At 43.3% G+C, this 144,179-nt stretch overlaps 3 protein-coding genes, 1 long non-coding RNA gene and 1 pseudogene across 7 annotated transcripts in view; 2 read left to right on the top strand and 3 right to left on the bottom strand.

The window, feature by feature from the left end:
* Positions 1–777: 777 nt before the first annotated feature.
* Positions 778–1,390, bottom strand: LOC127691326 (vitamin K epoxide reductase complex subunit 1-like; annotated as a pseudogene).
* Positions 1,391–34,428: 33,038 nt separating this feature from the next.
* Positions 34,429–42,986, top strand: Zfta (zinc finger translocation associated). The gene is made up of 5 exons (XM_052190854.1): positions 34,429–35,142; positions 37,200–37,691; positions 38,352–38,741; positions 39,009–39,557; positions 39,706–42,986. The coding sequence occupies exons 1-5, from the start codon at positions 35,004–35,006 to the stop codon at positions 40,170–40,172; spliced, it is 2,037 nt and encodes a 678-aa protein (XP_052046814.1). The 5' UTR covers positions 34,429–35,003; the 3' UTR covers positions 40,173–42,986.
* Positions 42,987–43,664: 678 nt separating this feature from the next.
* Rtn3 (reticulon 3) lies at positions 43,665–101,244 on the bottom strand. 2 transcript variants are annotated; one of them, XM_052190992.1, is made up of 7 exons: positions 100,913–101,244; positions 52,902–53,109; positions 49,685–49,823; positions 49,295–49,364; positions 48,086–48,132; positions 46,843–46,901; positions 43,665–44,926 (listed from the first exon to the last, which is right to left on the bottom strand). In XM_052190992.1, exons 1-7 carry the CDS (start codon positions 101,055–101,057, stop codon positions 44,881–44,883), a joined length of 714 nt encoding a protein of 237 aa, XP_052046952.1. In that variant the 5' UTR covers positions 101,058–101,244; the 3' UTR covers positions 43,665–44,880. The 2 variants fall into 2 exon arrangements, with proteins under 2 accessions (XP_052046952.1, XP_052046942.1); XM_052190982.1 differs by lacking the exon at positions 100,913–101,244 and adding an exon at positions 61,040–61,115.
* A 10,512-nt stretch (positions 101,245–111,756) lies between these two features.
* Positions 111,757–112,712, bottom strand: LOC127691195 (uncharacterized). Its single transcript, XR_007979219.1, has 2 exons — positions 112,628–112,712; positions 111,757–112,053 (listed from the first exon to the last, which is right to left on the bottom strand). It is a non-coding gene; the product is annotated as an uncharacterized LOC127691195 (long non-coding RNA).
* Positions 112,713–113,058: 346 nt separating this feature from the next.
* Positions 113,059–144,179, top strand: part of Atl3 (atlastin GTPase 3) — a 55,677-nt gene continuing 24,556 nt past the window's right edge. The window contains exons 1-8 of one of the 3 annotated variants that reach the window (XM_052190760.1): positions 113,059–113,177; positions 130,474–130,688; positions 131,082–131,225; positions 133,667–133,771; positions 135,666–135,716; positions 137,324–137,380; positions 137,665–137,757; positions 138,626–138,764. In XM_052190760.1, the coding sequence (XP_052046720.1) occupies positions 113,147–113,177; positions 130,474–130,688; positions 131,082–131,225; positions 133,667–133,771; positions 135,666–135,716; positions 137,324–137,380; positions 137,665–137,757; positions 138,626–138,764 (835 nt within the window). In that variant the 5' untranslated portion in view covers positions 113,059–113,146. Of the gene's footprint in view, positions 113,178–113,256; positions 113,477–130,473; positions 130,689–131,081; positions 131,226–133,666; positions 133,772–135,665; positions 135,717–137,323; positions 137,381–137,664; positions 137,758–138,625; positions 138,765–144,179 lie in introns of those variants that run through there. The other 2 variants (XM_052190749.1, XM_052190743.1) reach the window with 2 other exon arrangements.

Here is a 144,179-nt window from a genome sequence, read left to right as displayed (position 1 = left end):
TCCTCGGAGACCATGTCGAGCACCTTCACCATGTTTATGTCTTTGGATATATTCATGTATTTTTCTTTCTTTCTCTCTCTCACCTTTTTTCTTCATGACTGGGATAGAACCCAGGGCCTTGTGCATAGTCAGCAAGCTCGTGGGCACTAGGCTCTGCTCAGACCCCTCTGTTACTCAGCTTCTTTTCTTTCCTTTTTAAAGATTTATTTTTTTAAAGATTTATTGATTTATTTTATGTATGTGCATACACTGTCGCTCTCATCAGACACCCCAGAAGAAGACATCAGATTCCATCAGATGGTTGTGAGCCACCATGTGGTTGCTGGGATTTGAACTCAGGACCTTCAGAAGAGCAGTTAGTGCTCTTAACCCCTGAGCCATCTCTCCAGCCCCAAAGATTTATTTATTTAATATATGTGAGTACACTGTAATTATCTTCAGACACATCAGAAGAGGGCATCAGATCCCATTACAGATGGTTGTGAGCCACCATGTAATTGCTGGGAATTGAACTCAGAACCTCTGGAAGAGCAGTCAGTGCTCTTAACCGCTGAGCCACCTCTCCCTCAGCTTATTTTCTTAAAGCAACATTCTCTGTCTCTGTCTCTGTCTCTCTCTCTCTCTCCAAACATAGAAACATTTATTGTTCAAAATCCTTCTCTTTAACCAATATTAGAAAGCAGCCCATGGGAACAGAACTTAGAGGCACATTTGGTCATCTGTGTGTGTGCGTGTGTGTGTGTGTGTGTGTGTGTGTAGTTATAGAGGGGATTTGAATGAGGGGAGTAGTGCCTCCTAGGAGCCTACACACCATACACTTGGGCAAGGGTCACGTGCTAAGGCAAAGCAAGTTCGGTTCACCTGGCATGAGGGGACCTCAGTGCTTTTTGGCCTTGTGTTCCAGCTTCTTCTGGAAGCTAAGCCACATGAGGCCCACACTGATGGCGTAGGTGGTGATGCACACAATGCAGAAATCATACAGCACAAAGGACAGGATCCAGGCCAGGTACACGGAACCAGCATCAGACCCCAGGCCAGGTACACGGAACCAGCATCAGACCCCAGGCCAGGTACACGGAACCAGCATCAGACCCCGGGGAACTCAGGGCCAGTAGGACACCGGCCCAACGTTCCCTCAAGCAACCTAACCACAACTGTATAGTGTAGAACATGGCAACCAAATATGCTGTTGGATTGATTGAGGACACTGTCCACACACTCCACCAGCCCAAAGCCCAGGCCCCACTGAGAGCAGAAGATAGAACAGCTGATGGCCGTGCCCACGTCACAGAGCGTGCCACCTTCACATGCAGTGCATACAGTGAAAGGCGAAGCCAGTGAGGCACAGTGCAAGGCGTGGGAGTCCAGGGCTCCTCCAGGTGGTGCCCATGAGGACAGTACAGCCCAGGGCAGGAGGAAAGAACCCACCCCAGTTTTTCTCTCTTTTCTTTCCTTTTTTTTTTTTTTTAACAAACTTCTAAGTTTTATTTATTTAATGTATGTGATATGTAGGGGTCACTCCCACATGTTTGGAGGTCAGAGACAACTAACAAGAGTTATTTTTTGCAGGGTGGTGGTGGTGGTGCACACCTGTAATCCCAGCACTCTGGGGGGGTAGAGGCAGGTGGATTTCTGAGTTCGAGGCCAGCCTGGTCTACAGAGTGAGTTCCAGGACAGCCAGGGATATACAGAGAAACCCTGTTTCGAAAAAACCAAATCCAAAAAGCAAAAAACAAACAAAGGGTTGTTTCTCTCCTTCACCATGTAACATAGGACATAGGAAATGAGCTCAAGTCGTCAGGCTTGTGACAATTGCCTTTTTTCTACACCATTGTACTGGCTTTCCCTGGTTGTCAACCTATGTCTGGAATGAACTACAATCTAGAATTGGAAGGCTCACCTGTGATCCTGATCTTGAGGCTGGAAGATACAAGTTTCTGACCTGGATCTTGGCATGGAGATCCTGAGGCATAGTGGCTATGAATCCCAGTAGACTAAAGCAAGTATGACTCTGATTTCAAGGTCACTGGGACAAAGCAAGTCCCAGATCCTGGCACGGTGGCACACACCTTTTATCTGGGCCACACCTTCTGCTGGAGACCTACAAAAGAACATTGGAAGAAGAAAGATTCGCTCTTTTCTTTGCCGGCTTGCCTTGTGGGACTGAGCAACTGCTAGATCCTTGGACTTCTATTTACAGCTGCTGCTGACCATTTTTGGGGAGTTGGACTACAGTGAAGAAAACACACTCCTCAGTGGGTAGCACTACCCACTGGGGATCTGAATCCACCCCACTCATCTCCAGAGCTTGCATTTGCTTTATACAAAGCCTATAACGCAGTGCTGAGGGAACTTTATGCCTAGGATTTGTAAGTTATCAACAAATTCTTTCTAGAGACTACCCGTAAGTTCTGTGACTCTAGAAAACCCTGACTATTGCAATCATCTTGTCAGCCCTCCTTTGTTCATTTAAAAAAAAAAAAAAACTAGAGCTGGACCCCAGTCATGGTAATGCATCCTCTTAATGCCAACACTTGGTGGACCTCTGAGTTTGGGGCCAGTCTGGTCTATTAGAGCACATTCCAGGATAGCCAGAGCTATGTAATACAGAGATCCTGTCTCAACATAAGTATATAAATTACTTTATTTTAAATATGTATATGTATGTGGGAGTGTATGTGTTGAGTATGTGGTCTCCATGTATAGCACTCACAGAGGCCGAAGGAGGGTGTTAGATTCCTGGAGGTGGAGTTACAGATAGTTATGAGCTACCCTGTGGGTGCTGGAACAGAGTCCGAGCCCTCTATAAAAGCAGCTAGTGTGCATAGTCACATAATTTATTACTTTTTAGAATGGCTCCTATGTACCCCAGGGTGGCCTTGAATCTCATTGAACTGAAGATGATCTCCCACTTCTGATTCTTCTGCCTTCACCTCCTGAGTGCCTTGCTTCACGTGGTTGATGTCTTGCTAGGCCTGATCAGAGGGCTTTGTGTACACCAGATGAGTATCAGCAAACTGAATGATATCCATAGGAAAAGGGTGTTTAAAATGGCTTATTTTGATTATATGCTCATTCGTGTTTTGCCTCTGTCTGTCTGTATGAGGGTGTCGGATCATTTGGACCCGGACTACATACGGCTAAGAGCTGCCATGTGGTTGCTGGGAATTGAACCTGGGTCCTCTGGAAGAGCAGCGGTACTCTTAACCACTGAGCCGCATCTCCATCTCCCACAGCACAAGCTTTTAATGCTGATGTGTTTTAATGTTCGATGCTTGTGTTCTTGGAGCTGCAGCTTCCAAGCTCCTTGTTCATGGAAGACATGTCTAACCAGTTAATCATGGTTTTTTCTCAATGAGATTGGATGCATCCTAGGCAGAAAGTTCCCTCAGCACTGCTGTTATAGGCTTTGTGTGAAGCAAATGCAAGCTCTGGAGATGAGGGAGGTAGATTTAGATCCCCAGTGGGTAGTGCTACCCACTGAGGACTGTGGTTTCCTCACTGTAGTGATACTCCATCAGGAGATCAGAACCCTGGGTGCAGTAGGAAGATGATGACAATAGCTGCCTCCCAGAATCCTCTTTCCGGGGGGCGGATTAGTTGGCGCCCAGGGAGACCTGGAGTTGAGGTCAAGTGGGCATGGCAGTCCTCGCACTTGGGAGCTGCAGTGATTAAAGGCAGCCTCAGTGCATACTGAGTTTGAAGACAGCATGGACTGCACCAGACTCTGTTTCAAAACAAAACAAAAAGCGGTTGAGGAGATGGCTACGGGGCTGGTTAGAGTGCTTGCCACACAAGTGTGAGTGAGGACGGAAACTCCCATAACTCCTAGGCGACCATGGCTGCCTACTTGTGATTCCAGCTTTGCAAGGAGCTCTGGGTTTTCTGAGAGACTTTTCCTCAAAGAATAAGTTAGAGGAAGGATTGAGAGTAACTCCTGACATCTGGCCTCCACATGCGTGCATACCTGAAGTGCAAGTTTCTGGTCATGTCACGTGATGCAGACTCATGCGGGGTCTTGCTGAGGCAAGGCCCGTGGAAGGACACTTGATGTTTGGATAGAGGATAGATAGAACTCGACAGGACAATGACAGGGTGCTTGCATTGCTAGCTTTGCAATGCTGTGTTGGTCTCAGGTCTTCACTGATCTTCACTTCGTTGAGAGAGGCGCCACAGAGAACTTCGGGCGTGTTGAGTGGTTTTGGTCACTTGCACCGACTCACGCTGAATCGGCTGTTGCTGCTGGATCATCGGCTGCTGCTGATTCCTGTTTGGTATCCTGACACTCCTGAACTGGACTGCTGGTATCCTGACAAACAGAGATTGGAATTGCCCCCAAAGAACTAGTATAAACAGGTCCACACTCCATCCTATTCACCATCTTTTCTTCCCTGTCTTTGGATGGTGTGCTGGAAAAGGGGTCGAAGCACTTGAGAACCCTTGTTAAAGTAGGTTTTAAAACCTAATCCTACACATACCCTCACAAACGTGCAACCACATACACATACACACACACACACACACACACACACACACACACACACACACACACACACACGTGCGCGCACACACAGAAATAGAAAAAGAATGACATAACAAATTACATACACAGAAAATCCAGGTGCACTCTCTTGAAGTTTACAGGCCACTCCCTTCTTAACTCATGGCTCCCTGTAAATTCTTTTTGTTGTTGTTTTGTTTTGTTTTGTTTTGTTTTGTGAAAAGACAGGATTTCTAAGTGTAGCCCTGGCTGTCCTAGAACTCTCTGGCTAGCTTTGAACTCAGAGTTCTGTCTGTCTGTGCTTCCCTCATGCTAGGATTAAAGATGCACCTGACTGTTTTCTGTTGCCATATGGTATTTCTTCAATATGATTGAAAACAGGCTTGGATAGCATACTGGTCATTTTGAACTGTCACTTGACACAAACTAGAATCACTTGAAAGTAAAAAGTTGTTTGATCCCTGGATAGAGTAGGAGAACTCAGCTAGCTTTCAGACACGTCTGTAGGGGATTACCTTGATTATTAATTTACCCAGCCACTGTAGACAGCACCATGCCCTGGAAGTGTGTCTACGCTTGAGGACAAACAAACAAACAAACAAACAAGAATCCATGAATTTGGATATGGTGCATCAAGTTTCTGTCTTGACTTCCCACAATAATGGACTGTAACCTGGATCTATAAATGGAATAAATCCAAGAAGGAGGGGGGGGAGGAAGAAGAGGAGGGGAGAGGAGGAGGGGGTCGGGAAGGGGGGAGGAAGAGGAGAAAGGGGGAGGAGGAAGAGGAGAAGGGGAGGAGGAGGGAGGGAAAGGAGGAGAGGGAGGAGGGGGAGAAGAAGGGGGGAGGAAGAAGAGACAGGGAAGGGGAGGAGGGGAGAAGGGGAGGGGGAAGGAAGAGGAGAAGGAAGGGGGAGGAGAGGGAAGGAAGAGGAAGGGGAAGGAAGAGGGGGAGGGGGAAGGAAGAGGAGGAGGGTGGGGAGGGGGAAGAAGAGGAGAAGGAAGGGGGAGGAGGAGGGGGAGAGGGAAGGAAGAGGAAAAGGAAGGGGGAGGAGGAAGGGAAGAGGGAAGGAAGAGGAAGAGGAGGAGCAAAGGCCTGTGTAGAGAGGAAGCCTTGGCAGCAGAAGTGTGAGGTGGCTGGCCTTGCAGAACCCAGTCAGGAACTGAGAGATGAATGCTGGTGCATGCAGTTCGGCTACCGAGGATGGGTAGTCAGTTGAAGCATTCTACCTACAATCTTAGTACTCAGAAGGTAGAGCTAGGAGGATCAGGTTCAGGGTCAGCTGGCAGAGGCAGGCGGATTTCTGAGTTTGAGGCCAACCTGGTCTACAGAGTTAGTTCCAGGACAGCCAGGGCTACACAAACCCTGTCTCAAAAAAAAAAAAAAAAAAAAAAGAGTTTAGGGCCACCCTCTGCATAGCAATTCTGAGGTCAGCCTGGACTACAAGAAAGACTATTTCAGCTACCCTATCTAAACCTCCCTCAAAAGGAAACCTCCTTGGAAATGACTTCACAGATAGACTCTGAGGTGCATCTCCTAGCTGATCAATTTAGTTGATAGTCAAGTTGATGATGATTACCAGCACAGCTCCCCATCAGCGCCCCAAAAGGTTCTAAGAGAAGGGGGGATGCTGAGCAGATACAAGTAACAGCTGCCTCTTCATGGTGGTGCGTGCCTGCAATCCCAGTCTCAACGGTGCGGAGACAGGAGAATCACTGCAAGTTCAAGGCCAGCCTGGGTCATACAGGCTTCCAGGCCAGCCTGGGTCATACAGGCTTCCAGGCCAGCCTGGGTCATACAGGCTTCCAGGCCAGCCTGGGTCATACAGGCTTCCAGGCCAGCCTGGGTCATACAGGCTTCCAGGCCAGCCTGGGTCATACAGGCTTCCAGGCCAGCCTGGGTCATACAGGCTTCCAGGCCAGCCTGGGTCATACAGGCTTCCAGGCCAGCCTGGGTCATACAGGCTTCCAGGCCAGCCTGGGTCATACAGGCTTCCAGGCCAGCCTGGGTCATACAGGTTTCCAGGCCAGCCTGGGTCATACAGGCTTCCAGGCCAGCCTGGGTCATACAGGCTTCCAGGCCAGCCTGGGTCATACAGGCTTCCAGGCCAGCCTGGGTCATACAGGCTTCCAGGCCAGCCTGGGTCATACAGGCTTCCAGGCCAGCCTGGGTCATACAGGCTTCCAGGCCAGCCTGGGTCATACAGGCTTCCAGGCCAGCCTGGGTCATACAGGTTTCCAGGCCAGCCTGGGTCATACAGGCTTCCAGGCCAGCCTGGGTCATACAGGTTTCCAGGCCAGCCTGGGTCATACAGGCTTCCAGGCCAGCCTGGGTCATACAGGTTTCCAGGCCAGCCTGGGTCATACAGGCTTCCAGGCCAGCCTGGGTCATACAGGCTTCCAGGCCAGCCTGGGTCATACAGGCTTCCAGGCCAGCCTGATTGCCGCCACACACAGCTCAGGAATCTGCTATGTACAGCAAGCATTTGTGAGTGCACACCTACTGACTGTCAACACTGAGTTAGCTAAATTCCCAGGAGCAATGCGCTTTACAAGAGGAGCAGCAGCAGCAGTTCAGGCTCACTTAAACACACCCTTGGAGCACAGTGGGAAGCCTGGAGGCCCCTTGTCTCTGAGGGATGACATCTGTCTGCACTCCAGCTCACAGGGGAGCTCCCAGTCTCAAGAAAGACAGCTGCTCTTTTCCTGAGGAAGACCCCCACCTCTTCGCACAGGAGGCTCTGCTTCCGGGTTCCTTCCTGCATCCTGTTGTCTAGAGCTGGATCCTGCACGTTAGCAGGAAGGGCATGGATGTTCGCTTCCTGCCAGACCAATCAGCTCCAGGTTATTCCTACTGCCAAGCCCCAAATGAGGCAGGAGCTTGGTGGGCCCTCTAGTTCTAACACAGTTGGAAGATGCAGGCTCTGGGATCTGCATCAATTATTAATTGATTGTGTGTGTTTTCTCACATGACTGTCAGTGTGTGGAGGTCAGAGGACAGCTGATGGGAGTTGACGTGTATGTACATATGTGTGTAAACGTGTCCACAGCTCTCATGTGAAGGTCAGATAATAACTTGGAGGAATCAGCTTTCTCCTTCCACTCTGTGGGTCCTAGGGATTGAACACAGATCACCAACTTGGCTGCAGGTGCTTTTACACATCGAGCCATCGCATGGACCCCTAGATGACTTCTTTAGGAAAAAACATGGGCCGAACAGATGGCTCAGTGGTTCAGAACTGGCCACTGTTACAGGGGACCAGAATTTGAGTCCCAGCACCTACATGGCAGATCGAAGTTCTCTAACTCCAGTTCCAAGGGTTCTGACATCGTCTTCTGGCCTCCCCAGCACTGCACACATCTGGCACTCAGATATACAATACATACAGGCACATTTACATTAAATAAATAAGGTTTTAAAAGTTATTTCTTGAGGCTAGAACAATAGTTTAAAGATTCCAAGCTGCTGCTATGCTTCAACAGGACCCAAATTCAGTTCCCAGCACCCACACAGTGGCTCACAACCATCTGTAACTCCATGTATTAGTTTGGGTTCTCTAGAGTCACAGAACGTATGGATAGTCTTTATATAGTTAGGGAATTTGTCAATGACTTACAGTCTGTAGTCCAACTCCCCAACAATGGTCAGCAGCAGCTGAGGATGGAAGTCCAAGGATCTAGCAGTTTCTCAGTCCCACGAGGCAAGCAGGCAAGGAAGAGTGAGAGTCTTCCTTCTTCTAATGTCCTTATATATCTCCAGCAGAGGGTGTGGCCCAGATTATTGGCATGTGGGTCTCCAGCAGAGGGTGTGGCCCAGATTAAAGGTGTTTGCATCCATGCCTTTAATCCCAAATGATCTTGAACTCAGATCTCCTTGTCTTAGCCACTATGCTTCAAGGTCTCCATGCCAAGATCCAGGTCAGAAACTTATATCTCTGAGCCTCCAAATTAGGATCATAGGTGAGCCTTCCAATTCTAGACTGTAGTTCATTCCAGATATAGTCAAGTTGACAACCAGGAATAGCCACTACAATCCACCCCTTGTCAACTTGACACAAATATCTCATGTCCACATGAAACAATAACAAGATTGTGAATACATCATGCCTAACATGATATAACTATTCCTCGTACAATCGCAAATGCATTTGTAAATTTACAATGGGGAAATGTCCCTTGGGAACATTCTTTTAGTGTTTCAATACCAATTGATGTTAAAGGGATGGGAAGAAAGACAAATGTATCTTCAACAAAATAAGAAGCATTCATATTACTTATAATCCTCGGTTCTGCAACTGGTTACGTAGCCTTAGCTGGTATTTATAACTACCTTCCTCTGCTACCCATTCTGTATTTCCTTCACCTTCGGCAAGCACCTCAGAAGGTCTTGGCTCTTTTCCTGGAGGATTGACCCATACCTTCATTCCTGATGGGTCTGTGTCCTTTGTCATCTTGCTTGGATTAGGCTGTTGTAGTTTCCCATTGACTTTAATCACAGGACATGGTAGTACTAAGAGACGCCCTAGGGGATCTCCTGCACTCCAGACATAATCCTGCTTATCTCCATTGTGGAGAGGCAATCCAATTTCCCCCTGGTAAACTGGATCTATCACCCCTCCTAACACTGTTATTCCTTTCCTGTTGGTTTAAGGGCATTAGAAGCCCAAAATGGCCAGTGGGAAGTCTGAGCTTCCAGTTCAATGGAATGTTTCTTGTGGCTCCTGGTAGGAGCACTCTCCCTTCTGGAACCAAAACTTCTAGGCAGCAGAACCCAAATTTGTGGGGACAGGAAGCAAAAATTTTCCTAGAGGATCACTAGGAGCGATAGTGAGTGGAACTATTCCCTTTTCCACCCCTTGATTCCTGGACCCATGGATCCTGGCTATGGGAGAAACTGTACCATATATTGAAGGCTGATTCAAAGCATATACTGCCTTCTGAAGAACTCTGCCCCAGCCCTCCATGCTGTTGTCATCTAATTGGCGCCGTAACTGTGTCTTCAAAAGGCCATTCCATCTTTCTATCAGACCAGCTGCTTCAGGATGATGGGGAACATGGTAAGACCAGTGAATTCCATAATCATGGGCCCACTGTCGCACTTCTCTGGCTGTGAAATGAGTTCCTTGGTCAGAAGCAATACTGTGTGGTATACCATGATGATAGATAAGGCATTCTGTGAGTCCACGGATGGTGGTTTTGGCAGAAGCATTACGTGCAGGAAAGGCAAATCCATAACCAGAATGAGTATCTACTCCAGTAAGAACAAAATGCTGTCCTTTCCACAGGGGAAGTGGTCCAATATAGTCAACCTGCCACCAGGTTGCTGGCTGGTCACCTCGAGGAATGATGCCATATCTGGGGCTCAGTGTTGGTTTCTGCTGTTGGCAGATCTGGCTTTCAGCAGCAGCTGTAGCCAGGTCAGCCTTGGTGAGTGGAAGTCCATGTTGCTGAGCCCAAGCATAACCTCCATCTCGGCCACCATGGCCACTTTGTTCATGTGCCCACTGGGCAATAACTGGGATGGCTGGGGAAAGAGGCTGACTGTCCACAGAACGGGTCATCTTATCCACTTGATTATTGAACTCTTCCTCAGCTGAAGTCACCTTTTGGTGAGCATTTACATGGGACACAAATATCTTCACATCCTTTGCCCATTTGGAGAGATCTATCCACATACTTCTTCCCCAGATGTCTTTCTCACCAATTTTCCAATTGTGATCTTTCCTTCACCTGTATCTTTCAGGTTTGTCCCAGAAAGGGGTTGTAACGCTGCAGCTGTCCACTTCTGGGTGGTACCTGCATAACGTGCAGAGCCATCAGTAAACCAGGTCCTTATGGACAGGTACTGAGAAGAAGGCATTTTCCAGGTCAATAGCTGCATACCAGGTTCCAGGAGATGTGTTAATTTGCTCAAGTAACGAAACTACATCTGGTACAGCAGCTGCAATTGGAGTTACTACCTGATTTAATTTTCGATAGTCAACTGTCATCCTCCACGATCCATCTGTCTTCTGAACTGGCCAGATGGGAGAGTTAAAGGGAGATGTGGTGAGAACCACCACCCCTGCATCTTTCAAATCCTTGATTGTGGCAGTAATTTCTGCAATTCCTCCAGGAATACGATATTGTTTTTGATTCACTATTTTCTTTGGCAGAAGCAACTCTAAAGGCTTCCATTTTGTCTTTCCAACCATAATAGCCCTCACTCCACAGGTCAGAGAACCAATGTGAGAATTCTGCCAATTTCTGAGTATATCTACCTCAATTATACATTCTAGAACTGGGGAAATGACCACAGGATGTTTTCGGGGGCCAAATGGACCTACTGTGAGTCGCATATCAGTCAAAACTCCTTTAATCACCTGTCCTCCATAAGCCCCTATTCTAACTGGAGGGCCACAATGTTTCTTGGGATCTCCTGGGATCAGTGTCAATTCAGAACCAGTATCCAATAGCCCCCAGAAAGTCTGATTACTTCCTTTCCCCCAGTGTACAGTTACTCTTGTAAAAGGCTGTAGGTCCCTCTGGGGAAGAATTGGAGAAAGACTAACAGCAAAACTTTTAGGTGTCTTATCAAGATCCTTCCTCAGGGGAACCCAGCCACCCCTTCATTCAAGGGGTTCTGGATCTGTAAACTGGCTCAAGTCTGGAAATTGATTCACTGGCCGAGACTGCCTTTTGCCATGATCCAATGCAGCCTTTCTATCATTTGTTTGAGGATTTTTCTGCTTATACAGATCAAACAGATATGCAGTAGGTTTCCTATGTATTCATCCCTGGAAACACCATGATCGATTAGCCAGCACCAAAGGTCCAAACGAGTCATACCAGTATAAGTTCCACCTCTCTGCCCATTACGGGGTATGTCATTATAAACATTGTTTTGTCTACGCTGTCCATTATAATAACTACAATCGCCTTGTCTCTGGCGATTCAATGCTGCCACCTGGCCCTTGTTAACTAGGGGCCCAATTAAACCCATTGAATTTAATTCATCTAATTGAGCAGCAGCATCTCCAACCCTAAGGTCTGGCACAAGGAAAAGGGCAAGAACAAAACTCTTTAAATGTGCTGGTGCCCCTCTCACCAGTTTGCATCTTATAGGACTGGTGAAGGGCATATCTTCTGGACCTTCCCACTGTCGAGGATTAGGTTTTACACAATGTATCCATTCTAGCATAGCAATTTCCCTAAGCCTTAAAATCCCTTCATCAACACTAAGCCAAGGGATATCAGGCATCTCCAACTCCTTTTCAGTAGGCCATCTTTTGATAAATACTTCAGTCAACCAATCAAATAAACTTTTGACACCTTTTGTAACTGTGTGAGCTTCCATATTAAACCTAGAATCTCCACTCAGAGGGCCCATGCCAATAAACTCAGCCTGCTCTAGTTTTATGTTCCTTCCACCATTATCCCACACCCTTAAAATCCATTCCCATGCATATTCTCCAGACTTCTGCTTGAATGAATTAGCAAACTCATTAAGCTCCTTATTAGTATAGTGTATTTCCTCATGGACTACACTTTCTACCTCCCCTCTAGGGGCCTGCTTTCCCTTGAGTCTGGTTATAGGTCTAGAAGAAACTATTGGTGGGCCCTGAGAAACATCAGTATTGTCAGCAAAAGTCATTGCTGGTTTATCAGGCTCTGAGGGATTAATTTCCTCAAGTGGAGAAGGCATTATTTCAAGGGGTGGGGCTGAGGGTACTACTTCTTCAGGTAGAGCAAATTCTTGAAAATCTGAAGATTCAAAATTCTCAATTTCAACAGGGTCTTCCCACACATCCCCATCCCAAGTTATAGGATTCCATTCTTTGCCAATTAATGCCCTTACTTTACCTGCTGACACCTTCTGAGGTTGAGACTTAAATTTTCGCTGTAATTCAGCCAACCTTATAATGAGGGCTTCAGTTTGATTTTCTGCTACTTGAGTTCTATGGCTGCTAGAGAGTAGATTCTCTTCAAGGGCACACTTAGCAACTTTTAGATTGTTTACTTGAATCTGGAGTTCTTCAATTTTATCACACAACTTCCTTCCTTTCCTTCACTGGTTTTTCCCCCTGAGATGCTAAGAGCAACCAGCCAGCAAAATCATTTTCTGATTTTTCCCCCCAACTTGGAGAAAGTATTGTATACTACCAAATCACCTAATTCATCAAGATAATCAAAGGCATTAGCTTCTTTAAGCTTGAGATATAGTTTCATCCATGGGTCTTCAATATTCTCTGAGTTCCCAGGAAGGAGAGAATCTGGAGAAGTTTCACTAGTTGAAGGTGCTATTGGATCAACCAACCAACTCCAAAATTTTGAAACATTCATTCTTATACTTCTGTTCCTCTAGAACCACTCCCGGTACCAACTTCTGAATTAGTTTGGGTTCTCTAGAGTCACAGAACATATGGATAGTCTTTATATAGTTAGGGAATTTGTCGATGACTTACAGTCTATAGTCCAACTCCCCAACAATGGTCAGCAGCAGCTATGGATGGAAGTCCAAGGATCTAGCAGTTTCTCAGTCCCACGAGGCAAGCAGGCAAGGAAGAGTGAGGGAGAATCTTCCTTCTTCCAATGTCCTTATATATCTCCAGTAGAGGGTGTAGCCCAGATTAAAGGCTGTAGGTTTCCAACAGAGGGTGTGGCCCAGATTATTGGCGTGTGGGTCTCCAGCAGAGGGTGTGGCCCGGATTAAAGGTGTGTGCATCCATGCCTTTAATCCCAAATGATCTTGAACTCGGAGATCTCCTTGTCTTAGCCACTATGCTTCAAGATCTCCATACCAAGATCCAGGTCAGAAACTTATATCTCTGAGCCTCCAAATTAGGATCATAGGTGAGCCTTCCAATTCTAGACTGTAGTTCATTCCAGATATAGTCAAGTTGACAACCAGGAATAACCACTACACTCCAGTAACCAGCACCCACACAGTGGCTCACAACCATTGTAACTCCAGTTCCCAGCACCCACACAGTGGCTCACAACTATTGTAACAACAATTCCAGGGAATCTGATGGCCTCTTCAGGCCTCTTCAGGCACCGGCATGCATGCGGTACACAGACATATTTTCAAGCAAAACACCATAGACAAAAATAAAGGTTTTGAAGAAAAGGTGGAAAGTGGTTGAGAAAGACTCTAGATTCAACTCTTCTATACACACACACACACACACACACCACACACACACACACACACACACACACACACACATACACACACACACATATACACACATACACACACACACACAGAGTAATTTTTTTTCTTTTTTTAGTTTTTTGGATTTGGTGTTTTGGAGACAGGGTTTCTCTGTGTAGCCCTGGCTGTCCTGGAACTCACTCTGTAGACCAGGCTGGTCTTGAACTCAGAAATCCGCCTGCCTCTGCCTCCCAGAGTGCTGGGATTACAGGCGTGCGCCACCAACGCCCGGCAATTTTTTTCTAATAAAAAATAAACATCAAGGACTGGAGAGATGGCTTAGCGGTTAAGAGCATCATCGGCTCTGCTCTTCCAGAGGTCTTGAGTTCAATTCCCAGCAACCACATGGTGGCTCACAACCATCTGTAATGGGATAAGATACCCTCTTCTGGTGTCTGAAGAGAGCAATGGTGTACTCATATACATAAATAAATAAATAAATAAGCCTGGAGTGAGTGGGGGTGGGGGACAAAAACAACAACAACAAATAAACATCAATTTTTTTCTTTCCTCTTTTTGGGTCAGATCTTACTACGTAGCCCTGGCTATCATGGAACTGGCTTTGTAGACCAGGCTGGCCCTGAATTTGCAGAGATCTGCCTACATCTGCCTTCCAAGTGTTGGGATTAAAGTTGTGTACCACCATGCCTGGCAAAATTTTATTTCTTAGTATTGTGCTATATGATGGGTATATGCATGTCAGTGGTGTGTGTGTCTGTGTGTGTGTATCTGTGTGTGCACGCACATGAAAATGCTATATCCTGACCAAAAGACCATGTTCCATGTGATGGTGCACAACTGTAATCCACTTAGGAGACAGGCAGGTGGCTCGTTTCCAGTTCCTGGACAGCCACGCCTACAACGTTCCTTCCGCCCTTCTACTGACTCGTATGTTCTTTCTACCCTGGCTCCAAGACATCCCTTGCGCCTTGGTTGGGGAGATAGAGATGTCCCATTTATGGCTGAACATGCAACAGCCATTTATTTTCCCTTCTTTAACCAGTCAGAAGCCTGTAGTTAACATTGCCTACTGCACAAAGCCTCCTCACCATTGCTGACCACAACGGTAATTTATAAGCATGAATGTACGTATGTAGGCTTAGGTTTTCAAAACCTACTTTAATAAGGGTTCTCAAACACTTTGACCCACCTTCTAGCACATCATCCAAAGGTAGGGGAGAAAAAATGGTAAATAGGACAACGGGATGTGGCCCTGGTTAGTAGTTCTTTAGCACGGTTCCAATCTCTAGTAGTCAGGGTACCCAACACAGATGAGCATCATCTGCATGAACGTGAACTGACGGTCTGATCTGGCAGGAGTCCGCAGGAGCCACCAGGACCATCTGTTGGTACCGAGACCTGCGAGGCCTGTGATGTCATATAGGCGACAATTAGAACTACAGGCTTGTTGCCAAGGCAACAGTCGCCATATACCCAGAATTCAATGGCCCACCTTTACCTGTAGTTTACTTCATCACCCGTATATAACTGGGTAGTGATTCTCCCCCGCTCTCTTTCTCTCTTTCATTCCTTCCTTCTTCCTGCCCGCTACCCCTTTCCCCATCCTAAATAAAGTCCCACGTGGAACTGTTTAGTCTCGTGTATCTCATTGCAGCCGACGTCTCCACTGCATCCCCGCTGCCCACACAGCAGGCAGACAGGTGACCTGTGCTGCGGTGTAGGCAGGTGGACCTACGTAGGAAAACCGACATTTGGCGAGCTATCCAGGAGATCCTGCCTACAACTGCTACGGACAGGACTGCAGACACCCCCCCCTCCCCCGCCGTTATCACCGCCACTGCCGCCCCCACTCCCATCACAGTCATAGTCACTGCTGCTAGTGGACTTTGCAACCTGGAACTCACGGGCTTCATCACATGAGCTGTGCCACGTGGGGTGTCTCTGGGCCACCTGACCAAACAGTTCCACACTCCCCGCTATCGGATTGCACGTCTTTAACAAACAGGCAGCAGCTTATCCGTAAGGCACTTCGGTTGGCTGAAGGGAATCTTAGCTGTAGAAGGGATCTGGCCAACCTTTTCTGGAGCTAAGATTTGCCTCTCCAGCTAACATTCATGATAGGACATTTAACCCCCGGGTGTACCCTAATCCAGAAGTGACCCTAAAATCTCCCATTAGCTTTTACAGCTGCAGACAAAGTCCTGGCCCAGGCAGGGCACTTCCTCTGGTGTTCTGAGAATGCCTCAGCTCCTCAAGGCCTTCGCGACGGCCTAGGCCCTTTAGCTTAGTTACATTTTGTTGTTGTTACTCTTCCAGAACGCTGGACTTGTACCTAACAACATTCCTACTTTCCCACCCACCCGATGGGCAATAAATTGTCTTCCTCGTACCTCCAGGCACCCCACTGGGATGTCTTCTGGAAAATCTCAAGTCTCTGAAACTAACGCCCAATTTGAGGCCATCAAAAGTAATAAACCTCTGTAATAAGGTCTGGACTCAATCAATATAAGTTAGACAATAATTCTAAATGGCCACATTAATGGCACCCTACATCCAATTGTTTTAAGTGATCTTAATACATACTGTCAGCAATCCGGTAAATGGGACCAAGTTCTTTATGTTCAGGCTTTTACCTATCTCTGCTCTAAGCCTTCTCTCTGCGCTGCCTGCTCCTCATCACAGCTTCTCCTAGCCATGAAACCTACCCACCCTCCGCCAGGTGGTGCTACTTTTGATCCCGGCCGATGAGCCATCACCCACCTGCGCCAGGTCTTTTGGGACTGTGAAATCCAAAACTGCAGCCTCGGTCTCTCCTTCTCACCAGGTCCCGGAGTCTACCAACCCGACCTCCTCATATCCCTCCTCTCCCTCTGTGCCAGCTATAGGTTACTCCAAATGCTCTGAACTGGCGCCAACCTTTACCCCTCCGATTACACGTTCTAAGGCTACAGCCAAACCCCTCCAAGGACACCTGACCCAGCGCCAGTCCTTCCTCTGAGGGAAGTGGCTGGAATTGATGGTCTGGTTAGAGTACATGTTCCTTTCTCGTTGAGAGAACTTTCTCAAATAGAAAGTTGACTGAGTTCTTATACTTCTAACTCCTGTAACTTTATTAAAGAGTTTCAGTACATTACTCAATCTTACAGCTTGACTTTCCATGATATTCATATGATTCTTACTAACAATTTACTTCCTGATGAATGCAGGCAAGTTTGGGAAGAGGCAAGAACGCATGCAGACAAAATTCACCAGACAGACGTAAGCTATCCAATTGGATCTGAGACAGTGCCTGACCAGGACCCTCAATGGAATTACAATTCCACAGGTGGTATTTTAGCCAGAGACAGGTTTGTTACATGCCTTCTGGCTGGTCTTAGAAAGGCAGCCTTAAAGCCAATAAATTTTGAAAAACTCCAAGAGGTTGTCCAGGACAAACAGGAAAACTCATCTCAGTTCTTAGAACGCCTGACAAAGGCTTTACTACAATACACTAATCCAGATCCCAAAAATCCGGAAGGTAAGCAACTTTTAATGACATTTCTTTTCCCAGAGCTACCCCAACATAAGAGCTAAATGTAGGCGCTTGGAGAGGGGGCCCCTAACTCCGCAGGCAGAAGTCTTGGTGCTGGCCTTCAAGGTATACCATGGGAGGGATGAAAAAGCCCGAAAACAAAAGTACCACATGCTGGCAAAAGCTGCCTGACCAGCACCAGCTACCACCCCGGGCTCCGGGCCTTCCAAGGCTCAGGTACCACCAGCTCCCTGCTATAGATGTGGTCAACAAGGTAACTGGGCAAAGGCTTGCCCCACACCCCCGCAAGCCAAAAGGACCATGTCCTAGGTGTCATCGTGAGGGACATTGGGCCATCGATTGCCTTCGTGTCATGCAGAACAGAGGCCATCCCATCCAGAAACCCCTCCAACTGACCTCCTAGGCTTGGCTATGGATGAATGAAGGGGCTGGAGCTCCCTTGACCTGACCTCGCCCATCAACAGCAGGGAGACCCGGGTAACTATCGTGGTATGTGGGAGGCCCATCTCTTTCCTTTTGGATACCGGGGCCAATTACGCGGTCCTGGTGGAGTTCTAGGGTCCCACCTCACCCTCGAGTCTTCCCATAGTCGGGATAGGAGGACAGCCTTACCTTCTTCATCAGACCCTACCACTTAGCTACACTTTTAGAAAGCTACCCTTCACCCATTCCTTTTTGGTAGTGCCAACTTCTCCCGTTCCCTTATTAGGAAGAGATCTTTTAGTTAAGTTGGGGGCTTCAATTTCTTTTGCTCCCCCCACTCGCCTGAACCCAAGCTCGCCAGCAGTTCCCCTACTTCTCCTTTTAGTCAGTCAATCTACTAACACTAACATGTTATTTCCTCTACCAGCTTCTCAGGTGGACCCCAGAGTTTGGGACGTCCAGAACCCCTCTGTTGCTAGACATCATTCTCCTGTTGTCATCCAGTTACTGGACCCTACCAGGTACATCACCCAAGCTCAATACCCTCTCTCTCTCCAGAGCCTCAGGGGACTTAAGCCTATCATTTCTGACCTCTTAAGGAAAAAGCTTCTTCGTCCCACCTCTTCTCCTTTCAATACCCCTATACTAGCAGTTAAGAAACCCAATGGTACCTATTGCATGGTTCAAGACCTCAGGCGCATTAATGCTGCAGTGGTTCCTCTCCATTCTGTTGTAGCTAATCCTTACACACTTCTTTCTACTATCCCCTCAGGAACTTCTCATTTCTCGGTCCTAGATCTAAAGGACACATTTTTCTCTATTTTTTTTGACAGCCAGTCACAGAACATATTTGCCTTTACCTGAACGGATCCTGACACCCACTTTTCTACCCAACTTACCTGGACTGTTCTACCTCAGGGATTTCCAGACAGCCCACACCTATTTGGCCAGGCTCTAGCTTCTGACTTACTCTCTTTATCTCTCCTTAGATCTAAAATTCTTCTTTATGTAGATGACGTCCTTGTCTGTAGCCCATCTCTAGAGATTAGCCAAGCAGACATCTCTGCTCTTCTAAATTTCCTTTCCAGTTGAGGCTACAGGGTCTCACCTTCTAAAGTTCAACTGTCCGCTCCTCAGGTTACCTATTTGGGATTAACAATTACCCCAACCCACAAGGCTATTACCTTAGATAGAAAGAATCTGATTCAGTCTTTAACTGTTCCTTCTACAAAGGAAGAGATTTTTATCATTCCTAGGAATGGATAGCTTTTTACGTTCCTGGGTTCCTTCCTTTTCCCTCCTCTCTCGACCCTTATATGAGGCAGCGTTAGGCCCCACCCACGAACTTCTTCTCAAATCTGTTGCCAATCCTTCAGAGGCTTCAACAGGCTCTCCTTAAGACCCCAGCCCTACATCTCCCTGACCTGACTCGCCCTTTTTCCCTCTTTGTAACTGAAAAGGAGGGATTTGCCCTTGGAGTCTTAGGTCATCAACTGGGACCTTCTTTTGCACCTGTAGCATACTTGTCAAAAAGAATAGATTTAACCATCTAGGGATGGGCACCTTGTATTCATGGCTTAGCAGCTGCTGAACTCCTTATTGGAGAATCAAAGAAACTAAGCTTGGGGTCTCCTATAATTGTGCTCTCTTCTCATAACCTGTCACAGATCCTAACTTACAAAGGCTTGCAGACTCTACCTCCCTCCAGAGTTCTTTCTCTCCAGGTAGCGCTAATAGAGGATTCCACGCTCACCTTCCAATCATGTTCTCCTCTTAATATTTCTACTCTTATTCCCTGACCTAATACTAACCACTCCCTGTCTCATTCCTGCACTGAGACTTTAAAGCAACTATTACCTCATCCTTCACACATACAGGAAGGCACATTGCCTCAAGCCATCTATACTTGGTACACAGATGGAAGCTCCTTTCTATATGAAGGGACTAGAAAAGCTGGCTATGCCACAGTGTCAGACACTGAGGTGGTAGAGGCACAGGCCCTTCCTATACACACCACTAATCAACAGGCTGAGCTGATAGCTCTCACCCGTGCCTTTCAACTGGCACAGGGACAATCCCTCAATGTCTATACAGATTCTAAATATGCCTTCCATATCCTCCTGTCCCACGCTGCTATCTGGAAAGAGCGTGAGTTACTTACCACAACAGGAGGATCAGTAACTAATGCAAACCATATTTTAGCCTTGCTAAAACCCAATATTGGGATTGTCCACTGCAGATCCCACCAGACAGATGACTCTATTGTTTCTAAGGGAAACAACCGAGCTGATGAGGCAGCTAGAGCTGTGGCCCTTAGTGGGCTAAACTCATCTCACCTTCCCTAAGACATCCTTACACTATAACCCACATCTCTACCTCTACTCTCTGACACTCGCCAAACTCTCTCCTATCTTCACCAGCTCTTTCATCCTAACAGCCGAGCGTTATCTTCTTTTGTTAAGACCCACTTACAGCCTACTCCTGAAGGCTTAAATTTCTTAAAATCTATCACTGCTTCTTGTAAAATCTGTCAGATTCCAACTCGAGGTATCATAGTACCCCTTTCTCTACCCATTAGGCTAAAGGTTCCCTTCCTGGAACTGACTGGCAACTTGACTTTACCCATATGCCTACAGTCAAGCGTTCCAAGTACCTCCTGGTCTTGGTGGAAACCTTCTCGGGGTGGGTAGAAGCCTTTCCCTATCTCACCCTTTGAACTTATGTATGGACTTCCAGTTTTAACTCCTGGTCTTTCACCTAAATGCTCTCCCCTCTCAGACCACTTACTTATCCCATTGCTTTGCTACCTTCACTCTCTCCTATGGGACTTTGCTGACCACCATCTACCGTGGCCACAGACTGTCTCCTGTCCACTGCCTGTCAACACTGGAGACCAAGTCCTCTTATCCCCTCCAGATCATCGGCCCTCACCCCTCTCTCCCAAATGGCGGGGCTCTTTTAAGGTGATTCTCGTGACCCCTACAGCTGCTAAACTCGAAGGATTTCCTCATTGGGTCCATCTATCTCACCTTAAACCTATCATCCCTCCACCTAAAAATGACTCTTCTTCATACACGTCAAACCCAATAGGACCTTGCTCTATTAAGCTCCGGAGGACATCGAGAACATTCACCTTGTCCCCAATTCCAGAACATGAGACTCCACTCCAGCAGCTGAGCTCAACCTCATTGGATTAGACATGGGTTTCTTGTCCTAATCCTGCTATTCTTCATTTCCATCCAGGGCAGTCCTTACATCTGGAGATTCGAGGTTCAAGAAACCCCCACAGATAACAGTCTTTCCAAATAGGGTCAGGAAACTTCTCCATAGCCGGATGCCAGGGACCGATCCAAATAGCGATCATCCCTGTATCTGTTATCCCATCTAAGTATTATGATCTCTATACTTGCTTTCTCTTTGACCAGACAGAAGATTATTATAAAAAATGGCCAGATGACTATGGGGGCTGTCCATATTGGTCTTGTCAGATACATATGCTAGGATCACGGGTCAATCATTTCTTTTATCAACACTGCAAGACACTTTTCTTCTACATACAAGACCTGTGGGATCCCAGGTGGGAGACAGGAGTTGTTGCTTCTGTTACAGAATTACCAGCCACTGCCCATGGAAGAGCCGCTGTCTGCAGACGTACCTGATGCCAACATGTACCAAGTGGACCCCGATGATGAAAGTCAGCTACACCCTGAAATTGACAACGCCCCTAGACAGCAGGAAGTAGTTTAAGAGACACAGCGCCCTAATCATCGGGTCCCCCCTCCCCCTTTTTCTTTTTAATGGAAGAAATGCAGGAATGTTGGTACGGAGACCTGATGCATGTGAAGTCATATAGGCAACAATTAGAACTATAGGCCTGTTGCCAAGGCAACAGCCACCATATACCCAGAATTCAATGGCCCACATTTACCTGTAGTTTACGTCATCAGCATCCCCCCACCCCCACCCCCCTCTTTCTCTCTTTCTTTCCTTCCTTTTTCCTGCCCACTACTCCTTTCCCTATCCTAAATAAAGTCCCACGTGGAACTGTTTGGCCTGGTGTATCTCATTGCGGCCCACGTCTCCACTGCATTCCTGCGGCCCACGCGGCGGGCAGACAGGTGACCTGTGCTGAGGTGTAGGCAGGCAGACCTGCGGAAAAAACAACACCATCCTTGAGAAGTTCTCTGTAGTGCCTCTCAGCGAAGTGACCCAAGGCCAACAAAGCGTTACGTTGCACGGCAAGCGTTGTAAGCACCTGCTCACTGTCCTGTAGAGGTCTGCCTGTTCTCTAGCCACCGGTCTTAACTCAGCAAAACACCATGTGAGTCTGCATCATCACGTGACACAACCAGACGTTTCCACTTCAAGCATCATTGTTTAGGAGGTAATTTGAAAAACACTAGTAGCTTACCTTCTAAGGCTCTGACTCTTCAGGTTTTTTGATATATTTAAGTGCCACACAAGAATTTCTTCCAGTGGAAGTCAGAAAGCTGTTGGTTACTCCCATAACAGACTTGTCACAACTGCGCCAGCAGACATGTGGGTTGCTGGGTAAGCCTGCTGATGTAATTCTCTCTCAGCTGTGTGTACAGTGCTTTCAGTAAAAGCACTACCCAGAGGGGAGGAAACTTCCAGCCCAGCTCCGGTGTGATTTCTCTCTGTTCTTCATTCAGTGCATGTTGTGCCTTCAGCAATAGCCCTGGCTACAATCTGTTTTGTCTTTGTTTTTTGAGACAGAATTTCTCTGTGTACTCTTGGCTGTTTTGGAATTCAATTTTTAGATCAGGCTGGCCTTGAACTCACTTAGATCTGCCTGCCTCTGCCTTCTAAATACTGGGACTAAAGGTATGCGCCTCCACCCCTTGCCTATATTTTGTTTTTGAAGACACAGTCTCTCTAGCCTTGGATGTCCTGAAACTCACTGTGTACACCAGCCTGGCCTCAGATTTTCCTGCCTCTGCTTCTTAAGTACTGGTTCATGTGTGACTGCTGGGCAGTGGTGGCACACGCCTTTAATCCCAGCACTTGGGAGGCAGAGGCAAGTGGATTTCTGAGTTCGAGGCCAGCCTGTCTACAGAGTGTGTTCCAGGACAGCCAGGGCTACAGAGAAACCCTGTCTCAAAAAAGCCAAAAAAAAAAAAAAGAAAAAAAAAAAAAAGAAAAAGAAAAGAAAAAAGAAAAAGGAAAAAAAAAAAAAAGGCACGTGTGACCATACTAGGCTCATTTTGTTTATATTCATAAAATAACTTGCTTATTTATTTATTTATTTATTTATTCCAAAAAGGGTTCTCTGTGTAGTTCTGGATGTCCTGTAATTTATGTTGTAGACTAGGCTGGCCTCAAACTCTGAGATTCACCCCTACTACTTCCCCACTGCTGAGATTAAAGGCATGAGCCACCACTGCCATATGTGTGTGTGTGTGTGTGTGTGTGTGTGTATACATATATATACATGTATATATACAGCAATTTAATCTCTAGGTAAAGCTGAGAATCAACATCTTGAGCCAGTGGGATAGCTGTGTAGATAAAGTTGCTTGCCACTAAGCCTAGCAATATAAGTTTGAGCCCCAGAACTGACATGCTAGAAGGAGAGACTTGAATGCTGCATGCTGTCCTCTGACTTCCACATGCATAGCATGCTGTGCATACCCACTTACACACAGAACAAATAAAATTAAATTGAAAGGTACTGATGGGAGGAAATAGGTTAAAGTATGCCCAGAACTGGGGAGAGAAAAACTCCATTTCTCTGCCTTGTCTGTAGCAAATTTAGGATACTGAAAAAGGAAACAAAACTTAGGAAATTCACATGCATTGATATAACCTGGAGATTGGTAATCAAATCTGTGAGGTAATGGCTACCTGCCCCATGCACTTTCGAAGTAAGATGAACTTCCAAAGAATGAGAATATTCCATCATATTGTGGTGATCCCCAACCATAAAATTATTTTCATTGCTACTTTATAACTGTAATTTTGCTAATTTTATGAATAAAAAACATAAACATTGGTTTTCTGATGGTCCTATATGACCCCTGGAAAAGGGTCATTCAACTTCCCAATGGGGTCACAGCCCACGGGTTGAGAACCTCTGCCCTAGACAGTTCTTAGAGCCCTAGGGCTCCTACCCCTCACATTATCACTTCCAGCATGGAATTTTCCAGCTGGGGGCCCAGAATAGCTATGCATGTAGCTCAACACCAGCAGGAATTGGACTTAAAGCATTTTGTAATTACCATTTTGTTGTTGGTATTTTTTTTTTTTTTTGATTTTTTGAGACAGGGTTTCTCTGTATAGCCCTGGCTGTCCTAGAACTTACTCTGTAGACCAGGCTGGCCTCTAACTCAGAAATTCACCTGCCTCTGCCTCCCAAGTGCTGGGATTACAGGCGAGCGCCACCACTGCCCGGCACCCCCCCCCCTTTTTTTTTTACTACATGTATTCTTTCTTTCAAAATATTTATTTATTTATTTATTTATTTATTTATTTATTTATTTAATAAGAGTACACTGTTGCTGTTATCAGACACACCAGAAGAGGGCGTTGGATCCCATTACAGATGGTTGTGAGCCACCATGTGGTTGCTGGGAACTGAACTCAGGACCTCTGGAAGAACTGTCAGTGTTCTTAACTACTGAGCCATCTCTTCAACCCGTGATTACCCCTTTTACCTTCATATATTTTATACATTTAGTGTGTGTGTGTGCATAGCACACATGTAGAAATGAAAAGACAACCTGTAGGGGCTAGTTTTCTCTCTCTCATGTGGGTGTTAAGGTCAGTTGGTCAGACCTGGGGGCAAGTGCCCTTACAATGCATCATCCCACCTGCCCTTATGTTTTATTATTTAAAGAGTTTTTTTTAGATGATTTTATGTAACTTACACTGGGCTTGAACTTGCTGTGTAGTCATGGATGGACTTGAACTACTTAAACAGATTGTGTTTATTAATTCTTTCTGTGGATGTTGAGAGTATATGTGCTACACTTCATGTGAAGGTCAGAGGACTACTTGGAGAAGTCAGGGCTCTCCTTCCGCTACAAGGGTCTCGAGGACTGAACTCAGGTTGTCAAGGTGTGGCTGGCTATAAGTCCCTTTACCTTCTGAGTCATCTCATGGGTCCCCAAAAATTCTAGAACTTGAAATCTAGAGTGATACCATTTATGAGGCTGGAGAGATGGTTCAGCAGTTCAGAGTACTTACTTTAACCAGAAATGATGGCTCACAAGCAAATGCAGGCAGATCTTTGTGGGTTTGAGGCCAGCCTGGTCTACATAGTGATTTTTTTGTTTTGTTTTGTTTTTTGGATTTTGGTTTTTTCGAGACAGGGTTTCTCTGTGTAGACCTGGCTGTCCTGGAACTTACTCTCTAGACCAGTCTGGCCTCAAACTCAGAAATCTGCCTGCCTCTACCTCTCAGAGTGCTGGGATTACAGGCGTGTGCCACCACCGCCCAGCTAACCTGCGGCTTTTATAGAAAAACTAGATTTTGTTTAGTTCCCAGCACCCACATGGGGACTACAACTTTTACAAGCCCAGTTCCAGGGGTTCTGGTGCCCTCTCCTGGCCTCCAAGAATTCTGCATGCATGTGGTGGACATATGTAGGTGAGACTTCCATGCACACACAACTAAAATATTTTTTTTTAATCTTATAGGCAGAATGATACCAATTTCTTTAAAGTTAATGAAAATTGGTGGCTGTTGAAGTTGAGAAGGCTAGGCTGATTCCATGACAGGCTTCTAATTGGCAGTTAGGAAGACTAGGCCTAAATCTCTGTTTCTAAGACCTGGGCAATTCCAGGCAAGTCCAGGCCTCAGAAGCTGCCCTGCCGCCTGGCCTATGGCAAGAACAATGGGTTAGCAGCAGTTTCCAGACCTCCCCAGCAACAGTTTCTATAGAGATGGACCCAACATGTTAACACAGAGGCCACCTACCCCAGAATCCCATAATGTGCTTTAAATCAGACCTGCAAGCTCATTTGGTTGCTTCTCTATCTTGGTGATGGGAGACCCCAGTATGCTGGATTTCTGTAGATTAAAACTCTTTGTGTTTACATACTATTTGAGTCTGGGGTGTCATTCTTCTGTGAATCATGGACTCTTACACTTGGGGGCTCGTCTGGGATCCACTGGCGACTCCTGATGCAAATAGTCGAGTGTTTTCCAATCGTTAAGTCCACGCATACATGGTTGTCTTTGGTCTATATCTGTGTTTCTGTTTCAGGTTTAATTCTGTTTTGCATTTAATCCTGAGGCCGAGAGTGACAAAGTGGATGTGTATTATGTCACCTGGCCAGGAACAACAGAGGATGCTCTGGACTCCCTACCAGAAGCTGAAAACTTGCTAGTTCTCATCTGGATTCTGAACAGCTGTGGGTCTGTGGGCCTCCCATGAGCAGGGAGGAAGGCCGTCCAAGACAGCCTTTCAGTTCGTGTTTGTTTCCCCCTCCCCCCAATGTCCTTTTGTGTCCATCTGTGTGTATTCTGTTTGTGCTTTTTGTCTTCTCGTACAAATTTTTCTTTGATTCCTAGGATGGGACAGGCACAAAGCACCCCACTGGGCTTGGTCCTGAACCATTTTAAGGACTTTTGCTGAGTTGTAGAAGACTCCGGTCTGGTTGTTCTTCCCCATAAACTAATCATCTTTTGCAGAAATAAGTGGCCCACCTATAAAGTAGTACGGCCTGAGGAGGGGACTTTCCATCTCCCCATTATTGACAGGGTGAAAGTTTAGTTTATGAGGCCTGGGGCCACTCAGACCAAAAGCTACAGGCCTCACTGCTCCCCACCCTTCTTCCTCTAAAGAAGGGTCAGCCTCAGCCTCGGCCCCCTGCCTTGCTCCACCTTTCTATTCTTGAGGAGGACCTCTGTCCCCCTCCTCATGTTCCTGCTCCTGCGGCCACTGCTGCTGCCCCTGCCCAGCCAGCACAGGCAGAGGTGGGAACAGTTCCTGACTCCCATGACTTTCTTGACTCTACTTGGAGTGTACCTCACACTCTGGTCTGTAGTGCCCAGAGGGCTGACTCTACTACCGCAGGGGAGACAGTTCATGACATATGTGCCATTTGCCAGTAATGACTTTTACAACTTGAAGGTGCAGAACCCCCTATTTTTAGGAAGACCATCAGCTCTCACAGGTCTTCTGGATGCGATCACGCTGACTTGCCTGGGAAGACTGTTGGCAATTGCTCCAGGTCCTCTTCATAGCAAAGGAGAGAGGATCGTGGAAGACACCCTGACATTGGTTCCTGGAACAAACGGGCTGCCTACTCAGGTTCAGGCTGTTATCAATGTATTTTTGACTCACTTGACTGGATTTTTAACACTGCTGGTTTTTTTGTTGTTGTTGTTGTTTTTTTTTTTTTTTTTTTTTTTTTTTTTTTTGATTTGGTTTTATTGAGACAGGGTTTCTCTGTATAGCCCTGGCTGTCCTGGAACTCACTCTGTAGACCAGGCTGGCCTTGAACTCAGAAATCTGCCTGCCTCTGCCTCCCAGAGTGCTGGGATTATAGGCATGCGCCACCACCGCCCGGCAACACTGCTGTTAAAGGTAAGGAGAAGCTTCAGGTCTACCACCAGATTCTGATGGGGGACTTCTGAGAGGCCTCCATGCAGCCCACAAATTTATCTAAGGTGAGCCAGGTGATGCAGGGCAAGAATGAGGGCCCTAGGGAGTAGCTAGAAAGACTTTCTGAAGCCCAGAGGACCTACACTCCTTTTAATTCAGAAGCCAGAGTCAGCTGTGAACATGGCTTTTGTTAACCAAAATAGCCAGCCCTCTATTTGCCTTTGAATAGCAAGATTAAGAAAGAGACTTCAAGGGACAACTGACTTGGACACGCCTGCCTCAAGGATTCAAGAACTCACCCCTCCTCATCTTTGACAAGTGAGTTCCAGTGACCCCCCAAATAACTGTGCCCCAGTATGTTTTTTGTGCCCCTGACCTGGGGACATGCCAGGAGGCCACACAAGACCTGCTACAGGAGCTGAGTCAACGTGGCTACCTAGTGTCTGCTAGGAAGACCCAGCTTTGTCAATTTGAGGTTACCTATCTGGGGTACATATTCAAATTCAAGGGGGGGTGGCCAACTCATGCTGTCAGACTCCCACCTCTCACCCACCCCTGTCCCACCCCCGTGCTCCCAGCCATACCTGAATATACTGGTGAAGACAAAAGACATCAGGAAAAATTCTAAAGAGTTTACTGAAGAGACAGGTGGTTGCTGACCCCTGAAGGCGGCACCATCCTACCTAAGGAGTTTGCCAAGCCACTCATCCATCAGAGTCACCAAGCTTCGCACCTGGTCAACCAAAACTGAAGGAGCTGCTGTGAAGGACAGAGTATTGGACTTGGGACACTTGATTGATCAGGTAATCTCAGACTGTCACCTGCTGGGCTGGGAACTCCTCAGGCCCCAATCAAGGAGCCACTTCAGGAACCAGAATCAGGGCTCAATTGCCAGGGGCTAATTGGGAAATAGATTATTATATAGAAATAAAACCAGGAACATATGGTTCTAAGTATTTGCTTATAAGTACCTATACGTTTTTATAGGTTTCTTTTCAGGATGGGTAGACGCCTACCTACTAAGAAGGAGACTGCCAATATAGTGGCAAAGAAGCTTCTGGAGGCCATCATAGCCAGCCAGGTATGGATTGCCTACCCCGCTTGGGTCTGACAGTGGACCAGCATTGACCAAATTAACCCTTGAAACTTGCAGTGACTGGGTGTCCCTCCTACTTTATGCCTTATAGGGCTAGGAACACCCCCTATACTTTAGGTTCCCCCACCTTTGAGACCCTATATGGGAGGCTCCCTCTCATGCTGTCTAACCTTCATTCTGATATCTTAGCTGAATATGGCCAACATACGTTTTTAAAATCTTTAGAAGCCTTTCTATAGGGTCCAGAAGCAACTCTGACCTGCCATCTGCCAGGCCTATGAGTCTGCTCCTCCCCCACCCCCTACTGCTTTGAACCAGGTGACAAAGTCTGGATTAAGTGACATAACCACAAGACTCTGGAACCTCGCTGGAATGGACCTCACACCTTGGTCCTGACCACGCCTATGGCTGTTAGGATGGGTGGGATCAGGACGTGGATACACCACTCTCATATGAGTCCTGCCAGGAGAGAGATAATCCAGCAGTTGAGGTCCCAGCAGAGACTTCCAGGTGGACTGCCATCTAAACGATGGAAGGTCTCCCCACACCCTGTGGATCTGCTGAAACTGCGACTCCAGTGCTCCTGGCTCTGCTTGCTTGCTGCTTACACTTTGCTGTAACAGGCAGAAGCCCCCTTCCTACCTGGTAATAGAATGTCTATAGAGTTGAACCCAATTTACATAGAAGTCACCTACCCCGGGATACCCCAATGTGCTTTCTGTCTATCTTGGAGACCCCAGCATACAGGGCTTCTGCAGAAGAAAACACTCTTTGTATTTATATACTGTTTGAGTCTGGGGTGTCATCCTTTGGTGAATTATGGACCCTTACAAGGTGACTCAGCAGTTAAGAGCACTTGGTGTGCTGGGCAGGGGTGGCTCATGCCTTTAATCCCAGTACTTGGGAGGCAGAGGCAGGCGGATCTTTGAGTTCAAGGCCAGCCTGGTCTACAAAGTGGTGAGTTCCAGGACAGCTGTGGCTACAGAAAACCCTGTCTCGAAAAACCAAAAAAAAAGAAAAAAAAAAAAAGAGCACTTGGTGTTAAAAGTTTTTCCTCCCAGTCATGTGCTACCAGAAATAAGACTCAGACTCAAAATATGTTTACAAATACCTTGGCCATGTAGCGAGGCTCTGCTCTGACTAGATATAACTTAATATATCCCGTTTATTCTAGCATATGTTCTGCTACGTGGCTGGTCCCCTGTGCTCAGGTACTATGTGTCCACCTTGTCACATCCTCATGGTGAATTTTCTAGTCTCCTTCTCTCCCAGAATTCTTTCTCCTCCTGATGTCCCACTTTCTATTTTGTGCCTAAGTCATAGGCTATAGGCTTTTGTTGGTGATACATCATACAAAACACAAGATGTTCTCTCTGTAACTTGGTGTTTTTTCAGAGGCCCTGGTTCCCATCGTCCATACAGTGGCTTACGATCATCCACAGTCACTTCTATGATGCACATACATACATGCAGGCAACTTGAGGGAAGAGACAGGCAAGTGGAAGAACAGAAAAGGAGAGGGACTTAAGCAAGAACTAAACCTGAGGGGCCACCTTGAAAGTCCAGTCTGTTCTAGAAAGAAGATTGAACTTCCAGAAGGTCCCTAAGGTCACCAGAGAGGGAAGTTACAGAGCAACACACCTGGTGGCCTTTAGAGCAGGCAGCAGAAGCAGAGTCTATGTCCCTCTCTCCTCCTGGCCTGTTCAGGCTTTGTTCAAGCCATGGTGTCCTTTGGATGCCTTCCCAGGTTGACAGCTGTTCTTGCAGATATGACCCCATATTTCAACCAACTCTGGCATCCCATTGGTACCAGAGGCTGAGAACTCACCATGCTTTGAGAGGCTCATGAAATATTATTTTGGTTCTTTTTGATATAGGGCCGGGCGGTGGTGGCGCACGCCTGTAATCCCAGCACTCTGGGAGGCAGAGGCAGGCAGATTTCTGAGTTCAAGGCCAGCCTGGTTTACAGAGTGAGTTCCAGGACAGCCAGGGCTACACAGAGAAACCCTGTCTCAAAAAAACCAAATCCAAAAAACCAGAGAGAGAGAGAGAGAGAGAGAGAGAGAGAGAGAGAGAGAGAGAGAGAGGTGTGTGTGTGTGTGTGAGAGAGAGAGAGAGAGAACGGGAGAGAGATAGGGAGAGATAGGGTTTCTCTGTGTAGCCCTGGCTGTCCTGGAATCCATTCTGTAGACCAGGCTGGTCTTGAACTCAGAAATCCACCTGCTTCTGCCTCCCAAGTGCTGGGATTAAAGGCATGCACCAGACACTGCCCAGCTTGAAATATTTATTTTTAATAATCAGAAGGAAAAGAAAGAATTTTAAAGGGTTAAAGAAAGATTGGAGAGATGGTTCACTGGGTAAAAGCACTGGCTGCTTTTTCAGAGGACCCAGGTTCAGTCGCCAGCACCCACATGATGGTGGTTTACAAGTGTAATTCCAGTTCAGAGGATCCAATGCCATCTTCTGGCTTCTTCTAGTACCAGACATGCACATGGTACTTGGACATACAAGTAGGAGAAAGAGCTACACACACACATACTTTTTTTTTTACATAAAAAAATGCCTAGGAAAATATTTTTCTTTTCTTTTTAATTTTTTTTGGTTTTTTGAGACAGGGTTTCTTTTTTTTTTTCTTTTTTTTTTTTTTTTGGTTTTTTGGATTTGTTTTTTTTTTTCAAGACAGGGTTTCTCTGTGTAGCCCTGGCTGTCCTGGAACTCACTCTGTAGACCAGGCTGGCCTCGAACTCAGAACTCCACCTGCCTCTGCCTCCCAAGTGCTAGGATTAAAGGTGTGTGCTACCACTGCCCAGCAGAAAATTGTTTTTCCTCTTCTTATAAAACTGTATTATTTTAAATTTCTTATTCTTTTCATTGCTCCCTCTCTTCCTTTTTTCTTTTCCTCCTTTCCCACCTTCCTTCCCTTCTGCTCATGCCCCTCCCCCTTTTCATGCTGGCCTCAAACTTGGGACCCCTGACTTTGCTCTCACTACCCATGCACCACTACATAAGGCTTTATTTTATTTTTGCAACAGGATATATATATATATATCTGAGGAGCTGGAATTCACTATGAAGACCTTATAATTCTGGTCTCAAACAATTGTGCTCCTGCATCTTCTGCCTGTGAAGTGGAAACCTAAGGGTTCTTTGGAAAGCCAGTGGCATTAGATGGTGTTTCTGGGGCAAACATGCGAAGAAGTGTTTTTCTGAAGTGGACATAGGTGATAGGCTAAGACGGACTCTTGAAGGAACGTTTCACTAAAGCAGACACAGGAGATGTTTTGCTAAAGCAAGCAGATGAAAAGACACGAGATGAAGGATTCTTTGCTGACGACATGCATGTATTGGTCTGCCTTACATTGTGTAGTTAAGCTCCATTTATCCATACTCCATAGGGATGGCCTGCTACAGTTTCTTGTCGCTTCCTTGGACTCAGGTTGATTGACAGAGTGATGTCAGCTGAGACAGACTCACGTGCTGAGGCGAGACCGGTGGAGGACACGTGACCTTTAGAGGGATAAATAAGACAACGGCTGAGCCGGGGTCACTTATAGAGCCAGCTGTACAATGCCTGTTGGTTTCACATCTTTTTGGCTGATCTTCACTTCACTGAGAGAGCTTTTCCTGGCGCTCCTATTGGTCTGGTCCGTCCTGCTGACTCCTGCAGAGGCTGAAGCCTGGCCGTCTCTGCTAGGTGGTGCCACCTCTGCTGATTTGTGTTTGGTGTCCCACCTCTCTCTAGCTGGACTGCTCAAGTATCTGTGAGTGAATGGAGCGCTGAAGCTAACCTGTCAACAACACAGCTGAACACAGCTCCAAGGAGCCTTTCTAAAGGTCCACAGCCCCCAGATCCTTCTTCTCTACTCTCTCTGGTGGGCGGAGGGCGACAAATGAGGTTAAAGCATTTAAGAACCATCATTAAAAGTAGGTTTTAAAAAATTAAAATTACAAGCCACTGTGTCTTCTAGAAATTTCTTTTTTCCCTGGTTTTTCAAGACAGTTTTTCTGTGTAGCTAGAACTTGCTCTGTAGACCAGGCTGCCACCAACTTAGAGATCCACCTGCCTCTGCCTGCTGAGTGCTGGTATTAAAGTCATGTGCTACCATACCTGGCTTGGACCAGTGTCTGTCTTAGAGACTCTGTTTTTTATCTCAAAGATTTTTTTATATATTTTATGTATGAGTACACTGTCACTATCTTCAGACACACCAGAGGAGGGCATCTGATTCCATTATAGATGGTTGTTGTGAGCTACCATGTGGTTGTTGGGAATTGAACTCAGGACCTTTGGAAGAGCAGTCAGTGCTCTTAACCACTGAGCCATCTCTCCAGCCCCTGCTTTTCACCTTAACAGCAAGCTCCACATTCCTGGGTTGGCTGTGAGGATTAAACTATGGATGGAAAATGCTTGGGGAGCCTTGAGGTCCTTCTGGAGTCAAAGGGTATGGGTGAGGGCTGGCAACTTAAAAATAGCGACAGATGACTGTGATAGCTTTCTTTGATAACAAAATTGCCTTTTATAAATAATATGGGAAAGGACAGATTCCAAAGTGTTTTGCAGGGCTGGCCCTTATACCTGGAAAACTAAACTTGATAAAGCATGAGGCCTTAGGAAAACAGACTTCTTTCCCTTAGGTCACTAGTTGCTTTGGACTGTTTGATTCCCTTAGTAAAGGTTCTTGGGATAATCATACTGCCTCAGTTTCCAGAGTGCTGGAGACATAGCTTCCTGCCACCACCACCACATCCAGCCCTTCCTTTTTTTTTTTTTTTTTTTAACACATGTAGACCAGGCTTGCCTACAAAGACCTGCCTGTCAGTGCAGGAATGAGAAGCTTGCACCATGACCCCTGGTATCTTTTTAGGTTTTACACGGGAACATGTAAAGGCCAATTCCCTGACTTTTTGTGTTCCCGGGCCTAGCAACCTTCCACTTCCTGGTGCACCCGGCATTCATTCACCCCATAAGCATGTGGTCCTGCTCAGTCAGAAGGGGTGAAATGAAGGGCAGCCAACCATGGGAGAGCAGAGCTATGGAAAGGGACGTATATTTCCCCAAGGTAAAATCTCTCCCAAATCATTCTGGAGCCCGCGTGCGTGCGTGCGTGCGTGTGTGCGTGCGTGTGGGTGTGTGATTTCCACCAGTGACAGTGCCCTTATGGCACTTCAGAAATTTTAGTTCTTGTCTTCTTTGCATATTCACCTTGGAGACTGGTTTCCTATGGGTCGGGTAATTTAATAGTTTCCTTACTCCCAAGGGGCTGAAACAGTTTCCTTTTTATAGGCTGAGGATGTGTAAGTTACCCTAAAGTAGTAGCAATCTTGTTCACGGCTGCAGGTCTAGAGTGTCAGTTCTTGTAGCACACAGTAGGTGTTAGTGTGAGAGTGACTCCATGAATGGCGACTTCTTTGACTGACTGGTGTGCCTCCCCGACAGGAAGGGAATAAAACCCACTTCTAGACCCTCATGATCTCCTGCATCCAGTAATTTGGATTTCCAGGCCTCTGCTTTGTTGTGGGTGACTAACCAAAGGCTAAGCGAGGACCTGCTTCTCCAGCTGGTCCTGGCAGGACCCCAGGCTGCCTCGACCCTACAACCTCTCGAGGTTCCTTCTTCAGGCTTACCAGGAGCTGGACACCTGAAGGTGTCCTTTGGGCTGAAGCCATAATTTGTCCCAGGGGTTTCCAGCCCAGGGATGCGTGTCTCCAGTTGCCCATCACCCTGATCCCGGCCAGCATTCTTTGCCCCTTCGTCCTGTGCAGGAGCTCGGGGCTGAGCGGAGTGCCTCACCCAGTACCTATAGGCCTGCGGGGGCAGGAGCATGAATCACGGCCGCAGTCTCCCTCTCTTTCCGGCTTCCAGCACGGGGCCACCTCGGTTTCGCAACGCCGGCTGGCCAGGCGCAGCGTGCTAGCTCTCTTACACTCCTCTGCGCGCCCCTCTCCCCGGTTTGCGCTTTCGCGGCCGCCGCCCTCACTCTGGCTGGCTCCGGGGAAGCCTCGCCCCGCCGCCCCTCCCCGGTAGAGGCCAGAGCTGCCAGCGCTAGCCCCAGGCTCCCGCGGGAGGGGGCGCGGCAGCCCCCACGGCTCCACCCTCTCCGCGGGGCCGCGGCCATCTGGGGCCCCTGCCAGGCGCGTACGCTCGGGGCCCGCGCCCAGCTCGAGCGGGAAGACAAGGCACCCTGGAGAGAGGAACCGTGCCGCCGCACCGGGGGTCCCCTGCTAGCGGGCTGCCGAGAGCCTCGTTCGGAGATGCCCCGAGGGGGCGGTGGCTGAAGCGCTTCGCAGCGGACTGGACGCCGGCGCCCCTGGTCACCTCGGCGACTCTTTACGAGCCGCAGCTGCAGCTGCGGACGCGACAGGGCGGGCCCACGAGGGAGCTAAGGTCCGTGCTCCCCGCGTCCGTAACAAGCGCCCGTTGCGGACTTGCCGCCTCCCGCCTTCCCCGCACCAGCCCCCCGCGAGCTGGCAGGAGGAAATTGCGCGCGGCCCCTTTAAATTTACCCAGGAGCCCTTAAAGGAGCCCCAGGGGCCCCAGACAGGAATCCCCACCCCGGTCCAGCCCGCGCTGCCGAGCAAGCAGCCAGCCGTCCGTGCGGCCGGCCGCCCGTGAATGCGCCCCGCGCCCGGGGGCTCCGCGCACCCAGCGCCCCGCGTGCGCCGCCGCTGGCTCCGCGGCCCCGCGCCCCGCCGCCCCGGGGCCCCCGCTCCGCAGCGCATCGCATGGAGCCCGGCGGGGACCACCGGAGCCGGAGCGGCGGCGGCAGGGGCGGCCCCGGGCCCGCAGTGGCCTCGGCACGGGGCCGACGGCTGCCGCCCACTGCAGCGAGTAGCGGCACGGAGCCCGAGGAGGACGACGGCGGTAAGATCTGGGGCCGACGGCCTGGGGTGGGGGGCCCCGGCGTGGGGGAGGGGAGGGCTGCGGCTCCGGGCCCCTCTCGGCCGCCGAACAAAGCGGGGGACGAGCGCTGGGCAGCTCGGGGCGCCACCTGGTGGGCGCAGGGAGCAGCTACAAGGCCCGCGGGGCGCTCCCCGCCGGTGGCAGGGTCTGCCCGCCGGGCTGGGGCGGATCCCAGCTCCTTAAAGGGCCCCGCGGCGCCCGTTTTTGGGGGGCCAGCGACGTGGGAGTCGAGGCGCTGGAACTTGCGGCTCGCGCCCTTTCTCACATTCCCAAGTGGTTTTTCTTTTAAAGGCTGCCCAGTCCTTCCGCCCCTTTCGGAGGCTTTCCCCAGAGTAGCGTAGCTCGGGATTCCGCTGCTCTCGGGTATGCCGTCCCTTTCTGCGTGGCCTTGCTGGAGACGGGAACTCTTCCCTTCACGGTTACGCTACGAGAAACAAAGCGCAGCCTGCGTCCTGGGGCCCCCGTTTGTCATCCCCCCCCACATCGGGAAGGTCTTAAGTTAGGGATGGGTTCGCACGCGAAGGTGGATGCCCCTCCTGCCCGTGCGTTGTCGCGTTTCAGTATTGATTTTGGCCCCCGTTTGTCAGCTGTACCAAGACCCGCCGGTCCTAGTTGGCCCTTAAAACCAACTGCTTTTTTGTCTTGCCACGGCAAGGTTCATTGCCTTTGACCAGCGGAGGTTCGGTCCTGACTAGGGAGACTGTTCCCTACTCTCTGGGCTCCCCTCCCTATAAGCCCCCCACCCCCTTTTGTTTTTAAAAATTCTCAGCTCCTCCTTTCTCTCTCTCTCTCTTTTTCTTTCTGCTCTTAAAGGGCCAGTCTGCCTTAGACTTAACATACGGCTCCTGCACTGGAAGGATGCTTAGTAGGATGCTAGCTAGCTATTCAATCAGTGCGTTTGCAGACAAAGGCGCATAGGCCCAGAGAGCTGATGTGACCTACCAAAGGTCACTGGGCAAGGCACCGGTGGAGTCAGATCTTGAATCTAATGTTTTTTTCTATACCTCTACCTAAAAAACAAACAAACAAACAAACAAACAAAAAAGTAATGGAAGCCAAACAAACAAAACCCCAAAACAAAACAAAAATCAAAACAAAAAACCAAAAAGCCAATTCTAAACAGGGACAAGAGCCAGCTCTGATCCTGTCATTTCTTTGACTCTGGGATTCTGAACTGAGAGAGTGCCAAGATCTGCTTGTTTCGTCTTTGTGGCCAGGAGATGCTTTCTAAATAAAAAATTGTCAGGCAGCACTGCAGGGAGGGCTCTGGGTGTCTCTGACAAAGTGAAGGAACACTAATGGTTGGAGAGGCCCCAGAAGTGCACACCTTTGGGATTGCTGGGTAGTAACCACGTCCTTGCCAGCACCCCTAAGATAAAGGCCTACATGGACTTCATGGGTAAGATTGGTGGTGGCTGCTCCCAATCTGAAGAACAGTCAGTAGTCACTCTGGCCTTCCCCTGCCCCCTCCCAGGGTCATTGTGCCTCCCAGCCTCTGGGGGCAGTCCGTGTCTGGGAAACCCCTTTCCCTGGAGGTGTTGACACCGTCTTAGGTGTCCCCCCAGTGGAAGACCTGAAAGTTCACACCTCACCCCTAAACTGCTATTTAAAGGATGGCATATTTGCCGCATATTGGGAAAAGGAGATAACCTTTGGTGGGGGCCCTCCTGGAGGGGCCTCAGGTGGGTGGGTGTTCTGCACAGATCTGGGTGTAGACAAATCCCCCCCTTTGTTCCCCTTCACTTCCTGCGACTGCCCAGCTGAGGTTCTGGTTCACCCCTCCTTGAGCCCCAAGGCCTTCTTCACCTTGGTTTTAGTCTTGAGCAAGCTAGCCCAGGGCCCACATCCCTTTGTTCTCCCGCTGGGTCCCAGCGACCCACCCGTCCCTCTGCACCCTTGCCCCTGCCTCCCCTCACGCCCTAAGCTTCCCCACCCCTTCTCACGCTTCCAAATCAAAGCCCAGGTCCTTTCTCTGGAAATAGGAGATTGAGAAGCTGTCTCCCTTTTCCCTTCTTCAGGACAAGCTCTTCAGCTGGAAGGGGGTGCCTTAGGGTCCTGGGGGAGTGCCTCCCTCCCCTCCTCCAGGGCCAGGGGACCTGCATCTTCAGGCAGGAAATACTCAGATCATTGTGAGGCTCGGGCCTCGAGGCCTGGAAAGAGTCGAATCCCTGGCAGGGACCACCGGCGCTATTACCACGACCACTGGCGGCTGGAGTACCTGATGGACTTCATCCCCTCCCGGCATGGCATGGTGTGTATGGTGTGCGGCAGCTCCCTGGCCACCCTCAAGCTCAGCACCATCAAGAGGCACATCCGCCAGAAGCACCCCTACTCCCTCCACTGGAGTCCCCGGGAGAAGGAGGCCATCAGCAGCAGCTGGGACGCCCATCTGGGGCTGGGGGCCTGCGGTGAGGCCGAGAGCCTGGGGGCCCAGGGGGCTGAGGAGGAGGAGGAGGACGAAGAGGAGGAGGAGGGGGCCAACCTTCAAGCGTGCCCACCCAAGGGCTCAGGTAATAGACTGTGGAGAGGCAGGGGCTTGTGTGTAATGGGGTTTGGGGGGAGGGGCAGCTTTCCTGCCTTTTTTTTTTTTTTTTTTGAGCAAGTCTCTGCTTCTTCTTTGGGTGGAGTCTGTTTACTGCCCTTACTGCTGTGAGTGGGGAGGGATGGGATGGTGGTGTGGGGGGAAGATTCCAGTATCCCTGAGGCCTAGACACTGTAGTAGAAGGAGCAGGAGTTGTAGGAGTGGAGGGTCAGGCTGAGGAAGGGGCTGTGAGCTGGTGAGGGAAGTGGGTGTAGTGTTGGCACAGAGAAGACCAGGGAAGGGCAGAACGCTGGGTTTAGGGACGCTGGGTGAGACCTGAGTGAGTGAACAGGAGGGTGAGGGAGAGGGTTCAGATAAAGGGAGTGGCCGTGGTGGCATGTGCCTGTCATCCTAGCACCAGGAGAGTGGAGTTAGTTAGGTTAAGGCCTTTGAACCCAGCCTAGGTTGTATGAGTTTCTGTCTAATGAAAACAGGTCAGAAAAAGTTATAAGAGAGGAAATAGACAGGCAAAGATCAGCCGGGGGACCGAGTCAGAGTTGAGTGAGAAGGAGGCTGTGTGGAGCAACTGGCTGTGGTGGGGACTCCCCAGAGGGCCGGAGACTCAGTTGCTTCCCTCCAACCCTTTCAGGCAAAGCCCCAGCTGGTGGGGGCTGCCGGCGCCCGCGGCGAGGGGTCCGAGGGGGCCCGGTGGCACCTCGTCGCCGGCGCCTGGCAGCCTCCCGAAGGGCTGGGGGCAGCAGGGGGCTGGGGGCCCGGCGCCTGGAGCGGAGGCTGAAGGAGTCACTGCAGAACTGGTTCCGGGCTGAGTGTCTCATGGACTACGACCCACGGGGGAACCGGCTGGTGTGCATGGCCTGCGGCCGGGCACTGCCCAGCCTGCACTTGGACGACATCCGTGCTCACGTGCTGGAGGTGCACCCCAGCTCCCTAGGGCTCAGTGGCCCCCAGCGCAGTGCCCTGCTGCAGGCCTGGGGTGACCAGCCTGAGGCTCTGTCCGAGCTCGCCCAGCCCTCAGCAGGTGCGAGGCTGTCCCAGGGCTGAGGTCCCTTCAGGATTAGGGCGGCAGCTTGGGAGCTGAACACAGTTGGGAGGCAGGGATTTCTGGCTGAGGGCTGCAGGCCTCTTTTCCCTTCACACGCCGACATTCAACTCCCCACCCACCTCTCTCTGGCTGGGGCCGGCTAGCTTGGGGCTGGGGTGAGGAGCAAGGATGGAACCCTCCTGTGTGGGTGAGGACAGCCCAGCCAGAAGGCTGAGCCCTTCTCCTTCACCCCTTCCCCAACAGACGATGACCTCGTCCCCCAGGACCTGACCAGAAAGAGCCGGGACCCCGCCCCCGCTGCTGGAGCCCCCTCCTCTCAGGATCTCAGCCCCCCCGACGTAAAGGAAGAGGCTGGCTGGGTGCCTGAGAGGCCCGGGCGGGCGGAGGAGGAGGCCGAGGAGGGCGAGGGCGAGCGGGCGGGCATCCCGGGCCGGCCTCGGAGGGGCCGCGACCATCGCCGCCACTACCAGGAGCGCTGGCGGCTGGAGTATCTCATGGAGCTGGACGGCTGCCGGCGCGGCCTAGTGTGCATGGTGTGCGGGGGCGCGCTGGCCTCGCTCAAGATGAGCACCATCAAGCGACACATCCGCCAGCGCCACCCCGGCTCCAACAGCCTCAGCGGGCCAGTCAAAGCCCTCATCGCCCAGGAGTGGAGCGAAAAGGCCGCACACCTGCTGGCCCTGGGGCTGCCCCGGCCGGAGTCGCCCAGCGGCCCTGTCGCCCCCAGCACGGCCTCAGCCTCCGAGGAGGGGGGAGGGACAGAGGAGGCGGAGCCGGAGGAGGAGTGGTGGGGTGAGCCTGCGGAGGGCCGGGCCTGGAGGGCAGGAAGGGTGGTGCGGATGGAAGGCTGTAGAGACTGGAGGACGGGACCGGGGAGCGGTGGAGAACGGGCTGAGCCTGATTCGTGCCACTCGCTCCAAGGCAGCCCTTTGTTCTCCAGGCGACGCGCCGCTGTCCCCTGGAGCTCGGTCGGAGCGACCCGCGGAGGAGGAGGAGGACGACGAGGACGACAGCCAGGAGCCCGGGGGGCTGGCCTTCCCACCGCTGCCACTGCCGCCGCCGCCACCTCCGCCGCCGCCGCCGCCGCGCAGCCGGGAGCAGCGGCGCAACTACCAGCCGCGCTGGCGGGGCGAGTACTTGATGGACTACGACGGCAGCCGGCGCGGGCTGGTGTGCATGGTGTGCGGGGGCGCGCTGGCCACGCTCAAGGTGAGCACCATCAAGCGACACATCCTGCAGGTGCATCCCTTCTCCATGGACTTCACCCCCGAGGAGCGCCAGACCATTTTGGAGGCCTATGAGGAGGCCGCGCTGCGTTGCTACGGCCACGAGGGCTTCGGGCCACCCGCCCCGGCGCCACGAGACAGCGGCGCGGATCTCAAGCCTGGCGCGGTGTGTCGCGCGTAGCAGGCACCCTGCGCTGGCCTGGCCCTTGGGCTGAGAAACCTTGATGTCAGGCCCTGGGACTCCCACCTCCCCGCTGGCCGGGCTAGGCCTGGGACGGGGATAGGATGGCGCCGCTGCAGTCCTCCGGTGACACTGCTGGGCCAGCCATTACTTGGCCTCTGGCGTGCACTGGCCCCGGGGTCCCGGCGCTCTTTGTGCGGTGCTCCACACTTCCCGAAAAGCCAAAACGCCTCCCCAAGTGTTCGAAGCGAGCACTTTCGGTCGTCCCCGAGGGCGCAGTGCTGCCAGGCCGGGGATGGGGCGCAGTCAGTATTAGGGTTGAAGGCAGGGCGCAGGGAAGCCAGGAAGAACGCGCTGGCCGCGCGCCCTGGCCAGTGTCCCCGTTCTATGTGGCGTCACGCCCGCGGGCGCGGCTCTGCTCCCAGGCTGTGGGGTCCAGTAGGTATTCTTGGCCTCTCCGGCCCAGGCGGTGGACTGGGGCTGAGCAGGGGGTGGGGCGCCGGGCCGGCGGGACGGTGGGGCCCAGTCTGCTGCGCCAGCTTCCCGGGCTGGCCTAGGGGACAGCGCACCGTTCCTGGGCCACTGCCACGCCTTCGGGACCCGGGGCATAAAGGGATTAGCACTTTTTCTTTAGGCCCTCCTGTTCAGAGGGCTTCTGTTACCCACACGGTGAAAACTGTGGGAGCACTCTTGGCCCAGTGCTGGTATCGGTCCACCCCGGGGCACTGGGGCAGTTGGGCTCTATTTCTGCCCCCCTCCCCCGAACGTGAATTGCCTTCGGTGGACACGCTGCTGGTTCTCAGCTCCCAGGGTTTGGGGCCGGGCATCGGCCTCCTTTGCTCTTAGCCGAAACAGCGCCAGGCCCCGTGGTGCCAAAAGGGCCCCTCAATCTCCCAGGCAGGTCCGAGAGGGATATGTAGATTTCATTCTCCCGTGGAGAACAGGTGGTCCGAAGATCAGGCCCTTTTTTGCTCTTTGTATTTTATTTTGAAACTGTATTTAATGCTTTTTATATGAAGGGGAGAGGGGAACTGGCCCAATCACCCTTACGTGCAAATGTCTTATTTATTATGCGTGTATCAGAGATAAGCTGTGAGGTGGTGGAGGAAGAACTGAGATGGGAGTGTGGTGAGGGGACTGGGAGTATACTAGATATCTCCATGTTCCCCTGGCCTTTTGCCTCCAGGTCCAGTGTCTGCTCGTCACAAAGGGAAGTCACTGCAGGCACTGTGCCCTCCTTTTAAAGTCAGGGTGCGGTGGTCAGGGCGTGGGACCTGGGTTCTGGGGCCAGTGCAGCCCTTGTGGTGAGAAAACAAGAGAAATCCCTTCTCACCCTCCAGAGCCGGAGCTCAAGGTTCAAGTGCCTCAGGCCCAGTTCCCTAGATCGAGAGATGGATTTTATACTACGGATTTTATAGCATTTTTTATAATTCAAGATTGTCAGTTGGAAGGGACCCTGGAGCTCACAAACTTTCAAATCTCAACTCCCAGTTCAGTGAGCTTTGCACTATATTGCACTGCTTCCAGTCTGGCAAGTTACCAAGATCTCTTTACCTATAGGCCTGTCAAAGTGAGTGTTGGGCACTGTAGGCCCACAGCACTTGTGACTCCTGAAGACAGCAAAGTGCTGCACTTACTGGGAACGGAGGATGATGCAGGCGGCTTTCAGCAGTGCTAGTCAGAACTCCAGGGGGGGCCCCCACTTCCCCTGCCGCTGAGGTTTCCCCAGTAGAATTAGGCTGCTTATTTGAGCTTGTTTTGAGGCCATCAGGTATTCTGGAAGAGCTGCTGGCTCAGTGAAATTCCAGTTTTGACCAGCCAGGATTTTGGAGACAGTATTAAAATCTTAAGAACAGAGATTATGGATAGTGCCAGGCTGTGCACTTACTCTTTTGCTTTCCACCCTGTATGTTTTAAGCCGAGGATGATTATCTCTCCCACCTCTACATAAATTGGAGCTGCTGATTGTTGTTGCCAGAGCTCACTGCAGAAGTTCAGGTTAGCAGGGGCAGATTTCGGCAGTCTCCAGGGTAGCATCAGCTTAGACACATTCTTGGGCCCACCTGATTACTAAAAGGTGAAGCCCACAATACATTTTGATAGGCCTTTCCCATACAGTTGCAACTCCCAAGGTGTTGTCAGGTACCTCTGCAGTGATTCTGCCATGATGCTGTGGCCTCAAGGGGCTGGTGGGTCTCCTCCCTCCGATTCTGACTAGAACAGGTGAAGCTCCTTTACTGTTGTGTTAATGATATGCTTGCTATTATGATCCATATGTAAATGTTACTCTGGATACGTATTTATATGCCATGTTACTTAGTGACACTATTCAAACATTTGTATGTGTATTTGTGAAGTTGTTTGCATCAGTCATAAAGTACACCCCCCCCCCCCCCAGAGGTATGTTGAATAAAATCTAGAAGTCCATCCCTATGAATCACAGCCGACTTAGTTTGGGGGCAGAGCAAGTCAGAGGAGTTTTGATGTCAGACCAGATGTGCTATGACCAGTTCAGTTTCAGCTTTCCGCTGCATGTGGTTTATAGGCTGCTTCCTGTGGTAAGTGGGGAACCTTCCCATTCCCAGGCAGGCGAGAGGCTGAACCAGAGCCTTCACCCTGCCATTTTTAAGGTCTCCTTCATGGGATCTCTAACTTCGCTTTAGAAACCAGATGCAGTGCAGCTTGTGCTCAGTGCATGGGAATCCTTGCAATCTTGGGAGTTTCCAAAGTCCCTGGAATGAGGGAGGGAGTGGAAGCCTTTGCCCTTACTTTACCCAAACTGTACAAAGAATAAAGTTGCAGACTGATGAGACAGTCACTGTTTTTTTTTTTTTTTTATTTATAATCAGTACATCAATTTGTAATTTTACAGGGACCAAAAGAGCTCCTTAGTACTACTGTTTTATGTCGCACGCACAGACACGTACACAATTTCATTAGTAATTTTTCATCCCTATGTTTTTTCTTAAAAAAACTTTTGTGACACAGAAATCTTTCTAAATTATTGTAACACAGCAGCAGCAACAAAGAAGAGCAAGGTGTGGAGGCTTCCAGTGCAGAATGGGGTCCCTTGTTAGGAGACCCCCAAAGACCATCTGTGCATTCACTTCTTGGGAGGGCAGAGGATGGTGATGGAGTGTTGTCTACAGTGGAAACCAAGGATTCAAAATGTACAGGGGCAAAGAAACTTCAGCGAATGGAGTAAGGCATTCTATCTGTCAAAATCTGTCATTTTCCAAAGGATTGGAAAGAGGACCCACTCCTACTTTTACGGTCACAGAACTTTGTGACCATCCAGTACCTTGAAATCAGCCCCAGCTCCCACTTCCTCACAATAGAGCCAGGTTTGAGAAATGAAGGACTCCTGGATGCCAGTTTTCAAGCTGACTGGATTTCCATGCTAAAGGAAAGATGCAAGGTCTCAGACAGAAATCACCTTCACGGATGCCATTATAAGCTGATGTCTTACCAGTATCACCTGGCCTTGTTTGGCCACCCACAACCTAAACGTTCTGGAAAACTCTCCAACGAGAACTGTGGATCATGGTAGGAACTATTTCATCAATATGTCTGAATGGAAATCCTTTTAGAACTGCACTGACTCAAAGCAGCTGCGTGCCATGCTTCTAGAAAGGTACCTCCTTTATGAGCCAAGGCCTTTGGACTACAACACACAGGGGACTTGCAGTCAGTGGGGCTTTGGTCCTCAGGCTAAAGCACTGCAAAGCGCAGGCAGGTGGAAGCAGCAGGGAAGAAACAGAAGGAAGGCTTTTCATGTTCTTGTACCTCATTCTCCACAGACTGAGATTAGGATTACAATAATTCAATGGCTGGGAGCCCACATGCAGATTATTTTTCTTTAACAAGTTTATAGCAGTGTACAGCAGTTACAGACATTTATTTCATAATAAGAAAAGTACAACCATATTTATTAAACTTGAGGTAAAGTGGGCAGGGAAAAGAGGGACAAGCACATTCTGGAATGATTTCTCAAACCAACACTCACTGGTATCCCCGACCAATGCTTGCACGCTGCCCTCCCAGCTGGCAGAGCCCTTCCTTCCCTAGGAAGAGCAGAGAGGTGGCTGCTGCTGCTGCTGACTGCTCCCCACCCCTCTATTTCTCAGGTGGCATTTGGGGACTAGGGAATTACCTCTATCACCTGTAAGTTATTCAGAGCTGACAGTTCTTTTATTAAGGAAGAAGAGGAGCAGTAAGAGTAGCTGCTTATGTGTAAGGAAGGTGGGACTGGAGGGCCAAACCCAGTGGAAGAAATCCCACTCTTGCCCCAGACTATTTATTCATAAGTTAATCATTATTTCCTAACTTAAACATAAGGGCAAAATTATAAATGGGAGCTGTATCCGAGTCCCTGAAACTGGATAGAGGACCCTAGAGAGAGATGTTTTTCTTTTTCCCCTTTTACGGTACGTGTAAAGCTCCACACAACTATGGTCTGATTAATTCTACTAATCTGATTCAATCTTTATTCTTTAGGGTTCTAAGAGATCAGCTCTTTTTTCAGTCTAACACGTCTTGTGCTTGGTACTGAGGGTAAAGGGAGAGAAGGGGAGAGAACACCAAATTAAAAAGAACAACTTGGAACCAAACTCTAGCTGACACTGAGCAAGTTCCTTCATAGCAAGTGACGATGTTATAACTGTTAGATGGTGTTTTAGTAACTGTTGCACTTCTGGCTTCCATGTGCTTATTCTGCCTTTTTTTTGGCAATTCCAGGAAGCTTTGCTTGGATCCTATCAAGGAAAGAAAAAGAAAACTGAAAATACTTATTTAATATACATTTAATATTTAAATACTTATTTAATATTCGTTTGCTTTAGGTCTGTTCCTCAGGGATGGGTGAAGTCAGGTAGGGCTCAGCTGTCTGGAACAAGCCTGAGGGCGTCTCACCACACTGCAGTTACTGCAGGGCCTGGCCCTGTTTCACTGCAGTGATCCCTGGGCCCTTCACTGGGATCCAGGATGAATCAAAGTATTGGGGGGTGGGAGGGTGTGTGTCTTGGTGTGACAATGTGAAAGCCCATGTCTTTCACTTTGTGAAGTACAAAAAAAGGAGTGTCAAAAAGGAATGACAAGTCAGCAAGACAAGATGTGTAAAAGAAGGACATGGCTGGTTGGTTCATGGTTCTCTGAACTACAGGTCTGGCAAAAGGACATCAGAGCTGCCTTTGACTCTAGTGAAGTGGTCATTTGAACCCTTGGTAATGTCAAAGCTGCTCTCCACAGAGGTGGCACCTCACAGAGGATTATACACATCAGCTAACACTTTCAACAACAAAGCAGGCCTGGTGAGCAGCACCAGGTATCTATGTATGCCTTCAAGCTGGAGCTAGTGTGAGTGCTCAATAAAGCAAACAGACAAGTCAGGTGCGGCTTCTGGCATCAACACCCATCTGCCTGACTTATGTTCAGTTTCTTCTTTTTGCTCTATGGATGGAAATCTGGGGCCATGTATGCTAAGCAAATGTTTTACCACTAAACTACATTCCTAACCCATTCATTCAGCTTCCTCTTGATAATGTGAAAAGACACTAAAATCTGGGGTGTGGAAGGTACAAAGTGAAGAGCTGAAGAAAACAGAAAAAAGGACAACATGCTAATTCAGGGCTGGGTTCATCTTGCTATAAACACTCAAAAGTAGTTCCTTGATTCACAATATCAGATAAAGAATTCAGGGTATCTTGGGGCTGGAGAGATGGCCCAGTGGTTAAGAGTACTGGCTGCTCTTCCAGAGGTCCTGAGTTCAATTCCCAGCAACCACATGGTGGCTCACAACCATCAGTAATGAGACCTGATGTTCTCTTCTGTGCATGAAAACAATATACTCATATACATTAATTACATAAAAAAAAATTTTTTTTTTTTGGTTTTTCAAGACAGGGTTTCTCTGTATAGCCCTGGCTGTCCTGGAACTCACTCTGTAGACCCGGCTGGCCTCTAACTCAGAAATCCACCTGCCTCTGCCTCCCAAGTGCTGGGATTACAGGCATGCACCACCATGCCTGACCCATAAATATCTTAAAAATATAAAAAATATTAAGATATAATAAAAATATCTTTAAAATATAAAAAAAGTCATTAAAAATATTTCATGGTATCTGATGGCACTCTAAAAAGGAAAACAGTTGTTTTTGTTTGCTGTTTTTTGAGACAGTCTCTCACTACATAGCCCTGGCTATCTTGGAAATCAGGCTGGACCTTCAACTCGACCTGCTTCTGCCTCTCAAGTACTGGGATTACAGGTGTTCACCACAATGTCGTAATCTAAGCTTTACATTATTTACTAGAAAAGACAGGAAAGATTGGATACACATGAAAATAAAAGAGGGTTAAATAAGCAAAAATATTTGACAGTCAAAGTATTTACCTTGATCATTTCTATCTTGAGAGCTAGAGGGTAGGATATTAAGTTTAAGGCCAGCCTGGACTATATAGCAAGACCCTGTCTCTAAACCAAATGAACAACCCAACAAACCAAACCAACACCACAAAACCCAAAGATGCTTCTTAACATAAGTACAACAAAACTAAGGTTTTATTCAGGAAGAAAATTAGTTACTTTTGACAGTAACATTTTATATAAGAGACTAAACAATATTGGGGAGGGTTCCACATGGGAAAAGTGACCACAGCCCCTAAGTCCACTTACTTTTCAACAATTGACTTGCTCTGATCCCGGGCAATTCCAACATAGTGGTCAATCTGCGTCTTTAAGAAAGAAAGGAAGGAAAGAAGGCTCAGCTGGGAAATAAAGGAGCTAAGAATTTTTCATTTCAAAATTTTTCATACAATATATACTTTGGTAATAGTCTCAGTTCCCCAAAAGGCACTATTCTCTTGTTTAGTGCAACTATTAAATATCCCACTATTCACTATTCCAAGAAATAAAAATGATGTACAGCTTTTCAGAAGTTACAGCTTCTGTTTTCAGATTTCAACAACACTTTAAAATAAAAATCATTTGTATCATTTGTAGAAGTAGAACTTATGTGGTATTTTCTGTAGCAACACTGAAGTACTTTCTAAGTACCAGAAACTGAGATTTAATCTGTATTCTTTGGTTGTGATATGTTGGGTCCTGGGCATTATTAATTCATCTAATAATAAAAAGCCAAAAATATTTTTGTTTATATGTATGTGCATGTGTGTGTGAGTGTGCATGTATGGAGGCAAATTTTAATACAAGGTTTCTCTTCAATTGTTCTCTACCTTGGTATTAACTAATTAATTTAATTAATTTAAAGATAAGGTCTCCTGTAACCTAAGCTGGCCTCCAGTTTACTATATTAATAAGGATGATCCATGAACTTCTGATCTTCCTGACTCACCTCTGACATATTGTGTAAGTGTGCACCGCTATACACAATTTATGTGGTACTAGGGCTCGAAACTCAGCCTTACACATACTAGGCAAGCACCTTCACAACGAATCTACATCCCCAGTCATCTGCTTTATTTTTTGAGACGGTTCAGTTCCTCCCTGAACCCATCGATCACTGATTTGGTTACAAAGGTGTACACTTAACACCAGGTGTTTTTATGTGGGTGCCCGAGAGAAGAACTCAGGTTCTCATGCTTGTGTGACAAACATGTTACCAACTGAGCTAGCTCCCCAGCTCTCCCAAAAGGTCTTCAGATGGATAGCTAAGCTACTTGGTCCACAATGGAAACACCTGCTCCCACTAACATATTCTTGGAAGTGCAGTTTAGATTTTAGAAGCTTAGCTTTACTATAAAGCATCTTTTTTACCTTCCTTTTTTGGAATGGATAATTCATCCCTCTGACACAGAACATCTATCTAGGCCTCTTGCTATCAGTTTTTTACTTTCCTTAAAATGAACTGAAGCCAGTCACACAGTACTCAGCAGATTTGTGATGGAAAAATGCCTACCTTATACTTCTCATAGACAATTGGGACGCTGAAAACAAGCAGCTCGGCTGAAAGACAGAACAGCAAGTGCAATGTGAGACTCAAGCAGCTTAGACATGTCTTCATGAAGTACAGAGAAACAATCAAAGAGAAAAAGAGGAGCTCTCTAAGCTGAGGATGGTTAGGAGAGAGCAGATAAGGGCAGTACGGGGAAAACCCCTAACTGGCTATTTTCTTTGTATGATAGGTGTTAACTTCTAAACTACAAAAGTGGTTTCTAAAAGCAAGGTTGCGTAGCCGGGTGGTGGTGGCACATGCCTGTAATCCCAGCACTTGGGAGGCAGAAGCAGGCAGATTTCTGAGTTCGAGGCCAGCCTGGTCTACAGAGTGAGCTCCAGGACAGCCAGGGATATACAGAGAAACCCTGTCTCGAAAAAAAAAACAAAAATCAAAAAACAAAAACAAAAACAACAACAACAATAACAAAAAAAAACCAAAAAATGAAAGCAAGGTTGCCATATTTAAGCCAAATTTAAACAGTGCTTTTTACTCACAGTTGCTTTGAAATCCTTTGTGAAATCATTTAATAAACTCTGAGCCACAAGTCCAGGCTACTCTAATATCTAGCACACTCTCTATAGATACCACAGGCTGGTCACGCTCTTTAGGCAAGTTCTCTAGCCCTGGTCTAAGTTTTTTGTTTTTTGGTTTTTTTTTTTTTTTGGTTTTTTGGATTTTGTTTTTTTTCGAGACAGGGTTTCTCTATATAGCCCTGGCTGTCCTGGAACTCACTCTGTAGACCAGGCTGGCCTCGAACTCAGAAATCTGCCTGCCTCTGCCTCCCAGAGTGCTGGGATTACAGGCGTGCGCAACCACTGCCCGGCTTTTTTGTTTATTTGTTTTATTGATGGTCTTCCATGTCTTCAGTGGGCCCAGAACATACTATGAAGCTTAACATAATGCTGACTTCTTGAACTTCCTGTTTCCGTCTACCTAGCATTGCTGTTATAGTTGTGCACCATCATGCCTGGCTGCCCTGGCCTTTTTTTTTTTTTTTTTCCCCTTCAGGGTCTTATTAAGTTATGCAGGCTGGCCTTGAAGGTTTGAGTCTCCTGCCTCAGTTTCTTAAACAGCTTTGATTATAGGTCTGAATCATCTGGTTCAGCATTTACACAGTCTTACACGTCTTTAAAGAAATAAGCAAATAGACACACTTCCTGGTCACCTTACCGAGAATCAGAAGAGTAATTCCATTAAAAACAGCACCAACGTAGGTCATCAGCCACATGAAGACAGCCAGCTGTGAAGGCCAATGTCAGAGGGTTAAATAAATAAGAATAAAGAGACCCCTGAGTTCAAGCTAATTAGGTTTGCATCAACGCAGTGGTTTATGACACAGATCCCCCATGTGCACTTACAGTTAGAAAACTCACTGTTCTGGAGTCCATAAAGGGACTAGTACTTACAGGGTGATGAGCGGATGACTGCTGGTCCAATGCTGCTCTCCAGAGAGAGGGGGCAGCTTTCTCATTGAGAGCTATCTTCTTTTTTTACAGGTTTTTTTCCTGATAAAACCCTATATGCCTTATTTTACCTCTAAATTAAAGCCCAGCAACTAACCTTCAAGGAGTCAACCAAATCTTCTACCAGAAAAAGACGAATAATGAGTTTGAGGGCCTTGTTGACATGCACCATTGCGGCATTCATGTAGTTGTGGAAAGCTTCTGAAGACAGTGTAATGTCCACATCCAAGTAGGCCCTTCCGAGGAAGAAAAAACAGTCACACATGTGACACAAGGGGAAATTCTTCAACAGCACAGTGGTATTTTAGTGTGAAATCAGCATTCTAGAAATCTGTAGGGGACACAGCTGTCCTTTACTTGATAAAAGCTAATATGCCAGTTATCTATGAATTGTAAGGTTTTCATGTATAATGAAGATCTATCTGGTGTGGACATATCAAAATACACTCTATAGGAATGTAGATCAGAAAGCAGAGGACTTGCCTAGCATGCATGAGATACTGGTTCAATCTCCAGCATTATAAAACAAACAAGTAAAAACCAAAAATTCATTTGTATGTGTTTGTGTGCATATGCATGTAGATTTCAGAGAACAACCACAGGTGTCATTTCTCTGGCTCTGTCTTTCTGTCTGTCTGTCTCTTTCTTTCTAAAAGTTTCCTATTGACCTGGAATTCACTAAAAGCAGGCTGTCTTTCTCCTTCCTTTCCTTCCTTCCCTCCCTCCCTCCCTCCCTCCCTCCCTCCCTCCCTCCCTCCCTCCCTCCCTCCCTTCCTTCCTTCCTTCCTTCCTTCCTTCCTTCCTTCCTTCCTTCCTTCCTTCCTTCCTTCCTTCTTTCTCTTCCCTTCCTAAAACAGTTTTCTACTGACCTGGAATTCATTTAAAAGCAGGCTAACCTGGCTGGCTATTAAGTTCTAGGGACCTGCCTATCTCCTCCTTTCCAGAGCACTATTCTAGCTTTCCAAATACACTGTTTTATTTTTAATGCATGTACATGTATATGTACATGTGTATGTGTATAGTGGTTTGAGTGAAAATGACCTCACAGGCTCACAGGGAGTGGTACTATTAGGAAATGTGGCCTTGTGGGAAACGTGTCACTAGGGGTGTGCTTTGAGGTTTCAGGAGCTCAAGCCAGGCCCAGTAGTTCATATTGTCTCTTTTTGCTGTCTGCTGATCCAGATATAGGACTCTCAGCTCCTACACCAGTACTATGTCTGCCTGTACACTGCCACACTTCCCACCATAATAACAGACTAAACTGTACTAAATTCTGGACTGTAATGGACTAAAACCTCTGAACTTTAAGTTAGCCCCAATTAAATGTTTTCCTTTATAAAAGTTGCTGTGGTCATGTTGTCTCTTCTCAGCAATAGAACATTGTCTAAAACAGCGGGCGTACACCATGGTGTGCACATGTAGAGGTCAGAGGACAATTTGTGGCAGCTGGTTCTTTCCTTCCACCATGTGGGTCCATAGGACTCAACTCGGGCTGTCAAGCTTGGAGTAAATACCTTCACCTGCTGAGCATCTTGCTGGCTAAGACTTGTCTTAGGAAGTTCTAGAACATCCAACACTACATAGAGACCTTGGGTCAAGCAATCACCATCAAAACAAAAACTAAAAAAAAGAAGGCTGAGACTATAGCTCAATAATAGAGCAACTTACCTTGTATGTGCAAGGTCCTGGGCTCAATCCCCAAGCTAGGGGGCAGGGGGCATAGTTTAGAAAAGCAAAGACTGGGGAGGGTAGAGATCATGAATATGTTAAGGCTGTAAACTACACAACACACTGTGTTTTCAGAGGTTGAGATTAAAAAAAAAAGGGTGGGGTGGGGGAGGAAGGGTTCAGGCAGGCGAAGGGTCTCAACTGCACAGCCTCTAGAACTTACTGTGCAGACGAGGCTGGCCTGACCTTAGAGAGCTTGCCTGCCTTGGCCTCCCGAATGCTGGGATGCTGGCATGTGTCACCATGCCTGGCATCCTTGTTCTGAGGGTGACCCTGTGCTCATAACCTGTTCATTCACATAGGAGCTACTGAGCATCTCCTGCTTATCAGGTTTGAAGACATCTTGAGGAGTTCAAACTCTTGGAAGAGCAGACAAGTAAGAGGCATGCGTGGGTCTTCCAGTTTATAAATATAAAGGTTTTAAACGAGTTGTTTCCAGGTATGGAAGCAGAGACAGGTCAGCCTCTGAGTTTGAGGCCAGCCTTATAAAATCGTGAGCTCTTTTCCTCCTCCTCCTCCTCTTTTTTTTTTTTTTGAGACAGGGTTTCTTTGTGTAGCCCTGGCTGTCCTGGAACTCACTCTGTAGACCAGGCTGGCCGCAAACTCAGAAATCCGCCTGCCTCTGCCTCCAGTGAATTCTATGCTAGCTAGGGAGACACTGAGATCTTCTCCCACCAAAACAAAACCCTAGATGTTGGGATTAATATGATTTATCAAAAACATTTTATAAACTCACAGAAATGACACAGAAGAGGGATATTATTAAGATATCTGAGCTTGTAAAATTTAGTTATCCCTTCTATTTCTATCAACAGAAAGTACAAGCTCTAGAAAGGAGCTAATGGCTATTCTAGAGAGGTCACAGCAGGGGCTCTTTCTCTGAGACAAAGGATTTTTTATGGGCAAAGAATTTCAATAGCACAAGCATGAGGAAGCATTTATTAAAGTCACAGTACAACCAGAAAGGTATATTTGCCTCTAGATTAGAACGGGAGAGATAGTTCAGTAGTTAAGAGCACTGGTTGCCCTTTCAGAAGATCTGAGTTCAATTCCCAGCAACCACAGGGCAGCTCATAACCTGTACTCTAGTTCCAGGGGACCAGATGCACTCTTTTGGCCTGCACGGGCACCACACACATATGTTGTACAGACATACATACAGGCATAATATACATATATACATATACATACATACATATATATATTATATATGTTTAAAGGTTAAAAATAACTGCTTTCTACACGCAGGGAAACTACACTAGAGCTAAAGAAATAAAACTTGGAACAAACAGAATAACCCCCTGGTTCTAGAACTTGGAGTTGAAAGCTGTTTCTAGCTGTTACTAGGGTTGAAACATGGATACAGTAGCTGACTGAGGGCTGTGTGGGCAGGCTATCCTGTGCCCTGTTCTGGATTTATAGCTCTCTTTAGCCTTAAGTGTGAGACTCTAGTCAGTTAAGAGTCTCAGATACTAACCTGATTACTTCTTAGGGTGATGGCAGGGTATTTAGGGACTATTTCTGCCATCTATCAGCTGTAAGAGACAGGTCAGACCTTCAAACACTCGCAATCTCAGCAAACTTACTTGAATGGATGTCCTTCTTCTGACTTCTGTACAGCTTGAATGACAGACTTATAGACTCTGAAGCTGATGGTGACAGAGAGAAGAGCCAGGATGAGGTAAGAGACCACACTGATAACACTGAAGGCTGCCAGAGAGAGCAGCATGATCAGTGTGGTGCCGAAGACGAGCCCAGTCTTCTTCACATCTCGCCAGAAAATCAGGTCGTGCACTGCCGAGAGAGGGAATAGAAGTTAGAGAACTCAGGACCACCCTGGCTGTGCTGTGCTTTACTGACTGAGTCATCTATCTCCCTAGTATCTGGACACCTTTTTATTTTTGGTTTTGTTATTATGGGTTATTTTTTGTAGCCCAACATTGAACTCTTGATGTCCTATGAGCCGGGATTATAGGCCTGTGACACATATCTTATAGTTTTTATTCTTAAGACAGGGTCTTGCTAAATTGCCTAGACTGGCTTTATAAAAATGGACAAGGCCTTTAGAGTTGGACAGATGAGTCTGAGACTTGGTTATTTCTACCTATGCTACTGTTCACTGTTCTAAGTCATTCTCCATCGTAAAGTGAAGAAAATGGTACCATCTCCCTAAAGCTGTTTCAAGTCCAATGCAGGTAGAGTGCATTATTATCTAGATGCAACAAACATGTGATTTACTAAGAAGATGTTTTGAGATTCCTGATGAGAAACTGAGTTCCAGGTAGTGGTTTTGCAAATCAGGGAGAAAACAGGGTGCCACTCAGGAGCATATGACTGAACTGAGACTATACAGGAAAACTGAACAGAAGCAGATCTATGTAAAAGGGCCAGTTCTTAGCAGGGCAATTCATACATACAGTCAAGTGTTCAGACACATACCTATGTCAAGTTCAGAGGCCTATAAGTGTAGTTTCAATATAGAATGCAGAGGTTTCATGTCACCAACCAATCAAACAAACTGATTATATGTACCCCTGGATATGACAAATATGAGGACATAATACTGCTTCTATGGAATTCTAGCCCCAAACACATACCTTTTTAAAAAGAGAAAATAACTAAACAAACTCAGCTGGAGAAATATTTTACATAATAATTCACTCTCTAGACCAGGCTGGCCTTGAATTCAGAAATCCGCCTGCCTCTGCCTCCCAAGTGCTGAGATTACAGGTGTGCACCACCGCCCGGCAACTGATTTATATTCTTAAAACTACCAGTGTAAAAAAAAAAAAAAAAAAAAACAACAAAAAAAAAAAACGGTGTAGGGCTAGAGAGATGGCTCAATGGTTAAGAGCATTGATCCGAAGTTCAATTCCCAGCAACCACATGGTGGCTTACAACCATCTGTAATGGGATCCAGTAAGTGTCTGACAGTGACAATGTACTCATATACATAAATCTTTAAAAAACAAACAAACAAAAACCAGTATAAACAACAGGGGACTGGAGAGATGGCTCAGCAGTTCCAGAAGACCTGAGTTTAGTTCCTGGTATCCACAGATTGGCTCACAACTGTCTGTAACTCTAGTTCCAGGGGAGTAACAGACCTCTTTTGGCCTGCATAGGCACCAGAGACACACATGGTGTGCACATACATTCATATTTATAGGAAAACACTTATATAAATAAAATTAATAAATCTAAAAGTTTTTACAGAGAAAGAAAATAGATTTCTACATTTGCACAAGTTGAAAAAGACCACTGTGTCCTCATGGACTTTACTACCATCTGCTGGAAAGTTGTTATACAAGATAGCCAGACATACAATTCACATGTGACTAGTGCCCCCTAGAGGCATGCAGAATATAAACTGCGTAACTACAGAAAAGCCCTAGGCTCAACTAGTGGAATTTGGGGCCTAAGTTAGAAAAAGGGCATTAGGGAATGGCAGATAAAAGGCAACAATATTGTCCTATATCTCAATCCTTACAGCTTTTTCCTTTGCTTCATTCAGGCCTTGGCCTGCAGTTACTTCCTCCTCTACACTCTGTATCCCATCACTTTGTATGACCTTACAGCTTCGTTTCTTCTAGGAGCAACACCACCTAGATTTTGATCAGATTCATACTCTATTCTGATTTATAATAGAATAGGCTCTTCAAATCTGTGACAGGCCAACCTTATAACCCAGAGCCAGTGCGACTACAACTTCCCTTCTTTTCCTGATATTGCTCCTCAACATGGAAATTTGCCAAGCATATTCAGTACAGAGCACACACACACACTCACACACATAAAAAGGGTGTGTGTGTGTCAAAGCATTTGGAAACTTTTACCTCTGATTCTCTGGTAGAGTTAGGAGAAAGATGTGACTAACAGGGCAGCTGTCAAAGTTTAATGTGAAACCTTTAGAATGGGTGCTCAAACTAGCAAGAAGCCACAGTAGTTATGTTTCCATAATCCTTTTGGGGGTGGACAGAAACGGATTAGTCTGTTCCCACTGCCAGTACCGCTTTTAAAACAGCAAATTAGGTAGGCGTGGTGGTGTACAGCTGCAATCTCAGACTCTCAGAGGTGGAGGCAGGAGGGTCAGTAGTTCAAGGTTATCTCTACTTCCTGAGCCAGCTGGGATTAGATGTGCACACCAAATTGCCTGGAATATGTGGTGCTAGGGAGGGCTATGTTTCCTTTCCCACTTTTTCACTTTTTAATTCTGAAGTTGACTTTGGGTTTCTGACTACCCTGCTAACTCAACTTCTTGAATAGATGTGATTACAAAACCTGTGTCACTAGGGATAGATAGCTCTTTCAATGAATGGAAAGGGAGACAAGAGGGGCTAACAGATTAAACTGATCAAAATATATTACATACATGTGTAAAATGTCACAACAGAATTCACCATTTGCCCACTCTTTTAGGTGATAATGTACAAACAGATTCTGAAGTTTGGGTTTGCAATCTTTGCCACTTGACTGGGACAAGAAGAACTTGTGCATGTTGGATTCTCACTGTAAGATGTAATCAGGACCTTACAGGGATGTGCAGCACTGGCTGGGTGAGTGTGGAAGCACCAGAGCACTGTTGAGCAGGCAGACAGAGCCTAATGCTGTCATTACTCATTCAATGCTGGTCTCAGGACACAGTTACAATGGAACACTGATAACAGAAGCTTGTTACAGAGCAATAAAGACTTGTCTTTTTTGCATTGTTGCTAACAGGATATATAATTAAAGATTGGGGGATAGAAAGGAGCTTTCTACTAAATTTCTTTAAAAAATATGTATTTAGCTGGGCAGTGGTGGCGCACGCCTGTAATCCCAGCACTCTGGGAGGCAGAGGCGGATTTCTGAGTTTGAGGCCAGCCTGGTCTACAGAGTGAGTTCCAGGACAGCCAGTGCTATACAGAAAAACCCTGTCTTCAAAAAACCAAATCCAAAAACCCAAAACCCACCCCCCCAAAAAAATATTTAGAGCCAGTTGTAGTGGCATACATTGTTAATCCCAGCACTTGGGAGACAGAAGCAGGCAGATCTCTTGAGTCCATGACCAACCTGGTCTACACAGAGAAACCTTGTCTTAAAAACCAAAGGAATTATTTATTTAAAGACTTTATTATTTTTATTTCATGTTTAATTTGTGTTCCATATATTCTGTTTATGCAGTTTTCATAGAGGCCAGAAGAGGACATTAGATCTCATAAAACTGTATGGTTTTTAGTGGCCATGGGGGTGCTGGGAATTGATCCTCTGTTCTTTGGAAGAGTAGCCAGTGCTCTTAACCACTGAGCCATCTCTCTAGTCTCATTATTTTTCTAGGTTTCCAATTCAAAATCTTTGTATTTACTAAGAACTTTTATGTTGATGGTGAATTACAAGCTATTCTTGCCAAAGTCTTCTACAATGTGGCTGTGATGGCTGTTCTTGGTTGTCAACTTGACAACATCTGGGATTAACTAAAACCCAAGTGGCTGGGTACACCTTGAGGGATTTTTTTTTTTTTTTTTCATTTGAAGTGAGAAGATACCCTTTTAATCCAGATCTTTTGTTTGTTTGTTTTGTCTTGTTTTTCTGGACAGGGTTTCTTCACTGTAGTTCTGGTTGTCTTAAAACTCACTCTAGACCAGGCTGGCTTTGAACTCACAGGATCTACCTGCTTCAGCCTCCTGAGTTCCAGATCTTTTGAGATGGGAAGATCTACCTTTCATTTGAGCCACACCTACTGGCAGCCTACACAAAGGGCACAGAAGACGGAAGCTTTTGTTCTTAGCCTGCTTGGTCTCGCTGGCAAGTCTATTCCTTTACTGATATTAGAGCCTACTTCTTTGAGATCCAGATGAATACTGAAGACCAGCTAAGATGTAAACTCATGGTCTGAACAACTACTGGATTCTTGAACCTTTAGTTGGTAGACTGCTATTGTTAGACTAGATGGACTACAGCAGTTAAACCACTCTAATAAATCCCATATATATGTATATATACACACATATATTTTTCCATTCTGTAAGTTGTTTTTCTAGAGAATCCTAATAGAGTGGCCACACTTAACATTTTTTAAATTTAAGCTTTAAAAAAGATGCTTACATGCAAAAACGGGCTAATTTAAAAATCTTGAGAAGTTACTACTGCTTCAGAAAATTCATTATAAACAAAAAGCCAATGGGGCTGGAGAGATGGCTCAGTGGTTAAGAATGACTGTGATTCTTCTGAGGGACCAGAGTTTGAGTCTCAGTACCCACATCAGACAATTCAAAACTGCCTGTATCTCCAGCTTCAGAGGATCTGATGCCTTCTTCTGGCCTCTACAGGGACTTATACACACATAGTAGATACAAATACAAATGAAAGGCTAAAACAAACTACTACAGTAGCTTGTGCCAAAACATTTATCTCGTGCAATATACAACTTAAAAAAAAGCATTAGCACAGGAAATAGGCCAGATAACATCTTTAAGTGATTTCCAACAATGAGGCTGTAGCTTCAGTTATATTGATATGTACACAACAATATGACTTATTGTATGACAGTATGACTTAATGTAGGATATATGCTAAAGTGTCACACTCATCTCTGAGATGAAAACAACTAAAACCTAGATCTCATTGTAATTCACGTACTGTGCATGCTACTTCAGAACAGCAGGAGCCTTGAGTTCCTCTTTCTATGTGAACTCCCTTTTCAGGACATTGCCCTACTGCTGCTGCACGACAAAAAGAAAACATACTAAGAATAGCCCAGGTAAGTGTGCTTACAGAAACCTATGCTCAGTCTTCAGCCAAATCCAGGGAGCAATGAGGGAACATTTTATATTCCTGTTTTTTAAAAAATATAACATGTATTTATTTATTTATTGATTGATTGATTGTGTGTTGTATGTATAGGTATACATTTATAAGCATGTCATTTTATATTCCTGTTTTTTTTTAAAAGATTTATTTATTTATTATATGTAAGTACACTGTAGCTGTCTTCAGACACCCCAGAAGAGGGTGTCAGATCTCATTACGGATGGTTATGAGTGGGTGCTGGGATTTGAACTCAGGACCTTCGGAAAAGCAGTCAGTGCTCTTAACCGCTGAGCCATCCCTCCAGCCCCTATTCCTGTTTTTTTTTTTAAACTAACATTTATTCATTGATTGATTGATTGATTGTGTGTGCATGCCTGCGTGTGTTGTATGTATGGGTGTACATACCAAGCACTTTCAAGAGTTCGTGCTTATTAGAAGCTGATTCCCCCATTTCTGCCTTCACTAGTGATTTTAATATAGGTTAAATAATAACAGGGCCTCTATTCTCCCTACTGTTCAGCTTCCCGGGGCTTGTTTCCAAAATCTTGGTATTTGTATTTCTCAGGTAAAATGAGATTGATTGATTTTTGGTGTTTTTGAGACAGGGTTTCTCTATATAGCCCTGGCTGTCCTGGAATTCACTCTGTAGATCAGGCTGGCCTTGAACTCAGAAATCTGCCTGCCTCTGCCTCCCAGAGTGCTGGGATAAAGGCATGTGCTACCACTGCCCAGCTAAAATGAGATTTATGTTCCAATTGTGCAGATTGTTTTTAAAGCCAACAGACCACAAGTAAGTCCTGAGAACCAGGCCAACCTGACTTGAAAAACAAGGCTTTCTGAAACTGGCAGCCCATGATGATGTTAAAAATGTAACAATGTGTTTATTCTAAATGTTAGTCTGGAAAGTTTCAGAAGTTTCACTTAGCTTTGCTTGCTTGCAAAGGTCATGAAATACCTATGTAAGAATCTCCCAGACCAGGCCAGTAGTGGTGCGCACCTTTAATCCCAGCACTCGGGAGGCAGAGACAGGCGGATTTCTGAGTTTGAGGCCAGCCAAAAGAGTCTCCCTACTGTAGCTGGGAATCACTTGCTCACTTCTGATCCCAAGGAGAGCAGGTGGCCTGGCCATTACTGAAAATTCTTGCCTTGCTCATTTTGATCTTTGTTGGAAATACAGAATTTTAAAATCGGGGGAAAACCCTCAAGAAACCAATACAAAATCAATATAGTGGCATATAAAAGTAAAATATCTAAATATATAATTATATATTACTTTTATTTATTTTTTATTTTTAATTTTTTTTTTTTTTGTTTTTCGAGACAGGGTTTCTCTGTGTAGCCCCGGCTGTCCTGGAACTCACTCTGTAGAACAGGCTGGCCTCGAACTCAGAAATCCGCCTGCCTCTGCCTCCCAAGTGCTGGGATTACAGGCGTGCGCCACCACTGCCCGGCTATTTTTTACTTTGTATTTTTTTGTTTTTTGGTTTTTTTTTTGAGACAGGGATTCTCTGTATAGCCCTGGCTGTCCTGGAACTCACTCTGTAGACCAGGCTGGCCTCAGAAATCCACCTGCCTCTGCCTCCCGGCAGGCTGGGATTATGTATTACTTTTAATATCACTATAACATGTAAACATGAGTAGCTTGCTTTTTATAGTATCTCTGTTCAGAATGTGTCAACATCACATTAGGATGTGCATTTGTGATTGATGTGGAAAGAAACCATACCCTGCATTTCTTAGGGTCTTTTCAAGTTAACTGTGCTTAGTATCAGACAACAGAATTAAAAAATGTCATCAAAATAAGTGAAGCTGGAAAGTGGGAATTACAGTATCCCAAACATATCTGACCATCCTCACTCAGTCCTCTTTATAGCTGCCGAGAATCAGCAAAAACACTTTTTAGAAGATTTTCATGCTCTGGAAAGATGGCTCAGCAGTTAAGAGCATTGACTGCTCTTCCAAAGGTCCTGAGTTCAATTCCCAGCAATTACATGGTGGCTCACAACCATCTGTAATGGGATCTGATGCCCTCTTCTGTTGTATTTGAAGATAGTTACAGTGCACTCATATAAATAAGAAATAAATAATTCTTTAAAAAAATATCATGGGGAACAGGTGGAGGGAAGAGGGCTTATGGGACTTATGGGGAGGGAGGAAACTGGGGAAGGGAAAATCATATGGAATGTAAACAAAAAATATAGAAAATAAAAAAATTTCAGTTACATATTTACATAGTAAAACAGGTTTGGTCAGACAAAGTAAAAATAGCCAAGATTTAAAATGTAAAAACAAGGATAAGAATACTATAAAAGGTTAATTAAAATAAATTTAAAGGATAACTTGTTCGAGTCATTCGAACAAAGCAGAAGGTGGATGGTGATAGTTGCATTCGTTCTGAAGCCCCCAGCTGTGTTCTCTCCCTTGTCCTCACTCCCTTCTTGTAAAACAAGCATTTACAACGTGATGCCTGCTCCCCTTTAAAAGGCTCAGCATTTTTGCATTCTCATTTTTGCATTCTAGTGATTTTGCTCATCACTAATGCATTCTAGTCCATTTTTTAACACTAGGTCAGAACTGCCAAACAGGGTCACAAAACTTCATTCTGTCCAACGCATTGATCTGTTTTAGACTGATATCAGAACAGTTCTAAGACAGGACTTACAAGAGAGCAACACTCACAATCACCATTGTCCTCCCTCTCAGCTCTACAAAGCCTTTCCCCTCTTGCCCACAGGGATCATCAGAGCCTGCCTGGCTCAGTGTTCTAAGTGTTGCCCAAGTGTCTTCCTGTTTTGAAAGGCTGCCTCATGAGAAGCATCCTATTCATTCACTCCTTCATCTTCTGGTCCCATGTAAGGATGAGCTATCATATAAGCTAACAGTTTTGGTTGTCATATTACAGCTGCTTTGGGTACTTTATGTCAATACTGTGTACCTGGCAGGATCCATACTCGTCTTCTGGTCAATAACTTTGGGTCTTTCTGCTGGTAGGACATCACCTTCCCTGCCGCAAGTGCTTTCTCTACTCTGCTGACTTGGCTGCTCAGCGGCAGGCAGCAACCAGCTGCTTCCGATTTTAACTTCCTTTCTTATAAAGTTAACGCTGGATTTTATGACCAAGATCTGCTTTGCAGCAATCGACTCATAATGCCTCTCCTACAAGTTAACTACTACTTCCTCAGGAGGTGGCGTATGGCTGCTTTGTGTATGTGTATGTCTCACTCTCAGGCCGTCACTTATGAGTAGGTACACAAACTGTATTTAAGTGCTCACCTCGCGGGCACGCCCTAAAACACTTGAGTCCTGCACTGCTTCCTCCGGCCTGCATTGGGTTCCCTTCCTTGCGGAGCAGCCCGAAGCACTGCGTCCAGCAGCAGTTACCCATCGCATGCGGCCCAGGTACCAGCAGCTGCATCTGTCCGCTCTGGAGAGCCCCGCCAAGGTGGCCGTTATTGCAGTGGCCTAAAGGAGCCGCGCGAGCAGCAGGAACATAGCGCGGTGGCTCTAGGGAGCAACTCCAGGAGCCCGGGCCTGGTCCGAGGCCCCCACTTTATTTTTATTATTATTGAAAACAAAGGTTTTCTACTTCTTGCTAGCGAGATTTAAGGAGGCCAGCTGCAGTACCCATAATATACCGAAAGAGGGAGCTTAATGGCATTCTCAAAAGAAAGAAGCTGCCAGTTCCTCAAATTCAGTCAAGAGAAGCAGCGTCCCTTTACTGACTTCCTTATCAATGCTTTATTACCAAATTTAGGCAGAGTTCGATTTTATTTTAAGCTCAGAAATCCTCAAGAATCAACAGAATTTAACCTGCTCTCCCAAGCATGGTTCTTTGTGTAGCCCTGGCTTTCCTGGTACTCAGAGATTTGCCTGCCTCTGCCTCCTCAGTCGGAGGATTAAAGGCATGTGCTACCACGTGGAGCTTCTCCCAAGCATTCTTAAGGGTAGAAAATGATTGTTCTGAAAAAGGAAGGAGCCGGAAGGTGGTGGCGCACGCCTGTAATCCCAGCACTTGGGAGGCAGAGGCAGGCGGATTTCTGAGTTCGAGGCCAGGTCTACAGAGTGAGTTCCAGGCCAGCCAGGGCTACACAGAGAAACCCTGTCTTGAAGAAAAAGGAAAAAAAAAGTAATGGAATTGACAAAACTCCAGCTTTAATTTTATTTTTAAAGAGCAATTCAGGATGGACACAGGTTTTATTTTCTTTGCATAAGTCTTTTGTTTTCATCTCCTAATACTCAATTACATCGAATTAAATTTAGGTGTGGGAAAGTCAGGCTGGCTGGTTGATTTGTTTAGAGTAGGGTTTCCATTTGTAGCATAGGTTGGCCACCAAGTAATGATCTTTCTCAGGTTCCCGAGTGCTAGGATCACGGTCTTTTGTCATCTGATTGGCTAAAGATAGGCTTTTTTACTACAAAAGGGAAAAAATGCTCATTAATAAAGAGAAATGCTTGCTGACAGGGTAAGCTTCTTCCAAATTTAACTTCCTTTCTTATAAACTTAACTCTGGATTTTCTGACCAAGATCTGTTTTGCAGCAATGGGTAAAGCCTTGCAGATGGGTTTTCCAGTAAATGGGTAAAGACTTCCTTGCTAAGCATGCTAAGGCCCCAAGTCCCATCACTAGCACTGCTAAATTAAATAAAAGGTGATAGGGACAAAAAAGTTCAGTCTCAAAAAAATTTTTACTAAAAGAATATGATGAAGGCATTTCCCCATTGGATTAAGTTTTCATCATTTTTTAAAATGTGCACTGTTTTCATGAAATTCAACGACTTTTTAAGTTGCAGAAGATACTAGGTATCTGTAAATTCAGATCCCAAATCTGTGAGTGCTGATACGGCTCGTCTTCTCTCCCAGGTATTTACCGTTAACTCAGCACACACTCCTCAAAGTGGCATAGACATCACTAACAGGAAACGCTCTTGCTGTCAACAAGCATATACTCTTGCTTGGTCCACAGAAGCAGCTGGCAGCAGACCAAAGAAATTTGTCTTCCAAATCAACACACACTAGATTCTTAGGAAATAAAACATTGTTTCAATCATTAAAACCTCCCATTGCCTTTACCCTCAATTTCCAATTTGTAAAGCACATACAACAGGAGTGTGAGACTAGCCCTCCCCAAGCTGTGCGTAAGGGTGGTTTTGAACCTCTTTGACCCTTATTTAAGGATGCAGCTAGATAATAAATGGCTAAAGACACAAAGACTTGTTTTTTTTTCCTTCCCCTACTAAATCTGGGTGTGTTTTTACACACGTCAGATTACTGAATTTGCTAATTAAGAAACAGTATAAAAGATGGGTGTGGTTGAGTACACCTGAACAGGATCCTATCCCTGTAAACAATTATACCAGAAATCCCTTGGGAGGCTGAGGCAGAGGGGTGAGCAGGGATTTAAGGCCAGTCTGGGCTACAGTTAGTGTGAAAGTCTGTCTCAACAAAGAGCAGAACCACTGGGCCATGCTAACTCAAACACTAGTTAACTGCTAACAAATCTAAACACACATTTTAAGGAAAGGTTCTCATAAAGTTAAGGCTGGCCTCAAAACTAACAGAAGAACCTTGAATTTCTGATCCTTCCAAGTGCTGAGATTACAACATGTGTCACCATGTACCGCTTAAGCAGTGGCCGGGCTCAAACCCTGGGCTTCCTATATGCTAGGCAAGTGCTCTAGCAACTGAACTGTTTTGAATATGCAATCCTCCTGCTTTTACCCTCTTCCATCCTCTGCCAGTGTGGGATACCTCAACCAGCCTCAAATTTAAATGGTAGTCAGTTTGTCTGTCTTTCTCTGTTAGTTGACTCAGGTAACAACATGGTTTTAGGCTTCACAATATTAAAAATGTGACAGAATCTTTATCTGAGACAAAAATTGAAAGCAAAATCACATATGAGGTAATACACATACATACCCCTGATCTTGGAGGTCTTAATTTTTCTAGCAGTTCTAGCAAGTAACTCTCCTCTGAAAACAGTGGTGTACTGACTAGTTTTATGTCAACTTGACACAAGCTAGAGTCATCAGAGAGGAGGGAATCTCAATAGAGAAAATGCCCCCTCAAGACAGGGCTGTAGCCAAGCCTTAGGGTATTTTTCTTTTTTAGTGACTGCTATGAGAGGACCCACTGTGGCAGGGACATCCCCTGGGCTAGAGGTCCTGGGCTCTATGAGAGAGCAGGTTGAAAGGGAACAAGCTGTAAGCCGCAGTCCTCCATGGCCAGCTTCCTGCCCTGTTTGAGTTCCGGCCCCGATTTTCTCCAGCGATGAACAGTGTTGTGGAAGTGTAAGCCAAATAAACTCTTTCCCCGCCAAATTGCTGGTCATGGTGTTTCATCACACCAATAGTAACCTCAACTAAGACAGTGGGCATCTGGGTAATGAACAGATACTCCCCTGTTTTATTACCCCAAGCATAGCACAGCTGAAAATCATTTCAGACTAACCAACCATAGAATCACCACCTATATTTTATTCCCAGTCTCTGGCCTTCCCTCAGGCAATGCTAGGGATGGAAACTGAGGACCTCAAGTGTGAGTACTCTTTTTATTGAGCTACACACTTACACTATGGTGTTTGTTTTTGAGACAGAGGCTTAAAACCACCTGTTAAATGCCATTATGCCCAACCTCTACATTTAAAAAAAGTGCTAATAGGCTGGAGTTGGCTTAGCTGTTAAAAGCACTTGTTCTTGCACAGGACTGAGGATCAACTCCCAGCACCTGTATGGCAACTGTCAGTTAACTCCAATTCCCCAATGTCCAATTCTAACTTCAAAGTGCACCAGGCATGCACATGGTGTACACACACACACACACACACACACACACACACACGTACGTACGTACGTGCAGGCGAAACACTCAAATACACAAAATAACAAATCAAATCTAAAACAATGTGTTTAAATACATATATCATAAAACAACACGGGCTATTTTTTGCAGAGTAGTTCATTAGTGTTTAGTTACATGCACATTAGCTGGGTGGGGTAGCACACACATACCTTTAATCCCAGCACTCCAGAGGTGGGCTTTTCTTTGAGTTCCCATCCAGCCTGTCTACAAAGTGAGTTCTCGGACAGTTGAAACTACAAAAAGAAACCCTCCAGCCTTGAACCACACCCCCTAGCTCCCAAAAGTACAAGCACATTGATGTTATCCACTGATGTTGCACTGTACCCTTCTGCTTACTCCAGTTTTTAAACAAGCATGTCAAAACAAACAATAGTTATTAGGACATCTACTTCAGCTTGAGAACCAGGACTAAAATGGAGTATTATTTTCATGTTTTTCTTTAGATGTAAAATTTACAGTAAACTACATTAATATAGTCACCGAGTATATGTATAATATGTATACTGTTCAATTTCAATCAAAGTGTATACTGTTCAATTTCAATCAAAAGACCACACTCCTGAAGGTGCACCTTTTTCATTATAGAGTTTGTATCTTGATATTCCACACCTACTCCCAAAGGCCCATTCAGCTAAAGACTGATTCTCAGGCAATTTTGGGAAGGAGGTGGGGTTGTCTAGTGGAGATCTTAGGTCATGAGGTATTGAGGGGACTGAGTTTCTTCTTTGTGTTTTGGCCATAAGGCTGACAGTTTTGCTTCAGCACATTTGCCCTACAATGGGTGATGCCAAAGGCCCAAGAGCAACCAAGCCAACTATGAGCCCAACAATCCTTTTCCAAGTTATTTCAGGCATCTGCTACAGTAGTAGAAAGCTGACTAATCCAAAAGTCAACAACTCAAAAGCAACCACTGCTGTCCCAGTTCTTTTGTTCTACAATCACATAGATGTTCTACAGTCACATAGATGTAACTGACACAGTACAAAATTATTTTATGCTGCTTTTCTCACTGAGTATGATTTCTGAGATTTATATTGATGCAAGCACCAAAACCAAAACAAAACAAACGAACAAAAAATCCAATCCAGCTATGTCTAGCTGGAGAGATGGCTCAGCAGATAAGATCACTTGATCCCTGAGATGTACAAGGTAGAAGGAGAAAACTGACTCCCATAAGTAGTTGTCCTGTGATCTATACACAAACATAGCTATGTTAAGGGATATTTATTCCCTTACTGTTTTCAGCTTTAGGACATTAGTAAAACTGCCACACACACACACACACACACACACACACACACACACACACACATCTCAATGAAAGAGTTTTTACTATAGTAGAGTTACTAGGTTGTAGGACAAATGGGTATTGTTTTTCAAGAATCTGCCCAGCTTTCCTCATTTATACTCTCAGCCAGAGTCCAGGAGACTCTGTTACACCACCTTCACTAGGAACTGTATTTAGCTGAGCCATTAGATCGCATGAATAGTGGTAACTTTTAAACTGTGTGAGATACAGTATTGGATGAATGTAATTACATTGTATTACAGTCATTTATGTAAAATTCTTTTGTAAGTGTAGGAATGGTTCTGATGCTTTGATTTAATTGGAGATCTGTTTACTGATGCCCACAACTGGGTTTTGATTTATTAATAAAGATGCCAGTGGCCAGTGCCTGAGTGGAAAGAAAGAGGTGGGACTTCCAGGTCCGCAGGCTAGGAGAGAGGAGAATTGAGATATTTGGGGGAGAGAGATGGAACAGACTCAGAGCTGTAGGGAAGATCTTCCAAAATGTAAGCAAAAAAGAAAAGAGGCCCATGGAAGGGCATCCTGAAAGTGCCTTGGGCAGCAAGACTAATGGGCTTCACTGATGGTAACTGGGCAACTAAGTTGAGGACAGATTTAGAGGTGTTGAGCTAGGAGTAAAGGTAAGGGCACACTACATGTGGAAGGCTTTGAAGAGCCCAGCCACAGACCCAATAAGGCAGTTTAAAAATGAGCTAATGTGTGTGTCTTTCATCTGTGGATCCAAGATAGCTCCTGGGCAGGTGTGGGCCTGCGATCAGCTGAGAGCACAAAGTGGGACAGCCAAAAAACTACCCGTAACAGGGACGTATAATTAGTCTGTTCCGGTCCAATTTCTGATAGTCCAATAGATATACTTTGGCCTGAACTTTCTTAAGGCAGTGACTTATTAGTGATGTCTTTCATTATGCAAAATTAAAAATTAGTTTTGATAAAGTCTAATTAAATTATTTTGAGAATAGTGCACCAATGACCTGAGAACCCTTTGCTTAGCCCTATACCATGCAGGTACTTTTTCTTCTCTCCATGGCAACAGACTCATTACTCAGTCTAGGCTGACTTCAAGTCCTCTTGAAGGTAGCCACTACCCTGGTTTGTAAGACTTTTTAAAAGTTTTTATGTTTACTGACTGGTTTTCAATTAACTTTGTATACCATGTGGTATTAGAACTGGTGGGCAACATCCTAAGACATTGCCTAAGACTTGCCACTTGGTTTATGTGTCCTGCATAGAAAGCCCCACTTGTTTTCAATTATGAGTAGAACCTATGATCAGGAGAGGCAGTCAGTGCAGTAAGCTACCATGTGAGAATACTAGAGGACAGAACCTGAGGGCAGCTCAAGAAGCTAAACATGACCACCACTTTCCACTTCCCAGTTGACAGCTAGTAAGAGTTGTGATCTAGGGTGAGAGAGATGGCTTAGCCATTAGGAGTACTGATTTTACAGAGGACTAGTTCAGTTCCCAGCACCTCCATCCTGTAGAGAAGATATCTTTTGTCTGTATGGATGTGGCACCCACCAATAATAAATCTGATGGCCTATGGCTTAGGCAGGAAGGAGAAAGTGGAACATCTGGAGAAAGGATTCTGTATAGACTAGGGAGATCCACCTCTGAAGATGTGAGCTGGCCACATGGTAGCCAGGTAATCAGCCTTGTGGCAGAATGTAGGTTAAAATAACTGGGTTATCTAAGTTATGATTCTAGTCAGAGAAGAGCCTAGCTATATGGCCAAGGTATTTGTAAATATATTTTGAGTCTGAGCCTTATTTCTGGGAACATGGGGCTGGGAGGAAGAACTGGACCTAACATCTACAACATCCAGTGGCTCACATGCCTATAACTCTAGCTTTAGGGGTTCTGAACTCTTCTTGGCCTTACATGAGGTATATGCACTCATGTGTACATACCATACACAGGCACACACATAAAGGCTTTCAGTTTGTTTTCTGAGACAGGATTTCACTATGTAGACCATACTAGGCCAAAACTCAGAGATCCACTTGCCTCTGTAGATCTGTGCCTCCTAACTGCTGGGATTAAAGGCATGTGCCACCATGCCTAGTCCTAAATATTTTTAAAAAGATTTTTTTAACATTTTAAATATGTGTATTTATGTCTCTATGTGGGTATGTGCACATGAGTCCAAGTGGCTGATGAAGCCAGAGTTACAGGTCACTCCATGTAGGTGCTGGGACTGAACTTTACATCTTTGCAAGAACAATGCATGCTCTTAACCACTAAGCCACCTCTCCAGCCATCTGCCACCATCATCTCTTACCACCCGCCTACCACCACCAAAAGTGGGTATCTAATCCCACAACCTCCATGACCTAAATTCTGTCAGCAACCAAAGAAGTTGATAAGAAGCTCCTGAGTGAGCCGGGCGGTGGTGGCACACGCCTGTAATCTCAACACTCTGGGAGGCAGAGGCAGGCAGATTTCTGAGTTTGAGGCCAGCCTGGTCTACAGAGTGAGTTCCAGGACAGCCAGGGCTACACAGAGAAACCCTGTCTTGAAAAAACCAAATCCAAAAATCCAAAAAAAAAAAAAAAAAAAAGAAAAAGAAAAAGAAAAGAAGCTCCTGAGCGTCAGATGGGGTTACAGCTCTGGACCACACACACACACACACACACACACACACACACACACACACACACACACACACACACACACGCCAGTTTTAGAACCTGACCTTACTTCAGCCTAGCAAGACCTTGCACAGAAGATCAGCAGACCCACACCTGGATTTCTGGTTTACAGGATAATAAATACATTGTTTAAATCACTGACTATTAGTAGTAATACTCCCTGTGCTCTACTTGACTTTTGACATCACTTCTGTCTTTTTTACTAGAGTTTTATGATATCTTGAAGTGAATATTCTAAGTCCCTTAATTTTGTTGCTTTCCAAGATTGCTTTGGGTTTGCTAGGTTCTTTGTATTTCCACAGAAGAATTCCATTTGGACTCTCAATTTTCTGTGGCAGAAAAATCCTAGTTCTTTGACTACACTGTATTGAACCCACATCCTGGACAGCACTGACATGGTAATAATTGCCAGTCTTCCAAATCCAGATAGAACATCTTTTTCCTCTTAGCTCTTCCTTCATTTTCCTCTGCAGTGATCTGTAGTTTCTAGCATCTTATACCTGCTTGTTAAAAAAAATGTGGATGCTGAGAATCAAACCTTGGTCTTCTGCAACAAGTACTCTAAGTCACTGAGCTGAGTACTTTCCAGCCTCCCCTTTTTGTTAATTGTGATGTTTAAATGGAATTGTATATTTGTTGGGGGAGTGGTGAAGAGGCAGTGGGCAGGAGACAGGGCTGCAGGTTCTCTGTAGCCCAGGCTGCTCTCAAGATCTTCCTCTTTTAGCTTCCCAAGTGTTGGACTTCATGCATGCACCACCTTACCTGACTTGCAACTCCCCAACCCGCTTCATAGTTTTTAAAAATTATTTGCTATTAGTGTACAACAATAAATTGGGTTTTAGGTATTTTATTTTTCAAATTATGTGTGCATGCATTTCCCCGTGAAGGCAGAAAAGAGCACTGGACCTCCTGGAGCTACAATCATAGGTGATTATTGACTCATCTCTCCAGCCCTTGAGTACTTTATTTTATTTTAGTTCTGGGGTTCACACCAGGGCCTCATGCACATTAGACATAATTTCTACTTATGTTTTGAACATTATTAGTCAGTATGTCTTCTTAAATTTTGTTACATTGATTAATTAGTGCTAGTGATTATTTTATAAATTATGTAGGATGGATTCTTTTCACACTTTTTAAAAAATAGTTATTTTAAGGGTTTTTTCTTTGTGTGTGCTCCATGTGAGTGCAAGTTACCTGTGGAGGCCAGAGCTGGATTCACAGGCTGTTATGGCCTGCCTGACATGGGTACTTGGAATCAAACAGATCTATAGGAGCAGCAAGTGTTCTTAGTTTATGAGCCATCTCTTTAAGTCCACTGATCTTTTTTTTTTTTTTTTAATAGGTTTCATTTTATAGCCCAGGCTGGGATTGAGCTCACTGTCCACTGTCATGCATAAAAGTCAGAGAACAACTTGTGGAAATTGATTCCTCCTCCATGTAGGTTCTGGAGGAACTGTACTCAAGGTGTTAGGCTTGGCAAGAAGCGTCTTTACCGACTGAGCTATCTTGCCAGTCTGACAGTCTTCACCATTAAATTCTTGATCCTATTGAGTTTAGTGCTTAATGGGATTGATGCCATTTTTCTTTAATCTGGAGAACTTCCTTTAGCATTTCTTGTAGTCCAGATCTTCTATAACAAATTCTATTTCACATCTAAGAAACACCTTTATGTTTTTAAAAGATTTATTTTATTTATATGAGTACACTGTAGCTGTCTTCAGATACACAGGAAGAGGGCATCAGATCCCATTACAGATGGTTGAACTCAGGACCTCTGGAAGAGCAGTCAGTGCTCTTAACCACTGAGATCTCTCTCCAGCCCCCTTTATTATGTATTAAAGATAGTTTTTATTCCATGTATAAGAGTATTTACCTATATGTAAGCATTTGTATTGTATATATGCAGTGCCCACAGAGGCCATCTCTGAAAGAACTAGGGCTCTAAATTGCTAAGCCACTTCTCCAGCCCCTTGGTTTTTAATCTTCTATTATTTAATATAGAAATCTGGGTTAAAGCAGGACATGGTGGCACCTCCTAGCACTTTGGAGGTGAAGACATTTTATGTGCCTGAGACCTCAGGGTTATACTATTTCATAATGATCAGATTAAGTATAACCCAGTAATATGATTTATGGCAAATGCCTATTTTGGCTTGGTGATGCTAGAGTCTGAGTAGTCATGTAGCAGTTATAAGGACTCTGTTTGTCATCCTGGATACCAAGGACTTAACAAGCAGTTTTGGATGACAACTCAGTTTTGTCATCATAGTTGTGGAAGAATTTGATATTTCCCTGCATTGAGTGTGTTGACAACTAAAAGCTTGCCTGGTATCTTCCTCTGTGTGATTCTTTGCTGCAATCAACTTTTAACAGTGTTAGGAGTTTCTGAACCCACTGAGTCCTAACCACTCAGTCTGGGAGTTGTCTTAAGACCTCTGACACAGTTCCAAGGTAGTCTTTGGACTTACCCTAGTAGGTGACAGGTGAGCTTTAGCCAGTGTGTGTATTTCATAGACTAGGAAGCCTGTGATCATTTATTTTAAAAAAGCTCTTCTCTAGTCTGCTGTGGGATTTTGATTACACTATCTTGATTATTCCACAGATTCCTGAAGTTTTGAAGGTAATTTTTCTTCCTCCCTTGTGTTTCAGGTTGTATAATTCCCTATTCATCAAATTCATAGACTTCCTTTTTGCCATTTTGCATTTAGTTTCAAATTTCAGATGTCATATGGTTCTAGGGTTTCCTCCGGGCAATTTCTCTTTCTATTTTTAGGCTAAGATTTCCTTTATTTTCATTCAAAACAAATATTTTTCCTTCACTTTGCTGAGTGACTATAACAAATTCTCTCTCCCCGAGCCCCTCTCCAGGGTCTCACTATGTAACTGGCTGTCTTGGAACTCATATATAGACTAGGCTGGCCTTGGTTTAATTCTAATATATTAATTTAGTTTATAGAGATCCCCCTTTTCCAAACTGAATTATATTTTTATGGTTTTAAAAAAGTTAGTTTTGGGATCCATTCTAGACCCTATAACCGTTTTACAGCTTAATGTAATTACTCTGTTATAGTTCTCTATATACTATGCATTAAAAATTAATTACCTGTATATGCCCCCCCTTTTTTTAAAAGATTTATGTATTATATGTAAGTACACTGTAGCTGTCTTCAGACACTCCAGAAGAGGGCATCAGATCTTGTTATGGATAGTTGTGAGCCACCATGTGGTTGCTGGAATTTGAACTCAGGACCTTTGGAAGAGTAGTCAGTGCTCTTAACTGCTGAGCTATTTCTTCAGCCCCCCATGTATACTCCTTTAATCCCCAAACTTGGGAGGCAGAGGATTTCTTAGTTTGAGCAGAGCTCCAGAACAGTCAGGGCTATACAGACAGACTCTGAGTCAACACTCTTACACATACAAATAAATGACTATTTATGTCATATGTACATGTGGGTGCCTGCTCATCTGTATGTGCACTAAGTGAGTTCAGACGACTAGCCTAAGGAGGCTAGACGCCGAACCTGAGTCTTCTGCAATATTAGCAAGTGCTTATAACTGCTGAACCTTGGAGAGAACTGATTTTGGGAGTTGTTTTAAGCATACCATTGTATTTTGTTAAACAGAATTTGCAAACTCTTGTCACTGGTGCAGATCAAGTCATGGCTTGAGTCAAGTTCTTTCATCTTTAGCTGGATTGCCTGGATTCTCTCATGTATCCATCCATGTAGGTCAGGGATTTACACAGAGATTACTTTATAGAATTTTAGGCTTTTGTCCTTTGGATCTCTCCTTTTCAGGATACTTCTTTCCTTTTAATGTCTACTCATTGAGAATGACTTAATTTATTTCCTCTTGCTGGGTGGTGGTGGCACACACCTTTAACCCAAAACTTGGGTGGCTATATAGATAACCCTGCCTCAAAACAAACAAACAAACAAACAAACAAACAAACAATAAAGCAGCCCAAAGCAACAAAAAACCTTCTTCTCTTAGTCTTCTTAACTGGTCAGGTCCCAACTTCAGCCTATTTTTCTGGTTAAAAGCATAAAAAATAGATTGAATTTAATTGTACAAATGTATTCCATGCTTTCTTATAAGTGTTGACTCTTCTAGAATCTGCTTTTTTTTTTTTTTTTTAAATGTTCTACACTGTCTTCAGGCCTTTTTCTTTTAATTCTTTTTTTTTTTTTTTTTTTTTTTTTTTTTTTTGGTTTTTTGGATTAGGTTTTCTCGAGACAGGGTTTCTCTGTATAGCCCTGGCTGTCCTGGAACTCACTCTGTAGACCAGGCTGGCCTCGAACTCAGAAATCCACCTGCCTCTGCCTCCCAGAGTGCTGGGATTACAGGCGTGCGCCACCACCGTCCGGCTTCTTTTAAATTATTCTTAAGTATAGTCATACACAGAAAGACTGGGTCCAATAGAACCCTACCTGGTTATAATAAAAAAAAAGGGACTTTATTATTATTATTTTTAAGATTTATTTACTCATGTAATTTATGTATTCACATGCTCTGTCTTTATTCACACCAGGAGAGGGCATCAGATCTCATTACAGATGTTTGTGAGCTACCATGTGGTTGCTGTGAATTGAACTCAAGACCTGAACGAGCAGTCAAGGGCTTCTAAGCACTGAACCACCTCTCCAGTCCCGTGACTTAAAAGTTTCTTATCTAAAGATTTCTACTTATGTGCGTGTTCCTATCATGCACTGTGAAAACAAGTTGATGCCATTTAATGTAAATGTTTTATATCTTTAAGATTTGGTGATAAAATAACTGCTAAGGCTTTTAATTTTGAGATTTGTAAAGTATAACCTTGCTAAAAATATTTTTAATATTAATTTTATGCGCAGTGGTATTTTGCCTGCATGTATGTAAGTGTACTGTGTGTGTGTGTGCAGTGCCTGAGGAAGCCAGGAAAGGGCACTGAATCCCCTGCAATTAGAGTTATATACAGATGTAAGCTGATGCGTGTAAGGGATAACCTTTAAGCTTCTAACTATATGTCAATCTGCCTTAACTACCATCTAAAAATATTTACCAATAACAGAACCCGGTCAGTGAGAAACATCCTTTCACAGGATCCTAACACAGTTCTTTTCATTTCTCATTCTAGATGAAAATAGCTCAGGTGGGAATTACTAATAATTACTACTTAACGAAGTTCTTTACAACATTGTAAAACATGGTAAAATAACTGCTACCATTCCATTACCAAAGGAAGACGATGGACCAGCTGGGCTTGTTGTCTAAGGTCACACTCAAGTCTGAAAATGCCACAAGCAGGCAGGAGGTTTTATGGCTTAATTTCTATATGCTTCATCACTCAAAATGGTTGCAATGAACTACTGCAACCCAGGAATTCAGAAGGTTCTGATGTATCACTGGAGTAGTGATATATTTCAATGCTGGCTGTATGTAGAGCTTTAAGTATCTTTTATTACCCCTTAAACTGTGGTGGTTGAATGAGAATGGCCCACATAGGTTTATATATTTGAATGCTTGGTCCCTAGTTGGTGGAACTGTTTTGGAAAGGTGCTGCTGGGGGAGTTGTGTCACTGAGTGTGGTCTTTGAAGTTTCAAAAGCCCAAGCCAATTTGGCTGTCTCCTAATTGTGCATCAAATGTAAGCTCGCAGTTGGTGCTACAGAGCTAGGCCTGCTTGCCTGCTGCTATGATCCCCACCATGATCATCATAAAGTTATAACTCTCTGAAGCTATAAGCAAGTCCCCAACCCCCGCCCCCATCTGTTTTTTGAAGCAGGGTTTCTTTGTGTAGCCCTAGCTGTTCTAGAACTCCCTCTGTAGACCAGGCTCAGAGATCCACCCGCCTCTGCCTTCTGAGTGCTGGAGTTAAAGGCATGCGCCATGACCAGGATGCTAAGTAAGCTTTTTCTGGATGCTTTCTTTTATAAGTTGCCTTGGTCATGGTGCCTCTCACATCAATAAAAAGTACCTAATACACTCTGCAAGATAAACAGCATTTAAAACCATTTTACTGCAAGCCATCTGCTAGGAAAGAGAGCATTTCAAATAAGACCTTCTGGTCCTGTTCAATGTCCTGTTGTCCAAAGACTGTTCAGTGGGTCTGAAGTATAAGAATGAATGAGTTTCTCTTAAGTATTATTCCAAAAGAGCACTGTAATAATGGTCACCTACTTTAAAAGCATAAACCCTCTGTGGAACACAGTACATTAATTAAAAGTTACATTCACTGAGTTTCCCTGCAGGAATTCTTTTATCTTTGATAGCTAATTAAAATTTACAAGTCCTCTATTAAAAAAAAAAAAAAGAGGGCTGGAGAGATGGCTCAGCTGGTAAGAGCACCGACTGCTCTTCCAAAGGTCATGAGTTCAAATCCCAGCATCCACATGGTGGCTCACAACCATCCGTAAAGAGATCTGACACCCTCTTCTGGCGTCTGAAGACAGCTACAGTGTACTTACATATAATAAATAAATAAATATTTAAAAAAAAAACTCCAAGTGCCTATCAATGTTCACTATTATGGAGATTTAAAAAACTGAACTTTGGAAATAAATAAGAATATGGACTGGGCCTATAATCTCAGCATTTGAGAGGCTGAAGCAGGGGTACTATGAGCTCAACAATAGCCTGGGCTACATAGTGAGTTCCAGGTCAGCTTGGGCTAACATTGTCTCAAAACAAACAGCAGCAAAATCACAAACTGGTAAATAAATATGAATGTGGTGATATTCTTAAACACTTAGGTCACTTAAAAAAAAAAGAAGGACCTTGAAACAGAACAGAATTCAGGAGGTTAGTTACAAAAGTCTATGGATTTAGGAAATACAGATATAGAGAAAAAAAGTTAAGTGGTCACTAAGTGTGTGTGGGAAATATGAAGTGGTCACTAAGTATGTGTGTGGGAAATCTGCCTTTTCTTATAGGGTATAAAGCAGAATGAAATAGTAGTAGTGATAATTACAGCAGCATTAGCCACATGCAGAATTTCTGTTGCAAATGGTTACCTGGGAAATCACTGAGAAGTCTTGCTAGAACATGCTTGTTAACCATTTCAGTCTTGGTAAGGCTGGATATTGAATCTACTCTAGTGTCTTTGACGATAGTAGGCTTTTTGAGAATTCCAAGATCAGATCCAGTTTTGACATCTGTGTGTTCTAGGATGTCAGATGAACTCTGTGGCCCAGACTGTACAGCAAAGGCTTGCTTGAATTTTCCTCCAGGAGACATTCCTTCATCCTGCACTTGCTCAGCTTGTCTTTCCCCTAATTCTTTAATGGCTCTGATGGTGAGCTGCTCTTGCTCTAAGTCGGGAGACACCATGGGGGTGCCTCCATTTGTTTCTCTGCTGTCTTCACTGTATTTGTTTTTAATATTTTTGGTTTCAGAACCACTTAGCTCACTTTCATGCAAGAGTTCCACAGGCAAAGTGGTTTTAAAGTCTGCTGTCTTCTCTAACACTGCTTCTAAAACATCACCTTCCTCTTTATCCACTATTCCCTTCTCCTCGCCTCCTGTGAGGACAGCCATCAAGTCCTCTGGGGAGGAACCATCTGTATCTTCAACATATTTTCCAAGCGAAGATTCCAACTTGGCAGAAGCTGGCACAGTCAGTGAGAATCCTATCTCACTAAGAACACCTGGAGGTGCTGCTGAGCAAACTTTGAGGCTATTAGTCATAGCAAGCTTTTCAGGTGTGACTTCATTCAGGATATCAGGTACTTGTGAAGACACCTCACCTTCCAGACTCTTCTGAGTAGGAGTTTCTGGTTGGGCCTGCTGCAGCTCAGAGTTTTCACACGTTTCACTCCTCACAGTTGTTTCACTCCTCACAGTTTCACGACTGGGAGTCTCTTTGATTTCCCATACACTTGTTTTTGCAGCAGCACTTGGAAGCGAGTCAGGTTTTTCTGGCAAAACTTTGACGTTCTTAACTGAGGGATTTTCTGTGATGTCCTCTACTACTGTGTCATCAGATTCCCCAGAACTATCAACCTCTGTGACTTCCCCCAGCATAGAGTTAGGCCAGGCACCCCTCAGCTCAGGTAAAGTCACTTCCACGGTGGCTGCTCCAGAACCCGAGACACATTTCTCAGGCACAGAGTCAGGCAGCTGGGAAAAAGGCTGAAAACAGCCTGGCATACCTTTGCTACCAGCTTCTTTTGTGGAACTAAGGTAGTCTCTTACAGGATTTTCTTCTGTAAATGCTTCTGTCCAGTCACCTGTAGATTTCGTAACGGGGGTGCTCCCATTAAAAGAACATACAGGCATTTTCTGTTGAGGGTTTGTTTTAAGACTTATAACTGGAATTTCTGAGCGATGTTCACTCCTCTCTAGTCCTGTACTTTCTGTGGTACAAGATGATTTATCAGCCTGTTGTTTTGCTTGGGGATCTAAGTCCCAAGTCAGTATTTCATTAGTAAAGTTATGCATATCATTCACACATCTAGACACCTCTTCCAGTGCTGCTGTAGTGTGTGAGAACTGTCTACTGAGCAGTGCAGAGGATGGGTAACGCCCTGCCTCTTTATTTCTCAGTGGAAACACTTTGTCATTCATTTCCAACAAGTCTGCAGGGGATTCTCGATCTTCCTGAGCTGCCCAGCCACCCAAATCATTTGGGCTTTCCTTATACAAATCTTTAAATTCTCTGTCAAATGTTGCTTTGTCAATAATTACTTCAAAGGGTGACTCAGGAGAATCTTTTTCTACACTGGCTACAGAAAGTTCAGACGGGGACAAGGAATATGTACAAATGTGTTCTGCCTTAGACTGCCCAAGATCCAGTGCACTTCTGTCCTCTCCACTTGGAACGGTGTTTGGGTTCTTGGGTTCTTGGTCTTTAACTACCCACTCTTCTGCTGGACCAGTTTCTTTTGACAGAAAAGCAGGTTGCTCTGAGAAACTGTCTGGAATAGAAGAGTGGCTGCAAGGAATGCCAACTGCAAGAGAAGCAGGAGCGTCTACTCTGTCCTTGTTGGTCTCCTGAGGTGAGTCCATTTTTTTCTTATCTAGAAGAACCAAGAGGTCTTTTTCTTCTTTAGCTAGAACAAGCTGGCTGCCTAATTTTTCGCTTTTTTCTCCAAGCGATGTTGAAGGGTCAGGGTTATGTATTTCAGAAGATGAAAGAAAGGAGGAAGCCATAATTTTTGAAGGTGGCTCATCAGAGCAAAGAGAGCTTAATCCCACTATGGTCAGAATTTGAAAGGGAAAAGATCATTTACCAGGTGCAGGTACACACATCAGCTAGTCAGGCCAAGCAGCATGCTTTTTATTTTTAAAATCACTCTCTCTCTCTCTCTCTCTCTCTCTCTCTCTCTCTCACACACACACACACACACACACACACACACACACACACACACACACAATGTATATGAACAGATGCATCCACACACAAAGGTACATTACAAACCAAAGATCAATAGTTGTCCTACAAAACATGCATAAAACTGCCAACAATAAAACAAAAGCCAGTATCATGCTACAAATTGCGAACGACAAACCATTTTCAGGACAACTATTTTTTAAATTAGTTTACCTCCCACCCCATAATAAAGGGGTAATGGTACTAGGAGATTTGGGGAGTTTTTCCTTTTTGGGGGGGGGGTGTAGTTATTCTATAGGAGCAATGTAATCTATACAAAACAGTTTGCTGTTATGACATACTGCTATGCCTTCCTTTATAAGCTAGACAATTCAGAACATACTGGCTCGACAGATCCCCTGTTACAGTCCTCACAATCTGAGAAGCAAAAGTAAGCAGCTTGACTTAGGTTGTTCTTGATAAAGAAAGGCAGCAGATCTTTCTTGAGTCTGAAAATCAGATTAAAAATATTCCATTCCAACATTCAACGAAGGGATACAAATTGCCTGATGTTCTAGAGTGTTGAAAAGCTCAGCCTGCTACCGAATCTCCTGTCTAACTGGCCATTTTAACCCAATTACACAGCGCATAACAGTAAGAGTCTCCTTGAGCTTCAGAGTTGGCTCAGGATTTGACTTCTGAACAGTGTCAGACCTGTTAAGGCTATGGGGATTATGGAGCTGGACACAACCTTGCAGTTGGCCAGGTGTCTAGTGTTACAGTGAGATACCAGGGTATAAACTGACAAGGGTAGACTTGTGGTAGATCCTCTTCACTGTCACTTAATAACCGTCTATGACTATGCTTCAAAGAGGTTAACTGAATGGAGATGCCATCACCCCAGGCCAGTCTAGGGGCTCAGATACAACAAACAAGAAATGAGGTGGCCAACTGAGCACCAGCACCCTGTTCTTTGCTTCCCAACCTAGTGAATATTCTGAATTTATAATCTAAAATAAATCTTTCTTTCTTGTAAAAATACTAAATGGTGTAAGTTGGTTTCTTTGGGTTAAAACATTAGAGTTTTTTTTAAAAACAGGAGTAATGTACTAGATCTTACTGGTTAGTAATTTCACGGCAACCATCTGTTTACTATGACCAGGCTGGCCTCGAACTCAGAAATCCTCCTGCCTCTGCCTCCCAGAGTGCTGGGATTACAGGCGTGCAAAAATATTTCTAAATAAATGAATCAAAGGCACAAGTTGGGTCAGGTGAGGCCTAAGTAGGCTCAGGACAACAATGCCTTGAGCATGAATGAGTAATTGGGAAGACATGAAAGAAAAATTTCTTTGTGATTGTCTCTACACATAGCCTAGGCTCTCTTTTCTTCTAGTTATAAAAGGAAATCATTAAAAATTAAAATAAGAATAAAATATTTCAGTACAATAAACAAAATCATACTATTATAGGATGTTTCCAAATGTCATATAAAGAGTTGTTGCCTCCTTAGCCAGGAGTGGTAGTGCATGCCTTTAGGGCACTGGGTGGGGTACGAAGATCTCAGTCAGTCAGAGGCTAGCCTCATTTACATAGTGAGTTCCAGGACAGTCAGGGCTATATAGAGAGACAGTCTCCAAAAAAGGAAAAACAAGAGTTGTTTTATTCTGGCACATCATTAAAATTTTATGTCACAGGCTATGAACTTTAGAAGAGTAAAGCTGAAACCTAGGCAATGGGAACCCCTTCATAGATGGGGGTGGGTGGTCATAGAATTAAGTCTGGTTATAAAACTGACAGAAAAAAAATGATGATATAGATGTCATAAACTGTGTATACCCACTACTACATATCTGAGGTCCTCAGCATGAAAAAGGTGTAAGGTAAATGAACCCCAGTACTTAAAATCCTGAAGCTTTCCCAGTAGGAATGGAACTCTGAGGCAAGCAAAACTGAGCTCACAAAGAGCATAGCCTACCATTTTATAGACACGGATTTTCAGATGATTCAGAAGATTTGCAGATGACAGTGTCAGCAAAGCAAATTAGTTATGTCTATCATGCCAGAAACCATTTCAGAAACTGGATTTAATGCAGTGAATGAAACAGAAAACACCCTGTTCTTTATGGAGCTAACAGGGAAAAAGACCAAAATACACAAAAATCAACAAACAAAATAATGGTACTAGTTATATTCCATATAAAGAAAAAGAAACCACAATAGAAAAAATGATGATCACAAAATATGTAATTACTAGGATAACAGTGAAACACTGACTGTGTGCTTTGGTAGGACGTGAATTTGCCAGTTTCTTATACCTTGTTTCTCTGTTTCCCCTGAACTCTGAGCACTCAAATAGTTTTGAACTGGGTATAGAACAATCTAAGGCAAAACTATGAGGTTAGACTAGAAATCTTGCTGTTAGAATGCTAGTGGGTTTTCTTTTCTTTTCTTTTTTTCTTTTTTCTTTTTTTTTTTTTTGAGACAGGGTTTCTCTGTGTAGCCCTGGCTGTCCTGGAACTCACTCTGTAAACCAGACTGGCCTTGAACTCAGATATCCACCTGCCTCTGCCTCCCAGAGTGCTGGGATTACAGACGTGCACCACCACCGCCCGGCATTAGTGGGTTTTCTTATGAGCATCAAGACTACCTGGCAGACTGAAGATATTTTATTAAATATATACTTTTTTGATGCAAAGTCTTCTGTGTTCCAGGCTAGCCCCAAACTTACTCAGAATATTCTTGAACTCTTGATTCTCTTGTCTCTACCTCCCCAAGGATTCCATGTATGCCAGGTTAAGAACTCAACTGAACTACAGCCCCAGCTCCTTATTAAAGACCCTGATATGCCAGGCATGGTAGCACATGTCTTTAATCCCAGCACTTGGTAGGCAGATCTCTGTGAGTTCAAAACCAGCCTAGTGAGGCTGGAGAGATGGCTCAGTGGGTAAGAGCACCGACTGTTCTTCCAAAGGTTATGAGTTCAAATCCCAGCACCCACATGGTGGCTCACAACCATCCTTAAAGAGATCCGATGCCCTCTTCTGGTGTGTCTGAAGACAGCTATAGTGTACTTACATATAATAAATAAATCTTAAAACAAAAAAAAACCCAAAAAAAAACCCAAAAAAACCAGCCTAGTCTACAGAGTTCCAGGACAGCCAGTTACATAAAGAATATCCTTCTCTCTCTCTCTCTCTCTCTCTCTCTCTCTCTCTCTCTCTCTCTCTCTCTCACACACACACACACACACACCCCAAACCAACCCATGCTCTCTAATAATGATTTCATAACTATCTGTGGTGGGCAACATTTTGTAACGTTTTGAGGGTAAAGAGAACATTGCCTTGTTCATTCTTTGGTGCATGTGAGATATAGGACGTTAGCTCTCATTACTGTCAGACGTTCCCTCATGTAGCCAAAGAAGGTAACATCTTCATCCATGTTTTAATTTTAATGATCTCCATTAGAATTTTGAAAATGAAAAATTCTGGCTAACTGTAACCCTAACAAACTTGGGCAGAGCTGATCTGTACTAACACAATGAAAAAAATTAGGCTGGAAGTAAAAGGTTTAATAGTATGAAAACATTAAGCAGAAATAACAAGTCTTTTATAATAGCTCTAAACAAGAACTCTTCAATTAGTAGACAGCATGGCATTTAATAGCCATTAGTGTTTTACAAATCAGCACCGTATAACCCAGTAGAAAATTCCAGAGAACCTAAAAGTTGTTACTTACTAAAACACTATACACTACACAACTTGCTGATCAAACAGGTTTAGATTATTGAATCAAGAAGATAATGTCTACTAGCTTTCTTTTTTTAAACACTCAGTCCATGGTGTCTCATGTATTTGACCACAGCATCCAGGAAGCAGAGGCAGGCAGATCTCTGAGAGTTCTAGGACAGACAGGGCTACAGTTACCCTGTCTCAAAAAACAAAAACAAAAAACCCCAAAATAAACACAAACAAATACCTTGCAGTGTTTCACATACACTTAAATCTCCATGAAAATAATCTCGAGTAGGGTGCGGTGCACACAGTCTGTGCTCCCACACTTGGGAGGCAAGCACTTGGGAGCAGTAAGCTTGTGTTATATGACACCTTGTCTCAAAACAACCATCCAACAACAAAACCACAAAACATTATGAATACCACCACAACGAAAACTTTTTTTTTTTTTTTTGGATTTGGTTTTTTTTTTTTCTCCGAGACAGGGTTTCTCTGTATAGTCCTGGAGCTCACTCTAAAGACCAGGCTGGCCTCAAACTCAGAAATCCGCCTGCCTCTGCCTCCCAGAGTGCTGGGATTACAGGCGTGCACCACCACTGCCCGGCCAACAAAAAACTTTTAAAAGGAGGCTAGAAAGATGGCTCTGTGGCCAAGAGCAATTTATTGGCAGAGGACCTGGGTTCAGTTCCTTGCACTCACATGGTAGCCCTCTAAAACTCCAATTTCAGGAGATTGATTGATTGTTCAGGAGATTCTGTCCATTGGACAGAAAAGTCCAATGTTCTTTTCTGTCTTCAGAGGGCATCGGGCATACATACAAGCAAACATCCACACACATTAAAATAGGAAGAGTTGGGAATGGTGGTAGGCACCTTTAATCCCAGCTTATCTAGGGATAAGCAAAGGTAGGTAGATCTCTGAATTCAAGGCTAGCTTGGTTTACTAAGAATTCCAGGTAAAGTAGGGTAACAAAATGAGACTGTTTCAAATAAAATAAAATATATTTAAAAATCATTGTAAGTAGTTTTTATATTAAGTTTTTTCCAACACTGGGATTAAACTCCACATTCATGTTAAGGTTTTTCTATGTAGCCCTGGAACTCACTCTGTAGACCAGGCTGGGATTAAAGGCATATACCACCACTGCTCTGCTACAGGAGCTTTAAAAAAAATTTTTTTAAACTCTTTTGAGACAGGGTCTCTCACTCTACATAGACCTGGCTGGCCTGAAACTCACTATGTAGATGAGGCTGGTCTTAAATTAACAAATACCCACTTGTCTCTGCAATACCCCACCCCCAAGCCCTGTAGAGTTCCAGCATTAAAGTGTGTGCCATCTTGTATTTATGGAGTGGTATCTTTCATTCATTAACTCAGAATCTCCAAGGACTGAGCTCAAGGTCTGTCCTCTAGTTTCCCTGACACATCTAATTCAGCACATCTGGTAAACTTTAGAAGGCAGAATGATTAGAACTGCATTTCAGAGCTCTAGTTCTGTAAGTCACAGATGGTGGCCACTCTCTTCACTGTCTATCACATGCCCAGGAGCACAACGAGGAGCAGGGGTGGATCTTTGTCTATTTTACTCCCATATGGCTGGGGTGAAGCTCTGGGTCCCACAATCACACACAAAACTAAACCAAACCATGAGCTGGGGAGATGGCTCATCAGTTAAGAGCACTGGCTGCTCTTCTACAAGACTGGGGTTCAATTCAGCACCCGCATGGCAGCTTATAACTGTCTGCAACTCCTGTTCCTGGGGACACCTGACACCCTCATTTAGATATACATGTAGGTAAAACACCAATTACATAATACATAATAAAAATAATTTAAACAAACAAATAATAAATGATAATAAAAACCCTACCAGGCCAATTTTAAGCCTATTTTTAAAAATACAGTAACACTAAATTTGTGTGAAATAAGGCAAAGTACCACTTGACTAGAAATCTGGCATGGGAATTGACTGAGGAAGTTTTCATATGTAAGATGAGTATTAAAAAGTGACACAATTAAAAAAATACTTCAAGTGAATTCAACATATGCATAAAATGAATAGATTTGAATTGTAAAATCCCTTATAGCTTACCCCACTTTTCAATATATCGTCTCTACATTTTCCCACTCAAAACATCTATTAGAAAGAGTGAAAGTTTACTCTTTATGTAAATACTTCTACCATAATCACTGAAAACATGTGATCTAGATCCAAGAAGCACATTAGCTCGACTGTTAAAAAGTCATTCTTCCTACAAAGAATGAATAGCTTAGACTAACATTATGATTACCACTTAGTTAATTCCCCTTTTACTTAGGAATTCTATTGTTTTAATTAAAGGGACACTCTCAACATAGGACACTCAACATGGAAGACCACACACATTAGCAAAGGGGTGCCAGCCTGTAGCTGCCACTAAGCCATCCTTTCACATGAACAGTATGTATATCAATACAAGGAAAGCTTGGAATATTCAGGTGTAGGTTTTCCTACACTTGAATTTTCGTATGTTCACAGAACAAGAAGGCAAGACACATTACCATGCACAGCACTTCTAGCAACTTTCAGCCACAGCATCCAAATAGGAAGTTAGCCAGCAGACAACTTTGCAGCCAAGCAAGGTCCTAAACAAAAAGTTTCTTTTGTACAAAGAAAAATGTTTTGGTTTAAAAAAAATTTTTTTAAGAAAAAGGCTGTAACTGGCAAAACGTTTTTCTTAATGTTTTGCCCCAAAGTTCAGTGTTGCAACTTCCTATTCCAGACACCCATTGCATCAGTCAGACTGAGCACAAATGCCCCTGATGCAGCTCCACCTCTAATCCTCAATGGTGGATGGAGCCTGTCTTTCCATCTACTTAAAAACAACAACAACAAACGCTTTCTAAAGAAAATAAAAGTATTTTTAAGACTCCACTCTTTTTAAAGCTGAAACCAAATTTCAATTTGATTTTGTGTTTAATGGGAGGCTTCTTCTCCCAATAATAGCACATTATATCACTAATAAAATAGGAGGAATATGGTCAAAGTTCTACCTCTTTGCTCTCATGGATTTTTTTTAAAAAAAAGATTTATTTTATATATGAGTATACTGTTGCTGTCTTCAGACACACCAGAAGAGGGCATCTGATCCCATTACAGATGGTTGTGAGCCACTATGTGGTTGAACTCAGGGCCTCTGGAAGAGCAGTCAGTGCTCTTAACTGCTGAGCCATCTCTCTAGCCCCGTTCTCATAGATTTAATATCAACTTCAACATTACATCCTGTAAAAGGTTTCTAAATCCTAAATGGAGCTACTTATTCAATCATCTGTATCACAGGTACAACAGGTAGAAATAAGCAGGGACTCTGGAGTCTTCGGTCTGTGTGACCTCACCATTCTAAAGCCAAGTTGCTCCAATGAGCTAGTAGTGCCTTTCTTCCACCACTAGCTGTGAGAGCTAATATTTGTATCAAGTAGTAGCATGGTAAAGAGTACCTAAAAATTACCTACATTCAGTATGCCTTTCCAATGTCCTTATGTGTCTTATACTGAAAGACACTATCAAAAGTCACTCAATTCTGAAACACTTAGGAAGTGCCTGAAGTTGAGCTCTATTTGAAAGAAAAAGGAACCCAGAGGCAGAAGACTGTAAGGGCCTACTCCCAAGCACAAGTTAACTAAGGATTCCATTGGTATATTAACTATAAATATATTTATTAAAAAGCTTGACTTCCTACCTTATATAACATATCTGTCAAAGAAATAAGTTAATAAATATAATTTATTTTGGAAAAACATGACTTTTACTCAATCCAAATTAATGACATCTTTTCTTCCTTCCTTCTTTTCTTTCTACATGCATCTCCCTGAAACCTGATAATGATAAATAAGCTATATTTCAGCATTAAAAATATAAAATATTTTTGTTGTTGTTGTTGTATTGAGGACTGAGTCTGGTCCTTCTACATGACAAGGTAAAACCTCAACCACTGAATTGAAGTCCCAGCCCACAAATCATTTTTAAATCTAAAAATATTCTACTTAATGACTGCTATGTATTGTGTGATATGGTTTGGATAGATAAAAGTAGCATGTTTGCCACAAGACTAAAGGGTTAAAGGATACAGGTGAGATTAGTTGGGTTAGTAATAGGGATTCAAGTTTACTGCTAGTGGCAACATTCAGAAAGGCTTCTGTGAGATCTGACTGCTTCTAGTCCCAGGGTTTTTAATTGCTAACCAAATATACTTATTTTTATAGGCAGTCTAGAAACTTCCAGTATTGGCTACTGTAAAGTACAATTAATCATCTGCCAAGTGGTTTCTTCATACAATGAACAAGCTGACTTCCAGACTAGCAGAGCTCCCCTAAACTGACTTTTAAATCCTGTTTTTTGTTGTTTGCAAGGGAAATGCTACTAAAGAGACTGGGCTAAAACACTGTCAGGGATACAGTACTATTAACTGCCTTTACATAAGACTGTTCTGAATCTGCATGCATCAAAATAAAATGTATTGGTAAGCAAAAAGTGAGAGCAGGGTACTGTGAAGACTAGAATGTACTAACACTGAAGCTACTTAGAGAGGCTTTGATCCCTTTCACTTATCGTGGTTCTACAAAGGTGCATGTGTGCTGTTTGCAAGCCGGACTAGTATGACACTGTGTTCCTAACACTTTTTATTAGAACTGCCTTGATGGGGGCTAGAGAGATGTCTCAGCAGTAAGAGGACTGACTGCTCTTTCCAAGGTCCTGAGTTCAAGTCTCAGCAACCACATGGTGGCTCACAACCATCCATAATGAAATCTGACACCTTCTTCTGGTGTGTCTGAAGACAGCTGCAGTGTACTTAGACATAACAATAAATAAATTAAAAAATTAAAAAAAAAAAGAACTGCCTTGAGCTACATTACTATCTAGGACCATCAACTATTCCCTTTCTGTGTGAAAAGTGACTCAAATGTAGGATGTATTTTTCAAAATCTGAAATATTTGAAACTGAAGAAAAAATTATTTGTTTTACTTCTAATAAATATTTTCCTTCCAGACTAGAAGAAATTCAATATCTATTTGTTTAAATTATCAACAAATGAGTGGGAAATAGCTTAAAAATAGCTATCTGGCTAGATTCAAAATATCAGAACAATATAACTAACTACTTTTATATCTGTGAATTACTTGTGAGTTCACAAAACTATCTCTGAAAGTAAACATATTAGACACTTGACTAATAAAATAGCAATTATGATTCTGGTATTTTATTAGCTTAAAAATCATAATTAAGGATATTATAGAGGACTTAGGCATGCTAAGTTATCAGTCTGAATGAAACAATTTCATAAGGTTTTCATCCTTTCTTTTTAAAATTTTTTTTGTGTGTGTGTGCATGGTTTTTCAAGACAGGGTTTCTCTGTGTAGTCCTTACTGTCCTAGAACTCACTCTGTAGACCAGGCTGGCCTCGAACTCAGAAATCCGCCTGTCTCTGCCTCCCAAGGTGGGATTACAGGCGCGCGCCACCACTGCCCGGGTCTTTTTAAAAATTTAAAAAGATTTCTATTTATTTTATGGGCATGAGTGCTTTACCTGTATAAGTGCACTTTATGCCTAAGGGGACAGAAATTGTCACTGGATTCCCTCAAACTAGATTTATAGTTATAAGTTGCCACATGGGTACTGGGAACTGGACCCTGTTCCTCTACAAGAACAGCTAGTACTCTTAACCACTGAGCCATCTCTCTTCAGAACTTAATTTTTAAAGTCTTGGATATCTAACTCAGGGCCTCATGTATACTAGGCAAGTGCTCTAACTAGCAGAAAATCCCAGCTAGAACAATGAATAATTTTCATAGAACTTTTGAGACCTGTCTAGTGACTTCAATTATATATGATCCCCTCCCAATGCTTAGGTGATGCTGGGACTAAACCCAAGGATTTGTGCATGGGAGGCAAGGGTTCTATTATTAAGCTGTAACAGTCTAATCATTTTCTCTTTAAAAAGTAAGTTTCCCATTGACCTGTATTTGGGTTTAGTACCACAGTACAAATGGAGTGCATTATAATTAACAAAGCATACATCATGCTTTCAAATTTTTGGCAGGAGCTGTTATACTAACTTAAGATATCTTTCCCATTGGATAACAATTTGTTTTGTTTTTCTGTTTTGTGACTGGGTGCTTCTTGCTGTGCAATCCTGGCTGGCTTGGAATTCACAGGTGTTCCTCCTGCTTCTGCTTTCAGAGTGCTAGGATTATAGGTGTGAAAACCACACCTGGATTTTTTTTTAAAGTCACTGCTTAGTCTCTAGTATAAGGAGTCTTAATTGCTATAGGTCAACTGATGTGTTCAATATTTCTAAGCATCTAAAAACAGCCTAGCTGTTGGGATAAATTTCAGACAGATTTACATTTAAACCTTGTAGCTAGGTTGTTATTTTGTAAGTCATTGGAAGCATACTTTCATTCTGCTTCCAAATAAATTCAAATTAATAGGTTAAGTGTACACTGGGATTGAAAAGTCCCAAACCCTACATGCAGACTTTTAATATTTTTAATATTTATTTTATTTTTAATTGCATGTGTGTGTGTGTGGGGGGGGTAAACATGTATGTGTAGAGTTCAGTGTCTGTGGAGGCCTAAAGGGGGCACTGATCCATGAAGCTAGAAATATAGTAAGTTATCTAACATAAGTGGTGATAATTATACTTAGGACCTCTAGAAAAGTAACAAGAGCTCTTAATTGTTATACTACCATTCCCAATACACTTTAAATTGTGTGTGAGAGGGAATTCATGGATGGAGATCAAAGGATAACCTATGGGAGTTGATTCTCTCTTACTACATGGTTCCGAGGATTGAACTCAGTTTATTAGGCTAGGTGGCAGGCACCTCAACCTGCGAAGGTATCTCACTGGCCAAGTTAATTTTTAAGTAATAGTCAATGCTACATTTAAAACTTTGGCATAAATAGTTCACTCAGCTTCATTCAAGTATATTAATCTTCACAGGGAACTACTGGCAACTCTTAAGTAGAGAAAGGATGGGCTAGTAATTAGTTTTCATTTTAAGAAATGTGGGGCAATAAAAGATTTCCACCTCATCCTCAGTTACAGCCTCTTTCTTAACATTTTTCTTTTTATTAATGTGCAAAAAAAGTTATGGACTTGCCTTGTGAGGTCGAAAATATAGATACAGGCTGAGAGGAAGAGGAAGAAACAAAGGAATCTGAAAGAAAATATACAGAATGAGAATTTGACGAGCCCACATAGGAATCTTCATTTTAACTTTCTTTCTCTGGAGGGTCAAACATTATCATTTTTACTGGGTTTACTGGCCGAGGAAGACTCAAACTTTATTCTAGTGACTGTTTTCACTCACCTGCCAGTGACACCTCATTTCATTCCCAGGATGCACTTCTACAAGTTTACCAAGCCAATCTCTATGGACAAGCATTATCACCTTCAGGAGGAAAGAGGAAGCCCTACCATTTCACAACAGCCACAGCTTCAAGAATAGATACTCCTCTGCTGCCCTCTGGCAAAGTGGTTTCTAAGTACAAGTTGCCACTTGCTTTAAATAATTTCCAGCCAGGCGGTGGTGGCGCACGCCTGTAATCCCAGCACTCTGGGAGGCAGAGGCAGTTGGATTTCTGAGTTCAAGGCCAGCCTGGTCTACAGAGTGAGTTCCAAGACAGCCAGGGCTATACAGAGAAACCCTGTCTTGAAAAAAACCAAAAATCAAAAAAAAAAAAAAAAAAAACTTCCAACTACATCTAGAAGCATTAAGTCAGTAAGATTAGGACTTAAAAATATTTATTTGGCAAAACTTGTCCCTCAATACTTTAAAAAAAAAAAATCACAATTCACTGGTCAAATAGGGCTAAGTGAGAAAAACATCTTTCAGCTTTGGAAATCACACTCCTCCAATCTGTCAACACATAAAAAAAGTAACATATACATAACATCTCTTTATCTGCTCCATAAACATACTCTTTAACTAAGTAGTTAATCCTTCCAGGAATCCATCCTACGGAAGTATGAATGTGTACAAGGACATGCGTAAGGACATTCAGTAAGGGCACTGGTCTTAAGTAGAAATAATGTAAATGTCTACCAATAAATAACTAGTTAAAAACAACATCTAGGGCTGGAGGATGGCTCAGTGGTTAAGAGCACTGACTATTTTTCCAAAGGCCTTGAGTTCAAATCCCAGCAACCACATGGTGGCTCACAACCTTCTGTAATGATCTGACACTCTCTTCTGGTGTGTCTGAAGACAGCTACAGTGTATTTACATATAATAAATCTGTAGGCCAGAGCAAGACGGCTGATTGGAGCGAGCAACCTTCATTCCCAGCAACTACATGGTGGCTCACAACCATCAGTATAGCTACAGTGTACTCATATACATAAAATAAGTAAAATAAATCTTTAAAAAAACCCTAAACAATTAACTTGGTGCTCGGGAAAATAATAATAAAGTACAAGTCTTATGTAGTGATGCCTGCCCAGGAGCACAGGACCCTAAGGTGGAAGATCAGTTAAGTTCAGAGAGACCAGGACAGGCAACACAATTTTGCCCTGTTTCTTCCTGCCAAAAAAATAGATGAAGCTGTGTATATTGATATAGCCAGCATATTAAATACAGTGCATTCACTGTGCTCCCACGTGTTCATTGCAACAAAAGGGATTAACAGAAGGGATTAAAAGTCTGAGGTGAAACCTGTATGAAGGTCTGTAACCCCAGCATTTGGGAACTAAATGCAGGAGGATCAGTTCAATACAGCCTGGGATACAGGAGATTCTGGCACCTCTGTCTCTGTGTCTCTCTTATACAGAGAACCATGAATGATGGAACATACTTTTGAATCTCAGTGCTCAAGAGGCAGAGGCAAAAGCAGGCAGATCTTTGTGAGTTCAGGTTAGCCTGATCTATGTAGAGTTCCAGTTCCAGACCATTGGAGTTACATGAGACCTCATTTCAAAAAAAAAAAAAAAGTGAAAGAGGAAGAGAAGTTGTTGGTTGTTGCCAGGGATAGAAGATTTTGCTTTTGGTACTTACGAAAAACATCTTTTCAGCAAAAAGTAAAATATATTAAAAAAAAAATCTTGCTGGGTGGTGCTGGTGGCACATACCTTTAATCTCAGCACACCAGAGGCAGAGGCAGAGGCAGAGGCAGAGGCAGAGGCAGAGGCAGAGGCAGAGGCAGAGGCAGAGGCAGAGGCAGAGGCAGTTGATCTCTGTGAGTTTGAGACCAGTATGGTCTATAAAGCAAGTTTCAGGACAGCCAAGGGTACACAGAGAAATCTTGTCTCAAGAAAAAAAAAGTCTTCTGAGATAGCAAAAGGCTCAGCAGTAAAGGTGCTTGACAATCCAAATTTAATATCAGAGCTCTCATAATACTAGATAACTGTTGTCCTCTGACCTCCATATGCACTCTGTAACATGCACGCTCCCATATAAATACAGACATATACACAAAACACTCCCTGAAAATGTATTAAATATACAAAACATTATACATGAATTCTTTTTTCTTTCAATTACAGAAATGTGTTCACAAATATTAAAGTTATACTTAAAAACAGAAGACTGCTTTAAATAACTAAGCCATAGCAGTACCTGTAAGTATTAATCTAGGAAAATTATTTTGTAACAAATATAGAGCGCATTAAAATCAAGCCAGAATTTAGTGGGGATCAGATAATTACACATTATTTCAAGACCAGAAGTTTGAAATTCACTTTCAAGTTACTTTTAAGATGAATCATCACATATATTCTTAGACATAAGAACTATTTCCTCTTTTTAAATAACTTACTATATTTTAAATTATGTATACCTATATATGGGCATGTACACACAAATTCAGGAGCCTGCAGAGTCTATACGAGGGCATTAGATTCTCTAGCAGTTGTGAGCCACCTAGTGTGGGGTGCTGGGAACCGACTCTGTAAGGGCAAAATGTACTCTCTCAAGGCTCTTCCCTCGTTTTAGAGGAAAATGTTTACTATCTCTTGTTCAATGTTTCCAAATGGGTCCATTTCTATACGCAATTACTGTTAACATTAAATCTTTCTATTGATTAGTTTAAATCTAAACAAACAACCAGGTATGTTGGAACACACCTATAATTCCAGAATTCAGAAGGCTGAGGTAGGAGATTGTGGACTTAAGGACAGCCTGGGCTTCTCAAAGAATACCCCAAACTAAAAATAAAACAAATGTGATAAACCTGGCTCTGTGTGTGTGTGTGTGTGTGTGATCCTCCTTTAAGCCTTAAGCCCAGTGCAAAAAAAAAAAAAAAAAATCCTATGAATCTGGCAGTTGTCCACCTGTTCATTTCTATTATAACCCCCACCCAGTGGAAAATTTCACCCTGCCTATTTGTGTGCATAGCATTTGTTCTTCTAGAGAGAACAGAGATAACCAGCAATTTGCAACAATATTGCAAGAGGTTTCTAACTTACAAAATCACATTACATTCCTATTCAAATCTACCCTAATCTACCCTACAGGTAAGTGAACTGGAAAATGGCAACCTTAGTCCTCTAATACTAATGGAATAACTCTGTAATAGCCCATCAAAGCTAAAAACAGTAGCCAGTCTAATGCAGTTAGAGACATGGAACTTGAGTAGTGTGAGTTGTTGGAATGCAGCAGGGACAGCCACTAGGGTAAATAAAGATCACTTCAGAAGAGACTTTACAGTATTAGGTGAACCAGGGCCAGGGGAGGGAGTGGGGACAAACATTCTTCTGGAAGGAAGGAACTGAACAGATTCTAAATGCCTTTAAATATCTAAATGATATATCTTGTACATAGAGGAATCACTGAAGGGGAGGACACTGCCACATATGGGATTTTGGGGGGTGTGTGCGCGCGAATGCAAGCACACCATTTGGAGACAGGGTCTCACTATGCATCTTCTGAGAGGGTTGGGATCCTAACCATGTAAACTATACTCAATTTTCACCCGTTTTTAAAAGAACTCAGATCTCTACTAAATTGGAAATCTCCTGCATAAGTCAGACACAATAGTACACACCTGTAATTCTAGTACCAAACAAAACAAAACAAATTACTACATAAGCAAGTCAGAATGAAGACAACTTGGAATCTTCTGACTGGATGCTAGAAACTAGAGAAATAATAAAGATAATGAAGGAAATGGTAAAGATACACACCTGTAATGCTAGCACTTGGAAAGCACGAACAGGAAGATCACTGTTAAGTTTGAGGCCAACTAGGATGACACAATATGACCTTGTTTAGAAAGAGAAGGGGGGAAAAGAAAAAGGAAAGAAAGAAAAGAAGGAAAAGAAAAAAACTGAAGGACTCAATGCCATTAATGAACACAAGGGATAGCTTACAGCATTTGTTCCTTATTCGTTTATATTCTGTCTCAAGGTTTAGAACAGGATCTCACTGTGTATCTCAGGTTAGTCTGGGGCTTTGTGTAGTTTGTTAATCAGTATGTTAAAGCTGGTAATCTTCCTGACAACCTCTCAAGTGGTGGGATTACAGGCATGTTTCACAACCACTGGCTTATATAGTGCTGGGGATTGAACAGAGACAGGGTTTTGTGCATTCTAGTCGAGCATTTTACCAACTGAGCTACATTCCCATACCCAATGCCCTCTCACCAGCTTCCAAGACACATAGGGTATCATCACGTATTGCTGTTATCACTCCTTTAACTTGCAGAAGATAACAGCTTCTCAGACTTTTCTGGTTTTATGATCTTGAATGAGTGTGTGTGTGTGTGTGTGTGTGTGTGTGTGTGTGGTATCGGTATGTGTAAGTATGCAAGTTCAAGGTATACCTGCCCATAGGCAAGGCTTTGGGGCCAGACATCAGGTTATCTTCCTCTGTTCTTCACTGTTTGTCCTCCAATGAACCCCAGGATCTGCTTTTCTACAAAGCTGCTTCTTCCCAGATCCTGGGGTTACAGAAATGTGCATCAAATCCAGCTTTTACTTGAATACTAGGGATCTGAACTCTACTTCTATGCTTGTACCTGAGTCATCTCCCAAGCTAAACTAGCAGATTGTCCTTTTAATTTATTTATCTATATAGTTAACATTGACTATTTTAAGTTTCCCAGGCTTGGGTTTGGAGGAGGACTTAAAAAAAGGAAGAAAGATGCAGGAGGAGGAAGGAAAAGCTGCCATGGATCAGGAGAGCCAATTAATGTACTTTTACAGAATACCTTCCAATTTAGGTCTGACATTTTTTTCTTCTGGCTAGATTGAAATGATGGGTTTAGAGCAAGAATACCACAGATATATATGAAAGGTCATCTTAACCTTTGAAGGAATAGTATTAGTAAGACTCGCAGTGGTAATGAAAGCCTAACTTAGGCTGTTTGCTAAGTTTCTCAAGGACAGTTCTGCTTTCCATTCAAATCATGAACACTTAAGTGTGGAGGTTAGAAAACTTGCAGGAACCGGGCGGTGGTGGTGCACGCCTGTAATCCCAGCACTCTGGGAGGCAGAGGCAGGCGGATTTCTGAGTTTGAGGCCAGCCTGGTCTATAGAGTGAGTTCCAGGACAGCCAGGGCTACACATGTTTCCACCACATGGGTTCTGGGAACCAGAGTAGGACACTAGGTTGGGTATTAAGGACCTTTACCTGCTAAACTAGTGGTTTTCAACCTGTAGGGTGACAACACACTCTGGAGTTAGAATGACTTTCATAAGGGTCATCTAAGACCATCCAGAAACACAAGTATTTATATCATAATTTATAACAGAAGAAGAATTACAGTTATGAAGTAGCAGTGAAAATAATTATATCCTTGGAGGGGTCACCACAACTTGAAAAACTGTTTTAAAGGGTAACAGCATTAGGAAGGTTGAGAATCACTGTGTTAAGCCATCTCACTAGTCCAGGTTTTTCTTAAACCCTGTATGACTTGTCAGGTGTGATGGGTATTCCTTTAATCTCAACATTCAGGAGGCAGAGAAAGGTGGAACTCTGTAAATTTGAGGCCTGCCTAGTCTTCAAAGAGTTTTACGAAAACAAAAACACAACTCCCTCAATGTGTGTGTGTGTGTGTGGGGGGGTGTGGTGTGGTGTGTATGTGTATACTGTTTAGCTGTGGTCTTTTATTATCTATTGTAATGCTAAGTGCAGGCCCCCAGGATCTGGTTGTCCCAGAGATCAGAGAGTCTACATGTAGACCATGGCTCCAAGTTATTTCTGATTGGTAAATAAAAATGCCAACAGTCAATAGCTGGGCAGAAGAGACATAGGTAGGGCTTAGGTTTCTCAGGCTTGTGTTTGGAGGAGGAAAAGAAAGAAAGAAGGAAAGAAAGAAAGGGAAAGAGAGGGAGAAAGAGAAAGAGGAGAAAAGAAAAGAAAAAAGAAAAGGTGCAGGAGGAAGAAGTTGGCATGGGTTAGGAGTCAAGAGAACATAGCCTTAAGGGCTGGCCAATTGGAGGTAAGAGCCCAGATGAAGTAATAGTAAGTAATAATTTGGGATCATCAATAGGAAAGTAGATTCTAATAATATAGAGGGTAGGTATAGGCTCAATTGTGCTGCTTAAGGCTTATTGTAAATATAAAGGCTATGTGTTATTTTTATCTGGGAACTAAATGATCTAAGGTGGGGTACAAACCCCAGGTCAGGATTAGATAATTTCTACAACATATTGGTGCCCAATGTGGGTGTGGGGGTTTGTGTGTGCCAGGTACCTAAGTCAGTTCCTTCTTTCCAGGTATGGAACTCATATCATCAGGCTTTGTAGCAAGAACTTTTACTGATCCATTTTGAAAAGCCCTAAACTAGCAGGCTGACCTATGTATGTATGTATGTATGTATGTATGTATGTATGTATTTATAGCTAACACTGACTATTGTATTTTTTGTTTGTTTGCTAGGTTTGGTGACTGGACTATTTTTTTTTTAGCACAAGCTGCTTCAAATCCTAACCATAGAGGCAGTATATATGTTTATGTGACAGAGATCCGAGCTTTAAAGTCCTTGACTCCAGCCAGTCTACTAACGTGACTATTGCTAACTTTGTGGCATGCCTGTGTATCCACCTAGGGTGTGTTTTTTTTTTTTTTAATTAGATATTTGTTTTATTTACATTTCAAATGTTATCCCCTTTCCTCTTTACCCCTCCAAAAACCCCCTATTCCACCCCACCTTCCCACTTTCCTGACCTGGCATTCCCCTACACTGGGGCATCGATACTTCTCATGACCAATGGCCTCTCCTCTCATTGATGTCTGAAAAGGCCATCCTCTGCTACATATGTAGCTGGAACCATGCGTCCTAGGGTGTGTTCTTAACTCACAGATAAATAATACAAGTCTTTCTTCTATTGAATATAGCCCCCAAAGGAATAGCCTATGTTCTATCTGTCTTCCTATCTCCCAAAGTCCTTTGCAAAGAGCCTTAATATACTCAGCTGTTGAATTATTAAATGTGGGCATGACTTAAACTAGTAGGTAAATATTAATGTATCAGAAAGATTAGTCCACCCAGGTTGGCACATACCTGTAATCCCAGTTGCTTGAGGAGTAAAGGTTTGAGATAGCCTCTGTCACAAGTGGGTTCAAGAACAGCCTGGGAAACTTGGTGAGACCTTGACTAAAAACAAGATGTACAAAGCAAGGTGGAGATGTAGCTCAGTGGCAGCACCCTTGCTTAGTACTCACAGAACTAAAGTCAATTTTCAGTTGGGCAAAGACAACCATCATCAATTATTTCTACCTTAAATGTGAACCAAACCAATGCCCACTGTTGAAATACTTTGCCATAACAGAACAAAAAGGTTATGTATTAATTTTGCTTAAGAAGTTTTCCAGAATACTCTTCCACGTATTCTGAAGGACAAGCTGCTAATGATGAATGCCAAGAGCCCACATGTATCCCTCCTGGTTATGTTATGAAGATGTTTTTACAGGAAATAGTAAAAGAAGTAAGAATATTCTTTGAAATTAAAAACAAAACACAAAAGCTGCTACCTGACACACTGGGCTACTGTTATTTGTTTCTACCTATAGCCAGAAATCACTATTTCTAAACTTTGACTGGACAGGTCGGTCAAAATTGAACTTAATAAAGAACACGAAGCAAAACTGACAGCAATGTTGGCATATTTTTTCTACAATCACAGCTCATAAGATCTGCTGATTAGCATTTCCAGATAATCAGGGCCTGACAACCACAGCAGAATTTTTAAGAATCATTTAAAATGTGTTAAATTTTAGAATAATAAATTACATCTTATTTTCATCTTGCCAAATCTTGAAGCATCTCCCTAAGAGAGGGAAGCATGGAAGAAGGGGCTACATTAAAATGGTGACTTCAGTGCCGTATCTGTTTTTTGAGACAGGGTTTCTCAGTATAGTCTACCCAGGCTGGTGAACCTTCTGCCGCAGTGTCAGAAATGCAGAGGGTGATAGGTACACATTCAGGTTCACTGGAATACCTTTATAAAGACTCTCTTTATTTTCTGTTGTTGCTTTTTGGAGACAGTGTCTCATTATGAAGCCTTGACTAGTCTGAAACTTTCTATATAGAACAGGCTGGCCTCTTAACTTAGAGATCCATCTGCCTCTGCATCCTGAGTGCTGAGATTGAAGATATATGCCATCATACCCAGCCCTTTGAAAAATGATTTGTTTGTTTGAGACAGGGTTTCTCTGCGTAGACCTGGCTGTCCTAGAACTTACTCTGTAACCAGGCTGGCCTCAAACTCAGAGATCCACCTACCTCAGCTTCCCCAGTGCTGGGATTAAAGGTGTCTGCCAACACTGCCCAGCTTTTAAAATAATTTTGTAGGTTAGAATATAAATGTATTTCACCAAGACATGGTCATAGGATTTTTTTTTTTAAACATAAGTGGGAGGCTGAGGGTTGTGGGAGTCAATTTTCTCCTTTTATCACTTGGGTCCAAGGGTTCTAACTTAGGTTGTTAGACTTAACTGCAAGTGTCCTATCCACTGGGCTGTCTTGCTAGCCCCATACAACAGACTTTTATATTCAAGTAGTCACTTGACCAACAAGAATCCATGGGGCAGCCGAGCAGTGGTGGTGCATGCCTTTAAATCCCAGCACTTGGGAGGCAGAGGCAGGTGGATTTCTGAGTTCGAGGCCAGCCTGGTCTACAGAGTGAGTTCCAGGACAGCCAGGGCTATACAGAGAAGCCCTGTCTCAAAACAACAAGCAAACAAACAAAAGAATCCACTGGGGCTACTGAAATATTACTACCTTTCTGATAGCAGTTAATTAACAATGAGCAGTAGTTTACAATAGGACATTTAGTGTGTATTTCAGGTATTCCTTTCCAGCTTGTAAACCTGATGACTCATTCAACAGAAACCTATTGAGTACTTCTGTAGTTACAGATAGACACAGTTTTAAGTGCCAACAGTGGGCTAGAGATTATCTAGAGATTGCCTAGCCGCAAAATGGCCCTGGGTTCTATCTATAGCACTACAAGGAAAACAAAAACAAAAACAAAACTCTCACTAAGAGTCAAGCCCAACCCTAACCCTAAATATAGACAAAAGGTCTTCAGTTGATGTTACAGAAGCAATTCCATACAAAAATTAAGAAAAATGGGTCATACTAGGCGATTTATGCTGTTTAGAAAGTGCAAGACAAAGACTCAGAATACTATTTTAAGATATAAATTTCTCTGTTGGCAAAATGCCTCATTTTAGCATCTTTCCCACTACCATAAAGGGGTGTTTTAAAAGACTGGTGGCGTCAGCGGCGGCGGCGGCGGCACACACCTTTGATCCCAGCACTCAGAAGGCACAGACAGGTGGATCTCTGAGTTCCAGGCCAACCAGGGCTCCACAGGGCTACCTCTTTTTGTTTGTTTTGTTTTTGTCTCTCAAAAAAATCAAAGAGGTATGTTAAAATGAGACAAGAACAGCCCACCCCCACCCCCAAGCTTGGTATAGTGGCTCACACCTATTATCCCAGGATTTGAGTCGATAAGATAGAAGAAATTTCAAAGCCTGCTGGGATATGTAATGAATTCCAGAAGGAGACTCTTTATTTTAAAAAAACAAAACAAATAAACACAGGGAAATGGCAATAATAAAATGGTGACAATGTGGCATGTGACACAAGCAAATGATATCAGAAACATGAGCTAAACAAAAAGACTTCATGTTAATATATCAGTACTGCTAATATAAAATTCACAGGGTGGCAGTATATACTTGCATTCCTCTGGTGCACCAAGGGAGCCAGTCCCTCTATGACAGTGCATTAAAAGAATAAAATGTTGATTTTTGATAGGTGTGCTGCCATGCACCTGTAGTTCCTATGGAGACTGAGGCTGAATCATCTTGCATTCAAGGCTAGCCTGGGCTACTTTGTATTAAATTTTTTTTCACCATTTGATCACAAGCATAGCTAAAAATTTAATTCCCTGAGTGCTAGCTAGACTGATTCCTCAATACTTAACATTTGATCTTCAGCACAAAAGGCCAACTTCTGAAACCTAGATTTTTATCAGAAATTTGGAAATTAGGACTAGGCCAACCAAACAGTAGGCAGTGATTAAAGCCAAGGGAATAAATCGCTAAGTTATAGAAAAGTCACCGTTCATCTGGAAGTTAGCCCAGAATACAAAAATTTGGAAGAAATATGCTGGTGGTTTAAACAGAACCAGGGTTCCAAATATGCTGCCTCATTCCTTTTATCTGCAGAAAGCTTCCTCCCATACTGCTTATCCAAATGGCCATTACCACACTGGAGAATTCTGCAGGGCACCAAAGCTCTCAGACAGGTGGAAGGCCAGTATTAGGAAACATAAGAAAATACATTTGATGCTAAGATCAGGAAGTTCACAATTCAAGAGTGTACAGGAGTCAACAAAACATTTTCTAAACCTCTTAAAATCCTTCCTTTGATAAAACCAAATTTATCGCCAAAGACTCAGTTCTTTTAAGAACCACCACCTGCCAGTGGTGCATATTTTTCCTCAAGAAGGCATCTGCACTGCAGATCTCTTCTGATCTGAGGGGAGCTTGCCAGTCAGCTCCCACCAGCAGGCAGACTTGTACACAAAAGAAACTAAAGGAGGCCGGCAGCGTCCCTCCTAGTCTTTTCACACACCAGGGAGAAGGGGGTTCAACCAGACTAGGCTTTGTCTGAAATTTCTTTTCCCTGCAGCAAACGTTCCCTTTTGTTATACTGCTATTGAGAACAGGCCATCGAAAACAAGAAATCAAAACATGGTGATGGCTTGGCATGACTGTATTTATTATCTTCTAGAATATAGCAACTGATTGCGTGTCCCCACCCCCACGATGCACCACCGGTGAAGAGCCGGCTGTGTTGCAGATGCAGCCAAGGATCCATCTTGGACTATTAGCAGCTGCCTCCCAAATCTTCCCATGCTATTCTCATCACGCCTCATCTACCTCAGAGTTTCAGAAAAAAATAAATAAATCTGGCATTCAGTTTAGCCAAAAACAGTAATAGAACTTCCTGATCCTTCTGGCGAACAAAAAAAAATTTTTTTTAGAAGGCTATCACCCATTTAAGATTGTGTCAACCCGTCTGCAAACCTGCAACGCCACCTCTTCCACCACCAACCATCTCAAAATCCTAACGACTTCATTTCTCCTACGACCCACCTGTCACAATCCTCTGAAGCTCGCTAATCCTTCTCTGTCACCCCCACCCCCGTCCCACCCTAGGGCTCTCGGGCCTCCAGAATTCGATCCATTTTGTGCACCTAGCCTCTCCGTTTTCACGCCACTGCGGTGCCCTCCCTGGCAGGGGTCAGCGTCAACGCCCACTCTAGTTCACCACCCCGCCCCCAACCTGTTTTCTTCACACCCCGTTATTTCCTCACCTCGCTCCTCCGCTCCCCTCCCCCTTAGCCTGTTCCTTAAACGCCCGCCAAGAGGCTGAAGCCGCCCGCGGCCGGGGAAGGTCGCTCGCCCCCTTCCCGGAGACCCAGGAGCTCGCGCTCCCAGGGACCGAGCCCCCCACGCGCCTCACCCGCACACGAGGAACCGCAGCTCTTCGCCCCCAGGGCGGGGCAGGCTCCAGGGCTCCCGCCGCCACCGCCGAGCGGGGACGGCTCGGCCCCGGAGGACGACGAGGAGATTGACGGGGACTGAGTGGCCGCTGAAGACTCCGCCATGGCTGCAGGAGCAAGGGCGGGAGAAGGGTGAAGAGAGACGTGGGGCGGGAGAGTGGGAGGGGACACAGAATAATCCAGCAGCTGGCTCTCCGAAGGACCCGGCGTAGCCTGTTGGGAAGACTGACTCCGACAGACTGACTGACTCAGCCGTGCTCCGCAGGGAGAGGAGGAGTACGAGCGCGCATGCGCACAAAGAGCCAGAAGACCCGCGGGCGGCGGCCTCGGAGGCGCGCGGCGACGCAATGCGCAGGCGCAAGAACTGTCCCTCTGCGCTCCCGCAGGAAAGGACGCCGTGTGACTGGGCCCGCGGGTGGGGCAGGCCTCTCGGGGTGGGGGTAGGAGGTGGGGGAATGGGGAAAAGCCTGACGTAAGGGGCGTGGCTAAGTACTAGAACCCGCCCGCCACTGCAGCTCCTACTTCAGATTAACCGTGCCCAGTCTCCCCACCCCCCACTTGTTTCTTTATGTGAATGTTTTCTAGCTGGCAGATTTTTTCTTTGTGTCTTCATAAACTGCAAATAATTTTTTATTGTAAATTCTAATTGATATCTTTGTCTGCGTACCAGCCTGTGATTCCAAAGAAAGTGAAAGCCTTGTATAATATTTAGAGACCCCCCCCACACACTATTCTTTTTGAATTATCTGGTCGTGTCGTAATATCGCCTCACCGAGGCAGACATGGCACAGCCCCATGTTTGATAGGTGGAGAAAGATGCTAAACAGAATGAGAAGCTATTACTCATTCCAATCACATTGCTGTGCAGTCACAGAATCAGCTTCATATTTTATCATGTTTTTCCTCCTAAAGAGGCTTCAGGTTGTCTTTTTTCTGAATAGGTTCTGAGCTACAAAAGACATACTTTGGGGGAAAAAAGCTGCCAAGGAAAGAAAATCAGGACATAACATCTTGGTTGTGACTGGGGGTTGGGAGACTGGAGTGGGCATAAAATGAGGTATTAAAGATGAGGCACGCTGAGCGGTGGTGATGCACGCCTGTAATCCCAGCACTCTGGGAGGCAGAGGCAGGCGGATTTCTGAGTTTGAGGCCAGCCTGGTCTACAGAGTAAGATCCAGGACAGTCAGGGCTATAGAGAAACCCTGTCTCGAAAAAAACAAATCCAAAAAATCAAAAACCAACCAACCAACCAAACACCCCCCCCCCAAAAAAAAAGATGAGGCACAGATACTAATACTGAATTTTATTCATATACTAAGATGAGTCCCTAAAAAAAAGACTTTTGAAACTGGACATCAGTTTATGTCAAATGTTGTTCATCTGTTTTCTTCTGGATTGACTTGCTAAATTCAAAGCCTCCCTACATTTGCTCAAAACAATTTAAAAGTACATAATAATGATAAAGTTGTGGGATTTGATGTTGCTAAGCAGCAATCGATGGCCCAAAGTGCAATTGCAGATTCAGCAAAGATGAAATTCTGTAAAGATGCTAACTCATGAAGGGGCACTAGGCAAGCAGGGTGCTGCAGATGGGGAACAAGTTGTGGACCTCGTCTGTCCTAGACAGGTGTTTAAGGTCAAATAAAGCTCAGATAGCATACTGTTTGTTGCATTGTTCTGAAAACGGCCCAGGATATTTCCCAAAATGACTCTGGAAAATATCTCTCTGTCACTCAACAGCAGGCATCAGTTAATAGTGCAGCAAACTGTCCTCAATGTCATGGAATGCCAGAGAAATGGCAAAAGGAACTATATGCCAGTGCAATGAGGAATCCAATTACTTGTTTTGGTGAATGCGTATTTTTTTCTTAAAGTATGTTATAGTCAGGCATGCTGGATAGTTCTATGTTACCTTGAGATGGCTAAAATCATCTGAGAAGAGAGAACCTTGATTAAGAAAATGACGGATGTGTGATCTTGTTTCTGACTTTGATGGCTTCTCTGAGAGGTAAAAGACTTGTCTTTTCAATATTAAAAAAAAAAAAAAAACAAACCAACCCAGACAAACAGATTTTTAATACCCAGAGTACAAAATTGTAGAATCAGTATTCGCATTTGCTTCATAAAAAAAACCCTGATGTTCGTGGAAGAATGGTATCCTAAGGGACAGAGCCAGCCATGAAAGGAAATGCTCCCAGTGTGGCATTCTGATGTGCTAACCATGCCTTAGCCAGGATCTTACCTCTGGTGTTTCAGGTTCAGGGACTCATGTCTTCCCATCCATCCAGAAATAATTAGCCTTCCAGGTCCTGGTAAATGTTTTGAATACACCTTTAAAAGTAGAAATCTATACTGACATTGTTTATAAAATGATTTTCATGGGAATTGTAGTTATATACTTGCACTAGCAGGCCACAGCACTGGGAGTCCTAGAGGAAATTGCTGCTGTCTGAGTGCCATGTAAACTGCCCCTTCCATTGTTTTACACAGTACTTTTATCTTTTCAGATTTTAGTTATTCCAATACTTTTTCTTCAACCACACACATCACCTTAATTATATTTTGTCTTAAACATGAAAATGTATCTTGAGGGCTGGAGAGATGGCCCTGACTTCAAATCCCGGCAACTACATGGTGGCTCACAACCATCTGTGATGAGATCTGATGCCCTCTTCTGGTGTGTCTGAAGACAGCTAAATATATAATAAATACTTATTATATATTTATAATAATAAATAAACTCACATATAAATAAAAAAAATCTTTTAAAAAAAGTGACTACATAAGATCAGGCTATCAGCAAGCCGATAGGACATTTTTCTTACTTAGTTATCAGTGGGAGAGCGCCCAGCCCATGGAGGGGCACCCCTGGGCTGACGATCCTAGTTCTGTAAGAAAGCAGCCTGAAGAACCTAGAGAACAAACCAGTAAGCAGCGCTCTCCATGGCTTCTGCAGCAGCTCCTGCCTCCAAGTTCTGCCCCGTTGGAGTTCCACTTCTGAATTCCTTCAGAAGTGTATAAGTAGAATAAACCTTTTCCTTCCCAACTGTGTGTGCGTGTGTGTTTTGTCAGTGTTTTGATGCAGTAATAGGAACCTTAACAAAGAAAGTTGTACCAGTATAATGGGATCTTGTTATGACAGACTGGATCATGTGCCCTAGTTCTTCCCTCTTGGAGTATGAAAGTGCTTATTTTTGATGTTATAGGAGTCCACAGTTGGGAGACTTTAAACTTTTTAAAAAAAAGATTTTAGAGTTTTACAGAGAGTTTAAATTTTAAAAGAGACTGGGTATTTTTTGTTTTTAAAGACTGAAAATTTAGAGTGAATTTGTAAGGCTGTGGGACTTTTTTAATTTTGTAAAATGCTTTATACTGTGATGTTTATATTAATATGTGATCTTGGGGAAGAAAGGAAAAGTTGTGCCTTTACAGTGATTTGTGTGTTATGTTGACAAGTGTATTGTGCTGGATATCCTAAGACAGCAGGTGTGGCCTCACATGCCTGTAATGCCAGCATTCTGGCAGTTTAAATAGAAGGAGGGGCAGGGGGCTTGAGGCCTTATTTTAGGGCTAAAAGGAATTCAGTAAAAATTTTTCAGATGGAGAATGCCTCAGAAGAAATGTCTCACTGTGTGGCTCTGGATTTCCTATGGACATGGGGCTGGCTTTGAATTCAAAGAGATCTACCTGCATCTGCCTAAGTGGGATTAAAGGCAAATGCTATCACACCTGGCCTTACAATTATTATTATTGCTATAGTGCACACTGAACTCAGGGCTTCGTGCATGCTGGGCAAATGTTATACCCCTGAGCTATGTCTCTGCTCTGAGACAGGGAGCTCAAGCTGGGCTTCAAATGCTCCATCCTCCTGCCCCTGTCTAACTCCCAAGTAGTAGAATTACCATCTAGTAATAGAATTCTAGTAGTAGAATTACCAGTAGAGGCCCACACCATCTTGCCCAGGTCAGAGACTAAAAAAAAAAAAAATGTTTATTTTCATCTGTATGGATGCCCTTTTGTGAGTTCACTCATAATACCACATGCCTGCAGAGACCAGAGGAGGGCACTGAATCCTCTGAAAATGGAGTAGTAGGTAGTTTTGAGCTGCCCTGTGTGTGTGTGGAGAATTGAGTGTAGGTCCTCTGCAAGACAGAATATGCTCTTAACCACTAAGCTATCCTATAGCCCAATCAATTTTTTTTAAAGGAGATCGTGTGGTATTTGTCTTTTCTGTGACTGATTTTAGTCAACACATAATGACTTCCAGAGGTATACTGTGCGTATATACCACATTTTCCTAACCTATTCAGTCATTCACTGATTGACATGTTGGCTGAATTTGTATCCTAGCTATTATGCATAATGCTGAAAGAAACATGGAGAGCCAGAAGTCATAACATACTCCTCCACTCAAGAGGCTGAGACAGGAGGATGTAGAGTTTGAGGCCAGCCTGAACAATACACCAAGACCCCGTCTCAAACAGAACAAAACACAATATGGGTATCTGTGATGCAATGAATTTCTTTTCATCAGATATATACCCTGTATGGCGGCTGTAGGATCACATTGTAGCTCTGCTTGGAGTATTTTGAAGTACTTCATATTGTTTGTTTATATGCCTGTACTAAGCTATATCTAAACCAAGTGCATACAAGTTCCCTTTTCTCCACCTCCTACATTTGTTTGTTTTGTTTCTTTTTGGTACTAGGAATTGAACCCAGGGCCCCTTGAGTATTAGACAGGTCCTCTACCACTAAGCCATTTCTACAGTCCTTTTTTTGTTTAGTTTGGTTTTGGTGTTTTTTTTTTTTTTTTTTTTTTTTTTTTTTTTTTTGAGACAGGGTTTCGGTTTCTCTGTGTAGCCCTTGCTGTTCTGCAACTCACTCTGTAGACCAGGTTGGCCTCAAACTTGGATATCTGCCTGCCTCTGCCTCCAAGTGCTGGGATAAAAGTCATACACCTCCACAGTCCTTATTAATTTCAATTTTTGTGTTGCTCTGTGTGTGTTGAAACAGTCTATGTTGCTCAAGCTGGCCTCAAATTCTCTATCCTCCTGCCGCAGTCTCTTGAAAATCAGGAATTACAGGTTCATGCTACCAGGCTGGGTTATAAACATCTACCTGTCATTAATATATACACATATGCACATGTACATTAAAAACTATGGATCAGGGTGGTGGTGTATACCTTTAATCCCAGCACTCAGGAGGCCAATATCTGGTCTATACATTGAATTTCAGGACAGCCAAGGCTACACAGAGAAACCCTCTCTCCAAAACCTACCCCTCCTAAAAATACCAACCAACCAAAACAAAACAAAACAAAAAAACCCCAGCTATGAATAAAGCTGAGTTCTGGAGCTTATCCCCAGAACTGAAAATACATATGCACGTGAGTTGTTTGATAATGGGGATGTGTTATGAGAATGGAAATTCATTCTTGTGGGAACATTAGAGAGTGCATTTCAGAAATCTCCATGGAATGGTCTATGTGGTTTCTGATGCAATCAAATGATTTAATGAACACAAGATATGCAAAGCTGCTTCCAGTGTCACATGTGGACTGCTTTCACTTCATAAGTAGAAGCTGGAAACTGAAATAATTTTAAAACACAGTAAGTATGAGGATCAGCAGCACGTGCTCATCAGGGCCAGGTGTTATTAGCTATACACACTTGGATTACGATCTTTTCATGTGAATGACAGGCCTCCAGCATAATCACATGAGAGGATATGTACCACAATGCCTGCATCACTAAACTGTAAGTCTTTTGGCTGTTGTTGACCAAAATGTTATTATGTAGTACATGACTGTATTATAAAGTTTCTTTCATCACTAACCCCCTCCTCCACACTGCTACTCACAGAAGGTAACCGTGGTTAAAATCTTCTAACTTAAGCAACAGTAGATATGGCTAATCTTTATTTACATCTACCTTTTTTTTAAAAAAATTATTTATTTATTATATGTAAGTACACTGTAGCTGTCTTCAGTGTCTTTTACTTGTGAGCCACCATGTGGTTGCTGGGATTTGAACTCAGGACCTTCAGAAGAACAGTCAGTGCTCTTAACCACTGAGCCATCTCTTACATCTACTTTTAAGCAGTATTTTTTCTTTTTGTTTGCTTTCTTAGGATAGGTCTCTGGCTGTCCTGGAATTCTCACTCTGTAGACCAGCCTTGCCTTGAACTCAAGAGATCCACCTGCCTCTGCCTCCCAAGTGCTGGCATTTAAAGTGTGTACAACTATTTTTATTATTTTAAATTATATATATGTTGGGAGGAGAGGTATGCACATGTGAGTACAAGGGCCCTCAGAGGCCAGAGGCATTGCATCCTGTGGAGCTGGAGTTATATGAGCAGTGCTGGGAACCCAGCTTGGCACCTCTAGAAGAGGTAAGTGCTCTTAACCACCGAGCCATCTCTTCAGCCTTGCACATTCATCCTTTGTTGTTGTTTGAGACAAGATCTCTTTATATAGCCCTGGCTGTCCTGGAAGTCACAACTCAGAGATATTTCTTCAGCTTCCTCACTGAAATTAAAGGCATGAAGGCATGCACCACTATACTTGGCCCATATCCTCCTTTTGTAACACAACGGATATTGTACTATATACACTGCTGTGTACATGGTACTCTTCTAGAATCTTGAGACTTTTTTTAAAATGTTTGATGGCTATACTGTTTGCTGAACTACTAATAATGAAACAATAGTATTAAACTTTGACCATGCTAACTTCTACTCAACATTTATTGTTCATTATTGTTAAGAGACAGGCCAGCTCTGATTGGCCTAGAACTTGCTAAGTTGGCCAGGCTGAACTGGCCCATAATCCTTCTATGCTTTCCTTCTGAGTGTGCTCTCTCTCTCTCTCTCCCTCTTTCTATGTTATTTATAATTTTTTATTATGTATTTTGTGTGTGTTTATGCTGTATACATATAACAGGGTGGGCATATGAAGGCCATGGCTCTGTGTAGACAGATAATTTTGGGGAGTCTGATCTTACTTTCCGTTGTTTTGAGGTATGATCATGCTTATGTTCCTGATGCTCTGCTAGCTCCTCCCAGCCAGCTGCTCAGTGTTTGCCTATCTCTGCCTCCCATCACCCTGTAGGAGTGCTGGGATTACAAGGTATGGCTTTCATTAGAACTCAGGTCATTAGTCTTTCGAAGCAAGTGCTTTTGCCAGCTGAGCCACCTCCCTGCTCGCTCTGTCTCTGTTTTTTTTTTTTTTGTGGTGCTTGGGAATCAAACCCAGGGTCTGCTGCATGTTAAACATATGTTCTACCACTAAGCTTTATCTTGATCCCAGAATAGGTATATACTTTTGTGTACGTTTCAAAATGGATCCAAACGAGGGCTCTGAGCATGGAAGGCAAGTGTTTTACCACTGAGCTCTATGCCAAATCTAGATGGGGTGGTTTTAATGATTTCAAGGCAGGTAGTGGTCGATCATCTTGAAGCTGCTCAGCCATTAGTCCTGTAAGTAGGTGGTGAGAGGCCAAACGCTGTCACATGCATCATCGATAGTGATGTGCAGCTGCTTACCTTGCAAGACTGAGTCTGTGGAACACAGGAATGTGTCTTCTGCAGCATTACTGCCTCTCATGGTGTCTGAAAATAACCAATGTCCTGTTTTGGGAAAGCTTTGGAATCTGAGTCAGAGCAGACATCATTTTGGACAACAATTTTGCTATTTTTGATGTTTCATAACATATATAAGTACATTGAGTATTTACGACTTAGCTTTGCTTTCCTAGAACAGATATAATCACCAGTCCCAGACTAACCATAGCGTAGTCATCAGGGACAAACACTTTTAATCCATAACTCTGTCGGCAACAGAATTCGTGTGTAACTGATGAAACAGATTCAGAGAGATTGATTAACTTACCTGTAGTTAGTGAGCATTAGTGCCAAAATTTAATGCCAGTCAGGTTGGCCCCAGCTCCAATGCCCTTAACTACTCAAAAGTATCTACATGTAACCTGTCACCTTCTAAAAAAAAGCCACAAGTCATGTCATATGCCTCAGTCCTAAGTGAGAAGATGAAGGCAGGCTACAATGAGAATTGGTATTTTGAACTTTTGTTGTTTTTTATTTCTCTTTGAGAAATTTCTTTTTGAGGTCTCTCTAAGCAGTTCTGGCTGTCCTGGAACTCAATGTGTAGACAACACTGGCTTTGACCTCACAGGGATCCGACTGCTTCTGCCTCCCAAGTGCATGCAGGGATCATAGGTGTGAACATTTCATTTTTTTCTTGTTATAATGTAAATTCCAAATGGAGAACTTTGTTTTGAACAAAATAGCTATAGCATCAGTGCCTGAAACAGGTAGTAAGTAGAAACTAAAAAACTAAAAAGGTTGAATTAATGAATGAGGAAGGTGTATGTTACACTAAACACTTGAAAACTTTCTGCTTCTTTTAATATTACATACCTAATTTTTGCTACAGGACACAATACCCTGTTTGATTTTAAGAGCTTCCAATAAAATTGTAGGAAGTGAACACTAAGTGTTAGCATTAGATCTGTGCAAATCATTGAAATCAATACAAATATATTGGCCTTTCTCACACTTGGAAGAAGATGTTGACTTTTGAAACAACTTGGTACAAATTATTGGTAGATTTTAGGATTGGTCACATCTTAGAAAACAACTTCTGTCAAGGAAAAGCAAGTTTGATGGTGGTTTCCCAGGACAGCTGAGGATACACAGAGAAACCTTGTTTAAAAAAAAAACAAAAAAACCCCCATAGAATAAATAAATAAATAAATGATAAAAAAGTTAAAAAAAAAGAGAAAGAAATGTAAAACTCAAATCTGGTGGTAAGAATATCCTGAGAGAAACGGGGTACAGGGGCCAGCAAGATGGCTCTGTAGCTAAAAGCACTTGCTCTGTGTGTCTGACAACCCAAGTTTGATCTCCACAACTCACATTTTAAAAAATCTACATATATGTTTAATATTTAAATATTAAGTTTATATTTAATTATATATATATATATATATATATAATTAAAACATTCTTGCAGCAATCTTCTGGAAGCTTTTGCCTGCACTGAGTGCCAGAAACAAGAGATCCTGTCTCAAAAACAAGGTGGAGGGTCTAGGAAAATGACTCAGCAGTTGAGAGAGCTTGCTGCTCTTGCAAAGGACCCATGTTTGGCTCCCATGCTGGGTGGCTCACAAACACCCAACACTCCAGTTCCAAGAGATCCAATGCCTCTGTCCTCCATGGGCAACTCACCCTCATATACACATACTCACAGATTTATAATAATTAAAAAAAATAAATCTTAAACAGTTAGGAGAGAATCAACTTCTGAAAAGTTGTCTTCTGACTTTCACATGTACACTGTGGAATATTCATCCTCCCCACCATACACACCAAATCAAAAAGAAAAATACAGGGGATAGGTTGAGTTGGGAACAGAAGAGGTGGTGGGGAGGAGAATGACTGGAATTTACAATCACTCATACATCCTAGGGTTTAATTCCCTAAGTGGAATTTAAAATGCCCCCAAATTAGGGGCATTTTGGGGGTGATGTAGAAGCCTAGTGCAATGGAAACCCCATGGAATTTATGAGATTAACCCTAGCAAAGACTCTTAGTAATGGGGGACACAGAAGGTAAACTGGCAGTCTTCTGTAATTAGTCATAACCTCAAGTAGAGTGACTAGAATACCAACCCAGGCACAAAACCTTCCACCAATAGTTTGTTCTGCCTACAGAGTGTTCCAGACCAGAACTTAAAATAATCATCAGAGACCACAGAGACTTCATCGAGCAACTGATGGGGAGCAGACACAGGGTCCCATAGCCAAACATTAATGGAGCTCTAGGAGTTCTGTAGAGGAGAGGGAGGAAGAATCGGAGGAACTCAAGAGGTTAGGGACATCACAGAACCCAGACTCAACAGGCTAGGATTCACTGTGGCGTGTAGAGATCAGGGAGCCTGTAGGGGTCTGACTCAGGTCCTCTACAGATATGTTCTGGCTGAATAGGTTGGTGTTCGTGGGGCAGCTGGGGCTGTCACGGACTCTTTTGCCTGCTTGTGGGACCCTTTTCCTCCTACTGGGTTGCATTGTGCCAGCCTTGATGTGATGGTACGTGCCTGGTCTTATTGTTGTGTTTTATGCCCTGTTTGATTGATGTTCTTGGGAAGCCTGTTCTTTTCTGAGGGTACATGGACGGGGTTGGATCTGGGGGAGAGAGGAGGGAGGAGAAACTGCAGTTGGATGTAATGTACAAAAAAAAATAAAAATAAAAATAAGTTTTAGAAAAGAGGACTGGGGGGCTGGAGAGATGGCTCAGTGGGTAAGAGCACTGACTGCTCTTCCACAGGTCCTGAGTTCAATTCCCAGCAACCACATGGTGGCTCACAACCATCTGTAATGCTATCCAATGTCCTCTTCTGGTGTGTCTGAAGACAGCTACAGTGTACTCACATACATAAAATAAATAAACCTGTTTTTTTAAAAAAAAAAGAAAGAAAAAGAAAAGAGGACTGGAGAATGCTAGGATGTGTGGGTGATTTTAAATTCTTACATGATAAAGTTTGCAATTATGTCAAAATCATTGACCATTGACTCTCCTATTTGAGCATGTAACAAAATGGATTTGTGTCATGTCCTGTAGGTCATGTCTTCTGAATTAATCCCTTCCCCTGATGTTTACTTCTAGCCTCTTGCTGGACCAGGTTGGCCTATGCTGTGTTACTTTTCCTTGGGAGATAGAAAGAAAGGCCTAGTCATTCTTGGGGAAAGGGCACTGGCAGACCAAAGAAAGAATTCTATCCAAGTTCAGCTTAGTGAACCATTGAGTTTATTGAGGCCACTTACAGGTACATGGGTGACTCAAAGGCAGTTACATCACCAGGAAGTCCCTTGGGCAGTTTATGGGCAACTATACAAATTAAAAACCTCACCTGCAGAATGGGTGATTCACAAAGAACCTGCACCCTGCACCCCGAGGAGTTCCTTGGACCACTATAGGCAGCTTCAGTAATGGAAGAGTCCTCCTTCTGGTCAACTTGCTCCTGAATATGCACCTTCCTCTCATAGGGGTATTAGTAGGCCTGGTCCAATGAGTCTTGTGGCTGAGTTAAGACATCAATGATCACGTCCATCTTAGAAGAAATTACTACACAATAGCCTAGAAGATCTAATCTGGTTTAAATCTAAAAGCTAGAAGAAAGTTTCCTAACAGTCTTGAGAGTTTGGGGGTAAGGGAACTGAAAGAGGGGCCAAAGAAATGTAAACAGGATTTCTTTAGGTAGGCTAAGAGTAATTTTTACCTCATAACCTCTGGCTTAATTGCTCAGGAAGTAAAGATAGCTGAAAGGCTTGGCAGGGTCTAGAGATAGAGGAAAGTTCTGGGTAGGCCAAAGGAAGAAAGTAAACATTTGCTGAATAAAACAATGGTGCGGTGAATCGCGGTCACTGGGGTGACGCTAACTCCATTTGTAGGGTTTGTTAGAAAACAGTATTCAATTGTGGCAAATTGTATTTTCACAATATATCAAGTATGAATAAAAGCATTTCCCAACAACTTCCTTTTGTAAAGTAACTTTGAAACAAGGTCCTAAAAGTCTAAAGTTCACAAAAGGTGTGCCATGGCTTAGAATAGAGAAACTCTAGCAGAGGTCGCGCGAAAATGAGAGAGAGACTCACTATGGAGTTCAGGAAGGTATTGAACATCGTCCTCCCCTGGTCTCCAGTACTGAGATTACCAGCGTGCCACCCGGAGCCTGGCTTAGTAAGGTCTTACTTTAGCTTTTAGTTAAGAGTTGGTCGGATCAGAGATTAGGGGCGATGATGATGATAATGAAGTCACGATGGTCTGTCCTTGTGAAGTCAAAGTCATCAAAGCGTTCACGTCATTCTTTCATACTACCACCTGTAGTCCTGGCCGGCGAGGAACACCAGAGCCCACCACACGGGCCGGGTGGGGGCTCCCGGCGGGAACCGGGTGGCCAAAGCCCGGCCCTGGTCTCCGCGTTAGGCGCCGGGCAGGGTCTTCCGAGAGCCCTCCTCATTTTCTCCCTTTGCAAGGCCTAATGGGAGTTGTAGTTCAGCGGTAGGAAGACCCACTCGGCCCAGTCCCGTCCTCCGTTTCCTCTACGCCCCGGATGAGGGCGAAGACTCGGGACAGCGGGGCCGGGCCCAGCGAACGCCGAACTACAATTCCCGATGGACCCGAGATTCCAGTACGCGGTCACAGGTACCCGCGGCAGGATCCGCGCCGGGCGCACGCGCACCGAACAGTGGCGGGACTCGGCCGCGTGCGCTTTCCCGCCCTCGTCACGCCCTGCGCCGTCGGTAGGGCTGTCTCATAAGCTGTAGGCATTCTCCGCGCGCTCCTCCTTCTCCGTTTCTCCCGACGTCCAGGCTCCGCCCGTTTCCCTCCTCCAGGGCAGCCTCAGCCCGCTCCTGTCTTCCGTGCCTCTGCTACTTCTGCTGAAGGAGGAGGCTCCATGTTGTCCCCTCAGCGAACTGCAGCGGTGGCATCGAGAGGAGCAGGTGAGGCGCCCAGTTTTCCCGGGACCCGCTCCGTGGTCACCCACGCTGTCGTCCAGCGCTTCCGCTCCGAGGTGACAAGCCTCCCCTGCCGCTCCTTTTTTTGGTGTGGCGACGGGAGGCCGCACCGCCGGGTGTCTCGGCTCCGAATTCAGGGCTGGGGCTCCTGGGGCGGGCAACGTTCTCAGTGTCGGCCGGGAGCCGGCGGCCTCCTGCGGCCTGGTGGTCTGCCCCGTCGAGCTCCGCCCTGTGCTGGGCAGGGCGTGCCGGGCGGCGGCGCGCTCCGGGTCGGGAACCGAGACTCGCGGTCGAGTTTAACGGGCCCGGACCGGCGGGAAGGAAGGCTTTATTGTTGAGCCTAAAGTGCTGGAATGCTGCGGTGCAGCCTTGGAGTTGAAATGTTTTATTTTAATCGGAAAGACCTTGAGTTACAAGTATTAGTAAAGTTCGTTTTCCACTCGCGCTTATCTCCATGTTAGGAGATAAAAGAACTGGCCTAAATTTGGTTGTTTGGCTTTGCAAGGTTTTTGTGTTTTGTTTTTTTTGTTTTTTGTTTTTTGCTTTCGTTTTTTGTTTAAAGTAAGTTTGGTTCCTTTGGCTTTCCCGGAGACATAAAATGAGGTAGTAAAAGTACTAAATGAAAGCCAAATAGTCCCACCATAAATTCAGAGATGCGATTTTGCCTGTCATTTTACCTGGCACTGTGCTTGTTTAATGGGTACGGCAACTGAAATTGCAAGTTTCAGTTGAGAAATCGAGAGGAAAAAAAAAAAGAGTCAACAGTACTGTTTGAAGAATTTTTCAGCAAACCCCAGTCTTCACATTTGAGTACGAAGTGGAATGTTTTGTGCAAGGTGAAGAAGAAAAAAAAAAACCTAACAAAGTAAAACGGCTTGGTTCTCAGTTTTGTTTTGGAGAAGTGGAGTAAAATCTACGTACAGACTTGTAATCTGTCAGTATTCAGTTTACATACAGACTGGAACGTCAAAGGAGGCCTGTTTTGGTTCCTACGGAAGGAAACCAGCTTCTGTTCTAGAAATTCCCATGCCGCTTTAATATGAGGGAGGGAATGTATGGTTGAAAAACTTTCACATAGTGAACCATATAAGGCCAGTACCAACATATTGTTTTATTTGCAGTGGTTTACTGTCTCTTGTAATAGTCATAACCATAGGAAAAACTGTTGGTGGTGGTGCACGCCTTTAATGCACTTGGGAAGAAGAGTCTGAGTTCAGAGCCAGCCTGGTCTACAGATCGAGTTCCAGGACAGCCGAGGCTACACAGAAAAACCATCTCTGGGGTTGGGGGGCGGGGGAACAAAACCAACCAAACCAAATAACAAAACAAGACACACTCCCCCAAATAAACCCACAAACAACAAAATAAAACAAAAAACAGTGGGAGGTGTGATTGTATGCCAGAATAATTTTCTTAGTGTTTAGTAAATAAGACCAATTTGTTTTGTGGCGCTAGCACGAACTCAGTTTTGTACTTTCACATCGCTTAACCCTAGTTCCTAGGGCGCCTCACAACGGTGTTTAAAAAAATTTTTTTTAATGGGCATGATGATGCCTGCATTTAATAGTTATAGCTCTGGAGGAGTGGGGGCAGTCAGGATCCTGTTTGGCTACATAGTGGATTTGAAGCTCAGTCTGGTTTATTTACATGAGACCCTTTATCAAATTTCCATTCCCGAAAAATAAAAAGAAAAAAGTTGGTTTATAAATAAAAGTTATAATCACTAATTAAAACAAAATTGATGGCATATACCTATGATTTAGCACTCTGGAGGCTGAAGCAGGAGGATTTCTAGTTGGAGGTTTTATTCCAGTAAACCAAACAATCCTAAAATGAATAATAGAGAATCATATGGAAGAGGAATATAAAGTTCACTCCTGCCTGCCCTGTGAGCAGCTTAGATGGATGTGAACCTGTTTGAAAATTGATAGAGAATTTACTCATGATAGGTCAGCCCAGTGGCTCAGCAAATGAAGGCTTTTTTTTTTTTTTTTACCATTTAAGCTTAACAACCAAAATTTGATTCCTGGGACTCATATCATACAAGGAGAGAACTGATTTCTACAAGTGTACAGTCTTACAATGTACATGTGTACACACATTAAATAAATAAATGTAATTTAAATTTTTAGCCGTAATAACCAGCATGCCTGCTAATCTTTGATCTTTATTTTATTTTATGTATACTAATACACTGTAGCTCTCTTTAGACACACCAGAAGAGGGCATCATATCCCATTACAGATGGTTGTAAGCTACCATGTGGTTGCTGGGAATTGAATTCAGGACTCTGGAAGAGCAGCCAGTGCTCTTAACCACTGAGCCATCTCTCTTTAGCCCTTTCTTTTTTTGTTTTTGTTTTTGTTTTGTTTTTTTTTTTTTTGAGACAGGAATCGTGTGGCCTAGGCTGGTCTCAAGTTGAGGCCTTAAACTTCTGATCTGCTTCTACCTCTGAAGTGATGTGATTGCAGGCGTGCACTCGTTGCACCAGATGCTGTTAAAAGTTCCTTATGGTCTTGTGTTTTCGTGTTGAGAAGTGTTAAAGTAAAACAATGGCATTTTAAAATTTGAATTTTCCTGGGCTGCCTGTCAGACTCTAGGGACATATTTAATGCTTAGGGGAAATAGGGGGTAGTATAATGCAGTTTAGGACAATCCTCTGTTGTTTTAGAGCTGTGGTTATGTATTACCTAGAAACTTAAAGCCTGCATATGCTTGGGTCTTGTGGAGTATAGTGATGCATGTCTTTAATCCCAGCACTTGGGAGGCAGAGGCAGGCAGATTTCTGAGTTCAAGGTCAGCCTGGACTACATGGTGAGTAGAACATCTAGAACTACACAGTGAGACAGTCTCGAAAAAACTAAAAAAATAAAAACTGGGTCTCACTATGTAGCCATGGTTGGACTGGAACTTCTTTTGTAGATGAGGCTGATCTTGAACTCATGGAGATATGACTCCCTCTTCCCAGTTTTCGGATACTCACTATTCTAAGCACAATGCATAGTTTTTATTTTTTTTTTCTTTTTCGACACAGAGTTTCTCTGTGTAGCCCTGGCTGTCCTGGACCTCATTCTGTAGACCAGGCTGGTCTCGAACAGAAATCTGCCTCTGCCTTCCAAGTGCTGGGATTAAAGGCATAGGCCACTACCGCCCTGCTAGATCTTGATTTTATTTATTCAGGGGCCAGGAAACAGTGAAAAGGAAAATCCTCATTTTATGTATTTATAATAAAATTTCTCCAATGGTAGTTGTGTACATATGAATAATTTATTTGACAGAAAATAAGCATTTGTTATCAGTATTTATGTTGAAAATTTGTTGCTTTTTACAAATTAAAAATGTTTTTCTTTGAGTTTCTTTTGCTAGAACATGCTAGATGTGTCTTACAGCTAAAAGTATGTTATAAATAAAGTGATAGGCTTTACTCATATATAGAAAGTAAGCAAAGGATTGGTGTAAGGGCATGGTTATATCGAAATGGTAAATCTAAGCCGAGTAAATATTGCCAATTAAGATAATCTTGTTTTTAAGCACTTTCCCTCTAAAAAAGCTTTTCTTTAAGCTCGATGTGGTGGCCCACATCTGTAATCACAGTTTTAGGGAGACGGAATTGCCGTGGATTTGATGCCAGGCTAGACGACATAGTGAGTTCCAGGACAGCTTGAGCTACAGAATGTCTCAAAAAAGAAAAAACTAAAGGTAAATCAAAACAACAACAAAGAAACCAAACTAGACTAAAACAAGAAGAAACTAAGAAATGAAACAAGAAAGGTTTAAGTTTAATTTGACTAATTAAAACCTTCAGATTAGATATCCTGTGTTTGGGAAAGGCAAGTACAACCACTATATGCAGAAGCAACCAAATCTCTTTGAGTTCAAGGCAAGCATCATCTGCAGAGCCAGTTCTAGGCCAGCAGTACTACACAGAGAAACCCTGCCTTGGAAAACAGTAATCACAACAACAAAAGAAAGAAAGAAAAAATTGTCCTCTCCCTCATCCCCTGGGACTGGAGAGGTGATAGCTTAGTGGGTTAGAGGGTTTACTACTCTTGGAGAGACACATTTGGCTCTGTACCTTCTGCTACAAGGGATCAGTTGTTACTTTCTGGCCTCCTCCATGCATGTGCTGCTCATAAATTGGGGAGGGTACACACATATATGCATGAAAAAAATCATAGCCAGGTAGTGGCACACACATTTAGTCTTAGGACTTGGGAGGCACAGGCAGGTGTATCTCTCTGAGGCCAGCCTGGTCTACAGAGCAAGTTCCAAGACAGCCAGGATTATACAAATAAACACCTGCCTTGAACACCTCCTCTTCCCTAATTTTTTTTCTCTAGCTGATAAAAGGCTGAATAGTTTTTATTTTTGTTTTAAGATGAAGGACTTTCTGTATTGCCTAGACTGTCTTTGAACTATAGATTCAAGTGATCCCCACTTCAGCATCTTGAATAGCTGTGACTGCTGGTATATACCATCTCACTTAACTTTTGATTTAAGTTTTAGATTCAGCCCTGTCTTTTTTTTTTTTTTTAGATTTATTTATTTATTTTTATGTATATGAGTACACTGCAGTTGTCTTCTGACATACCAGAAGAGTGCACTGGATTCCATTACAGATGGTTGTGAGCCACCATGTGGTTGCTGGGAATTGAACTCAGGACCTCTGGAAGAGCAGTCAGTGCTCTTAACTATTTAACCGCTGTGCTATTTCTCTAGCCCTCAGCCCTGTCTTTGTAGTTTCTGAATCTTTTTTAGTTAAAAATTATTATCATCATCATTATTATTGTATGTGAGTTCATGATGGATGTGTGTGGGTGATTATGCCATGGCCTGTATGTGGAGGTCAGAGAACAACTCAGTATATTCACCTCTCTGCTTCTGGGTCCCAGCGGTGGAATCCAGGTCAGCAAACTTTTGAGGCAGCACTTTTACTTTCTGAACCCTCTTGGCTGCCCAGTTTCTGAATCCTAAATACTAGACATACTTTGTTAAAAACCCATAACACATTAGATGTTTCTCTTAGCAGGTAAATGGTTTTGTTTAGCATCTTATGCTAAAGCACAAAGATTGTCTATAGTAAATGAATTGGAAAAAACTTTCTTCATAAATGTTTTAATTAGAATACACATTTTCCCCAATGTTCTGGTTGGTTGGGTTTGAGCAGCTTCATGGAACAAGCTTTTCTGTGTATCTACTGGCACATTTCCTGCCTTAAGGTAAAGTGCAACACAGAAGCTGGAAAGAACTACATGCTGCAGTTGTGGAGTCAGGAGAGGCTTCTTAGCATGCTTGCTTTGTCTGTGATGTTTTCTCTGGCTTTGTGCTTTAAGGACTGCCAGCAAGGCAAGGCATGGAGATGGTATGCCTCTTTTTGGGTGTGTTGCTCTTGGCCTTAAGAGAATATGTTATTTCAGAAGGGGACTGGAAAACTCAGGTCATAACTCTACCATGAGTCATATAGTCTACTCAGTAAAATGTTTTTGTAACTTGGCTCCAGTGCTTTTAAGAATCCTTTGGACAGAGAGGATGAGTACTGAAGATAGTTATAGCACAGTAGTTCTTTTTTACTTTTTTTTTTTAAAGTTTTTTTTTTCCTGTTAAGTTTTCTTTAAGAGTTATTTTATGTGTATGAGTGTTTTGCCTGCATGCATGTATGTATCCCATGTTCATGCCTGGTGCCTGCAGAGGTCAGAAGAAGGCATCATACACCTTGGAAGTGGAGTTGTGCACAGTTGTGAGCTGCTCTGTGGGTGCTAGGAGCCAAATCCCAAGCCCTACAAGAGCAAGAGCTGTCTTTAACTACTGAGCCATCTTTCTAGCTCCTCAGTGGTACTTAACAGAAGATGACTTTTGCATCTGTCTGGCTTTTTTTTTTTTTTAAGATTTATTTATTTTATCATTGTAAGTACACTGTCACTCTCTTCAGACACAGCAGAAGAGGGCATCCGATCCCATTATAGATGGTTGTGAGACACCATGTGGTTGCTGGGAATTGAACTTAAGACCTATGGAAGAGCAGTCAGTACTCTTAATCACTGAGCCATCTCTCCAGCCTGTCTATGTGCCTTTTAAAAATGTCTGTAGGTGTTTTTGGATGTCAACCTTATGGGTAATACTAATACATAAGTGTGCAGTGGGTATAGACTAGGGATGCTGCTAAATATCAAGAAGTCCAAAGGATCCCCTCTTTCCACAAAGGGTTTTCTGGCCATTAGTTGTCAGTATTGCCAAAATTGCCAAGCTTGATCCTACACTGTTTAATTAATCCATTAAATTTTTTGAAGTAGCAATGGTAACTGCTTTCAGTTAGCCATTTTCATTGAACACTATTCAGATAGTTTTCTTTCTTTTTTGTTTTTGTTTTTGTTTTTGTTTTTGTTTTTTGGATTTGGTTTTTTGAGACAAGGTTTCTCTGTATAGCCCTGGCTGTCCTGGAACTCACTCTGTAGACTAGGCTGGCCTGGAACTCAGAAATCTGCCTGTCTCTGCTTCCCAGAGTGCTGGGATTACAGGTATGCGCCACCACCACCTGGCTCAGATAGTTTTCTTAAATATTCAGGTAGTATTCTTAAATATTTTAAATTTAAACTGACTCATTATGGGACTAGGCATGTACCACAGTTGGTAGAATACTTGTGTAGCATGCACTAAGCCATGATTTGTATTCCAGAACCCCCATGAAACTGGGCCAATGATCCCAGTATTCAGGAAATGAATTCAGGAGGATCAGAAATTCATGGTTATTCTAGCAAGTTCAAGGACACCCTAGGCTACATGATATTCTATCTTACTGGTTTTATGTGTGTATCTATTTGTGTATTTGTGGTGCTTGGGATCAAATCCAGAGTCTTGTGACTGTTAAGACAAGTACTCTACCACTGAGGGTGTACGTACTCTACCTTTAGGCCTCCTAACAGTATTCTTATAGTTGAACGTGAAATAAAATAGGTTTTATGTATTTTTTTGTAAGATTGAAAAGGCTAACCATGATTAGTATCCAACCTATGCTGTGCTTTTTAACCTATGCCAATTTTTTTCTTTCCCCTTTGGTAGGGGAGACAAGGTTTCTCTGTTGTGTCCTTTTGGCCTTGAACTCACAGAGGTTCACCTGGGATCAAAGGTGTCCTCTATTAGGATCCTGTGCCAGATTGGTTTTGTTGGTCTAGGTATTAAATCCAGGGCCTAATTTATCTTAAGCATGCGCAATAATATTGAGCTCCAGGCTTCCCAGCTCCCTCTACCCCAGCCTGGGCTGGCCTGGAATTTGCTGTGTAGACCAGGCTGGCCTCAGAAATCCTGTCCTTCTGCTTTCCAAGTGCTGGGATTAAAGTTGAGATCTACCATTCCTGGCTTTGTTTTTTCAGGCCTGTAATGTGGGAATCAGTGCCGTAATATCCATGTCTAGAAAATTTTCTAATTTACCTGTTAGTCTTTTAACTTCATTTTTCATTCAGTGTAATTCTTTTTAGTGTGGAAACTATATGGAATGTAGTTTACTAGGGAGATTGTTTGAATTGGCCTATTAAACCTCTTGGTTAGTGTGGATTAGATATATTGTGTCAAAGTAAAGGATAAGTCAGTAGTTCAAAGGTAATTAGGAAAAAGGTTGTAATGTCCACATAAGCTGTTAGACTATTTTTTCATTACTAAAGATTTTCAACATGCTAAAATGTTGACAGTTATCATGAGCAATTTTCAGCAGTAATTAGACAACACTGACAACAGTATTTCTATTTATTTTCTTGAAGCAAAGGCTTACGTTTAAGTGGATGTGGATGTAACTAGATAGGTCAGAATTTCGCATATTTTGATAAGTCTCATCTGTTGTCCACATTTGTGTAAGTGCTTATAATCTCTAGTATCATCTATCGTCTCAGCATGCAGATGTGTACTTTGGAAAATAACTGCTTATTTAAAGAGAAAGCAGGGGGCTGAAGAGATGGCTCAGTGGTTAAGAGCACTGGCTGCTCTTCCAAAGGTCCTGAGTTCAATTCCCAGCACCCACATGGTGACTCACAACCATCTGTAATGGAATCTGATGCCCTCTTCTGGTGTGTCTGAAGACAGTGTACTCCTATACATAAAATAAATAAATAAGTCTTTTTAAAAAAAAGGGAAAGGAGGATATTATTCTTGAGACTAAATGAAATCAAGAATTTGAGATTCTTGAGAGATAAGCGGGATGCTCATGCCTGTAATCCCAACAGGTATCTGGGAGGCCATGTAAGGATGATTGCCATGAGTTCTATCCTAGCCTGAACTACAATGTGCGACCCTGTCTCTGCAAACAACCCCAAACGGAAAAACACAACAGAAAATCAAAAAAGTAGCAGTTAGATTTTAGATCTAAACAGTTTCTACCTGACTTTGTCGTACAATGGAGATGTTGAACTGAAGCGGTTTATTCAGTGCAGAACCAGAGCCAGAACTCTAGTATTGTTATGGAGGCTGTTCTTCCCTGCACACAGCCTCGTTACAGTGATGACCTTTGCCTTTAATCCTTGCACTGTAAAGCCAACACTCTAGAGACTGAATCAAGAAGACTGAGAATCTGAGGTGATCCCAGACAAAAAGCTCAAATAAAAATGTTGCCAAATAACATTTGCTAAGGCAGAAACTTGAGTTATAGAAGAGAGAAATGATAATCAGACTTGGTAATATATTGCATGTAGGGCGATAAGGCTGGGAAAATGCAGAGGACTTGGATGGAGTAATTGAGAGGAACCATTTTGAAATATTAAGTGTAAACTTGTAAAATGTTACCTCTGGGGAGTTTTGAAAGGAGACTGGAGGTGAACCAGTTGGATTACACAGGCTGAGTGGTAGAACTGGAATAAGGGCATGTCTCCTGACTCTTCCGATCATTGTGTTTGCATATATCCCTCCTGTTAGTAAGAGTAGAACAGTTAGTGACTCAGTACTTAGGCCTTTGAACTTGTCACTTCAGAGATTAGAGAGGAGGGGAGTTAGAACATCAAAATACAGGGTAGAAGAAGAAAGAAAAATGGTAAAAAATGAGCAAAGAGTTAAAATTATAAAATAAAGAACTCATTGAAGCTGGCCATAGTGGTCATGCCTGTAATCCTAGCCTTGGGAAGTAGAGGTAGAGAGATCAAGAGTTCAAGGTCAGCCTTGGCTACATTTTGATTTTGAGAACCCCCCCTCCTGTTTCTCCTAAAAAGTTCAGTGAGAGAGTAAGAACTACAGGAGATTACAGAAGAGCATTGGTGTAAATCAGCTACTGAGGGTGAGGAAAGAAAAGAACTACTGCAGGGAGATGCCAAAGGGCATGCTAAGATTTTCCCTGAATAGAGGTTTTAAGTTCTCGTCCCCCACCCCCTGCAAGATAGGAGGGAGAAACAGGGTCTCTGTATAACCTAGGTTTGCCTCAAGCTTTCAAAGCTCCATAGTTCTAGGATTATTAAGTTATAGCTCCTAGTCTGGTTGCTAAATTTATTTGCAAAGGTTATTTGTTTGGGACAGGGATAGAGTCTCATGTAATCCAGAGTGTCTTTTGTTTCACTGTTTCTGTTTTTGTTTTTTGATTTTTGTTTTTTGAGACAGGGTTTCTTTGTGTAGCCCTGGCTTCCCTTGAACTCAGAAATCTGCCTGCTTCTGCCTCCCAAGTTCTGGGATTAAAGGCATGCGCCACCACTGCCTTGCGTTCCCTGTGTTTCTGAAGCTGGCTTAAAATGCCTGTTTCTCTTGTCTCTGCCTTTTGAGTGAGGGATTTCAAGCATGTATGACCATTCTCTACCTAATTTCTCTACATTATAGGCTGATAATATTGTAACGAATGGAGTAATAGTATGTACACATCTCAGTGGAAACAGGAATATGGGAAGGGAAACTGTATTGAACACCTAATATATGTCAAACTGTTTATTGAACACTTAATATATGACACCTTATGTCATAGCATAAGGCTATGCTTTAGCCTTTAGACTTTTTTTTTTTTTTTTGAGATAGCTTTTCAGTATATAGGCCATGCTAGACTTGAACAGATGATGTAGCATAGTTTGGGATTGAATCAACCATTGTTCTTATGCCCTCTAATTGCAGCTGGGTATTAGGTTTATAAATGGAGGCTGAAATGGTTATGTTTTCTAGAGTTACATTGAGCCATAGGCTTTGGTTATGTCAGTTTTTGTTGTCTGCTTTTTGTGGGCATAGTTCAGGGAACTTGGAGGACATAGCATTGAACAAAAGACAAAAAAAAAAATCTTGCCCTCATAGAACTTATGTTTTGGAGTAGAGAAAGCCAAGATTCAGGCCTTGTCCTGATGCTGGACCCTATTTTTATTCATTTTATCATTCTATTTAAGAGGGTAGGTCAGATAGCTTCCAGGTAAAAATGCTTGCTGCTTGCTAGCCTGCTATCCTATGTTCAACCCCTGGGACCTACATGGTATAAAGAGAGTACTAATTTCTGTAAATTTTCCTCTGATGTCTATATATGTAACTAGACACCAGTGCAAGCATACACACACACACACACACACACACACACACACACACTCAAAAATTAAAACTGAGTACTCAGAGTGTGGGGTGGGTGATCCAGACAAGGGTAGTTGAATATTGAAGTCTAGGTCAAGAGCAAGAAGCATTTCAGACCTTGGGAGTAAGTAGTGACATAGGTCTTCTACTTGAAATTGTGGCCTTAAGATAAGGCTTGAGCCCTAGCTTTCTCACTGTAGAAATGCCAGTGAGAATGAATTTTACAGTAGGATGAGAAGTCAGGACAGTATGGGACAGTGGAAGTACTTACAGGATGGGAACAGCCTTGAGCTGTCGGTCCATAAACTGCTTTATTTTGTATTTTTATGTTGCTAGGGGTAGAACACAGGGCTTTATGCATAGGCAGGCCTCTGCCACTGAGCTGCGTCCCTATACCTTGTAATTTTGATAGCTTTTAATGTGACTGTCTTCATGGTGTACTTAATATTTATATTTAGTTTTTTGAGACAGGGTTTCTCAGGACAGTTCTGGCTCTCCTGGAATTCATTCTGTAGACCAGGCTGGCCTGCAACTCAGAGATCTGACTGCCTTTGCTCCTGAGTGCTGGGATTAAAAGCGTGTGTGCACTACCACTGCCTGGCTATGATATACTTAATATGTAAAGAAGTATAAGACTCCAGCCCCAAGGGATGAGGTAGTTAAAGGACCAGTCAGAGATAGTGACTGTGCTAGGTGGGAAAGGGAAAGGGCATGCTGGATAGGAATAGGACTCTAAGTTGTCATTTTTTTTTCCAATGTCTTCTTTGAGGGCAGGATTTTTTTTTTTTTTTTTTTTTTTTTTGTCTCTCTGTTCAGTACTACATATCCTAAGTTCCCTAGACAAATAAGCCACTGCTGAGATAAACCATCTAACCTCTAAGGTTTTAATTAAGGAATCTTTTTAAAATACATTTTATTTATTTATTTTTACTTATTTTACATCCTATTCACTGACCCCTTCCAGTCACCCCCTCCCACATTTTTTCCTGCCATTCCCCTACCCCTTCCCCCTTTCTTCTGATTGGATAGGGCCCTGCCTTGGGGGCATTCCCTCACCCTGGTACTTCAAGTCTCTTAGAGGCTAGGTGCTTTCCTCTGCCACTGAGGCTAGACAAGGCAGCCTGGCTAGTAGAACATATCCCACATGCAGGCAACAGTTTTGGGATAGCTCCTGTTCCAGTTGTTCTAATTAAGGAATCTTAACGATTGTGGAGTCCAAGATAAATTAGCAAAGGCCCTTTATCTGTTATGGAAATCAGTAATAAAACCCTGCTGTCTTTAGGAAGCAGGATGGTGATGGTATGGTAAAGAGTGGGGTGCTCACTGTATATAAATTGATTTGTTGGTGATGTGTACATTTCAAAATAATTCATTTTCTTTTTTGTGGCCCAAATAAAAAAAGACTGTTAGTGAACATGGTCCCTTTTAGCTCAGAGGATGTTAATGACTTCTTATAGTCCCAATGAAGGGGCATGCACAGGTCCCCCAGCTCTCATACTAATATAGCCTGTTTTTCTTTATTCTTGCCTAATGTATTGCAGGAACCAAGAGAGGCAACATGAGTAACAGTTTCCTTTTCATTCTCCCTGTCCTCAGCAGTGTCCAACTTTACTTGATGTGCAGTTCATTTTTATCTTTTTGTCATTGGGTTATTCCATCTTGCCTATAACCTGTACAGTCTTATCTTTCATTCCTTTTGGCTGATAGTGCCACCAACAACTTTAGGGTGCTACTTAGCCTTTGACTGTGTAACACTGCATATCACTCATGTTGGCTATGTGTCATCTCGTTCATTTGTGCTGAAATAGAAAAATTGCTGGAATTGAAAGGTCTAGTGTACAAACTTAATAATAAAACTCTTGGGAGACTTTTTTTTTTGTTTTTTGTTTTTTTGTTTTTTTGTTTTTTGGATTTTGGTTTTTTTGAGACAGGGTTTCTCTGTATAGCCCTGGCTGTCCTGAAACTCACTCTGTAGACCAGGCTGGCCTTGAACTCAGAAATCCGCCTTCCTCTGCCTCCCAGAGTGCTGGGATTACAGGCGTGCACCACCACTGCCCGGCTCTTGGGAGACTCTTGTATTGGTTACTTGATTTGGCTGTGTTTGAAAGTTGCTATGTTACTGAGTTAAACAAAATAGGAATCTTTCAGAGGTTTAGTCCATTATCATCATGGCAGGAAGCCTGGCAATATGCAGGCAGATACGGTGCAGGGGCAGCTGCGAGTTTTATATCTTGATTTACAGGCTGCACTGTGTGCCACACTGGGTGTAGCTTGAGGACAGGAGACCTCAAAATCACCCCATAGTGACCCATTTCTTCCAATAAGGCCACACATGAATTTATGAGGATTATACCTGTGCAAACCAGCACACAAGTTCTGGGAGCTAGAGCTAGTTCAGATAAGGTGATTAGCCTCTGGATTTGGAATATTCCATCCTCTCCACATTACTACAGTTCTAATCAGTCAACAGTCTCTACAGACACATCTAAGAATTCTTGTTGACTGAGGGAATGTTTTCTCTGCCACAATTGAATTTTGTTTTGTAAGCTTCTTTGAGTTCTGTATATTACTTTAACACTGGCCTTTCCTTAAGAATAAATTTCTTGGGGGCTGGAGAGATGGCTCAGCAGTTAAAAGCATTGACTGCTCTTCCAGAGGTCCTGAGTTCAATTCCCAGCAACCACATGATGGTTCACAACAATCTATAATGGGATCTGATGCCCTCTTCTGGTGTGTCTGAAGAGAGATACAGTACACTCTCATATTATCTGTCTGTCTATCTATCTATGTAAATCTTTTTTAAAAAGGATAAATTTCCCAGATTTTTCTTTTTCTTTTTTTAAATTATGGGAATGGAACACAGGGACTTGCATGAATGTAGTGGGCAAATGCTCTACTACTGAGCTACATCCCCAGCCCAGATTTTCCTTTTCTTTTTTTCCTTTTTTTTTATTTTTTTATTTTTTGGTTTTTTTGGATTTGGTTTTTCCATGATAGGGTTTCTCTGTATAGCCCTGGCTGTCCTGGAACTCAGGCTGCCCTTGAACTCAGAAATCCGCCTGCCTCTGCCTCCCAGAGTGCTGGGATTACAGGTGTGTGCCACCGCCTGACTTTTTAAAAATTTTTAATTAATTAATTAATTAATTTATTTATTTTTATTTTAATTTTTTGGTTCCAGCCAGATTTTCTAGTTCTTTTATATGAGAGACTAAAGACCTTTGGGTCTTGGATTTATTTGTTGCTGTGCCAACAATTCTAAATAGCTAGAAGTAGTGGTACATGTTTGTAATCACAGCACTTGGGAGGCTGAAGCAGGAGGATACTGAGTTTTGGGCCAGCTTGAGGTACATATTAGACTCCAGATTTTTTTCTTTAATCCCCTTTCCCATGCGTGTGTGTGTGTGTGTGTGTACACGTGTAGGTATACTTGGAGGCCCAAGATTGACATCAGGAATCCTCTTCAATTACTCTTTTACCTTTGTTGACCCAGGATCTCTCACTTAAATCCTGAGCTTATAGATATAGCTAGTTTAGTTAGCCAGCTGCTCTGGGCAGTCCACCTGGTGAGGGTAGAATTATAAGCAGGCTGCCATAAACATTCTGGGTTCTGGGGATCTCAATTGTGAAGTGTTTTTAACTTCTAAGCCATCTCCTCAGCCTGGTGGTGGTTTGTTTGTTTATTTATTTATTTTCTTAGCTTTATTTTTTTAAAAAGTTTTTTTTTTAATTGTATGTGTATGAGTATTTTGTTTGCATGTTTGATTGTTCTCTACAGGCATGTCTGCCACTCAACAGAGGTCATAGAACAGAGTGTTGGATCCTCTGGGACTGGAATTACAGATGGTTGTGAGATGCCATGTGGGTGCATTTAGAGGACTCCTTTAAAAGAGCAACAAGAGCTCTTAATGGCTGAGCTGTATCTCCAGCACCTGTTGTTGGCTTGTTTTAAGAAAGGGTCTCATTTTGTGTCCCAGGCTATCTTGGAGCTCATTATAATTCTTTTAAGTGGTATTTTTTGACTCATCCAAAAGTTGTCCTCCAGCCTCCACTTACATGCACATACAATAATAAAAAATAGTTTTTTAAAAAGTAAATTCGTGGTAGCATACACCTTGAATCCCAGAAGTCAGGAGCAAAAAGATCTCTGAATTTAAGGACTACGTAGTTGAGTTCCAGGTCAGCCAGGGCTACACTGTGAGACTCTCTCAAAAAATTTTTTATAGATACATTATATATGAAAATGACATCAGGAAATCAATTATTATGTAAAATAAATATGTTAATATATTATGTGTGGAAACCACAGGACAATTTTGAAAATTTGTTCTTTTTTTTTTCTTTTATTTGTTTGGTTTTTTGGATTTGGATTTTTGGAGACAGGGTTTCTCTGTATAGCCCTGGCTGTCCTGGAACTCACTCTGTAGACCAGGCTGACCTTGAACTCAGAAATCCGTCTGCCTCTGCCTCCCAGAGTGCTGGGATTACAGGCGTGCACCACCGCTGCCCGGCATATTTGTTCTTTCTATTCAGAGAATGGGTTGTAGAAATTATCTAATCTCAATCAGGGGCTTCTACTCCGCCTTTGATCGTTTAGTTCCTGGATAAAGGACACACAGCTTTTATTGTTATAATAAGCCTTAGTCAGCACTAATAGCTTAGACGGTAGGTATCTACTCCATGTTCCCTCTGGGCTGCTCTAAACTTCAATTAGCCATCCCTCATGGCCATGCTTTTAGGACTCTCTTACCGAATGGCATCTTCTCTCCTCTCTCTCCTCAAGGTTCTCCTCAGACCCCAAGCGTGGGACCTCTGAAACCCCGCCTATCTCAGTTCTGTCGAGCTATAGCTGTAGGCTTCATTCACCAATCAGGGATAACTTGGGGGGCAAGGTCACATAGCATCACTTGGGTCTAAGGTATCCTTACGAGGGTGGGGTGGTGGTGGGGTGGGGGGTAGGGGTGGGGGTGTGGAGGCGTGGGGGGTGGGAATGGTAACCTAGGCCTTCAGTGCCAGCATTTACCATTATAAAACATAGCAAAAGACCAAACTGCAATGAGTTCCTGCTTTTTCCAGGTTGGCCAGGTATTTCTTGTTTCTGCTGCTATATTGCATACTCTAGGCTCTAGGCTATCTGGCCCTTGAGCTTCCCAGGAGTTCTGTCTCTGACTCTGTAGAAGTGCTAGAATTAATTCTACTGCATCTGGCTTTTTTTTTTTTTAATGTGAGTTCTGGAGATAGAACTCTGGTCTTTGGGCTGGAGAGATGGCTCAGTGGTTAAGAGCACCGACTGTTCTTCCAAAGATCATGAGTTCAAATCCCAGCAACCACATGGTGGCTCATAACCATCCTTAATGAGATCTGATACTCTCTTCTGGTATGTCTGAAGACAGCTACAGTGTACTTACATATAATAAATAAATCTTTTTTTTTTTTTTAAAAAGAACTCTGGTCTTCATTCATCTTGCGGGACAAGTGCTTTTACCTGCTGATCCATCTCACTGGCCCCATGCATAATGTAGTTTCATTGGGTTCAGCTTTACTGTCTCCTGCTCCCCTCCCTCTCCTATTGATTCTTCTTTTCACTTAGTTCCTCTTCTACTTTACTGCTTTTATTATTTTTTGATCATTGAGCTTCATTAGGGTTATTTGCATAGTCCTGGGTAAAGCATGTTTATGGGAATATGAGACTCCTTATCACTGAAGAAAATGCCTCTCTGTCTTCCAGTGACTATTAATTGGCTATAGATATAACTCAAGGAAATGTTTGTCCTATGAGCCCCTCCCCTTAGCTAATATTATCTATCTGTTGGTCTTCAGTGGGGGTATCCCTTCATGGGCTTTTTCTCCTATGACAGGGTATTGACAGATCCAGTCTTGTCTAGTTGTTGTGCTGGTAGTCATAATTACTGTGAGATCAAGAGTGCACTGGGGAAGCCATGTTCTAAGAAGGCAGTTCCGTGTGACTTTGCTTCTTCCTCCAGCTCTTAACATTTTTTCTACCTTGTCTTCTATGATGATCCGTAAGTCTTGGCAGGGGAAGCTGAACAACTATATTCATTCTCTCTCTCACCCCCACCTCCGTGTGTGTGTGTGTGTGTGTGTGTGTATGTGTGTGTGTATATGTGTGTGTGTGTGTGTGTGTGTATTCTAGCACATCAGCACATATATTCTATGTGTGGGGATCAGAGAATACACTTCAGGCATCGATTCTGTCCTTTTAGCATGTGGGTTCTGGAGATTGATCTCAGGTTGGGTGGTTTTGCAGCAGGCCCCGAGCCATCTTGCAGGCCCCTGGGATCTTTTAATTAACAAATAATCTTAGTGTTCATGAAGTTCTATTAGTTCTCCCATATACTCCTTCTTTTACGGTTATTGTGTATGTTATGTACCTTATGAAGCTTTTGTTTTCTTCATGGTGTGTGTGTGTGTATGTAAAACTTAATGTTTTTTTTTTTTTTCTGGTCTCTAAATGAGAATAGGTGATGCCATGGAGAGTGGAAAACCTGGTCCAGTGCAGGTTGTTTTGGTTCATAAAGAGCAACATTCCTTTGAGCTAGAAGAGCGAGCCTTGGCCAGCATCCTCCTCCAAGACCATATCCGAGATCTTGATGTGGTGGTAGTATCAGTGGCTGGTGCTTTTCGAAAGGGCAAATCCTTCATTCTGGACTTTATGCTGCGATACTTATATTCTCAGGTAAGGAAGATTTAGTTAATTTCAGAGTGGAAAGTGAGAAAAATAAGCTCACAAATTATCCTTGATGTATATAATTACATAAAATCTGGTGAGGGGGCTGGAGAAATGTCTCAGTGGTTAAGAGCACTGACTGCTCTTCCAGAGAACCCAGCAACCACATGGTAGCTCACAACCATCTGTAATGGGATTTGATGCCTTCTTCTGGTGTGCCTTAAGTAACAACAATGTATTCATATACATAAAGTAAATCTTAAAAAAAACAAAAAGATTTGGTTAGGGGTCAGGGTATGTAGTATAGCAGTCAAGTGTTTGCCTCACATGTGTGAGGTCCTTTATACCAGTGCCTCTGAAAGTGAAACCAAAGATGTAACAGAACATCTTATTTTTCCTCAGAAGGAAGGTGGTCATTTAAATTGGTTGGGTGATCCAGAAGAACCACTGACAGGATTTTCATGGCGAGGAGGCTCTGACCCAGAAACTACTGGGATTCAGATTTGGAGTGAAGTTTTCACTGTGAAGAAGCCATGTGGGAAAAAGGTAAGGATGTTGAAAGAAAGAAGGGAAGAAAAAGGTAAGGATGTTGAAAGAAAGAAGAAAAGAAAGAAGGGAAAGGAGAGAGAGAGACACACACACACACACACACACACACACACACAGAGAGAGAGAGAGAGAGAGAGAGAGAGAGAGAGAGAGAGAGAGAGAGAGAGAGAGAGAAGATTTAGACATTATAATAGAATAACCAAATGACAACTTGTATTTATTTTGTTTTCTTGAGATAGGAATTGTTTTGTGTTTTGGATAAGTTTGCCAGGCTGGTCTGGAACTCAGTAGGTACCCCAGGCTGGCCTTGAATGTGGAGAATGCTTCTTCAGCTGCCTGTGTTCTGGGGTCATAGATGTGGGGAGAGGAGATTGAGTCACATGATGAATTCTGGAAACTCTGATTCTGGAGACCAGCATTAGGGTGCAGATCTGAGTTTATTGCCCAGCATATAAGCTTATATACAGTGTTTGAGCCAATCCCAGGCTCCTAATCCTTGTCCAATTGTATCTCATCACATCATCACTGTCCTCCAATGAAAGCCATGCCTAATGGGGTTACTCTGAAGGATTGGACCAGTATCCTCACCTGTTAGGACTTCCATGAAGATAGGGGAAGCAACTATTACCTGCCGTGGCTTTTCTTTGCTGTCTCACTGGTGTTCTGGGAGCAATCTTAGAGACACTTAGAGGAGTCTCAGGAGCCTAGCTCCCCATCCTACTTTTTCCTTCACAGGGCTGACTTCCTCATCCCCCACACATAAGTGCACACTACCTTGCTTGACTCTAGATGAGAACATCATTAACTTATGCTGTGCATAAGTTATGTGTATGCAATCAAAAAATAGGTCCTTTTAAGTCCATGATAACTCCTATCTCCTAAAGTAATCACTCTTTTTCCTGTTGAGTTGTTTTGACAGTAGATCCTACAGTGTACTTACTTAGATCCTTTACTAGGTAGAAAGCTTGATGCAGGGAGGTGGTGGTGTACACTTTATAATAAAAATGTTTGCTTTGTAAAACTGACTACTCACTCAAACTTTCCTTCTATTTTTGAATTCCTTTAATGAAAAAGCCACTCTGATGTTAAACAAAAGTGTTGTAAAACAAAAGAAAGCAACTATTAGAGCTACATGTGCTGTTCATATGTCTTAGGTCACAACTTACAGGCCAGCCTGGGCTTCTTAAGATGTACATAAAAGAGGCTGGCATGGTGACTTGTGCCTCCAATACCTACATTCAAGAAGTTGAGGTAGGAAGATTGGCACACATTTGAGGCCAGCATGGGCAATAACAGCGTGGGAACCCTGTTTCAAAGACAAAAAAGTGGTTTGGAAGTTTACTGTGTTAGTCTGTGACGTGAGACCATTTCTATCAATGCTGCATATACATGTAGTATATGCTTTTCAGAGAGCTTCCAGTAAGTCCTGTTGTTTCCTTTTTAGTTTCATTTTCCTAGTTAGCAGACACATGTGATTGTGAGCTTTTGTTCAATTGGGTATCATGCTGATGTTCAGGATTTATCATGTAGAAGTGTTTGACTCAGTGGTTTTTAGTATAAACATAAAGCTGAACAGGTATCACCACCACCTGACTCTAAAACATTTCATTTCCTCAAAAGAAGTCTCTAGTATCGTTAGCAGTTACTCCCCATTTCCATCTTCTTCCAGCTCCTTGTCTCTACTAATTTGCTATTGACTGAGCTGTCAGGAGTGGTTTTTCAATTTTTCTTTTCTTTTTTTTTTTTTTTAATTTATTTATTATTATATAAGTACACTTTAGCTGTCTTCAGACACTCCAGAAGAGGGCATCAGATCTCCTTACAGATGGTTGTGAGCCACCATGTGGTTTCTGGGATTTGAACTCAGGATCTCTGGAAGAGTAGTCAGTGCTCTTAACCTGCTGAGCCATCTCTTCAGCTCCTCAATTTTCTTCTTGATTTTATGCTGGACCATTCCTTATGTACTCCAGGCTGATCTTGAACATATAGCTGTCATCTTGCTTCAGCTTCTCAAGCGCTGGGACTACAGGATTACTGTGTACTGTAGGGATAAACTCTTGTGCATTGTATAAAAGTATCACCTGCCAATAAAGAGATGAATAGCCTATAGCAAGGCAGGATACACTAGAAGGTGGGACATCTAACATGAAGAAGAGATTCACCACCCAGACTTGGAGGAAGTCAGCCGTATGAACCTGAGGAGAGATAACCAGCCACATGGCAGATATAGAATAGGATAAATGGGTTGATTGAGTTATGAGCTAGTTGGGGAACAGGCCTAGCTTAAAGCCTAGGCATTAATCATCAACAAGCCTCTGTGGCATTATTTGGGAACTGGGATGGATATAGAAAAGCCTAAATGGTTACAGTGTACTTTTAATTTACTCTTTGCATTCTCCTTCTTTTCATTTTAACCTTTTGCTTTTCTTTTTTTTAAGGTTGCAGTTGTTCTGATGGATACCCAGGGAGCCTTTGACAGCCAGTCAACTGTGAAGGACTGTGCTACCATTTTTGCTCTAAGCACTATGACTAGTTCTGTTCAGGTATGACTGTTCCTTTCGCTGTCTCGAAAAAACCAAATCCAAAAAACCAAAAAAAAAAAAAAAAAAAAAAAAAAAACCCCGAAAATGCAAGGCAACTATTCTACAGTGAGCTCTGTAGTCTGTCAATTGTTTTCTGTTAGTGCAATTTTTATGGTTGTATATGAGTGATTTTATTTTATTTTTTTTTTAATTTGGTTTTTATTTTATTTTTTAATTTGGTTTTTCAAGACAGGGTTAGCCCTAGCTGTCCTAGAATTTACTTTGTAAACCAACCAGGCTGGCCTTGAATTCATAGAGATCTGCCTGCTTCTGCCTCCTTAGTGCTGGAATTAAAGGTTTGTACCACCACCACCTGGCTATGAGTGTTCATGAGTGGTTTTTTTTTTGTTTTGTTTTGTTTTTGTTTTTTTGTTTTTTTTTCCGAGACAGGGTTTCTCTGTGCAGCCCTGGCTGTCCTGGAACTCACTCTGTAGACCAGGCTGGCCTTGAACTCAGAAATCAGCCTGCCTCTGCCTCCCAAGTGCTGGGATTACAGGCGTGTGCCACCACCGCCCGGCTATGAGTATTCTTTTTAGGCTATGTTTCAGTTTGCTTTTCTGTGACTGTGATAAACCACTCTGATTAAAGTCAACTCGGGGAAGAAAAAGGTTTATTTGGTTTGCACTTTAGGTCATGGTCCTTTATGGAAGGAAGTCAGGGTAGGAATTTGGAGCTCTGGAGAGAGGAACCATGGAAGAGTGGTACTTTCTGACTTTTTCCTGCTCATGCTTAGCTGTTATATATAATTTACATAAGACACACACAGACACCCTAATCTTAGTGTGTACTAAGATTAGGATTCCTACATATACTTGCCTGCTTCTTCATGAAGCCACACTAAGTAAAATAAAATTAAGCTTACTATCAAATTCACAAGACAAGGAGGACATGAAATAATATGACAGTACAAAGAAATATATGTATATATATTCTAGTTTATATATATATTTATATATTATATATAATTTATATATAGTTATTATTTCAGGCCTCCCTGTCTAGGAATGGTGCCACTTACAGTGTTAGACCCTCCCATATCAGTTGCTAAGCAAGAAACTCTGTTTCTGGCTCAGTGGTTGAGTGCACTGGCTGCTCCTCTAGAGGACCTGGGATACTGATTCCCAGCACCTGCAGGACAGCTCCCATGTGTCTGTAACTACAGTTCAGGGGATCCACGGTACCAAGCCTGCATGTGGTACACATACCTGTGCCCATGTACCTACCATATACACAAACAAAATAAATAAATCTTAAACACTTTCAGTTACAGGCATAGGACAATCTAATTGAAGAATTGTTCAGTTGAGGTTTCTGATTTCCCAGGTGACTTCAGGTTGTCAATAAAATTTAACCAGCACAAACTATATGCATAATTTAAACTCTTAGAAGCACAAAAATAATTATTTTTCAACTTATATAATCATATATAAAATATTTCAAGAAAATCTCAAACCTCTTAAACTATTTTAAACTATAAAGAAGGAATTTTGTGATTTTAGCCTTATATTTTAATTTTTTCTAAAAGACAAGTAATACTGCTCTCTCTCTGTAGTATATAAGTATGAATGTATGTTTATATATACATATATGTATGTATATATGTCTGTGTATATATATATATGTATATGTATGAGGCATATATGTGCCTTCATAGGGGCCATATATATACATGTATATACATTTTATATATATATATATATATACACACACACACATATATACACACATAACACATATATACATATATTGCTAAAATGCAAATTTTCATTTGCAAAGCTTCAGCCAGTGTTCTAAGCTTATTTGGGACTTGTTTGAAGTAAGCCAGAGTGTTATCAATCTTGATTTTGTTTTCTAGATTTACAATTTGTCCCAGAATATTCAGGAGGATGATCTTCAGCAGCTACAGGTAACAAGAAATGGTAATGGGAATAGCGAGTAAATGATAAGAATACCATGTGTTTCCTATCCCATATGGGACCTAGGCCTGGAAAGGCTGTGTCTGAGCACAGGGAGGAGACTGGAGAGCAGGGGTAGGAGGGAAAGACTGGCTGTACGGTGCTGGGAAGACAGGCTTAGTTCTTACCTCTATCAAGCATGAAGACCTGAGTTTGAGTCCCTAGCACTCACATAAAATAAACAACCAAGTGTAGTAGTGCATGCCTTTTATCACAGCACTCAAGAGGTACAGGCAGGTGGGTCTTTGAAAGTTTGAGGTCAGGCTGGTCTACATAGTAAGTTTCAGTTTGGTGGCTGCTAACCCCAGTGATAGAGAGGTAGAAATAGGTTATCTGGAGCTCAATGGCTAGTAGTCTAGGAAACTGGTTAGCTTAGGTTCAGTGAGACACTGTCTCATAAACTAAGGTTGAAAGGTATAGAAGAAACCCTGGCAGTAACCTCTTTTCTCACATATACATGTGTATATATACACTAACATGTACATTTACATGTATATACAACATATACATTACACAAACAACAGCAACACAGCACAGGCATATACATAAAAATAAAAGAAAGAAAAGCAAACAGCTGTAGGTATGTATCCTCCTAATTTTGTTTATTTGAGATGGTCTCTGGGTACTGGGCCAGCCAAGGTTTCTGAGAATTGAATTTGGGGTTCTCAGGCTTACATGCCTAAAAGCTTTTACCTACTGAATGATTTCTCTGCCTCAAGGATAGATTTTTGTTGTTATTAAGACTATGTATACACATTACTGTTGCATTCATTTCTCTGGTAGAGGGTAGAGACCTAGGGACAGACTTCCAAACATTTCTTTAGTTGATAGTCCTACTTCCTCACCGCTCTTGGGAGGAACTCTGCTTTTCATTTCTCAGTTTTTTAAGGATTCTGTTGAGAGAATAGTTTACTTCTTGGGCCCCTGTTTTCTCCCATTTGTTAACAGGACAGAAAAAGTCAGAACTGGACACTTGCCATCTGTTTTTTTTTCTTCTGTGGTGTTTGTGATAAGTTCTTCGTACTGCCATATTATCTCATGTCTTCTTTGTCCTGTGAATTTGCTTTTATTGTACTTAGTGTGGCTTCATGAAGAAGCAGGCAGGTGTATGTGGGACTCCTAGTCTTAGTGAATTCATTCAGACATTTGAGTCAGGTAGCTGTGTAAGGATGGTGCTGCCTTGTGCTGTTGGAGATAACAGAATGCATCAAATGGGAATGTCCCTGCATTCTGCTCTGAGTGCTCATAGTGACTAAAACATGCTCATGGCAATTAAAGATTACTATGCCCAGCCAGATGAATATTTTACATATTTTAAGATTTACTTAATGTTCATGAATATTTCTCCTGAATGTATAAATGTGCCCGGTGTTGGATCCCCTGGAACAGGAATTCCTGAACTTCCATGTGGATGCTAGGAATCGAACCCTGGTCCTTTGGAAGAACAAGTGTTTTTAACTTCTGAATCATCTCACTAGCTCCCAAATATTTTGCAAAAGACCTTAAAATTATTTTAAATAGAGTTGTCCTTTAAGTCATTAACTTTTTGTTTTTAAAGCTCTTCACAGAATATGGCCGTCTGGCAATGGACGAAATTTTCCAAAAACCTTTCCAGGTAAAGCACTGTGAATGTCATTCTTATCTTTGTTTAGTTTACAGTTCAGCCATTACAGCTTACAACCCAGATCTTCCTGTTTTTATTATAACCTGTAAGCTGCAGGTTGGTTTTTGTTTTTGTTTTTGAGACAGTCTTGCTGTATTGCTCAGGCTGGTCCCCTTCAGCATGCCCTTGCCCCCTTTGAAAAGATTAGCAGAAAATATTACAGTAATAACTAATTTTGAATATGCACTTGTAACTCTGTTATTTTGTTGTAACTCTGTTCTGCTCTGTCACAATAGACACTGATGTTTTTGGTGCGAGATTGGAGTTTCCCTTATGAATATAACTATGGACTGCAAGGAGGAATGGCATTTTTGGATAAGCGTTTACAGGTAAGTAGGAAAATTCTTTTTTTCTAAAGGTAGTTAACTTCCTTATTTGCTTTTGAATATTGTCTTTAAAGCATATCATTGAAAATGATACTCTGTTAAACTTTTATGAATATTAGCATAAAACAGTATAATTTTTTGTTTAAAAATTTAAAAAATTACATGTATTTATTTCTGTGTATGATAGAGGAGGAGAGGAGAGTGCTTCAGTACTCATGTGAAAGTCAGAGGACAACCTATGGAAGTTAGTTCTCTCTCCTCACCTGTGGGTCTCAGGGATTACACTCAGGCTGGCAGACTTGATGGCAAGTATCTTTACCTGCTTAGAAGAAAGATGGCTATCTTTCTGGCCCTAGTATATGTTTTCTCATGGTAAAATTGAAGAGCCAGGTTATATAATATATAGGCACTGTGGAGAGGAACTCTGAGAAAAAGGCCTTTATAATTATAATTTCCAGTGATTTTGAATTAGATTCTATGTCTGCCTTTAGAATATCATGTTTAGAACTGTAGTTACTCAATATTATTTGCTTTGGCATATATATAAACAAGTCTAGCCTGTTCCCTTAAGCCAAAGCACAGGAGACCTTTGTCAGTCTCTGCTAGCTTTTTGGATTCTTCTGGCCAACAAGCTTTCTGTTTTTCTTATGTGTTGTGCAATACCTTTGAAAACCAAGTCTTTAGTTTCTACTCTGTTAGCTGTGAGAGCCTCATGCACACTCATATACTTAACTACTTCTTGGGACGCTGGCTCCTCTTCCCATTGGTCACTCTGATCTATCATTCTGTCTTTCCTTTGTCTTTATGTTAGTGGCTGCTAGTGAAGAATACCAAATTATCTTTGGCTTGTAAACTTGATTTTCCTTGGCAGGTGAAGGAACATCAACATGAAGAAATTCAGAACGTTCGAAATCATATTCACTCATGTTTCTCCGATGTCACCTGTTTTCTCTTACCACATCCAGGGCTCCAGGTGGCCACAAGCCCCAACTTTGATGGGAAATTGAAAGGTATGTTACAGACATTGGTATTGTACATGTGATTTGATTTTTGAAATCTCAAAATTTGCAGTAAGGGTCAGTTATGAATCAAATGGATGCTTATGAGAATGAATGTGGTCTCATAGAAAGAAAAGCATTAGTATAGTTCAGATTTCCCTCCTCACTTACTATGACCATCAGAAGCATTTTGCCTGTATCACTAACTGAAAATGAAGTAATGCTTCAGGGCTCTTTCTAAGAAACAGTTTTTGCTTTATAAGAGATCAAAGTGCTAACTGAAGGAAGACTGAAACATAAGGCATTTAATATTTTTCAAGTAAAAGTATCTTCCTCAGGAAAAGTACCATGATACATAGCCAAGTACTGTTTCAACTCCTTAGTGCTTTTACCAAAACCTGATGTTGGGTCATAAGCTAACATCAGGAAGTGATGTGTCAGTGGTAGGTTAGAGAATCAGAGTTGGGATGCTTGGATACCATTATCTTATTTTTGTTCCTTCTTCCTGGAGGCCCTGCATCACCTAATGGCTAGCCCACAGTTTATACTTGTTAAGAAGTTTGTTTATAGGCTGATCTGAGTCTCTTAATTTTCCCTAAAACACTATAATAGTAGCTATTAGCTTTGCAGTCCAGTGGGGTGCCCAGTGTTGTGTAAAATGCTTTAATACTAAGCTCACAGTAATTCCATGAAGTTACATCATTTCATTTATCTCTATATCAGGAAACTGGCAATAATGAGGGAAGTTAAGCAACTCTCTCAAAGTGCTAAGCTAAAAGGAGTGGGGCAGAGGTATACATCTGGGTACTGGTGCCTTAAAGCCTACACTGTCAAAATAGAAGTTCATTGCTGTTTGGAGGAAATCTTTAGAGTTGGTACATGGTTGGTACACGTTGAGCTACCAGGGCATCTTGCCCTTTAAGAATAGCCTCAGTGAATATGAAATGCATAATTTTCATTCTATTTGATTTAAGAAGAGTAATATATTTGTCTAAGTCAGTATGTACCGACATGAGACCAGAGAGATAGCTCAATAATAGCTAAGAGTGCTCTTGGGTTCTGATTCCCACATTAAATGGTCACAGCTTATTAACTGTAGTTTCAGGGAATATGATGCCCTCTTCTGGCCTTCCTGTGTACTGGCATGAAATAATGCACTTGTGTACACGCTGCCACACACAAAACTAAAATGGAAACGTAGCATTTTTTTTTTTAGGTTTATTCTATGTGTATGAGTGTCTTGCCTGCTTGTATAAATATATACCATGTATGTGTCTTGTGCCTGCTGGATCCCCTGGAATTGGAGTTATTTTTTGTGAGCCTCATGTAGATGCTGAGAACTGAACCTGGGTCCTCTGTAAGGGCGACAAATATGCCTAACTGTTGAGCCATTTTCTCTCTTTTTTTTCTTCAAAGATTTATTTTTTATTCAATATGTATGGTATTTTGCCAGTTTATATGTCTGTGTACCATATATGTGCAGAGGCCGGAAAGAGGGTGTCTGATCCTCTGGAATTGGAGTAATTTTGAGCCATGATGTAGGTGCTGGAAATCAAGCTGGAATTTCCTAGAAGAGCCTCGCTCTTATCTGCTGAGCCATTTACTCCACCCCAGCCCCTATCAATAAATCTTTTAAAAAGATTTACAGACCAGCTGATCTGAGTGCTTCAAAACAAACTGAATTTGAAAGACATAACCTTTACCCTCTGTTAGACACTTGTGTAATGTGTTAAGTGATTGGCAGCTTCCCTAAAGGGGATACTGTGAGATCATGTTACTCAGTGATTGGGAGATTCAAGAGCAAGGCCTGGGTTTGGTAGAGATATTTGCTTAGGTGAACAGTCAAGCTAGAACCTGTTATCTAAAAAACTGGAGAGAATTTTTTAAGAGTTAAGTAGGAAGAAAAAGTTAAGAAAGTTAAGTGCATTCATGTACGTGTGCGCATGTGGGAACACATATATTTGTGTGTGTGTGTGTGTGTGTGTGTGTAATGATATATATTCCTTTTGCCTTTTTCTTTTTCTTATTTTTTTTTTTTTTTTTTTTTTTTTGGAGGGGCAGGATCTCTGTAGCCCAGGCTGCCATCACTTGGTAGCCAAGGGTAACTTTGAACTTATTTTCCTGCCTCTACTTCCTGACTGCTGGGATTAAGGTATTCATCACTGGCTGGTAATGCTCTTTTAGGGTTATAACACTTCATTTTAACTGTATTTTTACCAAATCTAAACTGTTGAATTTTTGCTTGTTTTGAGTTACAGTCTTGCTATTTAGCATTGCTTACCTGGGAGCTAATATGTAGACCAGGCTGGCTTTGAACTTGGAGCAGTTCTCCTGTTTTCACTTTCTAAATGCTGGGATTATGGACATGTTCCACCACCCCCAGCTTCGATAGTTTTCAATAGATGAGCTTAGGGGGATGGGTCAGTGACCTTTCATGTCATGCCCTCATGGAGAGCGCAGGTTACCAGGTGTAAGTATAGAAAAATATCAGTATTTCCTATCTTAAGGCATTTTGATATTTCAAAGTCTTCTATTTTGAAACTCAGTTCATTTTAGCATTTTTATTTAGAAAGTAGGCAGTTTTTAAAGGTTGTGTGACTGTGACCTGAAGGTGTGTGTTACTGGGATACATGCTGTTCCTTTAGTGAGTCACTGCAAACTGGGCAGCTTAAGACATAGAGATCGATTCCTTTACAGTTCAGGAGGCCAGAAGTTTGAAGTAGTGGCTGGTTTCCTTCAGGGGCTCTGAGGAGAGCCTATCCCATGCTTCTCTCCTGGCCCCTGGGAAGTGGTGGCAATCCTTGGCATTCATTGGCTATTTCTGTCTTGTCACATGGCTGTCTTCTTTGTATATTCTTCCTTCATTCTTTTTTTTTTTTCTTTTTTTGTTTTTTTCCAGACAGGCTTTCAGTATAGCCCTGGCTGTCCTAGAATTCACTCTATAGACCAGGCTGGCCTTGAACTCAGAAATCCGCCTGCCTCTGCCTCCCAAGTGCTGGGATTAAAAGCATGCGACACCACTGCCCAGCATTCATCATTCTGAATTTAAGACTTCCTCAGGTATTCTAAATTCTCCTGTTTAGTGAATCAAATTTGTTGGGGCACCTTCCAAGTAAGGTCATATTCTGAGGTTAAGTTGAATATATGTTTGGGGAGGCAGCACAGTTTGCTGATGGTTTAGTAACTAAGTGGTAAGTATGTTGTTTATATTTATAAGACAGGGAGGAAATTTAGGGTAAACAATGTCCAGTCTCATGACTAGGAATCATTTCCTTCCCTCATTTAAGATAGAACAATATATATATTTTAATTAATTATTTTTTAGACAGAGGCATACTGTATAGTCTTAGCTGGCCTCTGGAATTCACTATGTAGATCAGGCTGGCTGTGAACTCATAGAGATGCCTGCCTGTTTCTGGAATGGCAGGATTAAAGGTAAACACCACCATGACTAAGATAGAACAATAAAATACAATTATAAGGTTTAAGTCATGCTTTTTTTTTTAAATGTGAAAAGGCAAGCCCAAAAAGGACTAGGGATCTGTAGCTCAATGATAGAGGTTTCCCCAGCCTATATGAATCTCCAAGTGTGATCTTCAGCACTGAGAAAAAACAGAAAGCAACCAAATCCCAAACTCAAGGTAAACCCATACTTAGACCTAATCTGCAAAGTCTAAGCCTAAATTATGGAAAATATATAAACGATTATAACAGTCAGAAAAACACAAATATATTAGCATGTTACCTGTTTTTGTTGTTTTTGTTGTTGTGTGTTGTTTTGGCTTTGGCTTTTGGTTTTTGGTTTTTGGTTTTTCAAGACAGCATTTCCCTGTGTAACCCTTGGTGTCCTGAACTCATTTTGTAGACCAGGCTAGTGTCAATCCAACTCATGGAGATCCACATACCTCTGCCTCCTGAATGCTGGGATTAAAGATGTGAACCACCATTGCCTGATTGTTAGAGTTTTTATTCATAGTAATTTGGTAGTATCAATTTTAAGTGCTTTGTTCTTAGATCTGGTGTTCTGTTTTAAGGAGTTTATCCCAAGGAACTGCCCAAATAAATGAGTAAAAATTGTGTTCAAGGATATATATTTGGTATTATATTATATATAATATGTTTTTATTATACACACATTTATTATTATATAATATATAATTATATATAAATTATATATATATATACACACACACACACACACACACACACACACACACACACGTGTATGTGTTATATTAAGGGATAATTTCAAACCAAATGTGGACTTATGAGGAATTGGTTGATTTATGATATGGTAGACACAATATTAAAGTTCAGTCTTTAGCCAGGTGTGTGTGGTGGTGCTTACCTGTAGTCCTAGCACTAGGGAAGGCAGAGGAAGGAGTGTCCAACTTCTATATAGGCTATATAGGGAGTCCTTGTCTTAAAAGTTAAAGTAATTATTAAAAAGAATTAGGTAGGAGCTGGAGGGATGGCTCAGCAGTTAAGAGCCTCTGACTCTTCCAGAGGTCCTGAGTTCAATTCCTAACAACCACATGGTGACTCACAACCATCTGTAATGAAATCCGATGCCCTCTTCTGGTATGTCTGAAGAAATAATTATTTTCTGTTTATGAGTACACAGTAGCTCTTTGCTAGCCTCACACTGGCTGTCTACTCCAGCCTGGTCTTGAACCTGTTCTCTCTTCTCTGTTCATCACAGCACTAGGATCAGTATCACCATGCCTAGTTTACAACTATTTGTAAAAATGAAAATACTTAAAAGTATAATTTTTCTTTTTACCTCAATTTCAGAATTTATGTATGTTTCAAGGAGGATACAAGGGGTATAGTTAGATACTGTATAACTTTTCAGTCAACAATGACTTTTGCGCAAATGGCCCCAGAGATAATAGAGTTCATATATGTCATAGTCTGCCCTGTGTAGATTGTACTTATGCACTAGACAATGTTGTTAGCACAATGAGGAACTTACTTGATGACACAGTTCTTAGACTATCCCTGTTTCTAAGTGATACATGACTCTACTTTTAGATTTATAGATGGATATTTTTGTAATTTTAGAGAAGCACTTAAAGTTGAAGGTTTTAATTATTATTGTTCATGGGCAACTTGTTAGTTGAGGTCAGAGGACAGGTTTGTGGAGATGAGGCTCTTCTATACTTTAGTGGGATCCGGGTAAGTAGACTTGCATACCCAAACCTCTTTTACCCACTGAAGCATATTATACCTGCTTCTTTTTGGAGCCAATGTCTTACTCTATCCTAGAATGACCTATAACTCATTATAATAGCCATACTGACCTTAACTCAGTCCTTCTGCCTCGGCCTCTCAAGTACTGGGATTTTCAGTATGCACCTTCATGCATGGCTTTATTGAGTTTCAGTGAAGAGTAAATTCTAAGTTGAAAAAAGTAGATGACTTGTA

Source organism: Apodemus sylvaticus, chromosome 1 (genome assembly GCF_947179515.1).
Source record: "Apodemus sylvaticus chromosome 1, mApoSyl1.1, whole genome shotgun sequence".
In the NCBI taxonomy this organism is placed as follows: domain Eukaryota; kingdom Metazoa; phylum Chordata; class Mammalia; order Rodentia; family Muridae; genus Apodemus; species Apodemus sylvaticus.
This window is presented reverse-complemented; position numbering and strand designations above follow the sequence as displayed.

What these genes read in the sequence shown, in the direction of transcription:
- Zfta (XM_052190854.1), top strand. Translation starts at nt 35,004, where the DNA reads ATGGAGCCCGGCGGGGACCACCGGAGCCGGAGCGGCGGCGGCAGGGGC. An exon ending in GTGCCCACCCAAGGGCTCAG is followed by an intron (nt 37,692 to 38,351) that starts GTAATAGACTGT and finishes CAACCCTTTCAG; the next exon opens with GCAAAGCCCCAGCTGGTGGG. An exon ending in GCTCGCCCAGCCCTCAGCAG is followed by an intron (nt 38,742 to 39,008) that starts GTGCGAGGCTGT and finishes CTTCCCCAACAG; the next exon opens with ACGATGACCTCGTCCCCCAG.
- Rtn3 (XM_052190992.1), bottom strand. Translation starts at nt 101,057, where the DNA reads ATGGCGGAGTCTTCAGCGGCCACTCAGTCCCCGTCAATCTCCTCGTCG. An exon ending in AATTACTCTTCTGATTCTCG is followed by an intron (nt 48,133 to 49,294) that starts GTAAGGTGACCA and finishes TCTGTCTTTCAG; the next exon opens with CCGAGCTGCTTGTTTTCAGC. An exon ending in AGCAAGTCAATTGTTGAAAA is followed by an intron (nt 44,927 to 46,842) that starts GTAAGTGGACTT and finishes TTTCCTTGATAG; the next exon opens with GATCCAAGCAAAGCTTCCTG.